Source organism: Ochotona curzoniae, unplaced genomic scaffold (assembly GCF_017591425.1).
Source record: "Ochotona curzoniae isolate NIBS_2020 unplaced genomic scaffold, NIBS_Ocur_1.0 contig_4148, whole genome shotgun sequence".
NCBI classification, from domain to species: Eukaryota; Metazoa; Chordata; class Mammalia; order Lagomorpha; family Ochotonidae; genus Ochotona; species Ochotona curzoniae.
Genome location: NW_024466146.1, coordinates 6111555 through 6244524, shown reverse-complemented (window position 1 = coordinate 6244524; position 132970 = coordinate 6111555). Strand labels below are relative to the sequence as shown.

Here is a 132970-nt window from a genome sequence, read left to right as displayed (position 1 = left end):
GGCACAGACTTCCTAGAAAAGTCCAAACTCATAGACAGTCAAAACCAAACTAAACAAAAGGGACTGTATCAAACTAAGAAGTTCTGTACAGCAAAGGAAACAATCAATAAAGCAAAGAAGCAGCCAACAGAATGGAAGAAAAGCTTTGCACACTACAAAACAGATAAGAGACTAATATTCAGGATTCATAAAGAACTTCAGAAACTCAACAACAGCAAAACATACAACCCTGTGAAGAAATAGATGAAAGGAAATGAGCAGGTATTTTTCTAAAGAACAAATTAAAGTGGCTAATATTCATTTGAAAAAAATGCTCAGCTCCACAGCTATTAAGGGAAATACAAATTAAAAACAGTAACTTTGAGCTCTGGTTTGTTCATCTACGAGATAAACGATACTTCAGAGTCTATTTTCTTTATACATCGGGACAGTCAGTTCTTTGTTTATGTTTACCTTCTAAGCTCCTAGTGATAGTCCCTTCCCACCTGGTTGCTGGTGGAGTTCCGGCTGCTGCTGCCATTCAGATTGCCATTAGCTGAATGCCGCTGGAGCATCAATCACTGCAACACCACACCGTTGTGTCCGCTGCTTTCCTGTGTCTGTCAGTCTCTAGGTACCCCTCTGCTGTTCTGTCCTCTCCTATTTCCTGGGATGTGTCTTCTCTGCTTCATCCTGATTAAATGTTTCTCTGTCTGTTTAAATATGTCCTTACCCTATTCCTCCATCTTGATTCCTCAGGGAGGTCTTTGATTTTTTTTTTTTCATTTCTTCACAACATTTTCATGTTATTTAACTTCATGTTGTAAATTTTCCATTTTTCTCTCTATTATTGGTTTTGTTTTATGGCTTTCATTTAAGAAGATGTGTAGTAACTGTTTAGAAGAGACTATCACATCCAGATGTGAAGATACAATGCAGTATGTCTATCTACTTCTAATCAAAGCTGGACTCCCAATAAAGCTGTTGAATGCATCTTGACAATAGGATGCTGGACTCTCTACCACTGCCCATGCCTACACTGTGAGGATATACTTAAATAGCAGAATGATGGACTTATGACTGATTGTGAAAGATTATACTATTGAAATGAAATGGAGAAAAATAAGTGGGGAAGTGGAAATTTGGGGAGAGCGGAACAGAAGTCCCATAGCCTTTGGCATCACATCATGGAATAATAAAATAAATAAATAAATTTTAAAAAATAATAACTGGGTCCACAACTTTGCATTTCAGTTTACTGCTAAAACCTTGCAAATTCTTACACAGGATTTAAAAAATCAATTAATTTACCCAAGTGACAAGCTCCTGACTGACAATACAAAATCCACACATTTCACATCATGCTATAAACATACATATTGTCTAGAATCATTTAAAAATTATAAGTGGGTCCTGCGCAATGGTCTAGCAGCTAAAGTCATTGCCGTGAACAAGCAGGGATCCCATATGGGCGCCAGTTCTAATTCTGGCAACTCCATTTTCCATCCAGCTCCCTGATTGTGGCCTGGGAAAGCAGTCGAGGATAGCCCAAAGCCTTGGGACCCTGCACCAGTTCAGGAGACCTGGAAGAAGTTCCTGGATCCTGGCTTTGGATCAGCACAGCAGTAAGAATACAAAGAGATCTTCAATGTGCATGTTTAAAAAAAAAGACCTATACAAAAATAAATTTGGCAGACCCGTAATCGTAGCTGGAAATCTCAACACTCTTCTCTCAACAATTGCTAGAATAATTAGAAGAAAACCTGTTAGCACAAAGAACTCACAATGCTATCACCAAGAGGAGAAAAAACAGACATTTACAGAAGAGCTCACGAACACTGTAGAAAATAATTTCTTTGCAGGTACACACAAAACATATATCTAGTAGACCACATCCTGAGCCATGTACCAATTTCAACAATTTTTAAATGCAGCAGTCACAGAATGTATTCACAAATTATGTTATAATCAAATGGGAAATTCATCACAAAAAGAAAACATGGAATCTCCAGCTATTTAAAAAACAAACACACATCTGAAGAATCAATAATTAATAAGCCTCAAAAGAAATTTAAAAAGTTTATGTGAACAAAAAATATTAAATTTTGTCATATAGCTAAACCGTTACTATGAAGAATTCATGCTGCTATACATATCCACTAAGAAAGAAGGAAAATCTCATTCTCTCCCTTTAAGAGTCTAAAAAAAGAGCAAAATAAAATCAAAGCAGATAGAAAGAACACCTTACACGTAAGAGGAGAAATCAATGGAATTAAGAGAAGAACAATACAGAATTCCAATTCAAAAAAGAGTTGATTATTTTAAAATGACAAAAAGAAAAGGCAACCATTTTACAAGTTGACAAAGAAACAAAGGATTCAAACTGATTTACAGAAACGGAAAACAGATGAGAGCTTGAAAAGAGTTGAGAAATAGTAGATAGTAGAAAGCAAGCAGGACCTGTGCATGAAACTGCAACATTAGTCCAGAAACAGCACTATATAACAGGCTGCAATGTGTGCATGCTAGCTATGAAATGCAACAGTCCTGCTATAAAGACTGTTATAGCATTCAAACTGAAGGACACCAGGTAAATGACACACAGGTTGTCTATTTCTTACAACTCATTTGAACATACAATGATGGGAAGAAGTTAGTTTTCTACAGATGAAGCATCCTGTCCTAACTTAGAAACACAATATGTTTTAAAATTACTTAGTCCAGTAAACAAAAATTTGCAGGAGAATCAAGATGGAGCAATGGGTAAGGACACATTTAAATGGACGGAGAAACATTTAATCAGGATGAAGCAGAGAAGACACATCCCAGGAAATAGGAAAGGACAGAACAGCAGAGGGGTACCTAGAGACTGACAGACACAGGAAAGCAGCGGACACAACAGTGTGGTGTTGCAGTGACTGATACTCCAGCGAATTCAGCTAATGGCAATCAACTCCACCAGCAACCAGGTGGGAAGGGACTATCACTAGGAGCTTAGAAGGTAAACACAAACAAAGAACTGACTGTCCCGATGATCTGCTGTTTGATTTGACCAGGAACAGAGACAGAGCAGCAGATCCCAGATGGGCAGTGCGAGAACAAGGTGGATTTCACAGCCCAGTCAGCCCCCTAGAGCCAAATTGGGCACCATTTTGCCTAAGGAGGCAAAGGCAAGGGAAAGGACTGAGCATAAACTGACCAGGGAGTGAATTCATTTCTGACTCGGTGAACTGCATCAACGTGGCATTCTACAGGTTCCACCCAAGCAGGTCTGGGTAGCCCTCAGACCTGACAGCCAGCAGATCAAGAACACTAGTAGGGGCACGTCAGGTGCCATTTTGTACAGTGTGGCAATAGATTTAGAACTTCAGGGGACAACAGTGAACTGCACATGTGCTGAACTCATGAGAATTCACTAAACTCAGTGCATTATTTCCATAGGAAAATAATACCAACTGTGGCATTGTACAGGTCAACCTAGGTCCATGTGGCACCCAGACCTACGTCCAATAAGTTGCAGCAACATCAGCACCACCAACAACCTTACTGTATAGGACACCTGGTGTCTCTCTAATCCTGGGACCTGCTCCAACCGGAAGTGGAAGAAAGGTTGCAGAGACAAATGTGCAGCCTCAGCACTATAGCACAGGAGGTGGAGACTGCTGAGCCAGGAGTTGGGGCTACAGAGACCACGGTGGAAATGTAACATAAGAATCCAGACCTGGAACTCCCTGGAAGAAGTGGCACAATTGGCTGCAAGCAAACAGCTGTGTGCCAATGGCAATAAGTAAAATCGCATTGTAGACCTATGGGGGCACAGCTTAGAAACCTGACCCAAGAAGAAGACTCTGCTAACCAGAAGTACAATGACCAAGAACAAAAGAAGAGACAAAGGCACCGTGAATATTACTGAAAACTCGTCTGCAAATGAGAAAAACTCTATGCCAAACTCAGAGTTAACTGAGGAAGACACCGGGAAAATGGGGGACACAGAATTCAGAAAACTCATTTTAAAGCTTCTGATCAACACTGAGAAGCACATACAAGAGTTCAAAGAATTTAAGGAAGCAATAAAGCAAATCAAGGCTGATACATCAGAAATGAAGAACACAGTAGAGCAAATTAAAAGTGCAGTGGAGAGTCTCCAAAATAGAATGAAGCAAGCAGAAGAAAGAATCTCAGGAAGATATTTCCTGTCACCAGGTGCAAGCAAACAAAAAGCTGGAAGCAGAACTGGATCAGGCCAAAGAAAAAAAAACGTATTCAAGAATTGAAAGACACTATTAAGAGGCCAAATATAAGAGTTATGGGAGTCCCAGAAGGTGCAGAAAGAGAAGCTGAGTTTGCAAATGTGTTTAATGAAATAATCAAGAAAAATTTCCCTAATCTAGAGAAAGAATTGGGAAACAAGATCCAGGAGGGGCACAGAACTCCCAACAGGCTTGATCAAAAGCGATCTTCACCAAGACACATGATCATCAAGCTCTCTTCAATTGAACATAAGGAAAAGATCCTTAAATGTGCACGTGAAAAAAATCAACTGACATATAAAGGAATGCCAATTAAAACTCACAGGAGATCTCTCACAGGAAACTCCACAGGCAAGAAAAGAATGGAGTGACATACTCTGGAATCTAAAAGAAAAAATTGTCAGCCTAGGATAACATATCCAGCAAAGCTTTTTTTTTTTTGTCTTTGAAAATGGAATATGTTCATCAAGGATATTGGTCTTTAGTTCTTTCATGGCTGTATCTTCTTCTGATTTGGAAATTTAGTTAATGATGTTCTCATACAAGCTGTTTCTGAGGAATCCTTCCAATTAATTATTTTCAATAGCCTGCAAATAATTGATGTTAGCTCTTCTTTAAATTATTGGGAGAATTTAAAAGTGAATCCATCCCCGGTGAGGTGCTTTCTTTGTGGTAAAGTCTGTATTACAGATTCAATCTACACTTGGTTACTGATTACACAGAATTAGGCCTACATATCACCGACAGAATCTAACCCTGGACCTGGCTCTCTTGCATGCTGATTAGTATCATGACCTAGCCTACTGTGACCTGTCCCCTGTTGCACCATTCACTGTCTGGTGCTGGGATCTGGCCTTGCCAGACAAGACCTCAGCCATAGATTTCATGTGGACTGGTGCGTGGTGGTCAGCAATGATACATGTTAACAAGCCCAACTCAGGTCTCCCATGTGGACTGGTCCATTGGTCTGAACCATAAGGTCTTCCAGTCTCTTCCCTCTAAACACCAGGTCTCAGTCCCCTCACTTACTTGCAAGTACAGTGGCCTTATTGTTGGGAGTCCCGCAGGAGTCCTGCTCACCTAAAAGATATTCCCACGGTGGTCCTCCCTGCCCCATATCTCCTACTCAATCCACAATCCTTGCGCCCAGAAACACTTTGGTTCTCCATTGCAGCGTTTAGCAGCGCAGCAGATGGTGTGCTGATCCAAAGCTCTTCCCACTCACCAAGCTCCCAAGCTACAGGCACATGTGCTGGCCTGGTGCCTTACCCCTCCATACTCCTAAGAACCAGGCCCACTGTGTTCTCCAGGCCTGGACCACCAGCAAACCAGGACAGCATGCTGACCTGGGGCTATCCCCCACCTTCTCCCTGCCCAGAATCAAGCATATGGGGAAGTCCCCAGATTTGCTCCACCTGTGTAGATGGGAGCTCTCAGATCCCCACATGCCCACTGGTGCTATACCCCATCCTTCCCCTTAGCCAAGCCCACATCCACAGACCCCACAGGCTTCCCACTGCCCCCAGCCCATTCAAGAGAGCTGTATCCAAGCAAAAAAAAAAAAAAAATGGCATGTTAGTATACACTTTCTCCTTTCTTTATACTCTGGTTCCAATATATCACAAAAGAAAAATTTTATATATGTAAACTGAACCCTTAATGAATTTTCAGAGATCAATACTGGGATCCAGTAAATGTAATTCAGTAGCTTCGAAAATTTTCCTGACGTTGATGTGAAACTCTTTCACCAGTACTGATGTAAAAGTCCTTTCTAATGAACCAAAAATTACTGAAGTTCAAGAATCACTTTAGACCTAACACTAAAATTTTTCTTCATTCCTTTTTGTTTTCCCAAGCTTGACTCTAAGAAGTATATAGTGGCTGGTATAGTGAAAACACCAATCACATACCTTAAACAGAAGTACAGAGTGACTGATATATAGAAAACACCAATCACTTACTTAAAACACTATAACCCTAAGCTCAAAAAAACCATAGTTCAAAGTTTACCATGGCTAGGCCATAGTAGAGCAAGTCAAAGTGCTCAGTTTTTAGCTTTGATGAAAATGTAAATAACTGATGATAATCAAGTCCAGAAGAGTGGGTTAATTTTGCCATTCATTCTACTGTCTAAATAACACGCAAAAGATTCAAATATTTCCAGTAAAGTGCTTGCTCATAAATAATACAACACATAAACATAGACATATTTAGACATATTACACTGCCACAAGCTTTAGAATTCATTCAATTAAACCATTTTCTATTAGAAATAAATTTCTATACCATCAACCGTAACGCATCTTAACAGATTCTACTACAAACTGCCTTGAATTTAGATTTTTCTCAACTTCTTTGACAATTTTCTCACCCACAGACTACATAAAGAAAACCCTTTCAGAAAATCACTCAGCATTCACTCCTCAGATAAACACCACTCAATACCAGTAACATTTGTAACTCATCAGAGCCAATGACAACATATCAAATCATTTTCTTTGCTCTTTAATTGATTATTTGTTTCTTTATTTTTGATAGTCTTTACATGGTTAATTAAGGCACAAAGGTTCAAGGGCTACAGGAAAGTGGATAAGACTTGGGATGAATGGGAGGTTAGGTGGGGCTTCTCCCTTTATCTCCCATTTGCCCCAGATCAGAAAAAGCAGAGAATGTAATTGATTATTTAAAAGATTTACTTATCTATTAAATGCTTTAAGATGTGGAGTTACAGACAGAGAGTTCACCAGAAGCTTCATCTGAGTTCCCATGTTGATACAGAGGTTCAACAAGCTCTTACATCATCTTCTGTTTTCCCAGGCACAAAGGTCAGAAGGTGAGCAGCTGGGATTTGAACTGGTCCCCATATGAGATGCTAGCACTGCAGGCTGTGATGTAACCCAATACACCACAACACCATCCCCTTTAATTGACAATTGATGCTGTTGAAACATCTTCAGTTCTAAACAATATTCTCTCCAATAAACACACACCACGTGCACACACACACACACACACACACACTTAAACTTGCTGTATTCTCTGGGCACATTGCTTTATGACTATTACAATCATCACTTCACTAGTTAATCATTGATCAGTGACTTTCCTTTCTTGACTAACAAATCAGAACCTTACTTTAGTCAGGGCCTTCTGGCCGGTGTGCATGAAGGCCGAGTGTGTGGTAGGCAGAATTAGACTGGGCCGCAGCATTTGTTGGCTTGCCTATGAGCTAGAGCTGTGGTTGGCGTATGAGATAGGTGTGTGTAGGCTAATGTGGGTGATGGACTGAGCTGGACCCCGCACTGGTTGGCACACAGAGGAGTCATGTCTGGGGTCACCTCTGGTGAGGTTTCTTGGGGATTCTTCCTCCCTCCCTCCGCCAGCTGGATCACTGGACTCAAAACTCCAACCACAGTGAAAATCACAAGATCTGTGGTTTGCTCATGGAGTGTCTGCGTCAGAGCTGGGTCTCCACAGTTGCTGAGACCTGTGCAGTGGACAGCATGCCCAGATGCTCATGGGGGAATATGACAAGCAGCTCATTGAGACCTGCAGAGGACATCTAGTACCATCGAGGACAGAACAAAATGGACAGTCCTCCTGGACAAGGATTAGCAGCAAGTATCTGGGCAAATGGAAAATCTAAGGAGGACTATGTCAGCCAATGGACCTTGGAAGGATTTCCTCAACCCTGGAGCAATGAAATCAGCAACATCTCAGAATTTTCAAACCACTTAAGCAGAATCCTCACAATGCTCCACTCTGGGGACCCTGGGATGACAGTGGATGGCTGCCCCCTATTTCCAGGTACTGCTGTGCTTGGGTTGCTGGGAGCGGCCCTCTCCCCTTCTCTCTCCACTTTGTCCAGAAACAGGAAGGAAAAGGAGATTGGAATCAGTTGTTGTATCCACTTTCTACCATTCCTTGACCCTCCCCCACCATAGTTGGTGGTCCACACGGACATGCATCACTCTCAACTATGTAAACATTACCAAAAATAAAATGAACTTCCTGTTTTTTAAAAAAAGAAATTATATAGGGGCCAGCACTGTGGCACACAGGGTAAAGTTGCCATGAGCAGTGTTGGTGTCCCACATGGGCACTAGTTCAAGAACACACTTCCAATCCAGCTTTCTGCTAATAGCCTGGGAAAGCAGCAGAGGATGGTCCAAGTACTTGGGTGCCTACATCCACAAAGAAGAGCCAGAATTAGCTCCTGAATCCTGGCTTCAACTTGGCCCATACCTAGCCTTTTCAGTCATTTTGGGATTGAACTAGAAGATGGAAGACTTCTGTGTGTATGTGGGGTATATGTATGTGTGTGTATATGTATGTACATGTATAATTCGATTAAAATTTTTAAATAAAATAAATAAATGAATTTTTTAAATAGTTATGTTGTGAAATTCCCAGTGTGAATTTTCTAATCTTTTACTGACTAAATTAACATTTTAATAACAGTTTAGTCTGGAATTGTCAACATACATTCATATATTGCTTATTATTAGCATACAGACATTTTTATTTTACTTCATTATGAAAGAATCCACATTATACTGTGACATAGAAGCAAAATGTTTAGTCTATGTTCCTCTTCTTATTTTGACACAATAGGTTTGCTTTGGTAATCTTTTAAAAAGCAAAGCAAATGTTGAGCAATATATGTGGAATAGTTGAAACACATTAAATTCACAGATGCACTGTAATTCACAGTGCGTCAAGCATCCACGTGAAGCAAGGCTCTGTTAAAACTACTCCACTCTGCCAATAAGCATCCAAATAGCCACTACTCAGCCTTAAAGAATGGCAACAAAATGGTTGCAACTGGAGACCACTAGGCTTAGTGAAACAAGCCGGTCTCCAAAGCACATAGTATGTTTTTCTAACTTGTGGCAGAATCTGCCACAAAACTCTGATTTGGTATACAGAATACAAAGAAGGCGTAAGAATGGCACTGACGTCTCGAGAGCTGATCATTGCTTATAATCCTTGTCTAAACGCCTGTGCAACAGCTGTCTTTCTACTTTTTGGTTGCTGAACATAATCAGCGTTATGCCGTACCTGTGATTAGAAAGTAAATTGAAAACACATTATTACAAAAACTAAAGAAAAGAAGGAAGGAGGCAGAACTATGGAGAAAAAAATCATCACCTTCTTACAGAACAATGTCTATGAAATACATGAAATTTATCTTCTTTATATTAATTAAAGTTTTAGAAACAGCCACAAGATAAAATATGGTCATGTTCAAATATAACTTCTATAGACACTAAAATTCTAAGTTTAAATGTTACAAAATATTATCTTTCTCATGATGATTAAATGTTTCACATTTTAAGACAATATTAGAATCACAGAAAAATTCTAAATTTTAGAAGATTTCATTGAGTGTCCCTGATGACTAATACTGGATATTGGTATAGTACCAATGTTGTAAGTCATAAAACTATCAAGGACTGATGCATTATCAATTAGAATTCATATTCATTCAGATGTCCTTCTTGTGTAACTAACACCTTTTTATTATCTATTATTTTTTAAGTTTTATTTGTTTTTATTGGAAAGGCAGATTTACAGGGAGAAGAGATATCCCATCCACTGGTTCCCTCTCCTAAGAGCCGCAGTGGCTGGAGATGAGCTGACCGAAAGCCAGCAGCTTCTTCTGGATCTCCCACACAGGTGCAGGATCCCAAGGCTTTGGGCCATCCTCTACAGCCTTCCCAGGCCACAAGCAGGGAGCTGGTTGGGGACTGGAGCAGCCAGGACACAAACTGGCACCCATATGGGATCCTGGCACATGCAAGGTAAGAATTTAGCCACTATGCTATTGCACTGGGCCCACATTTTTCTACTCTAAGATTCCATCAGGACATCACATCTCACTGACATGTCCCTGTCAGCTATTCTTAGTTGTGACTATTTCTCATTTATTCCTTGCTTATAATTATCTTGAAAGTTTGGAAGTTCATTTATCAGTTATTTTATATAATGTTCCCGAGCAGAGATTTATGATTGTACTGGAGTAATATACTGTTGGAAAGAAGACCACACAGGTAGAATGTCATTCATGTAATATCATTTGAAGAGTACATAATGTGAACAAGATCACTTCCCTCAGGCAACTGGCAATCAGAACTTGAAACCACAGAAAATCGAGTTGCAGGACAACTTACAACCCAATGCATAACAGTGGCAGTGGTCAATGTTACACCTATTTCTAACTAGTGTCACCTCTGCCACTGGACAACACAGCTGGCACGTGGCATAGTTGTGCCATTGAGAAAGAACAGCAACCGAGACAAGTCACACAATGATGCACCAGCATCAGGAAAGCCAGTTTCAAGAAAAATCATCAGATAAAATCACCATTCATATCAAGTTCAAAGAACATACATTTTCACACCGTGGAAATATTTGCACTGATTAGCTATAATAATTATGCATATAATAAGAACATTAAAGAAAATTGCTCTGAAAACTTGTAAATTTTATGACTTTTTAAGGCTCAGAAAAAAGATGACTAGCAGAAGTAAACACAGCTTCCCAATTTCTGGTAGAAAGTCTTTCTGATAGAAAGACTATCCACCAGGAAAGACAGGCCAGAAAAGTGAAAGAGAAGAGGTCAGAGAGACATTGTTGTCAGCTGAACGAAGAGCAGAGAAAGTTAGAAGAGATAGGCAGGATCGAGCTACTTGGCCAGAGGGTGGAGGTGGAAATAAAGGACTTCTAAAAAAGAGTGTGTGCTGTCGCTGGGAGACAGATGAGCTTACTCCAGAGTGGACAAGAGGAACAGCCAGTTGTATTTGATGAGTGTGAGAGATCGGTGTAACTTGGAAACCAAACTTTTGCACGGATAAGAGGAAGAAACAATAAGTATCAACTGAAAAATAAGACCCTATGAGGTTCATTTCTCCTTCTAAAAGGACCATCATCACGCCAAGGCTCTTGTAAATATTAACTCAAACTTACATATTAAAATTCTGAGCACGACGTCTTTTGGAAAATATGCGCAGGTGTTTCATTGTATTTGCAGTTCCGGTGATTATTACATTGTCTAGGACATGAAAAACACTTGAGGTACTTTCTAATTTGAATTGTCATGAGTTGTGTTGAGTTGCTGCAGTGCGTGGTTGTGGTTGTTTGGATAGGGTATCATTGATTTTCCCATATTTAATCAAAATGCAAGCCTCCCTTTGCTTTCTACATAAAATTGTACCTACTGTGTAATTAACTACAGAAAATGAATATGCAAACTGCTTCAGAATTAGAAAGCGTAAATAAAGTGGTGCATTTTAATTGACATGAAGAAATCTTAAAATATTTAAGCAAATTATTAAACTTGCAAAAAATTCTTGACACGCATATCTTAATTTTCAGGTACCATGGCCTTCTCAAAAATGAAGGAATGGGTACATGATGAGGGCAAGAACTGTTGCTGTTGTGCCTTGTTCATAGTCTATCCCAACTACCGTTTGGCATTTCTTGCTACGCAGTTACTTTAATGAGGAATGGAAGAATGTTAGACAGACAATCAGTGCCAAAATGCATAAAATTGTGGTGATGATTAAAGAAAGTAATGTATAAAGAGTCCAGTGAGCACTATGTAAGTGTGGCCATGATTACTGCTCTTATCATAAATCCTATATTCTATCACTGTCTAAATACAGTTGGCCAAAGTAAACAGTGAAGAAGCAGAAAGGGAAAAAAAAGTGTTGAACATCAGCAAGTTTTGGCAGACATCCAGGAGACTTTCCCATTCCCACCTGAAGATAAATCATTTGCACTGTGCAAATATGAAAGTGAAAGGCAAACAATATATAACAAAATAAAGAGAAAATTAAACAGCCACCGCAGGAGGAAAAGCAGAAGTCGAGAGCCGAGAGAGAGCTCTCCCTAGAGACTAGCTCCTCGTCCCCTGTAGGGTAGAGGGTCTTAAGAGGCAAGGGCCATGCCCTACTCTCCCTGAGAGTCTACAATACAGGGAAGTTGTAGTTCATTGCAGTTTGCTTGAACTGAAAATGAGAAGATCTAAAGAAGAAGAAATGTAATTATTGGCTTTTCCTTGTATTTCCGGAATAGTCTTTGGTCAGTCACCTGAGTGTGCTGGTCTGAGTGAGAAGTGGTGAACATATTTACGCTACAAACATTTGGTGAGACCTCCCCTTTGGCAGGACACTATCTAGGGCAACTATGGCAGAAAATACATATAAAGCAATTCCGAAGCACAGAGCTAGCCCTCAGATAGGACAGAAAATACAACACGGTTCTTCATAATGTAACTGCCACGAGTAGCAAAAATCACTATATTCATGAACAAAATGTTATTTCTAATACATTGTCAACATTGCAGAAAATGCAATGTGCTGTGTCTTTAAGGTCGGTTCTAAGAGACTTTTCTTTAAAGCTGTAGGAAAAGTTCTACAAATCTATTCAATTTGTGTTCCAGTTTCCACAAGCCTCTAAGCTAATTAATCAACATGAAAATGGTCTTAAGTTTCACTTATACAACTTTCAAAGTGCTGTGTTAGACTATACATTGAAAGTTCATCTTGGTGCTCATTACATGCACGAATGTTCTCCTCAAGTCATTTCCTAGAAGTGTAGGCAGATGGATACGCAAGCACACACATATCATGCCCACAAAACTGATTTATCAGCATTGTCAAACAATTTATGCTCTGAGAGAAAAAATATATATACTTAAAAATTTTTGTCATTGGAGCTAGCCCAAGTATGTTAAGAAAGTGGAAAGTACCATAAGTTATTCGAAATTAACAGCCCATTCACAATTTCATATAAATTACTGCATAAAGGAGAGGCACAAGCAAATCTATTCCAATTAGTAAACAAATTTTTGTCTGTTCTAAAGTGTGCTAATTTTTATCAATGTGTATTTTATTAGCAACATGAATATTTTAGCTATTAAATTATATGAATCACAATATATAATAACATTTATTCTATGAGCTTGCAAATACTTTATCATGGTTTTAAAAAGTATCTTCTGACGAACATACATTGTGAAAAACTGATCAAGAATCACTTTTAAGAAAGCTGAGAATCACTTCTTAACCAATATTCTTTATATGCACAAATAATCACATGGCTAAGAAAAAAACTTGTATGATCAGTCCCAGTCATAATAGTTTCAAAAAATGTAAATACCTTGGAATAAATTTAAGCAAGAGTGTGAGGGGTCTCTACAATAAAAATTATAAGACATTAAAGCTAATGCAATAGAATGTAATAAGACAAACAATAATAGATATATATTGTGACTACTCAGTAATATATTTTGTAGACAACAATAGAATATGAAATCATATTTTCTATATTAACAGTAACTAGTTAGAAAATATAACAGCAATTACAATGATAGTGATGATGACAACAACGTTGACAAACATGATGATGACTAATATTCATGCGAACAAACTGGGATAGGCACTCCTTAAGTGCTTCTTCAAGGTTATGCACATTCAACACACCAACAAATGCACTTTGGCATTTGGCTATCCCCATTTTTCAAATGCACAAACAACCTTTTTGAGATGCTAAGTAACAAAGAACAGGAGATAGAGAGTCCACATTTCACTCTGACATAAAGCTCCCTAATTTTAACCACTTTGTATTGCCACTCCTCCAATCTGATTCTCCTTCTTTGTGTTTTATTATCCAAAGGAATAACTGTTAAGCTTCACCCTTAACCTGCTTGTTGATCATGAAGAGGGATCCCCTGCTGGGCGGCGATGGTAAAGACCTTTCCTTTAAGACCTTCCTGAGGCCAGCGTCACAATACAGCATGTGCCTTACCCTGTCTGGGACACTGGCATTCCACATGGTTGTCAGTTCAAACCCTGGCTGCCCCACTTCTGATCAAGCTCCTTGCTAATGCCCCTGGGAAAGCACTCGAAGATGGCCCAAGTGCTTGGGCCCTTGTACCCATGTGGGAGACCTGGAGGAAACTCCTGGCTACTGGTTTCAGTCTGGCCCATCCCTGGGTGTTGCAGACATTTGGGGCAAGAACCAGCGAAAGGGAAGATCTGTCTTTCCCTCTGTCTCTGTAACTCTGCTTTCAAATAAATCAATCTTTTTAACCAAAAAAAAAAAAATGTTTTAAAGACCTTTTCTTCCGGCTTTTTCATAAATTCCATAATCCAAATTTCAATCATCTACTGGGTAGTTAAACCCAGTTTACCTAAGGATGTAACTCACCAAACCTGCCCTAACTACTCGGACGAGTGCATCTCCCAGATCTGCTGCATTTCAGCTTCCCCAGAGGACACAGTAGTGACTCTCCAGACTGCTGCAACAACCCTTTGATGAAAGGAAGGCAGACACTAATCACATCCTCATTCATAAATGCAATATTATTATAGCTATCAAAACTCTGATGAAATAGCCAACTGCCAGTAGAAAGGTGTTGGAATTTGAATGACAAAGATTAAGAAATAGCACAGAGTCCTGCAGGCAGAAGGAGCAGCCTCACAAAGTTCTCTCTCAGACACAGTGAGAGAAGCACCACACACACACACACACACACACACAAGCTCACATTGGGTACCAGTCAAGTTCAGAAGTAACCACCATCAAACAGTCATAGTACAGAAATTCTCCAATTGATCTTTAACGGAGAAGGAAGGAACTGATACTTTCACTTTCAGACCTTAAGGTCTTTGTTGGCATATTCATAAACTTGAGATTGTCAAGTTCTATGTGCAAAGGCTATCATTACCATGACTGTACGATTGAGGAAACGATGACTGGAAGAGAGGGCACAAGCTTCCCCAGTCGCACGGCCATGTCAAAAATCTAAAGAGCAAGTCAGAGAAAACAAAGAAACAAAATAGAGGGGGAAAAAAAAGACGTGGGGGAATTCCAACAGAATGACAGAACCAGTTGATGTTAAGACTGGAAAATAAATTGAACGCATGGGTGTCAGCTGGGCATGTTCTATTCTTATTCCCCAAGAATTAAGGGAGTTCTGGAGAAATAAATCCTGCTCTCTCTGCATTGCCAACACAGCACCCAGCCCCCTTCCATCCCACTGCTCCTGGACTGCAGAGGCTAAAGCACACCACCAGAAGCACCGCAGTCCCCTGGAAGCCCACCCTGAGGGAGCTGAGACTGCAAGCAGACCCAGCTGTCAACAGGCAAGGAAACCACCCCAGGTGGACTCTACCACAGTAAGCACATCGCAGAGCTAACCAGCAGCTGAGCTCCCGTCTGGTTTTGCTAAGGCTGGTCCCCACCTCCCACACTGGAGAAACTCCTGCAACCCAGAACAGTTCTCATTAATCGACCAGCAGTGGCTTACTGGTAGCACCATCTGTCATCCATCCACACAATCTCCAGTTAACACCAGAGATGAAGACATAGAATGTAAGTGTACTCGATTTACTGATTAACCTCATGTATCCTCTCTTAGCTCTGTGTCCCATCTTAGCTGTGTCCCATTCCTACTTCTCTACCGCCCACACACAGGCATTAGATACACATGCACACACCTTTTGCCTAAGTATGTTTACACAATATGAATGATGAACTTATGTGCATTTATTTTTATGCACATAAACATCACATATCTCATTGTGTGTGTGATTTCTTATCCTGTTTTTACAGTCATATCTATCCTGGCTTACATACATTTAATCAATGGTTTTTTATTGCAGCAAAATATCTCTACATGACCTTCAATTCTCAAACTCCATAGTATTAATGCAAAGATTGCTATAGACCTGTGTGAGAATTCCTTGGGCTAGAAGTCCAGGCATGCTTATTGCGGCAATAGAGGGTCCAGGGTGCATGTATGCGTAGGTGGTGCCCAACTGAGTTCTCCAATGAGGACACCAGCTGGGGGCATGCACTGCTGAAGAAGCAGCCCCAGTGTGTCTCATGGCTACTCCACTGTAAGCTTTATCAGTTCCGCAGCCGACCAATATCCTTCAGCCCCATTTTCTGACATAGGAGTATGAATGATTACAGTAGAACGAAATGAAGAACTGGAGTGCTTAGCAGTTTTTGACAACTAACAAGTAAATAAGCATCATAATCAAGCATAATTTTTCCTGCCCTTTAGGAGATGTCTGAGTTTCCAGTATTCTCCAAATCACCAAACTAGGCGAGTAAAGCTCACCCTCCTCACTGCACAGATGAAGAGGAGGACCAAGAGGACACCAAGAGATGGTGTCTTGCCCGGGGAGGTCAAGTGCTACTTGCTGAGGAAAGCGATTGTGGCAGAATTTCAGGTTCCCAGGCTAAACTTCTGCCCCTACATCAGAGTGTTCACAGCAGAGCTAGGACGCCACTGAAGCGACACTAAGTGACTACCAGAAAACACATCTGCTGTTCAGGATCTGCTCACACCTGCTACTGCACGGAGGGCATGTTCTGGGAATGCATGTCATGAGTTCCTTGCGATTGTTCCCAGTGACTGAGGACAATTCATATCCATTTCTCAGCAAATGCTGTGTCACGGTCACACTCTTCCATGGCCAGTGGGCCTTCAGAATCAGGACCAGCCCATTCTCAAGCCAAGCACTGCCAACATGCTTCACCGATGTGAAATGACCGGGCAATCATCTCATCCAGGAGCTAGCCACGGAGGTGCAGCAGCCTCCCAAGAAAGAACTTTCAAACATTTTCTCAGCTTTGGAGCAAACCTGCCAGATTCTGCAGACTAGGATCTGGCCCTCTTGGCAAAGCCTCAGGATCCTCAGATGGACAATCTTCACCACAGAATTCTCCAAAGGTCTTTCGGGTGCTTTTGCTGGAGTGAGACTGTCCGTGTCCAGCCCTGCCTCCTCATCCTTGTCTCCGTCACAGCATGATCCTTCACCCCCTTAAACCTGCACCTTTATCTCCAGCTCCACCTGTCTCCAGCAGGACCCACTGGCACAGCAAATGAAAACACTGAACATTTCCATGTGTGGTCCTCATTACCACATGATAATGTGGCTTTGGGAGATGCAGTGATGAGCCCCAGCGACACCTGAGGTGCAATGTATGAGATCTGAACTGTGTATTCAGACAAAAACAGCATCTTTACCAACCCCATCAAAAAGCAAGAGATCTTCAAAGCAATCGATCAATTAAATACATGAACAATTTAAATACATGAATTAGCCAAATGCATCATCGTTAAATGGGTACTCTAAAGATTTGAGTCAGGCTCATTGTTCACACATATCCTACATCTCAAAGTTGAGCTAATAAAACCATCAAGTGACCCACTAGAGTAAAAAGTACCCAGAATATTTTTAGGCTTCCATTTATTCCCAAATTAATTTACCAGATTTCAGAATAGAGATTGACCATGACTTAAAATAAAAAGCAGGGCCCGGCGTGGTGGCGCAAGTGGTTAAGGTCCTCGCCTTGCACGCCCAGGATCCCATATGGGTGCCGGTTCTATCCCGGCAGCCCCGCTTCCCTTCCAGCTCCCTGCCTGTGGCCCGGGAAAGCAGTCGAGGACGGCCCAAAGCTTTGGGACCCTGCACCCGCGTGGGAGACCCGGAAGAGGCTCCTGGCTTCGGACAGGCATAGTATTGGCCCGTTGCGCTCACTTGGGGAGTGAATCATCGGACGGAAGACCTTCCTCTCTGTCTCTCCTCTCTGTATATCTGCCTTTCCAATGAAAAAAATAATAAAAATAAATCTTTAAAAAAATAAAAAAATAAAAATAAAATAAAAAGCAAATAATTAGAAGTGGGACAATCTCCGTCCAATCTCACTCTTTGTAAGACAAAATAAAGTCAGAAAGTGTGTCAGCATGTCATTGTAAAGCACCCACGTTGATCTTCAGATTTTATGTAAAGCGCCAAGAAAGTTGACATGTTCTAAATTATCGCAGACTGTCGTTTTTTCACAGTTCTTCATCTATAGACATAAGTAAAATAATTTTAAAACAGTGATGCTCTCCCCGGAGTGACTCTGCCACCTTGGTAGTGACTGCAGTATGTGGGGGGTTAGGGGAGAGCCAATGGCATCTGATGCGTGAAGGACGAGGAACGGAAACATTCCAGTGTACAGGGCAAGGCCCACAGCCAACAATCACAAGGTCTGGCATGTCAACAGCATCCAAGGTGGGAACCCCTGGCTTGAGGCTGCTCTAGGAGAACTACACGGTGCCTGACCGCTTCATTGAAAGGAAAGGAAAATATCCTCCACACAATCCCATTGCAAATTGTTCTCCTTATTACCTCAGAAAAAAAAAATCTAGGACAATGAATAAAGAAAATGATTAGTTTGTGCCTTACACAAGGCGGCAGCGCATTCAGCATCCATCTAGGACACAGGGACATAAGAGGGACCCTAGCAGTCGGAGTTCTAAAGCTGTCATGTAAGTTCAAGTTCTAGGGACTGCTTTCTCATGTAAATACTGTTCTTTCTGTTACCTTGGTGAGTTTGCCCATGTTTAGTTCACCTTGCTTTGAAGTCTCTGATGTTAACAGTGTTGGTCAATGTGCCATCCACGAACTCACGCTTCACAATCTCGACCTCCAGCATCACACACCAGGTAAAGCTCAAAATTTAACAGTGCACCCGTTTCCTGGAAGAAATCCCTTTAACGTAGTAACGCATGCCTAGCCTACAAGAGATAGGCCTTTCTAAATTGAACCTTGGAGAATAATTTAAATCAAACTGGTCTCATGAAATCCAAGAACAAAGTACAGTAATAAGTTTAGATCCTATCCGTGCATAAACTTCATTTTGATTCTTTAGTAGTCGGGACTCTATTTGACGGTCTACCTGCGCCCTCTGCTGCACAATCGAGGAATAGCCTATTCATTTTAAATCCACACGAACTGCTACCAGCATCTCCGGCAGCTTTTCTGAAAAGGGGGCTGCAAACCCGGCATTTTACATGATTCTCAAAGGAAAAAAAAAAGTAAATTGTTCTTCCCAAATTTAAGGCATTCCGTTGGAATGCCATGCCCCCAAAACATCCCTAAATGACATTAACAGAACGAAAACAACACTGCTCATTCTCAACCTTAACGACTGAGCTGCGAGGAGCGCGGTGTGCTCACTCTCCCTCGGAGGACCCTTGCGAGCCGCCCCGGTCAGAGAAAGCCGGCGAGGCACCTGTCGGACAGGGCTCCCCGCTTCACGCTGGAAGTTAAAGACCACAAACAGCGCCGGTAAATCGCCCCCAGGCAAGAACTCCTTGGATTTCATTTTAAAGGAAACACGGGGTCTGTGAGGAAGAAAAGTTCCTTTGCCTTCCAGCCTCGCCCTCCTGACCCAAGACTCCGCGGCCCGTGGGGGTCTGCGGGTCCCAAGGTGGCTCTCGCCCGAGGCTCCTCGGTGCAGACCCTCCGGCCGCCTGCCCGGCCCGGGTGCCGCGGGACGCCCGCTCTTACCTGGGCTCCGACAAGGAGGCAGCCGCGGAGCAGCACCCACACCCAGAGGTGTCGCGATGCCCCCGGCCAGGCCATTCCCGGCCCCCAGTTGAGACGCGGGAACCTCTTGGCGAGCCCGTGGGAAGCTTGCAGAGTCGCCCACTTTGCCGGCGCGGGGGTCAGAACTTGCGGGCGAGAAGCGGGTCGGTGAGCCCGGGCTGCGGAGGCCGAGGCCGCTCGGGGGTGGGAGCGGGCGCCCCGCGTGTGTCCGGCCGAGGCCCGCCGCCCCGTGGCCCCGCGCTGCGCGGCTCTTGCAGCCCCGAGCACCGGCGCCCCGGGCTCGCCTCCTCGCAGCCCAGCGCGCCCGCCGCGGGGAGGGGGCGGCGGGAAGGGGGCGGACTCTGAGCCCGGAATCGGGGCGCACCGGGCGCCTCTGCGGGGGCCCCCACCCGAGGCCTTCGCGCTCCTTTCTCAGCTATCCGGGGTCCCCGGGAGCAGGGTCACCCGGGAGCAGGGGTCCTCGGGTCACTGTTCGGGGACGTCGCTGCCGCCAGGCGCAACCTGCTAGGTTTCAGCGCCGTCTCCAGGGGGCGTCCCCAAGGAAAGCGACCACCTGCTCTAGTTTTGCCGGTCAGGGTACTAACAGGGCTGTGTCCTACGTTTGCTAGCCCATTCCAGTCCCTCTCCATGAACGTTGTCCTGTCCCTGCCTCCTGAGGGTCGAGACAGAGCGCACCTGTTCGTAAGCCAGACGAACCAGGCTTAGACTTGTTCTCTGCAACTTCCTGGCAAATGACACAGTGGTCCGGAACCTTCCTGCCTCCGCTCCGGGCGTTTGACAAACTACCGTGAATGCTGGATGGTTCATAAGCAACAGAAACTTGTTTCTGGCCCAAAAGCAAGGTACCTGGTGGATGTGACGTCTCCTCACTGTACGCTGGCAGGGCGGGCAGGCTGGGGCATCTCTGAGAAGCACACTTGCCACCAGGGCTCCACATTCCGGACCAAAGCAGCTCCTGGAGGGCCCGCCATCCGGTACCAGCACCGGAGGGTTAGGAGTAAGACTTTCCACAGGAATTATGGAAGAATACAAGCGTTCGATCCGTTCCATGCCCACGAAAGTTTGCTGGAAAAAAAGTTCAGTTAACGTGAGGTATTTAGAACAACTCTTCCTCCAGGGAAAATGCCTAACAAATTTTAGCTGTTTTGATTAATACTGTTTTTCAAGGTGACTTTCTTCAAAACAGTAAAGGAGTAAGGTTCAGTTAGACGCCTATCTACATAGAAAAGCACTTCTACATTTAGAATATTTCATCGGGATATAAGCAATGAACTATCTTTTCTTCTTTATTTTCAGTCTAATTTATGACAACTTAATCAGTACAGATTTTTTCTAATGTATGTACGTAAATCTATCCATCTTGATTGAGTATTGCATTGCTGCAGGTGAAGCCGTTGCATGCCCACATTCCACTGGTTCAAGTCCTGGCTCCTCCAGTTCCCTGTCAGCATCATGCACACGCAGGAGCTGGCAGATGATGGCGTGAAAACGGTTCCTGCCTCAGGTGTGAGACCAGAACGGAGTCCTGGGGTCCCGGCTTGTCCCTGGTCCACCCCAACTGTTGTGGGCATCTGGTAAGGGAATCAGCGGATGAAAGATTCCCTCTCTCTCCTCCCCTCTTCCACCCCTTGTGTCTCCCACCTTCCTAGCCTCCCTCCCTCCCTTTCTCTCTCATACTCGCCCTCCTTCTGTCTTCCCTCTGCCATTTTGCCTTTCAAGTGAATAAAGCTTTTTTTTTTTTTGAAAAAAATAAAACGAATATATTAATCTTGTTTTTTTGGCTTTTGTATCATGAAAAGCATGCATACTAAAAACTAGAATGTCTTCTCAATAGATGCTTTCTAGTTTTTAAAGAATCCATCTTTTTAGTAGGAAAGATATTTCAAAAGCAAGCAGAGGATAGGAGCTTGCTAATACCTTTAGAATCCCACCTCCAGTTCTCTATGAGGCGACTCTGCCAGGAGAGGCTCAGAAAGTAAAGCAGAGATCTAACTGGGCATCTCTCGCTGGTACCCCAGGGCAAAGTTCCTTTCATCAAACCCAGATGCCAAAGACCTCTATCAGATGGTTGGCAGCGCTCCCAGTGAGGAGCAGACGGTGAGGTTCGGAGATGTGAGGACCTAGGTCCCCGAGCTCAGTGTGGAGGGCTTTCAGCTGGCACTCAGGAAGCAGCCAGGCAACAGCAGGGCCGAGCCGGCCATTTTAACACGGGTGCTGGTCGGAGAACACCTAAAGGTGAACGGCTAAGCTGCCAGGCAAAGACCTCTGGACTCCAAACTGAAACACACTGACTCCCATGTCAGTGACTTTCTGTATCAACTGGAGCAATTCCCCTCACACTGTTCATAGGAGAATTAAAGGGCTTAGCAACAACGCCAAGCAAGCACACAGCTGCAGAGGACAGGAAGCTTCGTGCTTGCAGAATATTTCCAAATACACTTTCACATTCAATTCATAAGTATGAATGCATAAAGTCTATTATAAAATACTCAGAATTGAAGCATAAGAAAAAAAAAAGCAAAGGCAACAGCTTGCCTACTGAAAAATAAAGATAATAATCAGTAAACTATGGGTCCACCTCAATCAAGAGGAACCATAACTAAAATTGGAAGATTATATCATTAGCGCCATCCCACTTCCTCTCTTTGGAATCTACAGAGACCCTAAGTTGTTTAGTGCCCAGTGGTTTATATTCCTTTCTTCAATAATTAGGTAAGAATTTGCTCCTCAGTACCTTAATGTCCTAGTCATGTTTGGTGTCCCGACATACTGTCCATCTTCCCTCTGATCCCTGTCTACATGCTCTATCTGTAGAGTTTGAAAACATCCATGTAGAAACGTTTCGACACACCCACCCCCTTGAGGAGGACAGGGCAACTATGTCTTTTCCTCGTGATTTTAGACTTCATGACTTCTCAGCCTTTAGGATTCAGTGGAAGACAACACTGGTCTTCGGGCCCAAAGGAGACATCAGAAGATCTCAGGCCTTAAGTTCAACCTGACACCCCAGGTAACAGCCGGTGCCAGCTCATCAGCTGTCGCTGACCAGCAGCAACACTAAAACAACGAGGCACACTCGTGAGGGCCTGGGAAAAGCCGGAACCACAACCGGACGCTACGTGGAGAATGAATCAATGGATGGACGATCTTCTCTGTCTCTCCTCCACTTTGTATATTTGACTTTCCAATAAAAATAAATAAATCTTAAAAAAAAAAAAGAAGATGCAACCATGGGTTAAAAAACTGCCTTCTTGGTAAGAATAGGAATGACCACCATGGCAAATTCAGTCTCTTCTATGGCTTTTGTGGCTTAAAAGAATATTAAGTCACAGACCCAATAATTAATTTTTAATTTCTTGATTTTTTTTAGATTCAGTGAACAGATTGCTTCCTAGTAAGAAATCACAATGTACTATTATTATTCATCGGATAACTATACTTACTTCTAGTAAGTACCTGATGTCTGAAGACTCAAAAGAATGTGTCTACTTCTTACAAGTAAGACTAATGGCAACGTTTTTATACTTTCAATAAATAATTTTTATTCATCTACCATGTGGAGACTGTTTTTCTGTGCTGTTGCCAAAAGGGAAGCTTTTTTTTAGTAGGGTGGCCCTTGTGCAGCTGGTTACCCGGCTACTAGAGACACCCACATGCCCATCAGAGTGCAGGTTTCTCCATTTCTGTTCCAGCTTGATGCCAATCCACTCGGGAGAGCATCAGATGATGGCCCAAAGTCTTGGAGTCGCTGCCACTCAGCTGGGAGACCTGGAGAGAGTTCTGGGTTCCTGGCTTCAGCTTAACTGTTGTTGCAGACACATGCGTAAATCATAGAAGTGTTTTTCTTTTATTTTGCTCTCCATCTGGCTCTCTCTGCTGCTCTTCCAGATAGATAAATCTTTTTTAAAATAGAACCTTCAAGGATGTTGGCACCTTGCTCATTAATGGTTTCTGACAAAATGTGACATGGTAAAGAATCAACTTCACCCTGATTGGTGGGGGTCACACTGACTAAGTCTGGGGGGAGGTGCCACACCAGGATCTACACAATGCAAAAAGTCTGTAAACTGACATGCACTGAATTTCATTATATAGATTAGAAATTAAAAGGTATATTTAATTATCAGTCCTCCAGGGCCTCTGTTATCTTTTAGCATTTATGAGAGTTAATAAATTTCCATGGTTTCTGCAAATAAAGCCAGCAGTAACCCATAATTGAAGGAGTTAATTAAGCATAACAATTGTCTAGAGCTAAAATAATGAGAAGGAAGAATTTTTTTTAAGGTTGATTTTTATTGCAAATTCAATATACAAAGAGGAGAAGGGACAGAGAGGAAGATCTTCCATCCGATGATTCACTCCCCAAGTGACCGCAACAGCCAGTGCTGCGCTGATCCGAAGCCGGGAACCAGGAACCTCCTCCAGGTCTTCCACATGGGTACAGGGTCCCAAAGCATTGGGCTGTCCTCAACTGCCTTCCCAGGCCACAAGCGGGAAGCTGAGTAGGAAGTGGAGCTGCTGGGAGTAGAACTGGTGCCCATATGGGATCTGGGTGCATTCAAGGCAAGGATTTTAGCCGCTAGGCCATGGTGCCGGGCCCGAGAAGGAAGAATTTTAATGAAATGTTGTACAATACCAAAAAGCTGCACCACTGAGTATAGACAACCTGTTTGGAGATTTTTTCCCCAATAGATGGGATGCATGTATAAGTAGGGCATTGTGTGTCTGTGCTTGCCTGTAAGGGATCATGCTGTAAACATGGGCTATTCAACTAGTTTCAAGAAATGGAAAATAAGTTATTTGAAATGAAAGATTTTCCAATATCTTGGATGAACAAACTTCAAGGTCAAAATCCAGATGGTGCAAACAGTGCAGGTTAAGGATGTTGGCTGCTTGCACTGAGTACCAGATCCTGGGTTTGAATTCCCTCTGCTGGTGGAGACACCTTTGCACCCCAGGGAGTAGAGATATAACCAAAAATTAGAAGCAGACATTCAGTGATAGGCAGTAAAATGGTATGTCTCATGTCCTAATAGTTTGTCCATGGTCTTTGGAAATTTTTCTGCCAAAATTCCATTCAATTTCCCACTTTCTTCTTTATGATAATTCTTATCTTAACATTTTTATTACAGAGTAACAACTATGACTCTAAGTCAGGAACTGGCTGTTAGGGGTGATGTGGTTTCATTTGATCAAATGCCTGGTTGTGAATTTGGAAAAACAGGATGGTTTGCCTTGCATTTAGCACCCCAATATTCTAGCCATAGAATTTGAGTGATCTCAAAATCTCCCTGGAGCTTAACTATAAAGTCAAAATAATTTTTCATGGAAAATTTATTTTTATTGGGAAAATCAAACATACAGAGAAAATGAGATACAGAAGAAGATATTCTGTCCGATGATTCACTCCCTAGCGCCACAACGGCCCGAGCTGGGCCAATCCAAAGCCAGGAAATTTTTTAAAACTCAAAGTTCATAAATGTGATGCTGTACATAATATATTTAAAGCATATAAAGAGCTATCTTCGAAAGACATGATATGGGAGGATTATAACAATCCCAATTTCAAAAAGCAAATATCAGTTAGTCAAATTGCTGTTCCTTTGTTTGTATATAGAAATTTAAAAGCAAAATTTTTTTTAAGACAGAAAAATTAAAAGCAAAAGCAAATTTTTTAAAGACAGAAAATATAAACCACAAGTTGACATTTACACTTGAAATTCTAAGGTGGGCGTTGTGATAGACAGGAGACAGCTAAGATGTAATCCTAGGCAGAGAGTGAGCAACATAAAGGCCCCAAGAGATTCCAGCCTGACACACAGAAGGATCCACCCGGAACAACACACTCCACTACTCAGAAACAAGAAGGGAAACTGAACACAAAGCAGGATGTAGCTACAGCTGGCCCCATCCAGCTCCTGGCAAGGTCATGAGTGACTGAACAACTGCTTATAAAGCCTTATGTAAACTTGTTGTTAATCCAAAGAACACACACCCCTTGGCAATTCCCCCAAAGGCAGCCCTGCTCAAGGGGTACTCACGCAGAAGGAGCTTTCCTTCACTTCAGTAAACTTTGCTTCTCTGCTTGCCCTCATTGGCCCAAGCTCCGCATTCTTCATAGTCACAGGACACCAATCCAAATGACCAGAACTCGTGGCTCCTACCAGCAGTGGCACAGTGGAATGAGCCATTCTCCCAATATCATAGTGCCTAAGATCCAGGCCCAGCTTCCCATGTATCTTTCCACTAGTACACATCCTAGCAGACAGCAAAGGATGACTCAAGCACTTGGGTCCCTGCCAAGTAGGAGATGGAGTTCTTGGTTCCTAACTTGGACCTGGTGCAGTCCCACTGGATATTTGAGGAGTGAACTAGTGGATGCTTATTAATAGGTTCTCTCTCTCTCTCTCCCTCTCTGAGTATTATCGACTAACTGCCATGTGCCAGGTGTTCTAAAATCTTCACATGCATCAGGTTATTTAAGCCTTACAACTCAGTAAGGAACAGTCCCTATGTCAGGATGTACATGAAGTACAGTTGTAATTACACAAATCTATGTATCTGTGTCAAAATCACATCAACAGCAATTGCACGGTCAGCCACATGCATCCACATGTCAACCTATCTACGACAACACTCATGTGGTGTGCTGTATGTTTACACATGGCATCTGTGAAAACATGTCCTTGGGGTTTAAAACAATCTCAATCATATGAGCGCAATAATGAGCAGAAGTCTAAATCTAACTTATTTTGGAATAAAGTCATTAGGACATTTTCTTGAACCCATTATATGAGATGAATTAACGATCTGCAAATTCAAATATTTTCTGGAACTTTCTGCTCTTGAAGAGACAAATGAAACCCAAGAATGGGAAACAAAAATCTAACTTTTAAAAATAACTATTCAACAGCCAACGGTGATGGTGAAAGTACAGATTTCTGGGTCTCTCAATCAGGATGGGGTGGGCAGCTTCCTCACAGAGGCCTCAGGTGGGCACAGCTCCTCTGTTTACCAAAGGAATGATCCCAAGTCCTTCCTCAAGTCAGCTCAACTGACACAGGAGTTGATGATTTTTTTTTCCCTGCATCTTCTTATTCTGCATTTAGGTCATCACAGGTATTTTACCACAAAACTAGGAGAGCACAGGACAGAACTGCAATGTTTCCCTAATACCTTTACCAACACCTCTGTGGGTTTTCTCTCAGATAGGCAGTTTTCTGCGACAGAGTCTAGAAAAGGAATTGTTGGTCCAAGTATAAGAATATTTCTGGGACTTCCATTATGCCAGGAAAGGTGCACCCACTTGTAATCCTACACATAGAATGTATGTATCAAGGGCCAATGTAATGGTGTGCCAGGTTAATACCCAGGTGTTGCACTGGCATCACGTATGGAAGCCAGTTCTAGTCCTAGCTACTGCATTCTGTTTCAGCTTCCTGCTGTGGCCTGGAAAGCAGCCAAGAAGGGCTCAAGTCCTTGGGCCTCTACACCCATGTGGGAGATCCAGAAGAAGCTCCTGACATCTGGCTCCTGGCTTCAGACCAGCTCAACTGCAGCTTCTGAAGCCATTTAGGGAGTGAACCAGCCAATGCAAAATGTGTGTGTGTGTGTGTGTGTGTGTGTGTGTGTGTGTGTATCCTTCTCTTTGTAAATCTGGCTTTCAAATAAAAATGTATGTTTTATTTAATTATGGAATAGTCTTCAAAGTACTAATTTGAAAGACACTATTTTCATTTGCATTTCTGTATTAGGGAAGTTAAGTACATAGGGTTTTTTAAAATCCACTTTATTACTTTTTAAATAACAGATTCATGCCCTTTCCTAAAAAGTTAATTTAAAAATAATCATAGCGCACACACAAATTATAGGACACTTTTTCATGGAGGAAAATAGTTTCTTGTACATTTTAAAGAAAAGCACCACACAAAGGTATTAGCACTACCAGGCAGTAAATGTAATTCAGAGAACAAGTACGAATCAGCATCTTTCAACTGGTTTTTAAAGCACAAAGCTTTTACTCCCGAGAAAGGAGTGCTGGAATGGAGATAAAATTTTTCAAACACCTGTGCTATTTTTCTTATTCTTAATTCTAGTCCTAAGCATTGAAAGAGAATCAGCTTGTTTTATCCAAGACAACTTCGAGAAGTTCACAGAAACACTCAACTCTAAGTTCATTTGGTGCCAAAAAGAAGTTTTGAAATCCATGCACTTATGTTTCATACCATTCATTTCCATGAATTCAAAAGCAAAAAGAGCATCCTTCTTTCTCCCACTAATGTGCAGAACTAGTAAAGACAGCCACATGATAGCCGAGAGATCAGAATAGCACTTCCATTACGACAAAGCCAACAGTCTCTACCTGATGGATAGAGAGTGAGACAGTCCACATGGGGAAAACTACTTCTACTGACCAGATCCACTCTACAGACCAGAAAAAGACTTCCACCTGAGGGTCTAATTAAATCAGTTCCATTCACTTGAGCAATTCGGCCAACAGCTACCAAGCAGGTAACACTCTAGAGCCAAAGGGAATAGTGAAGACTCAGCCATGAAGCAAGAGGAATTAAGAGAACCTTTGTTCAAGAAAAAGGGGAGTGTCAGTTTTGGTAGCAAGTTAAGATGCTGAATACAGATCTGATTTCTAATAAATGATTTTCCCTCCAGCATGAAAATAAAGTTCCTGAAATACATGACTCACAGAGTTTTCATAAAGCTCAGGATGGGGCTGGGGTAACATTACTAAGCTGTAAATATCACTCTTCATGTTAAGCACTATCATAATCCACATACAAGCATTTTGTGCATTTCAAGTTTCTGTCTTCCCATTGTGGTTTTCTCCCTTTGCTTTGTAGTTCTCTGGGGCTTCCCATATATTTACTGTAAGCTGTCAATGAGTAAGAACTTTCGAAGGAGCATAGCATTTACTGGGAAGGTATTCTTTGTCAGGGAAACCTACAACGTTCATCGAGTGAGTCAGGCTTCAGGGTTATGTGGCACACAGAAGTCACAAAATTTGCCCATGTTCATACAGCTGGTGTGGATGAGTAGAGATTTTGGTGGCAGAACAAAATTGATTTGGAATGATTCTGTGCCTTTGAATTTTTGCAAATCTTGAGGTCATTAGATTAGGAATGCTTTCTGTAGAAGATCCCTAATCATTTGCAACATGGCAAATACCTTCCCAGTAAGCAGAAAGTACATGTTCTTTTTACGACTGTAGTTTATAGCTACAGAAGACATGTTGAATTCATTGCTAACTACTTCACTTACTCCAAGGAGTCTCCTTCTGTGACCCATGAGACAGGTCACTGTAGAACTCTGTCTCCCTCCCCCGCTGTGGAGCAAATATGTATTTCCTACAAGTCCTGCCAGAAAGCAGCTACCATCTGAATATAAATTTTGGGTGCTCAGCCTACTGTCAAACAGTTATTTGCAAGACTTAGTGGCATTATAAATAAGTCATGTTTTAGAAACTGTCCAAGAAACTGAAGTGCCCAGAACATGGGTAATCCTTACTCTTCATCTTCATTTTTACCATGGCAGTGTCTAATGAAATTTCTTTAATTCTTACATCCACCATGCAAAGCAGTTTGCTATTCCCATTATTAAAACAAGTGAACTGAGGTTCCAAGAGCATAAATGACTCGCCCAAGACGCAGCTGAGGTGTAGTCTCCTTCTTCCCACTGTCTTAACTGTATCAATCTGCTCTTACAAGAATACCACAAACTGTATAACTGAAACAACAAAAAAATACATCTCTCACAGTTCTGGAGATCAAGAGAGTCAAGATCAAGTTGTGGGAAGAGTTGGTAACCAGCAGGTGCCCAGTTTCTTACTGACAGGCAACTATCTTGTGGTGTCCCCACATGTTGGAAAATGATGAGAGCTCCCCAGAGTGCCTCTGATGGGGCACTACCCTTTCTTGAGAACTCCACTTCCACCATCTCATTGGCTGCTAAAGGCTCCACTTTCTAAGATCATCCTGAGAGCTCATTCATGAACTCGGTGCCAACATCTAAAGAAAATCATCAGTCCTGTGTTTCTGAAAGACTTCTTCTATTACATGAGTGCACATAAACAGGGAAAATCAAGAAGGACTAAGTGCTGGAGAGAGCTCATATGCAGGAACATAACCAAGGTATGTGCTCAGTATCACCAGATCAAGAAGTAAAATGTTTTACTAAGCAGAAGCTATAGTTCACAGATGGCTTAAATGAGTGTTTTCTTTTGTCTTACTCTTATTATTTAATTGCTTGTGTGGGTTGGAAGATAAATCCAAAAATAATAGCTAAAACCTGATAGATGCTTTTAAAAATCAACTTACACATTATAAATGAACTGCAGATTGATTCCTGTGGCAACATGAAATTTTAACTTCAAAAAGCACAGGTTTCACAAAAAATACGTACTCTTCAATCAAAGTCTGTCTGATGAAAAGCATTTATTTGCCAGCCTAAATTTTATTGATATGTACAAAACACATTAAAATACAACAGCAGGCATTTTGAGAATTATTCTGAAGTAACATGGACAATAGTTCCTTCTCAAGTTTATCCACCTGGCTTTCTTTGTAAATCTTTTCAAGTGCTGGCTAGCATTAAAAAAGCCTTGGATTCCAATCAATACCATTTAACACCACATTATCTGGACAAAAAAGCCACCATAACTGAAGGAGAAGCACTGAAGCATAAGGGTAACTGTTAATGGTGAGGTTAACTGACATGCTACAACAGTATGCTGAGGCCTTTATCATTCCTAGAATTAGTAGTGCCTAAATACTCTCTTGGAGTCTTGCAGACTAAGGTACAGACCATGCTCAGATTACCTGGAGGCATTTATTATGTTTGCAGAAAAGAAAGAAAAGCCTGAGACCTGCTTGGGCTTTACGAAGCACCAAAAAAATTTCATCTCTGTTGATGAAGGAAAACAAAACAAATAATAAAATAATACAACAACAACAGAAAAAATACCTGTCAATCGAGCAACTCAAAAAGAAGTGCTGGAAACACTGAGTGTGCAGCCATTCCCTGCAAAGCCCGCTTTCTTTGACTGCATGTTCCACTGATGCTACTTTACCGATAGACCCAGTTTCTTTGTAAGCTTCTTCCTTTACTGTCTTTGCTTACACACTCTGGGTGTGCTTCTGCTGGTTCTTCCAGAAACCAAGGTGGCCAAGCAAGAATTGGATTGGATCCATATGCACTATTCAATACCGAACCTTCTCTTCCTGGGCTGCTGGGCTCCAGTCCAGCCACTGTAAGCCAAAAGCTGCTTCTGGTGGAAAGAAATCACTGCTTCAGTCATTAATGATCATAATCATCAGGTCCTATGACAAAACAAACAAACAACAACAACAAAACCAGAGGCTCATCCAAGAGAAACTGTTTGGGGGCACTCCCTGGAGCGCCATGGCTGTTTCAGTAACACAGCTGTACAAAGGAATGTTGTGGAGAGCATCCAAGTGAGTGCTCACAGAGCAGTTCAACCTGTTAACAATGTACTCCAAGTGGGATCACCTTTAGATGTGTTACAGGGGCTCACAGTATCTTCCTTCATTAGCTTATTAACCCTCCCTCCCTGAGCCATACAGCATGACACGTGAAATGTTCAAGCTGAACTTCCTTCTTCTATTTGAAGTTAACATGGGGCATGGGATGGCAGAAATGCATCACTTTACAAAGGAGACTGTATTAAGTTTTGCAGCTTAAAAACAACAAAGATTTTGCAACCAGCATGATTCTCTCGAACTAAACAAACAAGCCCATCTCTCATCGCTAAATTCACTCTAAGTGATTTTCTTTAAGGAAGAAAGTCATGGCAATATCCACAGACTCTCTGAAGCAGTTCACCCATGTCAAGAAAACGGATCTTTGTCAGTCTAAACTTCACATCTTCTGATTATTTTATATCCAATGTCATTACTAAATTACAAGATCTTTGAAGTTAGGAGCAGCATCTTTTATCTTTGCAACACAACAATCTAATTGTTGAAGAGTACGAGTGATACTATCACCTGAATTTGATTGATTTGCAAAATGTCTTTCTAGGAGTCAGCACCAGAAAGGGCAGTAGCTAAGCAAAGTAGGTTAAACCTCTCTGTGGCATCAGCATCCCATATGGATGCCAGCTCATAACCGAGCTGATTCTCTTCTAATCCAGCTCCCTGCTTATAGTCTGGGAAAGCAGTGAAGGATGGCTAGAGTCCTTGGACCCCAGAACACAGCTTAGAGATAGGCAAGAAACTCCTGGATCCTGGCTTCAGACTGCCTCAGGTCCAGCCATTGCAGCCATTTGGGAAGTAAATCAGTGAATAAATGATACAACTTTCTCCTTTTCTCTGTAACTCTTTCAGATAAAAATAAAATAAATCTTGAGAAAAAAACAAAAAGATCTGGCTATACCCATCTTACATACACTAGGATCCCATATGGACACCATTTCATGTTCCAGCTGCACCATTTCCCATCCAGTTCCCTGCTTGTGGCTTGGGAAAGCAGTCAAGGACAATCCACATGGGAGACCCAAAAGAAGCTCCTGGCTCCTGACTTCAGATTGGCTCAGTTCCAGCCATTGTGGTCACTTGGGGAGTGGGCCCGTGGATAGAAGATCTTTCTGTACTTCCTTTTCTTTGTAAATTTGCTTTCCCAATAAAAATAAATAAATACTGAAGGGAGAGAGGGAACGAGGGAGGGAGGGAGAGAGAGAGAGAGAGAGAGAAAGAGAGAGAGAGAAAGAGAGAGAAAGAGAGAGAAAGAGAGAGAAAGAAAGAAAGAAAGAAAGAAAGAAAGAAAGAAAGAAAGAAAGAAAGAAAGAAAGAAAGAAAGAAAGAAGAGAAAGAGAGCAAGAGCAAGGAAGGGAGGGAGGAAAAGAAAGGATAAAGGTAAGTCTGGAACTGGCACAGTGGCTCAACAGGCTAACTCTCCACCTTTAAGCACCAGCATCCCACATGGGTGCTGGTTCGTGTCCCAGCTGCTCCATTCCTGATCCAGGTCCCTGCTTATGCACTAGGAAAGCAGCAGAGGATGGCCCAGGTCTTTGGGCCCTGTGCGCACATGGGAGACACAGAAGAAGCAATTGCCTCCTGGCTTTGGACTGGCTCAGTTCTAGTCACTGTGGCCATTTTGGGAATGAACCAGAAGATGGAAGATCTGTTTCTCCTTCTCTCTCTCTCTTTCTTTCTCTCTATAGATCTTCCTTTCCAATAGAGAAATCTTGGGGAAAAAAAGTTTTTCCAATTCTAAGCAGTAATCAACATGCATTTAGACCATTAGACTTCACAGGTGCTGGCCTCCAAAGAAGCCATGGTGGACTGCAATGAATGAGAAGCTACTGTGAGGTAGCAGTGAGGTGTAAAACACTTTCTCAAAGTTCCAAAATACTCATGAGTGAAGCAGAAGTTAAAGACACAGGAAAAATAAAACTCATTTTTTAGATGGAAGGAAAAAAAAACAGAAGATAGGAGAGGAAATGTCAAGAGTTAAAGAAGAGACAAGGGCCCAGAGCAGTAACCTAGTGACTATAATCCTCGCCTTGCACACGCTGGGATTCCATATGGGAGCCAGAACCTGTCCTGGCTGTTCCACTTACCATCCAGCTACCTGCTTGTGGCCTGGGAAAGCAGTCAAGGGCAGTCCAAAGCCTTGGGACCCTGCAGCACCCACATGGGAGAACCAGAAGCTCTTCTTGGCTCCTAGCTCCAGATCGGCTCAGCTCCAACCATTGCAGCCATTTGGGAGAGTGAATCAGCAGATGGAAAATCTTTCCCTCTTTCTGTATATGTCTTTCCAATAAAAATAAACAAATCTTTAAAAAGAGAGAGAGAATTAACCTTGGAAAGTAAAGAAAATATTTCAGCCTTCAAGATGAAACAGATATACAGAGGAATGGAGACAGTAATGCATCTAGCTCATGTAATAATTACAAATACATAAATGTAAATAGACTAATTTTACTGCAGTAGTAACAAGCAGTTACATATTTTTCTAAAATAATAGTGATTGTCAATCTGAATGAATAATGCAGTGAATATAATTATCAAAATTTAAACTTACAAACCTCAGCTCTAAAATATTCAAGCATGTAAGTTTTAAAATCACCATTTTAGTCTTATTGCTGTATAATATATTCTTAATCAGAAATAGCTCCCATTATATATAATTTGGGTTTTCTCTTGCTAATCAAACCATGTTGAAAAACCAAATGAGAAATATTTTTAGAATCATCCAACTATGCTCATGATTTTCCCGGTGAATTTGCATGCCCTGTAAATGCAGAGAGAAGCAGGGAAAATATAGCACAAAATAAAAAGAAAGGGACTGTGAACCAAACTGATTCGAAGTAAAATAGCTTCGGGTTGATTTAGTCCTGGGAGGTTTATATTTACGAAGTGGACTCTCCTGTCAGTAAATAGTAAGAAAGCATCCCTGAGCCACGACCATGAATAGCACACAACACATCAAAGAAAAGCAGCAGACAGAATTACAGCTCGTGTGGCAAACCAACAGAAAGTGCCAGACAGCAGGCTCTGAGGCTGCATTAGCCCTTAAGGCAGTGAGAGAGTTTTCACCTTCCAACACAACCAAGCAGCTTGGATTCCTCCAGATGCCTCTCCCAGCTTCGTCAGTGCTACTGCTTTTGTGTCCTCTCCCAACAGGCAGAAGAAAGGACCAGTCAACTGGAATTAAAACAATACTTGAGATGTCCACCTACAGGCATTTTAGAGGAGATATATAGGGGGGGGGGGGGGGGGGATGGTGGGGGGGGGGGGGGAAATAAGGGGTATATATAGGGTATAGGATATAAAATAAAATTTATATTGGGGTTTTACAAGATAGATAAAAGAGACTCCTTTTTACAGATATTACTTGTTCCATGTTATCAGTGTAATCTTTATGCCTTTCTGGTGAGTTGCTGGCCTCTTTGTTTTCTACTTCTAATATCAAAGAACTATGAAGAAAAACTCAAATAAGAAATGGAGGAATTGGTATTGTGGCATGTCAGAGACACTGGCATTCCATATGGGATGCTGGTTCAACTCCCAACTAACTACTCCATTTCAGATCTAGCTCGCTGCTAATGCACCTGAGAAAGCAGCAGACGACTGAGGTGCGTGAGCCCCTGCACTGACATGGGAGAGCTGGAGAAGAGTCAGCTCCTAGCTTTGCTCCGTGTAGTCTTGACTATTGTGGACGTCAGGGGAGTAAACCAGTGGGTGGAATATGTCTCTCACTTTCAGTCTCTGTCCAGTTACTTGGTTGTTTCTCATGTAGCTGATGTGCTCTAGCAGGGCATGGTTTTTTTTTTTAAAGATTTATTTTTATTATTTTTTTTTTTTTATTGGAAAGGCGGATATACAGAGAGGAGAGACAGAGAGGAAGATCTTCCGTCCAATGATTCACTCCCCAAGTGAGCGCAACAGCCGATGCTATGCCAATCCGAAGATGCTATGCCAATCCGAAGCCAGGAGCCTCTTCCGGGTCTCCCACGCGGGTGCAGGGTCCCAAAGCCTTGGGCTGTCCTTGACTGCTTTCCCAGGCCACAGGCAGGGAGCTGGAAGGGAAGCGGGGCTGCCGGGATTAGAACCGGCGCCCATATGGGATCCCGGGCGTGCAAGGCAAGGACCTTAACCACTTGCGCCACCGCCCCGGGCCCAGCAGGGCATGATTTTTGTGAAACCAGGAGGTCTTTCATCTTAATGGCAGTTCTTTAGAAGGCCATTCCCAGCAAAGTGACAGTACATGTTTTCCTCCCCAAATGCTGAAATATATATTCAGTATGCTGGCCAAAAAGTATGCCTTTTTCACCTATGTCGCATCTCAAGTACGTCAGTTTTTGAATATACCTACTCACGGTTTTGCTCACTCAAGTCCCTCCATCAAATCCCTTTAAGCACTATGGAAAATGAATAAAGCAGCCAAAAACTATTTTGGAAAAGGTTAGTCTATGTGATATATCTGGCAGTTTGAGTTCAGATACCAAACAGATTTTTCCTAGTTTTTACACGCCACTGGCCCTGACAATTGGGGATAAAATAACGTATATGAAATTCTAATGAATACCAATTTTTTGAAGGCAAATGACCTATTCTTGTTGTAAAGTGGATTTCTTGGTCCAAATCAACCCACAAAAGACTAAAAGGAGGCATAAGGTTAACTATCAGTTTCATTCCCACTACTGTGGCATTATGTCCAGATGCAAAGAGTTTATTATTAACCAGACAAGCAATAATCAAACAGTGAAAATAATACCATAAGGGTAGAAATAAGTATTTCATGAAGTTTTTTTGAAGCACCTCAAAGGGCAGTAATGGGTCTTGGTGGATTCTGTGGCCATATGCTAGATACCTCCAGAAATTTGATGTGAATTATCAGCAGCACAACTAAACTTGCTGAAGGCCTGTCATTTGCAAGGAATGAATCTGCTGGAAAGTGAACAATGGCAATTTCAATAGAAACACGAATAACTTGCAACAGAGTAGTAATTATATACCCACTGGAGACCAAATACTGGCATAGGTCAATAATCCATGGGTCTTTCAAACTTCGCCAATACAATCCTCCTTTGGAGCAACAGGTATGCTTTTCAACAGAGTTATGAATTTCAGCTTGGGTTGATTTCCTGTGAGTATACATGGGTGTGTGTGTGTGTCCACAAAAGGAACATCTAAAGCATTTTGTGTGAGGAAACTATGGCATAGCCAGCTATTATCTTTCTCTGGAAGTTTCACCAATAAAAGCCAAAGAGTAAGGATAAGTGCATTACTCAAGGAAGTCCACAACATCCACACGATTGAGAATTCATTGTCGGGCCTGACACAGTGGCCTAGTGACTAAAATACTCACCTTGAACACGCTGGGATCCCATATCCAAGCTGGTTCTAATCCCAGCAGCTCCACTTCCCATCCGGCTCCCTGCCTGTGGCCTGGGAAAGCAGTCGATGATGGCCCAAAGCCTTGGGACTCCGTACCCGCGTGGGAGATCTGGAGGAAATTCCTGACTCCTGGCTTCAGATCAGCACTGCACCAGCCATTGTGGTCACTTGGGGAGTGAATCATCAGACAGTTCTTCCTCTCCTCCTCTCTATATCTGACTTTACATTAAAAAACAAATAAAAACAAATAAATCTAAAAAAAAAAAGAGAGAGAGAATTCACTGTCATATTCACACAGAATGAAGTAGAAATCTGTTGTCAGAGAAACACAATGGAGTAGCTGAGTTTAGATTAAGACACAAGTACGAGACAATGGGAAGGTTGGTTATTAGAGCCTATTATAGTTAGGCTATCATCTAGTAGAAAGATGTGGGGGTCTTTACGGAATTGAAACAAAGATGGGCAGTATCAAGAACACAGAGATGGAAGGGACAATTCAAGGATACTGCTGTTGTCAATCAGGATGGCAACAAAGACTATAGCACAGAGACATGCCCAATGTTATGCAATCCAAACAAAGCGAGAACTATGCTACAGTCAAAAAGTTATCCTAGAACAGCCACAGAAACCCCATTGCTTTCACAGCAGTTTAAGAATTGTCAAAAGTGGGTAGGGTGAGAGCTAGGGATAAGGACAACAATGGTTGTTGTTCCAAGGCTGTCAATGCCTCAGAAAGCTAAGTAAAATGGTCTGTAGTTGCATCAGAAAGGAGGGAGCACAAAAGTTAGGCAAAGGCAAGAAAACGGGATCTCTCAAGGTGGCCATGGTCAACTGCCTGTGTAATGTCACAAAACCTTCTTCATCTTTGGAACAGAAATGTATAAACCTGATCAAATGCATGTTTGGAAAAATTCCTGGCTTTTTCATTTTGGATTTTTTATTTTTGTTTTTAACGAGTCCTGAGGTACTTTATGGGCTAAGTGGGTAAGACCGAGGATTGGTCCTTGAAGTTTTACAACCTCAGTAAACTAATGCCATCAACAAAGTAACAAAATCTAGAAAAGCACCCTATTTGATTGGGTTGCCAAGTAGGAAGTTATCATTATATTGGACAATGACAGTAGAGACTTGAGCTGGCACAATAGCTTACCTGGCTAATCCTCTGTCTACAACTGCCAGTATCCTATATAGCACTGGTTCTTGTTGTAGCTGCTCCACTTCCCATCCAGCTTCCTGCTTATGGCATGGGAAAGCAGCAGAGGATGACCCAAACCCTTGGGAGCCTGCACCTGCGTGGGAGACTGGAAGTAGCTCCTGGCTCCTAGCTTCGAATCAGCTTAGCTCCAACCATTGTAACCATTTGGAGAGTGAACCAACAGATGGACGACTTCTTGCCTCTTTCTCTCTCTCTCTCTGTAAAACTGCCTTACCAATAAATCTTTCTATATATATAGATACATCTATGTAATAAGATATATCTGTATCTATTTATATAGATACACATTTATCTCTACATATAAAATGATACAGATAAATGTAGATACAGATATAGAGAGGAGAGAGAAAGAGAGAAAGAGAAAGAGAGAAAGAGAAGCTTAGGTAAATGTTTCAGAATTGACTTTGAAAACCTGGGAAAATATCAAAGTGGACTAACAATATCCCTGAAAGCCTGAAGTGCATGTTAACCTGTCTCTCCTTAAATTTGAATGCACATGGGAATTGTGAGTCAATGGCATTGAGCACAAAGTGGAGGACATATCAACCATGGCAAACCAGGCTGTGTCATCAGGGATTAAAGTAAAGATGGTAACTTGATTGAAGTGGTAAGAGATCGCAAAGGCATTCACAGATATTAGATCTTGTGTAAAACAGGGCAACTGATTTCTTCCTGAATTAAAGTTCCCTTCTTTCTTTACCGGTAAAATAGTACTTACTGCAAGGTAAGAAGATGAAGATAACAATACTTCATTCTAAAAGGAAGCCTCAAAGCTCAATTCCTCACCCTGAATCTCCAGAGAGCAGTTACTGAGACACAAACGGCAAAGGATTTTAAGAGATCAACATCAACAGATCAACAAACTGGATAACCTAGAAAAAATGCATAAATTTGACCTGCCACAACTGAATCATGAAGAAACAGAAAACATGAACAAACTAGTCACAAGGTAATTAAATCAGTAATTCAAAACCTCTCAAAAACAACAGAGCTAGGACCAGATGGTCTCACTAAAGAATTTTAGTAATAATCTAAAAAAATTAACACAAATTATTCAAAAACTTTTTCAAAAAACTGAAAAGGAAGAAACATTTGCAAGGTCATTCTTTGAGAGTGGTACTATACTAAAGCCAAAGACACCATGAGAAAACTTCAAAATAGCATACTTGATAAACACTGATGCAAAAATCCTCAATGAGACATTAGCAAACAGAATTAAACAGCATAATAAATGGATTAAACACCAAGATTAAGTAAAATTTACTCCTAGAATTCATGGATGACATCATAGAAAAACCAAAGTAACATTATACATTAGTAGAAGAAAAGGCAAAAACAGCACAATCATCTTTGATGTAGAAAAAGTATTTGGTCAGAGTCAATATCCTTTTATGGTTTCAAAAATACTCAATAGAAACAGAAGGAAATTACTTCAACATTATAAAGACTGTTGATGAAAAGGCCAAAGCTGAAATCATACACAATGTGGAAAAGCTGAGAACTTTTCCTCTAGATCAGAGAGAAGTCAGGAATGCTTGTTACAGCCAGCTCTGTTTAACATGTTATTACAAGTACTAACCAGAGAAATTAGAAAAGAAGTAAGTCCTCCAAATGGAGAAAAAAATAGCAAAAATTCTATTTGTAGATGGCATGATTTTTTCATGCAGACAATTCCAAAGATACCACAAAGAAATTATTAGAACGATTTGGTGCATTCAGTAATCAAATACAAAAATCAACACACACAAAAAATGCAATTCTATACATTAACAACAATTTGAGAAGGAAATTAAAATAATTTCATTTACTGTAATTTCAAAAAAATATATTAAATACTTAGGAATTATCCATGAAGGTGACAAACTTATAAAACAAAAACTATAAAATATTGTTGAAAGAATGGTAAAAAGGTATAAATAACTAGAAAGACATCCCAAGTTCAGAGATCACATGACTTAATATTGTGAAGATGTTGATGCTGATACCGTACCACTTGCAACACTGTCATCCCATACTAGCACTGGCTAGAATCCCGGCTGCTCCACATCCACATCAGCTCCTTGCTAACAATCCTGGGGGAGCAGTAGAAAACAGTCCATGTGCCGGAGGCCTAGTATCTACCTGAGAGATCCAATTGAACTTCCTGGCTCCTGGCTTTAGCCTGGCCCAGTGCCAAACACTGTTGCCCTTTGGAGAATGGGGAATGAACCAGAAGATCAAAGACATCAAAGATATCTCTATCTCTCTAGCAAATGGAACATTTATCTTTCTCTTACTTTTCACATAAAATAAAAACTTTTTTAAAAATTAGTTTTGAAAAAATATCGCTAATACCCAAAGCAATTGATGGCTGTGACACAATCCCTACCAGATTCCCAAAGCATCTACTGTAGAAACTGAAAAAAAAATCACTGTTAAATTCATACGGATCTCAAGAGAACTTTAAAGGTCAAACAATTTTGAAAATAAATAAATAAATAAAATTGGAATACATTACAAAATAACGGTAGTCCAAAACAACAACGTGTTACTGGCATGAAGACAAATCAACAGAACAGAGTGCATAAATAAACCCAACCACATACTGTCAAGCGATCTCCAAATGGAATGGAAAGCCCACTTACTGAAATGTGTCTTTAACAAGGAATTAGGAAAACTAGATTTTCACACACCAAAAAACTATATATTCATATACACACACACACACAGTGAAGTTAGACCCTTTTGTTCTTACCATTTACCAAAATAACTCAAAATGGACTAAAGTCTTAAAATCCAAAACTACAGGACTTTAGAATAAAATAGGAAAAGACATTGGATTTGGCAGTGATTTTTTTATTGTTTAACATTCCTTTTTTTTAAAAAAAAAAAGATGTATTATTTTAAAATGATAGAAAATAAGGAAGGAGAGATGGAATTTTCCATCTACTGATTTAGCTGAGCTGTTTCAAAGCCAAAAGCTAAGAGTTAGGAGCCTGGAGCTTCCTGCAGAGCTCTTATGGCCAAACACTTGGGTCATACTGCACTGCTTTCCTGGACACTATCAGGAAGATAGCTGGATGGGAAAAGGGGCAGCCAGGAGTTGAACTGGTGCCCACAAGGTATGCCAGCACAGAGTTTTACCCACACCATGGCAACAGCCAGGTGGTAATTTCTTAAAACATGACACCAAAAACAGACAAACAGAACTACATCAAACATAAAAATTTTGTGTATCAAAAGTCACAATCAACAGAGTGAATAAACTAGCGACAGAGTGGAAAATATCTGCAAACTAAATATCTGACAAACCTTAGTATTATAATACATACAGAACATCTACAATTCAACCAACAAAAGAACTCATTATAACCTGATTTTAAAAACAGTAAAGAAACTGAACAGACATTTCTCCAGAAACAGCTTACAAATAATCATTAAACTTACCAAAAGATATTCAATATCACCAAATACATGCAAATTGAGACCACAGTGAATGATCTCACACTCATTAGGATTCCTAAGGATAGGCAAAGCAACTGACATGGATTAGATATCATAGATAGATAAGGTGATCTCTCCATAGGATATACAGGTATAAAGGAAGACATTTACTGTGAGAATTGTGTTATACGATCACGAAAGAAACAAGACTCCTGAGTGTTGTTTTCAAATTGCAGAACCACAAAACCCAGTGTCATGAATTTTACCAAGTCTGAGTCCCAAGGCTTGAACTAGGGAAGCCACTCCGGTGTGCATAAGCCTGAAAACTGGGAGCTCGGCAGCCTGAGGACAGGAGATTTTTGGATGTCTCAGCTCAGAGGGGAGGAAGAGAATGCAATCTTCCTGAACCTTTTTGTTCTAGTCTTGCTACCTATGTTGGTGAAACAGATCTTCTTTAACTCAGTTTATAGAGGAAATGCTTCTTGCTTCTAGAAACACCCTCACTGACATACTACAAAATTCTGTTTTGTCAGTTATCTGGGCAACCATTACCCAGTCATATTACATATGATGGGCTAGGAAAACCTCCTTGGGGAATTACACTTAAGTCAAATCATCTACTCATCAAAACATAAATATTGTATTATTCCATTTACATAAGTTACCTTAACTAGCCCAATTCACAGATATAAAAATGACATTGGGAATATGGGAAAGAAGTTGTTTTGCTCCACAAATGGACAGAGTTCTGAAGATCTGTTACGTAATAAAATGAATACCAAAGGTACCTCATAATATTTGTGGGAAAATGCCATTAAAAACTAAGTTTATATCAATGTAAAAATTTTGAAATTATGCTTACAGGTTTTTTAAATAACATATTTTCCATGAATTTTATTAAGTTCCCTCATATTTAACACTACTTGAACAATGATTAGGACTGGCATACCAGTTAAAACACTTGTTTGGAATACTCAGATTTGCTTTCAAGGTGCCCTTCCAGCTCTCCCATCTTGCTTATCTGCACCCTAGGGAAACAGCAAGCGATGGTTCAAATAACTGAGCACATGCCACCAGTGGGAGATCCGGTCTGCTCTGACTTCCGGATACAGCCTGGCTCAACCCTGGCAATCGTGGGCATGTGGAGAACGATCTAGTCAATGGAAAATTTCTCGCTGAAGAATATAAGAAAACTTTTTAAAGGATTAAAATAGAAAACTTAATGTATTTTTGCCACAGTAAAATATATATTTAAAAAACCACATTAGTTTCCTTAAGCATTAGCTCTGAGAGTTTTTAAAAGATAATTTTTGACACAGGAGACCATGGGTGAGTGGGCACTGGAGAACTAGCTCATGGTGCCTCCTTCCTAACATCCATTTCTTCCACTATACAAGAGAAAAGTAAGAGGCAGCAAAGTAAGCCAGGGGTACCGATCACGCTCACCAGTCTGTGACTCTCCTCCTTCCCTTACAAAGCCCGGGCCAGGTATTCTGGAGTCACACTAGAGCTGCCTCACCAACCCAGGTATTCTCTACTTAGCTCAGATGAATGCAGACAGAAGCCAGAATTCATGGCTTCACATTCATAGCTTGGAGTTAGTTCAGGTTCAGGCAGCATAAGATGTCCTCCCTCTGAGCCAGAAGAGAATGTTCTAGTTGAGACTACTTTGATGATCTATTAACTCAGCCATTCCCAAGTGAAAGGGGATGAACTTCACTGAGCACAGAAGAATGGAAATGCCAATACCACCCTGCTTGCTATTGACCAATAGGAACCAGGGTTTCAAATGAAACACTTGAGTTCTCCAATCAGAAAACAAAGAGGAAGAACATAAACAAGTAACACTATATGTAAGAGACCAGACTAACCCTCAAGATCCATCTCTACTGTTCATTTCAAATGTAGCAAGTACAGCCTGTTTATTTTAAGTCATCTTTATTTACAGTACAAGTCTCTAAAATGTCAAGGCAGTTATCTTTTAAATAACATGTCAGTCATATAAAACAGCTGAAAGCAAAGTAGAGAAATATATACAACATAATACATTAAGTACTTCCATTATTGTTAGTTTTGTTTTTCATATTAAATTAAAAGTTATTATGATTTACAATGTCTTTTCTTGGGCTAAAAATTCAACCCATTGATAGACATAATGTACATTCTTTACAAAACTGACATAGCAGTATTACTTAAACAAAGCAAACTGCTCATGATTCTAATTTTAATTTTTCCTAAAATGCACTGCACCTGTGCGACAAAGACAAACAAAAGGCATTGCACTACATAGTTTGAATACTGCATAAGTATGTTAACACTTGAGGATTAATGAACGGTCTGATCATTTCACCATCAGGCTCATTCACAACAGTTTTGACTCTTCAAGCTAAGTAAATTTTGTTATAGGTAGGTTACTTTCCTTGACAGTTTTATACAAGCCCACTGTTTATAGGTGCACTGTCAAAAAGCGGACGGCCATAAAGCCATCATAAAAGCTGATGCCAATATGACCCTACTATTTGTAAGACTCAATAAAAGCCAAAGTTAGAAAACCACTCACTGCTGAATCAAGGGAAAAAAAATTACAGGGTAAGACATTTATTTGATAAGAAATTTTGAATATAAATTTAAAATTTTCAATAGGCTATAAAAGGGTTTCTAACAGTTTCTTCCATATTTTTTCTTAGAGTAGGATAAGAAAAAAGTGAATCTTTTTTTACTAAGCTCTAATGGAATTACAAAGTTTCAACATGTATGAACAAGATTTTCAAACAAAACATTATGTTGACAATTTTTTCATACTGGTTATCAATTATCCTCAGCATTCATGTTGTATTTTAAGAAAAAAAAAGAGTAAGATTTTTTCCTCATTTCTAACTTCTCAGCATTAATGACTTAACACTGAATAGCACAGTACTTGAAATGCCACATAGACACAGTAGTGTCCTAAACACAAGCAGCAAGCTGCCAGGCATACAGTTTCACCCCTCAAAAAAATTAAATTCTATACTTCTCTTTCACTAATATAGCCAGACATCAATTTAAAATGAAAAGTCACTATTACAAAATAGCAACTTTTGCTTCATTGGAATTTTTTGAACCACTCAATTACCTAAGAGGTAGCAGTATTTAAAAACACAGTTTTTCAAGTTATGGACAAAAAAGGCCCCCAAATTAACATGCCATATCATTGTCAGGAGATATTTCCAAAGAGTATTCCAGCTGTGTACATGTTACTGAAACCAAAATGAGGAATCAATGTGATTATAGATAGGTGGAAGTATTCCACACAACGGGGTCACAGAAATGGATATGATAAGTAATCCTAACTAGAAAGAAAATCAAGAGATGAAACAGTGTTGGCATTTCAAATCAGACAAGTCTTCCTGGACACAAAGATGTTAATAATGACCCACATAGCTCTCATTCTGTGTAACTCCTTTACAAGTCTTTCATGTCAAAACAAAAGGCACATACATATGATTAAACAAAAGGCACATACATATGATTAAAACAAGAGCAGTGAGAGGCAAGCTTCTCATGAAATCAGTCCGAAGTCTTGGTCAACCGTTTCCAGTTCCAAACAAATCATGTTTTAATAAGCACCAAATACCATGCTACTGCTTTCATCATTTAAAGTAAACTTTCTAAAAAATTCCTATTTCATGTACTTTTATTAGACTTTGTGTAACTTAATATAGCCACATTTCTTTCTCATATTATGTGAAAATAAATGTGCAATAGCATCTTACACAAAATCTGAAAAGAGTACACCCCTTAACAACTTTAAAAATCTCTAAACTAGCTTTATTATAGAAAAAGGAAATACTGTAAAGCTGATTTCAGTACTTCTGGTAATTTTAAAACAAAATGCTGACAGGAAGTTCTTTACTAAGAATGACTATCCTCAACATTTCCTAATACCAGAACTAGCCTGTATATAGAAAGTTAGAAAACAAAAATGTCCACATTGGAAACCTCAGTATTATAAATGCTACTTAAATTGCTGGTTATTTTAAAAGAGACATTCAACTTCTATTAAAAAAGTAATCACTGTTTCCTTCTTACTCAATTTCTTGGACTGGGACTATTTTCTCATAGGAAAATCCTTCATTAATTATTCTTCCTTTAGGGAGTTGGTGACTACAGGCTCATTTACTAATGATTAATGTTTTCCTGAACTGGGAAGGACAGTGTGGAGAAGAATCTGAATGCGTGTACGTAGATATATGTACAGTTAACACTAATTACACAGATATTTTAAGCAAGCAGTAAAAGTAGCTCCACAAAAAGGCTTACCCTCTGTATCCTCTTGTCACAGAGAAGGTAGAATTTTAAAAACAAACTCGTAAACAAAGCAAACAGAGAAGACACAGAATACGACAGAACTACAGAAGTCCCACTGTAAGTCAATTTTTCAACAAAATAGCAAGTGCCAACTTGCTTAACTGATAATTAACGGAATAAACCAGAATTTTTCTAAAGGTCTCAGAGATTGATAAGCAACACTAAATACAACATTTAAAAATAAAGCACATTTCAGCAGCTCTACAAATGTTTTCTAAGTAAAGAACATGTCAAATGCGATGCCAAGACAGTGTCAGCAAACATGACATCAGAAGTTTATCTAGTCGTCTCTGACCGTGGTCCACTGAATGTTCCTGTGTTCCAGCAACTTTCAGTCTAAGTCCATGGAGGTTTTACCCTTCAGTTGTGGACCATCTGGAAGGCTTTACACACAGTGGGGAATGTGATGGTAAAATATAATGTGTAGCTTATTTTTGATCCTTGTCCCATATCTTCTATAGTTCATTTCAAATTATGTGCTTGATTTCAGCAATTCAGATCCAAGCCAGTCCAGTGGTCTGGAACCATCAAGAAATATTTGTCCATTGCTTCACAAAACCGAGTTCTATACAGCTCTGGAGAGACTACAGTTGGCATTTTACCTATAATTATGAAAGGAGGAGCAAACAGACTTGTTAAACAATTGATTAGGCAATAGACTTCAGCTACCTGTTCTTTTCAGAAACTCCGCAATTAAAGACACATGCACCTGTGCAGTTTCCGTGAACAAGTCAGGTTATCCTCTGGACCACATGCCAGGGGACAAGGCTTCTCCCAATACAAGTTTTAGTTTTAAAAGACTAGCAATTCTTGCCTAGATATGAGAGCAATCTTAAAGTATAAATGAGACTAGCGGTGCTTACAGAATTAGAGAATTCCAAGTGTTAATTAAAGATAACCTCTTCATCAAAAGCTCTGGATTTTTTTTCCCTTCTCTTTTATTTAAAAAGTTCTGGTCCTTTAACACAAAATTAAAGTACTTCCTCATCTACACAACTCTCCTATTATTTGGTCATTTGGAAATGATGATGAAGTAAAAAATAACCACACTTAACTTAACTTACTTTTAAACTTTAACAATGGTATGTTTGAGAAAAGTTTAAATTTTAAACAAACTGAAATGTCTTGTTACCTTGTCCTCCCAAAATTCCTGTTGATTTTACAACCATTTCAAGCTTTTTGTCCCATGTAAATGTTCGAATATAATCTAAGAAAGGATAGGAGGGGAAATCGTTAGAAAGCTATATAGATAAATATAAGTAAATGACAACAGCAATGATCATTGAATCTGTGAAACTTTCACTGAATGCTGACAGCGTCATGTGTTAGGAGTTACCTGTTTAGTTCACTTGATCCTACAACCATGATACAGGGCCTTATTTATAAATAACTTTTTTTTTCAAAGATTTATTTATTTTTATTGCAAAGTCAAATACACAGGGGGGGGGGAAGATCTTCCATCCTATGATTCACTCCCCAAGTGACCACAACGGCCAGCGCTACACCGATCCGAAGCCAGGAGCCCAGAGCATCTTCTGGGTCTCCCGTACGGGTGCAGGGTCTCAAGGCTTTGGGCCATCCTTGACTGCTTTACCAGGCCACAAGCAGGGAGCTAGATGGGAAGAGGAGCTGCCAGCATTAGAACCAGTGTGCATATGGGATCTCAGCACGTTCAAGGCGTGGACTTTAGCCACTATGCCACCACTCTATAAATAACTTTGTGAATTCACAAATTTTGGGTAAAGATAATGAAAATAGAAAGATAATGAAGATAGGAAAAATTAATAGAAGGAACTAAAATGAAAACTAATATTTTTCAAATTTCATATCAAAATATTTCAAAGTATTCAAAGTTATTAATCAGGTCTAACAGGACCTTTAAAGTTGTACTCTAGTTTCAATAGAAAGGTATTATAGGATATACTTGATGACTTACCTATAATTCCAACTACCAATTCATTGGTAGTATCATCTCGCCCAACCAGCAAAGAATAATCTATAATGAGGTGGCTAGAGAGGAAATGGGAGTCGCTATGGATTGAGGTTCTCAGCACAGCTTTGGAATGAGAACGAATATACAGAGGGTTGTCTCGAACCATCTTTAAGAGATTTTCATCCAGCAAAACCACATCACAACTCTCTTTCCCAGTGTCAGTCTTCACATTTCGATTCCTCAGTGAACCCTTCAAATCAAAAACCTAGCCAGCCAAAAGAAAACTCTTTGTTATATATGTGTGAGTTGTAATGAATGCTAATTAACATAATTAAATCCAAAAGGCAGACTCCAGCTGTCACTACCATTAAAAGCATTTATAATCTTAAAGTTACAATTTAATCTTTTTTTTTTTAAATAAGTCATTGAATACATGGTGATATGAATGTATCAGGAAATTAATGTCCGAGTACTCAGTGGCTGAAACAATTCAGAAATACACTGGCCAAGTCAATCAGAACATGTAATTCTGAAATAATCATTTGATCATATAACAGCAATTTTACCAAGAGATGCAAAGTACAACTGTATTGTGAAATAAGACAGACACAGTGGTCAACTTTTAGACACATTATCAAGTAACTATGAAACACATTACTGGACCAAAGAGAAGCAAATTGTCTTAGAAAACGTCAAGTCTCAAAAGAAAAACTGCCGATTATTCCAGGTAATGTAAAAACAACAGCATAATTCTAGGAAAATCTGGGTGGTAGGAATAACAATGTAATCAAGGATGAGTACTTGAGTACAAAGGAGAGTAGAACCTAGAATGAATTCCATAAACCACCGCGCATCAGTTATTCCTGGCTCTAATATGTTATATGATGCTGCATATAAAGTATATCATGAGGCATACTGTTCAGTTAACATTTTCTGAAAGCAGGAAGTTCTAAATGAAGAAAGTAAAAGTAGCATATTGAAAGACTTCTTCACCTTGCCACAGACTGCAAAAAGTTCAATAACCAACACTTTAAACAGCACCGTTCTAGGGACCAGCACAGTGGAGTAGCATGCTAGTGCTCCACCTGCAGCACCAGCATCCCACATGGGCCCAGCTCCTGCTTACTGACTGGAAATCAGCAAAGGATGGCCCAGGGCCTTGGGCTCTGTACCCACATGAGAGACCCAGAAGATTCTGGCTCCTACCTTTGAATCAAATCAGCCCAGCTCTGGCAAACTGTGACTATTTGGGGAGTGAACCAGCAGATGGAAGAACTCTCTCTGCCAAATCCCCCCTCTTTCTCTCTTTCAAGTAAAATGCATAATCTTAAAAAGAATACATAATCTTAAAAATAAAAAATACGTAATAAAAAAAATAAAATAAATTAAAAAAAATTTTTTTAAATACATAATCTTTAAAAAAAATTTTTTTTTAATAATGCCACTGTTCTAAAATCTTACCCCAACTCGAGTTGCAGGAATAGCTGAGTGATTTTCCTGAAGTACTTAGGTTCTCCAGGCTTCAGCTAGCTTATTTTTAAAACTGAGGTCATAGAAGTGTATTTGATAACTGATCCTGTGATTCTAGAATCCTGGATATGTTCAATGATAGCAGCAATCCACAAGAATAATTCCCTAATCTCTAAGGTCCAACAAGTTAAAAATATTTGGCCTAGTAACCACAAAAATATATATATTGATTCATTATACGCAAATGTCATAAATTCAAAAGTTTCCAGGGGCAAAATACTACACAGTCAAATACCCTTACCTGAGCCATCTTTCTCCCATAGAAAAGATTTTCCATGACAAGAAGATCTAACTTCTTCTCCGTGTTGTTCTGAGAATTTTTATAACCAATTCTGTATACTCCAAGAATTTTGGCCAATGCAGTAGGTCTCTAATCAAGAGAAGATAAAAGTAAATTCTTATCAAAAAGGTTTATTTATAATTTAATATTGATATATAGGTTATCTATGATTTACTATTGCTATAACCCACTACAAGAACCTTCAAGGGAACGCTGATCTCTGAATCCCAAAGGTATAGCAAACATACCAATGAAAATATTCTTACTTGCTACAGAGATGCTCCCCATCTCTCACAGATGATCAAATTCAAAAACTTCATTATGACAAAAATTGCACCCAAAAAAGGCAATAAACCCACAACATATTTAAAAACAAAACAAAACAATAACAACAAAACTCTACAATTTCCTCATAGTCTTTAAGGGGTGAACAGTAATTTACTATATAATGACAAAGTGCACCTCTTTAAAAAAAAAAGAGGCTAGACATTTCCAGCTTAAATGAGACATTTCCTCATTTCTCAGTACTGGTTTCAAATGTATCACCAAAACCACATTACTAAATGTGCAGCCAATTTCATCCAGTCTTCATATTTTTAAATTGATATGTGTGTATATATGCTAATTATATGTATGTATGCATGTATGCACATACATACACACATATATATAGCACATATTAAAAACCGCTTGCTCATGCTTACTCAATTCCTCACTGGCAAAGGTAGGAAAAACACAGTTTGAAATCTCAGCATTCTATCCCTCTCAGAAGCATTACAGGAATTCAGTCATGGAATCGTAACATGGAAAAAACTGCCATTAGGATTAACCCTCAGCATGTCAAAAAGCCCTGTAAATTCGCAAGATTTGGGGTTTCTACCTTTTGTTGAACAGCATTTGTAATATAATTGAAGTAGTGTGGGGCAAAGTCGAGGAAAGACTGGACTTCCAGACGAGGCATTTGCTTCAAAATAAATCTGTCATCTAAAGAGCAGAATATTCATGTGTTTATTCAATCAGAATATATATTGTAACCTACAGCATATCACACTAAAGATTCAAAATCATTCACTTATGTTATATTTTTAAGGGATATTTTCTGATGCCACAGTGAACATTCTGATCGGAACGTAAGTCACTAGCAATAGAAGAGCTAGCAGTAACATCTACAACCTGGCCACACCTCACAAATCTTGGAAACTCCTTTGTTAACTATCCAAGAAATCATAGTTATTAATATCCTTCTGTTACATTTTCTCAAGTTAATTTTGCTTTCAGTGGATTCAGAGACCACAATGTAAAATACACTTGGTTGTGCTATCCTATAAACCTTTTTAAGCTAAAAACTTGGTCTGCCTATTTTTCAGCATAATTATTTCCATTTGTAGCTTTTGCTCCCTAATGCTGAGGTATCTTTTGAATTTTTCAGTTCTCTATTACTATGTACATTTGGAGAACTCAGAACTAGGAAATTTAGTAAGTTCAATGCCCTGGTCTCATTATAAAATATACAACATGTATAGTCATAAAAATTTTATGACATCCTCTCAAGCATAAAAAACAAGCACAAAACTTTGTTTCTTAATAGACATTATCATGCTATCTCAGTTCAAATGATTCATAAATTATGAGGCAAAAGAATGGAGCCCACATAATGGGAAAATGTAAGACGCACCTTCAGTCGCATAGAAGGCAGCTCCTGACTTGCCGCCTCGAGCCTGCCAGGGAGACGAGTGGGACAGAGAACGAATGAAGTCTTCCTCACTGCTGCCTAGAATCACTTCACGCATCTTATGGAACTCTCCCGCGTAGTAGAGGCGACAATAAAATTTCGCATTAGCATCAGAAAATTCTATAAGCCCAAAACAAAACAAAAAGCAAGATTTTACCTTTTAGAGAATACCTTCCTTGTTTGGCCTCTGATGTCCTACTAAATGCATTTACCTGAATTTCTCCATGAAAGCATCTATCATGTTAAAACCACACCACTGCTTGCCACAGTTCTATTAAAATAATCTCAGAGCATCAAATGATTACCCTTACATATTTTCAAAAAACATAAACCTCAGTTTTAATTTTGCACTGGTTTCAGAATCATTATACTTGTGTAATAATTCTTATGCTATTCCATACAATACATTCCTGGCATATATATGTTAGGGACAGAGAGAAAGAGAGAACCTTGGCAATGTTCATGTAAAGTTTGATTATAGAATAAAATACATTATTTTATAGTAAATGTTTAAGCAGTAGAAATTAAATAAAGAATAATGTATACATTGAAAAATCAAATTATAATTTTAATTAAATTAACAGGTAAAATTTCCTTATAGATTAATGTATATTTTATGAACTACAGACTAAGTAAACCTCACACTAGGCATACAGTTTCAACCAACAAGACAACTATCTGGTATGAAAGCAAATTCTCAAATAACAAAGTTTTCTCAATTAGTCCCTATCCATAAGACAACATATTCTTTCATACTTACGAAGTTCCACATGAGGATTTGTGAGTTGCTTCTTTTGTATATCAGTTCCATCTACTTCATCTAAAAGGTGGAATATGATTAATAGAAGCAGTTTTAAATAGTTCATTTTTTCCTTAGTAAAAATTAGCATATCAAAAGTAAATTATTACTAAGTATTAAATGTAATTATAATAAAATACATATTCTGAAATTTTAATGTGAATAGGTTAAAAAGGAGAATTCGGGTTGACTAGTTTTTCTTACATTTAAGTTATTTCTATGATAGCAATATATTAACTCAACTCTTCAAGCAAGAATTTCCATGGCTTCTAATATTTTTTAGATTTTTACAGCCAGGTCTTCAACAATACTACTTTCCCAATAAGAAAAAAAAATTTTCCCCCAAAATTTTCCCAGTTTTCCTTATTATATAGTGAGAACCATATCTTACATAGACGCATATGATATAGTACAGTCGATCTAAGAGTTATGCCTGCACATGACTGATTTGTGGCAAATATACCAGATCCATCCAATTTACCATTGATCTATAATATATCTTAACATCTAAAAGAACACATCATTCCCCAAGTTTCACACTTGGAAATAATTTTTTGAAACATTAAAGTCTTCCAAGGATCACATTATAAATACCAATATAAATAGCTGCCTATAAGATACTAAATAAATATCTTATTTACTAAGGAAAAAACAGCTGTTTTTTTTTTTTAATTACCTCGTGGTCCAAACTAGAAGTCACCAAGGGCTAGATAATATTCTACACACTAGTAGCTACTCAATTTGTCTATTCAATGTGAAAGCAACCAGACAAGAGTTAAGTGAATGAGTATTCATGTTTTCCAATAAAGTTTAGTTATAAAAACAGTTCAGTACTATCTGCCAATTATCAGTCTAAATCCATACCCAAACACAACTGGACAGACATCTTTTTGAACATCAAAATGAAGTATATAGAAATATCACACCCTCATAACGCCTAGAAAAGGAAGAAAAAAATCTAAAGGGACGGTGGAATGAAAACACTGGAGTCCACGTCACATACACAGCGAGACAGATGTATAACATGTGCACTGTCACCTCATCTTCAGCAAATCGTGACAGTGACTATGCCACCACACAGGTGACAGCTAAAAGACTTCTGATTCTTCCCCCAGTAAGTGATAGCAATGAAATCCAAAAGCAACTGGACACATCCAACTGCCAGGCTTTTTCTACTCTACCACAGTGAATGTAAATATAAGGAATGCTCCGTTTTCAGCAATAGGAGTTATTTACATAAGACTACAAGAAACACAGTAACTAAAACAAGTAAATTAAAGCCTAGAGTATGCACATTTTGTCTACTTTAACACACCTTGAGGCTCAATGCCTTGATTCTCCGTTCCCTCCTTGCCCGTCTGCCCAACCTGGTAGTAAGCACTATCTGCTCCACGCAAGGTCTCTCTCTTCTGGGAAGAGAGATCTGGGCTTTTCCCCGCTGCCCCTCTGAAGAAGGACAACATTCCAGAAGCCTTTTTGGCTAAAAATAAGAAGTGACAAATTAATTTGAAGTACAGGTCACTGCAAGGGGAAAATAAAAATTTTCAACTCAACTCTTTGTTAGCAGCAACCATCACGAGGCTAACAAGTCTGAGTAATGCAGACACTTTGGTTTCCACAGATTATTATTCCATATGTTGTTATTGTTCAGTGGCTGAAGTGTTTTTTCTTGTTAGAAATACAGAACAGAAATATTCATCTACCTGATACCAAGACATGAGAAATTTCCTAGAAAGTCAATATATTTTTAAATGACAGATTTGATGTATTAAACGACAAAAGCATAAAGGCTGAAATATTGCAATACAGGTAAGCAGAAAACAACTTCACAAGCTAAGAATCAAAGTTAAAGGTAGCATCCTTGTATCTCTTGTGTTACGTGCATTCTAAAGCAGGAAGATATAAGGCCTTAACTTTTTAATATCTTTCAAAACATGAATAGAATAGAATTAGCCAATAATTTACTTAAAATTTGTCTGTTAATTTTTAATTCTAGTTTTAGGTTCCATTAATCAATAATATGTATGATTATAATGCGTAAATTTACCATTTATACATCCATAGTAAACATCATAAAAGTGTTTACTTACCATGGCAGACATTATTACTTCTTAAAATGTAAAATTCTTTATTAATTAGTTGAGAGGGACACATACCCATAAAGACTTTATTACTTCTTTAACCTACTCCTAACTAGTTGTTCCTTGCTAGCAGAATTCCAGTGTTTGCTGGAGTCGCTACATGAAAAGTCCCAGAAAATGGATCATGGTTTGCATAAGCCAACTGGATCACTGCGGTGACCTATTTTCTCAGTTCCTTACAGTTAAATAGCTATGAGACCCAGCTCAGACCCATGTGACTGAAGGGCAGGGTGAGCAGTAGTGCTCCTAACAGAAGAGAATAGGCACAACTTGCATAATGCTTCTTTCCGTATTAAATGTAAACAAACGTGAACAAAATTGATCATGAGGAAAATAAGAAAATCAGAGCAAACTACCATGCTTTTGTCCTAACAATGTCAAGCGGTTGAGCCAAGGTCAGCAACTGGCTACCCACCTCCATGCAATCATTTTAGAAAATGCAATTCTCATGTGAAAGCCATTACAGTCTGCTGAGTTTTCTGTTATTTGCTAAATGTGTTTTTCTCTAACAAGTTCAAGCACCCAAGTTCAAATCCAAGCTCCATTACTGTCTAATTTGAGCATATCGCTTAATCTGAATCTTAACTTATTTTAAAGAAATAATATATTTTATAAAAATCTCTATATAGGTGATATGGAGCTTAAACGATACAGTATAAAACTTCACTTCATATGGCCAAGAAAACAATGTAAGCTGTTGTTAATGTTTCTTAGGTTGTACATTTTATACTGAAGGCTCCAGGAAGGCAGATCATCCTTTTGCATATATCAAAAGCTTTCTAAAAAGTTTCAAGTTCAGTAACTGGAACCTACATTTAAGGTAAGACTCAAAGAAGAAAAGCAAAATATCTATAATGAAAATGCTTAAACCTATGTATTTCAAATATCAGAAATAATAAATGCTGACCAGATGGCATTTCTTAGTTAAGGCGCTTCCTTCTTCACACCATATCTGCAAATAAAATCAGTTATGAATGCTTTTCCCATTTGTTATCTTACTTGGCTGTGGTTCTGCTTCTGCAGTACGGTTGGTTTGTCCTCCACTGATCTCAGGCAATCTAATAGGACTGCTACTCTTTGGTTTGCTGTCTAAAGTACTAAAATGAAAAAGAAATAACAAATTAGTTTTATAATCTTAAGATAGAAAGTAACAAGCATTTTGATTTTTACACTAATCTACTTGCCACCTCACACTACACACAGTATCATAAATCTGATTAAAAATTGACATGAACAAGCTTTGATGATTGCTGATTTGAAATAAAATGCTGTAACTACAACTATGTAAGAAAAAATTTAAGAAAGCACAGACTTTTCTACATGTTGAATTCTTTATCTCATGGAGGATTGAATGTGTGATGATAAACCAAAAGTATGTAACTGAAAAAATTAAAAGAAAAAGAAGGAATGAGGAAAGAGGGGGTAAAAAGTGTCATTATATGGTTATAATTACAAATAGGAAATACATTTTTTAAAATCTGCTCTATGTAAGTTTTACAAAAGAAAAATTATTTTTGTACACCAAAAAAGTGTCAATGCAGACTTACACACTCATGTTCAAAACAGATTCATCCATGAGTCCCCCTACAGGAAATGTAAGAATCTCTCAGGAGGGAAATGGCAGTTGTGCAGGGAGGAAGTATAGACTTGCACAATATTTACTCCCCATCTGCTAGAGCTATATCAGCATCTTTAACTCAAACAATCACAGAAAACACCGATTTCATTTTCCTAACATTGGTCACCATGTTAGTAAAGCTGGAAAACCTATTTTAATAATGACCTAAATTACTGAGTAAATACAAAGCACTGCTTTGGGATATTACTGTTAGTTTTACTATTAGGATCCTCAGTTATTAAAGAAAATTCACAAATTCTTAAAAGTTCCAAAGGCAAGTAATACTAACTTCTCAAGTTACTTCTTTATTTCAAGAGGCACAAAGACATCGAGAGACAGTCAGACAGATGGAGACAGAAACAGATTTTCTCATTGTTCACTGACTCACTCCTCAAAGCCTGTACCTGCTGGGGCTGGGCCATGCCAAAGCCAGAAGCTGAGAATCCTATCCAAGTCTCCAACTTGAGTGGCACAGATCCAACCACTGAAGCAATTACAGGCTGTCTTCCCAAGTGTACATCAACAAGAAAATATAATAGCAAATGCAGCTAGGACTTAAATACAGGTACTTTTGCACAGAATACAGTTTAACCACTAAGTCAAATGCCCACCCCTATTTTTTCAAATGAAAATAATTTTTTCATTGTTTTCAAAAATGTTCAAAGTTTAAATCTGTAACATTTCTGTACACTGACTTGTTACACTGATCAGAAAACTGTACCATGAAGAATTAGTGAATATCTAGGTTGCTATAAAATACTGTTACTTCTGCTATTTACTAAAATATGAGTGTTATCGAGGTGGGTGTCTGGCCCAGCAATTAAAACACCTCCATCACATTTCAAGTTATCTGGGACTGACTCCACTCCTGATCCTAATGCTAGCTTCCTATTAATATAGAAGCTAAGAGGCAGACATAACAGGCTAAGAGATTGGGTTCCTCTACCCACATGGAGTCCTGGACTGAATTTCTGGCTCCTGGCTTCAGTCCCAGCAGTTGGAACTTTGAAGAACAAACCAGAAAAAAAGAGTACTCTTTTTCTTGCAAATAAATAAGTATTATGTGTACATGTATAATATATACATGGGTATATAGATACATGCATACACATTATCTATGCATGTATGTGTATAAGTGTGTGTGTGTGTGTGTGTGTGTGTGTGTGAAAAAGACACAAAAACACCATTATCTGGATCCTAGAAAATTGTGTTAATGATATACTATAATACAACTGACTAAAAGCACACAGTAAATTAAAAATAACTAAGTTAAGATAGTCTACTCGGATATAAGTTACCTGTTTGTTGGAAGCCCTTCTTCAGCATTGTTCCATTGAGTTGCTTTAGACAATTCTTCTAAGGCATTTCGGTATTCTTTACAACTTAGGGCAGAAACAGAGTGAAAAACACTGAACATCAAGCCCTTCTTAAAAAATAAATTAAGATGCTTTAGAATAAGCATTGAATTACATAAGCGCAATCAATATAAAGTACCCATGATTAAACAAATACATTTATATGGGTTAACTAACAAAAGTCAAAGAGTAGAGGCTTCTGAAGGCAGCTCAACGTCTTCACAGAGGCTAACAGGAAACACAACACACTGATTCACCAGCCAGTCCCAGCATCCACAACAGTCACCGAAAAACACACTGCAGGATTTCAAGGTCTGAAGAGCTGATGTCAAAGTATAAAACTGGGGTTCAGGACAACAGAGAATAAAAGAACTTAAAAGTATTCTACTTAAAAGAACTAAACTCTAAGAAAAAAGAATTTGGGGAATTTTCTTATTAACTCCTCAAAAAAGTCTGACTCCTGGGCAAGAAATCTGAGAGCTTTAGGTAAATCAACGGTCATGGAGAAAGAAAATATGTGTTAGGATGAAGAATCATGCCTACTTAACTACAGGTTCTGCACTATTCAATCGACTGTAGATCAAAATAGTGCAAAAGAAAAAATTATCTGCCTTGAACAAGTTTCCTTTTTCTTATCATTATTCCCTAAACAATGCAATTTAACAAATATTTCCATAGTATTTATGATGTATTAGTTGCTATAAATCATCTAGACACAGTTTAAAAAATAAACAGGAATATGTGCATAGGCTATATGCAAATTCTGCATCATTTTACACAAAGGAGTTGAGCATTTATGGAAAAAGCTCCTGGCTCAGTCCCTGGCTCAGTCCCTGGCTCAGTCCCTGGCTCAGTAGTCTAGTGGCTAAAGTCCTTGCCTTGCATGCACTGGGATCCCATATTATTTATATGAACAGCACAGAAATGGACACTGAAAGAGAGAGGTTGCCCCTATGCTGATTCACTTCCCAAATGCCCATAGTAGCTGGGACTGGGCCAAAGTTAGTAGCAAGAACTCAATCCCAGTCCCCCCCCCATCAGTGGCAGGGATGCACTGGTTGGCACCAGGAAGAAGTTGGAACGGGTAGGGGATGGATCTGGGACACAAACCCAGGGATTTCAATGTGGGATTCAGGCATCAAAAGCAGTAGATAGGGCCCAGTGCAATAGCATAGCAGCTAAAGTCCTTGCCTTCAACGCACCAGGATCCCATATGAGCACTGGTTCTAATCCCAGCAGCCCCGCTTCTCATTCAACTTCCTGTTTGTGGCCTGGGAAAGCAATTGAGGACAACCCAAAGCCTTGGGACCCTGCACCCATGTGGGAGACCTGGAAGATCCTCCTGGCTCCTGGCTTCAGATTGGCTCAGCTCTGGCTATTGCAGCCACTTGACTTGGGGAGTGAATCAGTATACAAAAGATCTTCCTCTCTGTCTCTACTCCTCCCTGTGCATCTGATTTTCCAATAAAAATAAATAAACCTTGAAAAAAATCAATTTTTTTTAAATGTACATAAAAATTTTTATACACCTTATAATAGAAAATTGTGTTTTGATTGAACATCTTAGATTCAACTTAAACTAAGTTCTGTTAAGACATTATAACAGATTAAGAAGTTCAATATTAATTTGTAAACAACAGCAAATTAAGGCACTTTTTAAGACACATAATTAAGTAAATCAAAGTAAAAAAATAATCAGGTTAGATACAAAAATAGCATTAAGCAGGAAGATTTAACCTCATATATATGGAAAATAGGAGTTTATGAATCAAACTACAAAAAAGGTGATGCAAGATCAATATGCTCCAACTACTATGTCAACAACTAAATCAAAGAAATAGATACAAAGAATACAAATTATAACACAGAGAATGGTGAAAGAACACAAGGAGTAATAAATAATTGGCCTAACTGAGATTTTTACTAGGAGCTTTTAAATAAACCAGTCAATATCCCATTATTGAGGTTAAGACAAGGTTTTCAGGAACTAAAAGAACAAACTATTGTGGTTCAAATACGTATGTAACACGTTTACAATCATTTTTGCTTTAGCCCACATGAAAAATCCCCCAAACAAGGTGATTAATAGATATACATATAATACGCAAATATAGCCACAAGTGGGAAAATCCCAGAATACCTGAGAGCAAAAGCGATGATGGAGCTGGGTTCCTTCTCACAGACAGCAATGGGTACCCGCTCATGTTCATACATTAGATAGTGCTTATCTGGATCACTGGTGAAATATTTAAAGTACATACGTAAAATTAGTACAAAATCACATTTAAAGTCCTTTATCTAGTTTCAGGTAAGTAACAGAGAATAACTATAAGTTAACTGGATCCTACACAACAAAAAAAGTATTTAAGTAGGCCAAAATGTATACAGATACCATGAACTTAAATAGCCAATGAAACAATATCAAGAGAAAATTTTTAACTTTATCAGGAAATTATCAGAATGAGGTTTTAAACCAGAAGGTCCTGGAAAAATCACTTCAAACATTTCTACACTGCCAAAACTTTAGTCATACTAATCCCAAAAAGAATTTATAATAAATAGAAGTCTAAAATATTTTGCGTTTTACAATAGGCTTGAGAGAAAGTTTTCTAGAAATTGTAGAAGACATACTATTAGCCCAACAATATATAACACAGTCCAACCACTCTGCTATTATCACATGGAAACTCAAAGGTGATGTCACTCAATCCCAATTTGCTCCATGACTTTATCTAATTGTCCTACATATGTTCCATTCATTCCTTTTATTTAGGCGCTACCTACTAATCAAAATGTATCTGTACCAGAGAGATAATGAGAAAAACACTAGTAAATATTTTACAAATGTGAATGGTTAGTAACATGAGGGTTTAAAAAATTGGCATTGTAGAGTTTTACAGTGTGGTGGAGTAAAGAAAAAACCCCATAGTATATACATACACTGTCTCTGACAAATACTATAAGTGAATTGTTTCAGCATGAATAGCTGTATTCTCCCCAAAAATTCTTATGTCAAAATCCTAACTCATAATATGACAGTATTAAAAAGTGACACCTTCACCAGTAATTTAGGTCACAAGGATAGACTCCACAAGACCTTATAAGAGAGCTGAGAGAGTTCTCTAATCCTTTCCCATTATATTATATCAGGATACAAAGAGAAGTTAAAAACAAATGTAAGTCCTCATTAACAATTTTTCTGCCTTTTGTATACACTTATATCACCATAACAAAAGCAGCATTTGACGACTACACAGGTCAACAGTGTGGGGGGAGGGGGAGATCAGTAACTCTAAATTCTTTCCCAATCTGAGTGAGGTTAATACAACAAAGACCAGACAAAAGCATATGGATCACAGTTAACACACCAACACTGCCACACATCCCAGTAAACTACTGAGCCAGTAATATTATTCTCCCACACAACTAGCAATATATTTTTAGGATTATGAAATTAATGCATGCTGTTATAATGGATAAAATTAATGGAAGCGGGCTGCTGGGACACAATCTTGCACCCATATGAAATCCTGGCACACAACAAGGCGAGGACTCAAGCCACCAGGTTACCGCTCCAGGCCCCAGATATTTAAATGTGCAAAAATGGGTCCAGTGTGGTAGCTTTGTGGCTAAAGTCCTGGCCTTGTACTCACCAGGATCCCACATGGGCGCCAGTTCATGTCCTGGATGCTCCGCTTCCCATCCAGCTCCCTGCCTGTGGCCTAGGAGAGCAGTTCAGGACAACCTAAAGCCTAGAGATACTACATCTGTGTGGGAGACTCGGAAGAGACTCCTGGCTCTTGACTTCAAATTGGCTCAGCTCCGGCCGTTGAGGGCACTTGGAGAATGCATCAAACAGAGGGGAGATCTTCCTCTCTGTCTCTCCTCCTCTCTGTTTATCTGACTTTTCAATAACAATAAATTAATCTTCAAAAAAATATGCAAAGATATGAGGGCTTTTTTTATTATTAAGAAAAACAAAAACACTGAATAGCCACTGATTTTTACAATACTTACAAAGGAAATGGAATAGGATTGTAGCTATTTCCTGGAAGCAAATTTGCAAAGATAGCTTTCATGGTTGACTTTTCCTTCACCTGGCTGTCTGTGGAGCCCAGCAAATGTCCATCAAACACATCTAGGATGAAAACCACTCTATTCATACGCCATACGCTGATGCACAGAGAATAAAAAATTTTCTTTTTGAATTGCAGACATAAGTACACCAAACTCAGCAAGTATGATTTAAGATTTCTTATCTAAAAAAATGACATTTTTTTTTCCATCCTTTTACATCTGAAACTGAGATGACCGCAGCCAATGGCTTCATACCAAGAAAAGGAGCAAGGCATCATCTATGATCAAACTGCTTCCTTCTCACTCATGTACTCAGTCAACAATCCACTTGTCTCTCCCAATCAGTTTTGTGTACTATGGCTATAACAGCTGATCAGAGATCGCTTCTCGGACTTTTGGCTATCAAGTGTAGTATATCTGATCAGAACACTATTTTTACAGCTACTATTTTATGCTGTGATTTTCAGCTCACACAGAAATCAAGGAATACAAAAAGCAACGAATGAATTTATTGTTATGAAGCAATGTTTTGGTGTTGGAGAAGTCATTGCAATTTCTCTTATTCTCTTACAAAGTAATTACCCAATGCTTTACGGACCTCAAGAAAGTAAGATAGAAGGTAGATGAATCTGAATAACAGTTCATCATTATATGTTTACATATCAAACAGTTCAACTAAAGGAAATGATAAAATGCTAAACCTGAAAATTGCACTTTCAATAAGTTAAAAAAAAAAAAATTCAAGCAGATAAGGCGGCATGTGCCAAGCAATCAGCAATGTCTTTCAGAGATGCATATGAACCAGCATTGGTTCATGAAATAATGGAAACAGTAATTTTAACTGTACCTTCAGAACTGCTACCTGTGTCTAGATCAGGGGGGCCACCCACAGATGACTCAGAAATAACTTCAGGGGGAGTGGGCAACTGCAGATGGGTAGAACTGGTGGAACTCTGGCTGGACAAGGTTGTTAAGAAGCGGTCCTCTAAAGAAAAATAATTGTTAGTGAGTATTTGGACACAGTAAATCCCTTTCTACTAATTTTAATGTCTTGGCAGTATAAATTTATATTTTCTAAAACATATTTTTAGTTTTTAAAAATTATTTAGATCATATAACTCATTTCATAAAACTATCTACAAAAATCTAGAAGGCCCGTCTGACTTGATCACAATCAAACCTTGTTGGCAGTATATAGACTAGCAAACAAGCTGCATAATACACTTTACTTTGTTACAGAATGTCTATCTAAATATCAGTTTTTCACAGTAATAAAGGAAATTGGGAGATTGTGAGAAAAGCTACATACTCATTTTGTGGAAGAAAAAAAAACATCAAATTATGATAGAAAAATCCCAAAAATTAAGAGTTGATCTCTTATTCTGTAAAGACTGTCTAAAAAGTTTACAGGATGACAGTAAATTATTCAATGAAATCCTGTGAAAGACATCATTACTTGTTTAAGTATTGTAATGGCATTGAAAAAAAAATTGAGCTATGTACTAGTGTTGTGGTATAGCCAGTAAGGCAGCTGCCTGTGAAGCCAGTATCCCATATAGGTTCCAGTTCAAGTTTTGAATGCTGTACTTCCAGTGCAGCTCCATGCAAACAGCCCTCTCCCAAAAAGAAACAACTGGAAGTGGCCCTACCACTCACATGGGAGACAAGAAGGAAGCTCCCAGCTCCTGGCTTTGGTCTAGCCCAGCACCTGCCATTGTGGCTACCAGGTGAGTGAATCACCAAATGGAAGATCTCCCTCCTTCAACCCCTCTTTCTATAACTCTGATATTCAAACATTTTTTTAAATTAAGCGATAGGCCCAGTACAACAGCCTAGTGCTCACCTCGCACATGCCAGGATCCTATATGGGTGCCAGTTCATATCCTGGCTGCTCTACTTCCATTCTACCGCCCTGCTTGTGGCCTGGGAAAGCAATGGAGGACAGTCCAAAGCCTTGGGACACTGCACCTGCACAGGAGACTCAGGGAAAGCTCCTTGCTCCTGGCTTCGGATGGGCTCAGCTCCTGTTATTGCAGCTACTTGGGGAGTGAACCAGCAAATGGAAGATCTTTTTCTTTGTCTCTCCTTGACTGTAAATCAGACATCCCAATAAAAATAAACTTAAAAACATTAAGCTATGTAAGATTTTTGTAATGAAACTTGGGGGTTGACTTTGAAATAAGAAATTCCATTCTGTTTGTTTCTTCCTCTATCAGCAACCCTTTATTTCATATAGAGATACATATCTATTTTCCAATTTATATTGTTTTAATATATTATACTGTATGATAATCTTAGGTTGATACAGTTATACATTCTCTACAAAAAGGTAAAGTCTATGAACAACTGTATTAGGAAGAAAAACACTGAAACTAAGCAGTTAAATACACATCAAGAAATTTCTTTAACTCCAATGGTATATGATCATGAGACTCAAAGACCAACCTTTTTCACCATTTTGAAGTCCTGGAGAAACATTCCGGGGAGATGCATCCATTGCACTAATCTAAAAGAAGCAAATACTTTTATTTTAAAGAAAATGCTAAAGTAACACTTAAAAATTTTTTTTCTGAACTTGGTAAATCTTAAACTCCTTAGTCTGAGGACCCAGTTATACTGCTAGAAATCACTGGGGACACCCTTACTAACTTATAATAATTTCTGTTACCTTTTTAGAAATTAAAATTAAAAGTATTCATTTATTCATTTAAAAATAAACCTATTATAAGTCAACATGAATAACCTACTGATTTAATAAAATACATATTTTCCAAAATTATAAAAATCTTGCAAAAAGATAGCACTGTTTAGCATTCTCACAACTCTCTCTAATGTTCAGCTGCCTTTTGTATCTGTATCTGGCTTCTGTATTGAATATGGACCTTCTGAAGTCCTTGAGTGACATGAGAAAATTATCCTAAACCACAGTTCACTTCTTAGCATTAGAGCACTTAAGTATGATGATTATCAATCCAATCTAATCATCTATGATTATCCATTGAACTTCTTCAACCTGTACTATATACCAAGAACAGCTATAAGACCCAAGCAAAACTCTCTTACAATGTCATGTCACAGTTGATTAAAGTTCTTCATATTAAAGAGATCTCCTCAGTCAATCTGTGCTACTCCTATCATCATTAACCAGTGCCTCGGCAATACTGTTTCCTTCATGGAAACTTTATATTGTTGTTTTAAATGTTTATTAGTTCATGTGTTTACTGTCATTTCAAATGCTCCATGGGGACAGAACTGAATTATATGCCTTATAATCAAAACAGTCCGTAACACACAAGCACACAGACCTATAATTTATCAACAGTCATAATGGAAAACAGTATGGAACTGCCTCAGAGAAATTAAACTAGAACTATCATGTGATCCAGGAATCCCATACTAGGTATATATCCAAAGGAAATTAAATCAAAATCACAAAGTTATCTGTACTTTGGTGTTAGATATAGAACTAGTCCCCAAACAGTCAAGAAATAAAAACAATCTAAATATCCAAGTGCTGAATTTTTAAGAATGTGGTACTCAGCCATAAATTAATGGAAAATACAAATATGGCTAGTCTAACAGGCAGAATTCTAAAATGACCCTAAGATTTCCAATATCTAGTGTATATAAACTTGTCCTAACTTCAATCAATGCTAATTTAGTACTCTTGCAAAGAGATTTTACACATGTAAAATCAGTTACAAATCAGCAGTCCTCAAAATGGAGAAAAAATCCAAGTGGGCTGGAAATTAATCACAGAAGTAAATCAGTTTCTACAGATCAGAAATAAGAAGTTACTTGATTTGAAATCTAAGAACAATTTAACACACTGCTCACAGGTTTTGAAGATGGAGAAACCCACAGCCCAGAATGCCGGCAGTCTCGTAGAACAGCTCCTGGGGAGCATGCTTTGGAGATAGCAGGTAAGATGCTGCTGGAGTCATATCCACATTTCACATTCCAATACCTAAGATCAAGCCCTGGCTCTGATCCAGATTCTAGTTTCCTAGTAATGTATGTCTTCAGGGAGGGGTTGAGGAACACAGCAGGTGATGGGTCAAGTACTTTGGTACTTGGTTCAGCTTGGCCCAGCCACAGGTTTGCAGGAATTTGAAAAGTGAACCAACCAGCAAAAAAGAGATCTTTCTCTCACTCTCTCCCTCTCTCTCCTTTTCTCCCCATACTGCCTCTCTACCTCTCAAGTAGATAAAAAAATTAAACCTAAAAGAATTTTAAGAAAGAAAAAAAATGCCTTTTGGTTGACAGCAAGCAAAACCAGGGTAGGGCTTCAATCCAATAAGAACTACATCCTGCCAATCAACCTTCATGAGTTTAGATCTCACATCTTGGAGAAGACTATTGCTTGGTTTCAGTTGAAAGAGAATCTGAACACAAATCTGGCCCATGCATATTAGATATGAGTCATAAAAATTATGAAACAATGAATTTGTGGTTTTTGAACACTAAGTGTGTGATGCTTTGCTGTTCAAGAAGAGAAAAGAGACTATTGAAAACCTGGGGGAAAAAAAAGCTAAATATATCAAAGTACAGAAGTTGCTCAGTTCAGATACCTTAAGAGTTTCTCACTAAAGCACAGAGATAAAGAAAAAGCATCCAGAACTCCAGAGCTGCACAGTTAAGAGAAATGAGGACACCCATTCTGCAAATTCACATCTACTCCCCGGCTGCACCTGCTTATCACTGTAGCACTCTCCTCAGTGAAGAGGATTTTTTTTTTTTTAAAGCGTTCTTCGAGACTTCTTTTTTTTTTTTTTTTAAGATTTATTTTTATTATTTTTTTCATTGGAAAGGCAGATATACAGAGAGGAGAAACAGAGAGGAAGATCTTCCGTCCGATGATTCACTCCCCAAGTGAGCGCAACGGGCCGATACTATGCCGATCCGAAGCCAGGAGCCTCTTCCAGGTCTCCCACGTGGGTGCAGGTTCCCAAAGCTTTGGGCCATCCTCGACTGCTTTCCCGGGCCACAGGCAGGGAGCTGGAAGGGAAGCGGGGCTGCCGGGATTAGAACTGGCGCCCATATGGGATCCCGGGCGTGCAAGGCGAGGACCTTTAACCACTTGCGCCACCGCGCCGGGCCCGAAGAGGATTTTTTTAACAAGCATTTTTGAAACAAATATTTCAAATGAACTCTGTAAGAGATCAATTGATTTTCACCTAGGATTTCAAGTGCTCCAGGTTATGGCTCCTTTAAAACCCTCACAACTTTCAAGGAAAGCCCTATTTGATATTACTAATAAAGTATGTATTAAGCTACGGCTTCTAAATGTTACAAATGCAATTCTGCTTCTCTCAATGAGGGTTTGAAAACTACACTTCACTACCTTGTTTTCTTCTCCTTGTCTTAGTCTTCCAGGACTTGGAGGAACTGAAGGTCGTTTTCTACCCTTTTCCTGCTGAAAAAGGTCTTGTAACCTAGGACCAAAAGGGAAAAAAAAAAAAAAAAATGGCGTGTTACTAGCACCCTAGTTATTGTTTCTAAATTTTTTTCCAACTTATAAATCCCATAAATTAACTCTTCCCAAGTGGACTCTATGGGCTATAAAACTGCACAGAAGACTAAGTTTTTGACGAATCTAATCAACTAAAAGATCTGGCTGATATCAGTAGGGCTACAAAGAAAGGATAGCAAGTTAATATGAAAAAGATCTGTGAAACATACACATATCAGTAAAGGTATACGGTAAACATTATATATTTAAAATTCCTGATCCCAAAGCCAACAATCACTCATGGTAGACAACTCAAGAGCAAACATATCTGAAACAGAAATGTTTATAACCATAATCAAAACAATACTGACAGTTGCTCTCAACTTCTTAGTCCTCACAAACTAATAATTAGCAATATATTTCAAAGGATGAAAGAAAAGGGAAGGTAACAGAGAACAAAAGCTTCTATAACTTTAGGGCAAAATAAAGTACCTTAAATAATAAAGACTTTCAAAATAAAAGCTGTCTTGCTAGAAAAAGTTTGGCAATAATATTAAAAACAATCAGCCTGCGAAATCCTACCTGTTATTCCAAGCTTGGAGCACTTCACAGAGGCTTTGCTTCTTGGCAATGATGGACTCAAAGATGGACTGTAACTGCTGAGGGGTGTCCACAGAGGAGGACATGAGCCTTGCCTGCATCTTCTCAATCCAGTTCTTGAACTCACCCTCTTCCATCTACAAAGAACACAAACTATTTCTGAAACAGGACTCAGAAACTCAAAATCTTCTGACAAGTTAATAATTAACTTTAGAATTTCTATCAAAAAAATTAATTACCTCTTTCTGTGCAAAGATATCTTCCATTTTTTCCTCTCTTGTTTTACTGAATGTGTCAGTTTTCAAAGATGCAAGTCTTTCGTCAACAGCAAGATATACCTGTGAAACTCTTGATAGAGAAAGCCAAGCACTTCAGTGCATGGAATTAAACTTTCTATCTCACATAAACAAAAATATGTTCCACATAAAACTGTAACTAAAATGTTTTCTCTAAGCAAAAATCAGACATAATTTTTCAGAATTAAAAAGACCTGAAAAGATATCCTGCACAGTAGGGAAACTACAAATAATTTAAGTTGCTTTATATTTCTTTACAGAAAAAAGAGACTGGAAGACAGTGCTTCCACCAACAATAAATATTAAATGTTTGAAATAATAGGTCAATGAACCCTGGATAGCTCATAATGCAAATATGCGTGTATTAAAACATCAAATAACATTTCACCAACTGTCATTTTATATGCCTGTTAAACATTTTTAAATACAAAAGAAAATATCATACGACTTTGATACCTTCTATTTTACATTCTATAAAATGCCTATCTTTTTTTTAACACTAGGAAATAGTCTATGACTTTAAATCCAAGTGAAAAAAAAAAAGAAACCCTCAGGATATCTAGAACACAGGAGTGATTTACCTATAACAGGAAAATCTATGTTGACTGCTGTCATATACAATACACAATTTGAAAATTAAAGTTGACATTTTCAATGACACTTAAATGAACAAATCTGACACACTGAAGTAGCTATGAATTACAGAAAGGGCTAAACAAAAAAGTACGATCAAAGAAACTAAAATTAAAACTTACTTTTGGAAAAAATCCTTTAGATCCTGAAGAAGGGAAACTTTTAATGGGGCCTGACGTTTGATGAATATTTTGGGAAGCGGAACACATACTTCAAGAAGCCGAATAGGAGAGTAGCTGAAAGAAAGAAACACAAGTAGCAGAAAAATGTGATATTTCAATATGTTAAACAGATTTACATCATGATGATAAATTAATTCCTATGACACAACAAAGAAAATTGTGTCTATGAAATGTCATGCCAGCACCATGGAATAGCAGATTAAGCTGCCACCTGCAACACTGGCATACCAGAACACTGGTGCAATTACTTGTTGCTCTGCTTTCAATCCAGCTCCCTGCTAATGTACCTGGGAAGCCAATGGAACAGGCCCAAGGGCTTGGACCCCTAAAATACCATCCCTTGTTTAGGAGAGACTTTATCCTTTCAATGCAATATGGTACAATCATTTATCTTTTATGGGCTATTTATAAAAACAGAAATACCTCTGATGTCTCCGATATGCTCTTTCTCTGTGAAGAAAGAGGCTTGTTTTTACAACTAGCTTAGACATGAAGTGGTCAATATATTCCCAGATCCTGAGAATTCTTGAGTCTGTTTCTTTCTTTTTTAAAAGATTTATTTATTTTTATTGGAAAGGCAGATATGCAGAGAGGAATGACAGAAAGATCTTCCATGCACTGGCTCACACCCCAAATGGCCACAGTGGCCAAAGTTGATCCACTCAGAAGGTAGGAGTTGGCAACTTCCTGGTCTCTCCTATGAATGTAGTGTCCCTAGAATTTGGGCTATCCTCCACTGTTTTCTCAGGTCACAAGCAGGAAACTGGAAAAAAGTGGATCAGCCAGGACACAAAGCAGCACCCATACGGAATGCTGTACAGGGAGGCGTTGGATTAGCCAGCTGAGCCATTGAGCCATCCCTGAGTCTAATTCCTTTGCATCTGAAGGTTTCTGTTTACTAGCTACACCCCATTTTAGCTAAAGATTCAGAATTCAAAAGAATAAAAGTGATAATAATAATAAATAAAAGATTTTTTAAAAAGAAAATTAAAAAAACAAAATTCTAACTAGAAAGATTTCCTGGGGGGGTCTACCATACACATGCCAAACACATTATAAGAATTCAAGATAAATCATAACAAGATAAACAAGAGTTCAAATTCATGTCTTCATAACATTAAGCCATAACAACATTCAGACAGAAACAAAACAAATACTGGGGGTCAGCATCTCACAGGATCACCAATTTAAGACCCAGCTGCATCATTTCGAATTCCCTAATAATGTGCCTGAAAAAGCAGAAAAGGATGGCTTAAGGGTTTGGGTACCTGCACCCATGAGGGAGCCCCAGATGTCTGTCTTTCTCACTTTCACTCACTCTCTAACTCCCTCTAACTTTGCCTCTCAGGTAAATAAACAAATATTTTTAAAATGCTTAAAACATATATCAAATCCTTAGTACTATTAGAATAAAAGTAAAGCAAGAAAGTAGGGAGTGATGGGGTAAGAAGGTGCCAGGGCAGGTGAAATATGAACACTAACTTGCAGGCAGAGCCAGGAAGGAAACACTAGGAAGATACCCGGAGCAGCAGTTTAGAGAGGTAAGTCTAAGCACAAGGTGGGGAATCTACCTACCCCGAGGCCCAGTTAGGGGGATGGTGAAGGGAAAATAGTAGCAATGAGAGCAGACAGGCCCTGGGCAGATAGAACCTGTGAACTTAACAGCCAGTAAATGGTCTCCGACTTTTACTGTAAGGGAAACAGACACCCACGGACTGTCTAGAGCAGCAGAGTGTAACCTGAGGTGATTTTCCTGTAAGAAAAAACCTGGGTTGATGGCTACATTAGCAATAGATCACAGCCCTGAGGCCAAAGGGAAACTCACCGCAGCAACTACAACAATCTAAGTGAAAGAACAGAATCAGTCCCAAAAGGTAGTGAGAGAGGTGGTGAAGAGCATACACATCTTGGCTGTATTTTGAAAACAGGATCTAAAGGCTTTCTCAAATGATTTCATATCACAATGGTAACCATCAATTCTCTGAACTTGGAATTTTTAGTTCTATCAGAAACATGTTACTACCTTTATTCTAGTTGCTATCCTAACCAAAATTCTGACAGGCTTTCAGAAGCGAATATAATGTTAATGTGGTTCATAGTAAAGGATAACCAACCAGAATTCAAACCGTCATGACTCCACCGCTTATATACTCTACAAGTGACCACATCTACTTCTTCGGGTAAGGAATAAATAAAATAACAGGGAATGCTCTTAGCCAAGAAGTTCAAATACTCAAAAATTAGTTCAAATTAGTAATAGTGGGAATGTTGCAAAGTTTCAAGGGGTTATGTGATCTTATGCAGGGTTCTTTTGATTTCTCACCTGAAGGATGCCACCATCTGGTTATAGGAGAAATACTGGTGATAATCATGGTGGATGGAGTGACCACAAGGCTCAGCATTGGCTCTCCGAGTGTACTGGTACCCATAAAACCTAAGTTCAAGGTACTTTGCAAATGACATAGACCAGGATTCATTGGAAAGTGCAACAACTGGGGTTACCTGGAAGTCAGTAAACACAGTCTAGTTATACATGGAGAATATATTAAAAATTAACACAATTAACATACTTCCTATTCTAATGTAAATCTAATAAATTCTGACTGAAGAACACTGGGAAAATAATAAAACTTCAAAGGTAGTTAGGATTAGTGGTGACAGAGTAGAGTAACATCACCTACAATCCCTACACCAACATCAATACACTAGCATATGCTTACATTCTTTCTAAATATGAATAGACATATATAATATAGCAAATAACACAGTAAATATTTGCAAATACAATCATTCTTGTAATTAGTCTCATGTCATTATTTCACTGTATTTTAAATATTTTATTATTTAATGTAAATTTCCGTACATATAGAAATGTTGTGTAACTTTTTGTGTTTTTTTTGAAAAGCAGAGTTCCAAGCAGTTGGTTCACTCCCAAAATGCTTGCACTGCTAGGGACTGCAGTCAGCAGCTAAAGTTGAGTGCCAAGGCCAGGACTGGAGTATTTAATTAGGGTCTTCCACAGGGTGGCAGCAACACAGTTACATAGGATATCCCTGTGGTCTCTCAGATCCTGCTTGCATAAACAGGAAGACACAGTTAAATGAGGAGCTGGGTATCGAACCAGGCACTTCAATATCGGACATGGTTATCTGAACAAGCATTTCAACCACTAAGCCAAACATGTGCAACTTTGTAAAAGACAAAGCATCCTATTACAAATAACTTGTCCCTTCGGATGTCACTTAAGACTTTATACATTTTTCCTTATTTGTATGATACCATGATGAACACCTTCATATTTTCATACTTACAACATGAATAGTTCCTTGGAATAAAATTAATAAGGATAAGAAATAGTGGGTCAGAGGGACAAATATGTATATGGTTGCTCATACTTTATGCTACATTGTCTTTCAAAGCAGGCATATTGGTTTACAATAATCTTTAACAGTAATTGAAAGTGTCAATTTTCCTGCTTTTTTTTTAAGATTTTTTTTAAATCATTTTATGATACATTTCCATAGGCTCTGGGATTTCCTCTCACCTCTCCCCAAATCTCCCCCATTACTGGTTTCCCCTAAATTATTACAATGGTATAATCTTTCATAAACAGTCATATGTCCACCATTCTGCTAATTAAGTGTATCCTGACATTGTAGGCATAGACTATAACAGAGAGTCCAGCATCCTACTGTCAAGATATATTTAACAGTTTCACTGGCAGTCCATCTTTGATTTTGAAGTAGATATGCATAATGTGTTTTATCTTCACATCTGGGAATGACAGTCTGTACGACATAGCTACTATACATCCCCTTAAATGAAAACCATAAAACTAAATTAACAACAGAAAGAAAAACATAAAATTTACAACATGAAGCTAAATAACATAATACTTAATGACTAATGTATTGCTGCAGAAATGAAAATCAAAAGAACTTCTTGAAGAAAATAATGCTAATGGAGCCAGCCCAATATCCTAGCAGCTAAAACCTCACACTGCATCCACTGAGATCCCATATGGGCTCCGATTCTGGTCCCAGCGGCTCCACTTCCCATCCAGTTCCCTGCTTGTGGCCTGGGAAAGCAGTAAAGGACAGTCCAAAGCATTGGGACCCTGCACTCACGTGGGAGACCCAGAAAGCTCCTGGCTCTTGATTGGCTCAGTTCTGGCCATTGTAACTACCTGGGGATTGAACCAATGAACAGAAGTTCTTTTTCTCTGTACCTCCTTCTCTCTGAATATCTGCCTTGCCAATAACAGAATAAAACAAATCTTAAGAAAAAAAAGGAAAAATGCTACTGTATGACCTATGTGTCACTGAAGAAATAAGAGAAATTTTTCTGAAGAAATAAAAATAAAGACAAAAATATTAAAACCCATGAGATGTAGCAAAAGCTGTATCAAGAGGGACATTTTTAACATCACAGGTGCTTACAAAAAAGTAGAAATATTTCAAATGATCTGATAATGCATCTGAAGAATTTATTAAAAAATGAACAGGATGCAAGAAATGACAAAAATCACACCAAAAATAAAATTGAAGATACAAAACTACAAATTGCAACAAGAAAGAGCCATTTTTTAAGATGAGAAAAATAAACTTTTAGTAAGACTAGCAAAGAAAATCAAGAGAGAAAACCAAGTGAAATTAGAGATGAAAAAGAAAGCATCACAAGAAACTAGAAAGGTGATCTCTTCTTGTTAAATAGATCCTTTGGTCATTGTGCAGTGTCCTGCTTCATCTCTTTCAATATTTTTCAAAGTCTATATTATCTGATATAAGAATGGCTACACTATTTCATTTTTCATTTTTATTAACCCAGATTATCTTTTTTCATCCTCTTACTTTCAGTTTCTTCAAATCTTTGTTCTAAGATGTGTCTCTGTAGGCTACAGATGGATGGGCTTTGTTTTTTGATCCAGTCTGCTAATCTATGACCCTTGGCTGATGAGTTTAAGCCATTTATATTCAGGGTTAATACTGATAGGTAGTAATTTGATCCTGTCATTTTAGCAATGGATTCTTCCTTTATTTAGACTTCTTTTGTTGTTTTATTGGACATTCTCATATTTGCTTTTGGTTTTGGAAGGTATTATTCCTTTTCTGTCATCAGACCGCATTTTTTTTTTAAGATTTATTTATTTACTTGAAATTCAGAATTACAGTGCAGAGGAGACACCAAGAAAGGATCTTTCATCACTGGTTCAATCCTCAAGTGTCCACAATGGCCAGAGCTAAGCCGATCCAGATCTCACAAGTGGGTACAGGGTCCCAAGGCTTTGGGCTGTTCTCCACTGCTTTCTCAGGCCACAGGCAGGGAGCTGGATGGGAAGTGAAGCAGCCAGGACATGAACCAGTGCCCATATGGGATCCAGGGACATGCAAGGCAAGGACTTTAGTCACTAGGCTAGTGTGCTGGGCCCAACTGAACATTTCTGTAAGTGTCACTTGTAAGGCAGGACTGCAAGAGGTGTATTCTTTGATCTTTTTACTGTGAAAGAATTTTCTTTCATTTTCAAAGACAAAGGAAAGCTTTGCTAGGTAAGTTATTCTGGGCTGACAATTTCTTCCTCTTAGAATCGGAAAACGTCACTCCATTCTCTTCTGGCCTGTGAGTTTCCTCTGAGAGGTCAGCAGTAAATCTGACTGTGGTTCTTCCATATATTAACTGATTGTTTTACATGTATACTTAAGGATCTTTTCCTTGTGTTCAACCAAAAAGAGTTTGTGTCATGGCAAAGATGACTTTGGTCAACCCTATTTGGAGTTCTGCATCCCTCCTGTATTTTGCTTCCCAATTCTTTCTCCAAATTAGGGAAATTTCCCATTATTATTTCACTGAATGCATTTTTAAACCTCGCTTCTCTTTCTGTGCCTTCTGGAATTCCCATGAGTCTTATGGTCCATATTTTAATAGTTTCCTTTAATTCTTGAGCACTTTGCTTAGCTTGATTCAGTTCCTCTTCAAGCTTTTGGGTTGTTTCATCATCGTTGAAGGAAATGTCTTCCAATTCTAAGATTCTTCCTTCTGCCTTGCTCATTCTATTGAGGCTTTCCTCCAGATTTTTAATTTGTTCCACTGTGTTTTAATTTCTAATATATCAGCTTTCATTCAATTCACTGCTGCTATTTCCTATGTAACATATTCCTTAAATTCCTTGGACTGCTGTATTTGCTTCTTGTTGTTAAGAAGCTTTATAACAAGTTTTTAAAATTCTTTATCCCCCTTTTTCTCAATGTCTTCCTCAGTGAACTCTGAGGCTGACGAAGACTTGCTCCTTTGTGGCGGAGGCATCACTAATATTCAACGCGCACCTGTGTCTTGCCCTTGGTCACTACTATTTTGGTTAGCAGATTCCTTTCCTTAGGGCTGCTTTCTAACCTATGTTGCCCACTGGTCTACAGGTTGATTTTGCTGATTCTGTTTGGTACCTGTTTCTTCATTTGCAGTCTTAATGTCACTCCCTCTGCCAGGTTTCATTCCGGGACTCTTATGCAAGGCTTCCACCACTGTTTCCATAGCTCTAGCTCCTAGCACATCACTTTCCAACCCCTCTAATCCTGTGCTAATAGCTGCACTGTTGTCTGCACAGCATTTCTCCAAGTTCAAGCAGTACCTGGGATTAGGAAGACACCAGCTGTCCTAAATCTCTGGATTGTCAGTGGTGCCTGTCTTGCCTGAAACCTGCTGGCTGTTAGGTCTGAGGGCGAACTGGACCTGTTTTGGGTAAACTCCCAGGATGCCACTTTGGTACTATTTTCCCTGTGAGACCAATAAAATAAGCTGAGCCAGACATAAGTTCTCTCCTGGCTCAGTACCTGTACAATGAGTATGGCTCATTGATGTTGATTCAGCCCTACAGCTTTTTCCTCAGTAACAAAATGGCACCTAATGTGGCACAGGTGAGGATCTGAGCTGTGAAATCCACCTTGTTCCAGCACCCACCTGCTTGGACTCTGCCACTCTACTTCTACTTGTGATTGGAGCAAGCGAATCAGCAGATTGGGCTTTTCTATGCCTGGGTACACATCCTGAACTCCCAGTAAACTCCCCTTCTCACCTGACCACTGGTGGAGTTCTGATCACTGATCGCAGAGTATCTGATTACTGCAATACCACTCCACTAACTCTGCTGCTTCCCCATGTCCACAGATCTCCAGGTGTCCCTCTACCCATCCTCTCCTATTTCCCACCATAGAGCCCTTTCTGCTTTGCCCTGGCTAATGATCTTCTGCTTAAACGTGTCCTTACCCTATTCCTCCAAATCTTATTTTCTCTCAATTTTCTCATTTTCATATTAACCTTAAAAATTATAAGCCTCTGAAATGTGATTTATCAGCTAATAAATTATTAAAGACAGTTTATTATTTTCATTTAGGCTTTTTTTGACTACTAGTAAGTAATATGTATTTGCATGTCTCACTATTTATATTAAATTCCTTTGTCATGACTTCTATTTTTCTATTATCATGGCTTACACAAACTGATTATTAGTATTTAAGTATGCTAATATATAATTTTCTTGAAACTAGAACTTTGTAACCATCAATCTAGATTTCATATACAAAGGTAATTCAAAAAAGTTGTGAGAAATTGAATGAAAAGTGTTATTTTAGATCAAAACTTCTAAAACTTCTTATGATGGGTTATCAGACAAGATTGGGCGCATTCAGGGTGGGAGGGCCATAGACATGATGGGTTATCAAAAAGTTCATATAAAAAGTGTGGCTTAAAAAATACATGAATTCTGCAACAAAATACAGGATACTTCAAAAAAAATTGTGAAAAAAATGTTAAATAAACTTATAATGCTGCAAAAAATTTGTTTCTTTTACTACAGACTCCTCATTACTAGCTATCTAATGGAAACTAAAGACCTATAAGAACAAGTGAAATAAATAAAGACCAATAACTACTAGAATAATTTCATGTTTGTTGCTTCAGGAGGAGCCAACTTTCATTTTGCATTAACAACTGATATTAATACAGACCTCACTATTGCTATCCACAATTTCTAAATGCTTTCCAATATACTTTAAAATAAGTCAAATAACAATGAGCTGAATTGTATACATATTCAAATAATCAACAAAAATTATATCTCAAAAACATGACACTGGCACTAGGCACTTACACCAGAGTTAGAATATTAAAGAAAGGCACACAAAAGATGTATAACATAAACTTCCTTTCTCACGAATGTACTGAAAACCAGTAGAGATCTATTTTAACATGGTCTCACCTGTACCATCTAAAACATAGGTTCAAATTCATTATAAAAACATCCCAATATACTAAAGTTATTATTTTATAAAACTATTTCCATTAGAAGACAGAAGAAATTCCTGATCCTTATTTCATTCCTGACGTCTAGCACAGTTTCTGACACATAAAAAGTACTAATAAATGTCTGTTGAATGAATAAACGAACACAATTGGGAATTGTCAAGATATGATCTCCAGATATTTTACCATATAAAGCACTTGCATTTTATGTAATGACATAAATTCCTAAAATAGAATGTTCAAAAAACAAATACTAAACTTATAGCAATGAAACATAAAATGCAATGAACACGTTAACAAACTATAAAGTAATACAAAGCATCTTCTTACCCTAAAAGAACTACACAAATAAAGACATAAGTGACAAAGAACAGTGATAGGATCTACTTACTTGTTTGCAGATTCTACACCAGGAATATGTGAGAATTGTATGCTGATAACCAGGTACCGGAGAATCCAACTCCTTCAGTATTATCTGCACACATCCTTGGCCATGGACAAAGCGCCGAATGTGATGCACCATGGGAGTATCGCAGAACATACTAGGACACTGATAAGAAGGCCTTTGACAAACAAGAAATTCCTTCTCACAGTAAGTATGAAACAAAGAAGGCACATATAAGAAAGACTGGCTAATTAGAACCACTGTCAAGGACGGGCAGCATCCTCCATAGAGGAGCAGTGACTACTGGCCATCTGTACAGGGACCCACGCTCCTCTGAGCTGCAGCTAAGCAGCCTGTCTTCAAACACAAACACAGTAACAGTTTCTACTTGTTAAGTACCTTTTATTTGTCAAATAATTTTAAAGCATTTGATTTTATCCAATAAAATCCTGACACAGAAGATTGTTAATCCCTATAGACGGGAATTACTTGCTCTTTGCCATGTAAATGGCAAGTGATAGCCCTAAGACAGAAACCCAGGTCTAGCTGAATCCAATGTCTCCCTTACTCTCATTTGAATCGCTGCAAAAAACAGTATTCTAAAAGTCTTGGTTCAAGATGGCAGGGAAATGAGATGGGCAGGTATAAGGAATATACTGGATGAACATCCCACTCTGAACAGATACTAGATTATACTGTGATCTATGGCATGAAACTGAGAATCATGTGATGAAATACTGCTCATGTTTGTTTTGGTTAGCAATTCTGCACATAAAAAATGCATGGGTACAATGCCAAGGTTTGACAAGAAGAGTAAGTTCTGTTCTTCTATCACACAGTATCATAACTGAGGCAGAAATCTAGTGCATATTTCAAAAATGCAATGTAAAAGAGAATTTTGAAGGATTTCACCAAAAAGAAAAAATACTTGTTTCAAGGTGATAAATATGCCACTCACCCTAAGTGATTATTACACAAATTATACAAAAATCAAAAGTACCATGTTGTGCTCCACAACCATACACAATTATGTGTGAAAAATACATATTTTAAATGCATAATGCAACATAAAGCAGAAATCTTCCCTTACCTGAAACAGTATCTTTCCAAGAATATTCCTAACGTAAGATCATTCTTCCCATAAAACTCCATTGTTACAATCCTAAAGGAAAAGACTGCTTTTTAAAGACATAAGAAAGGCAAACAACCAAGACATTTCATAAGACCACACATTCTGATTACCTACCAAATGTACTTACAATGAGACACTTAGGCAGGTACTATCTGATGTGGCTATGGGACAGAATTTGCTTCACCCAATGAAAAACTTTATATTAATCATGCTGTAGACCCTTTTCCACTCATGGGCTTATAAAACTATTTGGTATGTAAGTATGTATAAGGTGTAATGTTAATTAAGCAAGACTGAGTTGAGTTAGAAAGAGCTAATAATTTCCTTCACAGAATCTTAAGCCCTGTCAACATAAATTGGACTCAATGTCTCATGTTCTGTAGAATACACTTTTAATAAACATGGAAAATAGCAGCTCACATTCTTGCAAAAGAGCAAATTCCTAACTTTCTAACTAACTTGTAAACACACATAAATAAGTGTATCTGGTTTTATCCATTGAAACCCACTTCTTGCTCAAGCATGGACTGAAGGAGTCCATATGGCCTGGGCTCCCCAACCTGAAGTCAGCCTGATAAAACTATAAGGCTTCTGGAACAATCTATTGTCTCTCTGCTGGAAATGCGCATTCCTGACATCAAACATGAAAACATCTAGCACATTTGCTCATGGAAATAGTGCCTCAGAAAAAGCCAAATATGTTCTGTACTATTTTTTAAACCAAAAGTAACATAAAAACATATTATAATATTTATATGTGACCATATAATTTGTAGCAATGTAAAATGTGATTTTCCAGCAACCTATTTAGAATTAAGTTTTAGAATAAAACCCATTATTTAAAAAAAAGGTTCACTGCTCTCTTAAAAATGATGCCTAATAGGGCTGGAGCAGTAGCATAAGCCTCAGTCCATGGTGCTGGGATCCTATTTTGCCACCAATTGGGATCCCAGATCATCCAGCTCTCAATTTACACCCTGGAATACCAACAGAGGATGGCTCAAGTCCTCGGGCCCCTAAGCTATTTGAGGGTCCCAGAAGCAGCTCTTGGTTCTTGGTTCTGGACTCCTGGTTTCGAACTGGTTCAGCCCTGGCTGTTGCAGCCATTTAGGGAATGAACCAGCAGATAGAAAATTCTCCGTCTCTCCTTTGCTCTCTGTAAATCTTTCAAATAATAGTCAATAAATCTTTCAAAAAAATGATGCCTGAAAGGAAACACTACCTAAACACATATATTATCATCAAAATATTTAGAAACTAGCCTTTGTATGTTAACTTTTTCACCTTTTTAAGTACAAATTTCTCTTCTACACCTCAATTTTCTGACTCTTTAAATACTCTCACTGACCTACACGCACAAATAAACACAAATTTCATATTTCACACATTTACACAGTTCACATATGACCGGCAGTGTGCCATGTACCTAAAAACATCTATTGGCAATTTTAAGTTGTTGGGAATTATTCTTAAGTGAAACAGTTTAAGCAGACAACAGTCTTACCAAGGACTGACACAGGCACTGGGAGCATTGCTGGACTGGGCAGAGGAACTGCTGAAGAGAACACATAGTCTCTGGTGGTTAGCAGGGTTCAAACAGTCCACCTGCAAGAGAAGGAACACATGTGCAACTACACTTCAGAGCACATTCCAACCTCAGAGCATCCCTCTAAATGGGACAGAGCTCACTGTTGCGGTAACACCTTCCAGCATCATTACAGATCATTACAGATCACTACAAATCCTGGTAAGGATTTAAAACCACATCAAAAGAGCCAGCGCCTGTGGTGCCACACGCATAGGTGCCAGTTCAAGTCACAGCTGCTGTACTTCCAATCAGCTCCCTACCAATGCATCTGGGAAAGTAACAGAAGATAGCTGGAGTGCATGGACCCCTGAACTCTCATGGAAGACCCAGAAGAAGCTTCTAGCTCCTTAGAACCAGCCCCGCTCTGGCCACCATTTGAGAAGTAAAGCAGTGGATGGACAATCTCTAATTCTCTCTCTGTAACTCTTGACTTAAAAAAATAATAACAGAAATTTTTTAAGGTTAGGGTCTAAATACTCTACAATCCAAAAAGGCTATGCTGAACTTAAAAATGCAGATGTTTAAATAATGTGTCCTTCTTTATAAAACTGAATATATTTAGTTAACATTTTCTTACAAGAGTCTGAGTTGGGCCTGGCGGCATGGCCTAGCGGCTAAAGTCCTCGCCTTGAACGCCCTGGGATCCCACATGGGTGCCGGTTCTAATCCCGGCAGCTCCACTTCCCATCCAGCTCCCTGCTTGTGGCCTGGGAAAGCAGTGGAGGACGGCCCAAAGCTTTGTGACCCTGCACCCGTGTGGGATGCCCGGAAGAAGTTCCTGGATCCTGGCTTCAGATTGGCATAGCATCAGCTGTTGTGGTCACTTGGGGAGTGAATCATCGGACGGAAGATCTTCCTCTCTGTCTCTCCTCTTCTCTGTATATCTGACTTTCCAATAAATAAATAAATCTTTAAAAAAAAAAAAAAAGAAAGAGTCTGAGTTGATGGCTGGATACAATATCAAAATGAGATGTCTCAAGATCAATTCTCACATACTTATTTACCTGTATCTCATACAATTGCAATTGTAATCAATTGCAAAGGTAACATCTGCTCCATTAAAATTTGGATCATAGGTATATGGTAAGGTTTATGCAACAGATAATGCCTCCCCTTTGGAGACCACTCTACCTCTCCCAAGCTATGTAGTTTCAATAAATAGTTTTAAAACATTCGATTCTTTTTTGCTAGTCCCTTCGTTTTCTCTTCTGTCTCTTTCTCATGTACACATCCATATTCACATACAATATAAGTTTGTATTTCTGAGATTGGGTTTGCTTTTATAAAAATAAGATGATGCCACATATATTAAAGTAGAAGTTGTTTTTAACACTTAATATGTCAAGGGCTCTATCTAGGTTATTACATAATCCGTTTTTGCAGCAAAATGAGAAACAATAGTTCAATACATCCTTGTGCATATTCATACACTCCTGGAAAATACAAGCATCCTTAAACACACACGCTTAATAATTTGCACAGATTAAGATTAATGACACAGATATATACATGGTGATGAACACATTTCCCTACCACTTAAGTTTCTATATATTTATATAACATTTAAGAAAGAGATCTTCCCAACTCTCATTAACTATGCATATCTCTTCTATTACTTTGGCTTTTGTTAATCTCACAAATTAAAAATTCTGTAAATACCACTATTACTGAGCATTTCTCTACCAGTGAAATTGACCTTTTTATTAAACTAGATTTCCCTGCTTTGAAGTGAATTTGTTCATAAGATTAACTTCTGTAACTAGATTTGTTATAAGATGTATTATATCACCACTGTGTTTAGAATGTGTCTTCAATTTGTCATTAAAAGAACAAAGACCAGAGCCAGCATTGCAACACCTGGTGGATAAGGCTTTAGCTGCACCTCTGTCATTCCATATGGGCAATGCATCGAGTCTCAGCTGCTGTGCTTCCAATCTAGCTTCCTACTGTTGGCCTGGAAAAATCAAGAGAAGATGGTCCAAGAGTCTGAGCCCTTGACACCCACATGGGAATCCAGATGGAGGTCCCGGTTCCTGGATTCATGCAGATTCATCCTTGACCATGGTACCATCTGAGGAATGGTGCAGCAAATGGACAATATCTTCCCTCTATGCAATATTGGCTTTTCAAATAAAGAAATCTTGGGGGGGAGGGGGGAGTCAATTGTCATCATTGGAATTAGCAATAAACATTATTTAACAGCACGAAATTTTCCTTTACATAAAAAAATATTTTTTTACTAAGCACATTGCTTTTCTACACAGGCTTTCATCTCTAATTCTCTGTGTCACTAAAACCAAAGGATGGAGGACACATCAGAGTACACCCACACCACAGAGTAGCTCCATGCTTTCCTTAACTTAGGGCTCATGTTAAAACGGCAAAATCCAACTGACTGTTTCAGACCTACTTCAAATTGAAGCAACACTCGATCTAGGAGACTCAAGACAAAGAAAAACCACAGAAGAAGTGTTTAAATCTGCATGCAATTTGGCATGCCTTTTTATCCTACCACAGCACAGTTTTTCAACCTGCTCTAAATTTACATGAGCATGCAGAAGCAGTCAGCCTCACCTTTGCTGACCATACTGCGTCAGTTATGGACAATCCTCTCTCTTCATCACTTTCCACTTTGCTTCCTGATTTGCCACTGGAAATAACGGATGTATCCTTGGAATGAGCAAAAGGGTCTGAGTTTCTTTGCTGAATTCTTCCTCCTCGGGCTCGGTAATCAGCCAGCATCCTACCCAAGCTCTGACTATCACCCAGATGCTCAGCTATTCTAGTGCTCACTAGTTCATGGGAAGGTAAGACTTGAATAGACTTGGCCTGGATGCTTCCATTCATGCCCTGAAGTCCAGAGAGGTCCCTAAGCAGCTGTTTCTTTCTCCTGCTCTCCATTTCTTTGAACTCTTTATTAAGGAGAGGTGACCAGTAAATCTGCTCTGCAAAATAATCACGGGTAGAGCACCTCATCCCCTTTTCAGTTAAAAGGAAGGGTTCACGGAAAGTGATTACTGGGGAAATACATAGGATCACATCTTTTAATTCCTGCTTAAAGGCCAAAGAGTAAGTCTTTCGTTTATCTTCAGAGGAGGCGACTTTCTCGGTGATATATAATCCAGTGTCATCCTGCAGAGGGTCTCTAAAGGTTCTCATTTGGCTTCTGGGAGCCTGTGGCTCATCTGTTTGCTGTAAAGTCTCTGGCTGCTCACTGTCCGCTCTACGCTCAGGGTCATCCACATGAAGCGGCAACAGCGATTCTGGTACAGATTGGAAGAGAGCACAGGGGATGCCTGCTGGGCAAGCTGTTGTGCCACATTCTTGAGGCTTCAAAGAGGCAACAGCCTCGGGGATGCCTTTGTTTTCCTGCTCACTCTTCTCAGACACAATCCTTGATTCCAGCAAATTGCTCTCATCAGAAGTCAGAGACTCCGGCAGGAAGTCAGGATCCTGAGGGAGAGAACTTCCGCTGTGTTGCTGTTGTACAGTCTCCTCATCACCCTGCCCCTCAATCAGAGAATGAAATGAAGTGTTTTGTGTTAACGTTGGAGGCATAGCAAATTCATCCATGAGGAAAGAGATCTCCAGCTGAGAATGATAAGCTACACAAATCATAAATATCAGGATCTCCTTAACTCGAGCCAGTTCATAATCAGAGCCTCCTCTAAGCTTGATTGTACAGCCCAGGTGTTGTGGACAGCCTTCAAAAAACATCAGTGTTTTAGTTTGTTCTACAAGGAAACAAATAAAAAGGTTCAATTGTCAATCCATCAGTCTAGTCAGAAATATTTAACCATTCCATTATCTACATAAGAAAAGGCCTTGCATGAGTAAGATCAATCGCCCATTCTCATTTAACTACTCCTTACACATATTTTGTACTAAGTAAACACTGTAGTATAGAAGTTAACTCATTTCTTCAGTGAATTTATTTCCAAGATTACTCACCATTAGGCAACTGAAATATCTGCATATAAAATTTGTGACAAGTGCCCAGGTGTGGTTTTGTAAGCAGCTGATCCATTGACATTACTAAATCACCTTGTGTCATACGACTGATTCTTTCTAAAACTTGCTACAACAGAGTGAAACACATTACAAAATTAGACAAGATAAAAAATATTTTACAAATTTCATCCAGAACACTTAATGAGAAATTTTTTAAAAACTCAATGAAGTCCTTAATTTTAATAATTATAGAACAATTTTTGTACACTATATTAGACCACAGCTAATTGCTAAAATCAATGTGCCTACTTTAACAAACCATAATCATATCAACATTACCGAGAGGCATTTAAGCAATAAATATTAGCACAAGATTTTGTAGGGAAAACAAAACTTTGCTCAAATTGGTCCTTAATCTACAGCAGGCAAATTTTTTGAGAACATTTTATTTGTATTACAATTCCTTAACAAAAATTAAGGACCAAAAACATCTCCTGACTAATATCCATTTTTACTTCAATCATGCAGAAACCTACAATAAGGTTTATAAAACAATTGCAGATTCTTTTGAGGTAAGATTCTTCAATCTTAAACAATGAAACAGTTACCATACCTTCTCTCCTACTTTGAATATATATGGTGCAACAACAACAAAAAATTTCAATCTATCTGCCACATATCATTCATATACATCAGCTATGGATTTAAAATAGAAAAACCACTCACTGATTTTACATTGATAACCAAAGTAATGCCATGTTCCAGTAACATGTCCTGGGCAATCCGAGACACTGTCTTCTCAACCAGAACCAACGTGGGTCGAACATCAACTATTCGCTGAACATAATTCTTCAGGAATTCCCTTTCCTAAGCAAAATAAATCAGAAAAAAAAATTAGAAATATTATCCCTGATACATTTCAAGTTCTGGACATATCAGGATAGCTTCACTATCAATATTAAACTCAGCCTTAGTTTTCCTCATTCACAAATAAATCTAAAAACAAATTAATTCCCACACAAATAAAAATCCATCCATTATTTTCAACTGCTGATTATGCAGAAAAGAGTTGCAGGGAAATTCCATACTACTACTAAAAATTAGTCAAAGTAAAACTTTGAAGGATTTTCAATTCTTAATAACCTAAAATAGAAAGGCCAAGAATCTAACTGGCTAACTATCAGATGTTAAAAACACAAGCAAAATCAAAACAACCTCATGACTCCCAAAGCCAAAACTATTTCTATATGTTTTTCTTTGTGGATTCTCTTTTACATTGTAAAATCAACCAGAGTATCTCTTTTGCCAGTTACCTAAATAATAATAATTTTGTAACATACTTTTCAACTACGTACTAATCCCAATCTCCCAAGAGACCATACTCTACAACAGTTAAAATACAGTGTTTGATATAATTTCACCAAAAGGCTACACTGCTTTACAAAACTTCTGGGCTCTAGATGATAACTAGGAGTGAGCATATCTGTTACTCCGTCCTGATGTTTCAAACAAGTGTCTGTTCACTGCCACCAGGAACAGATAGCCTACATATTCCCAGCATTGAATCTGCCTGGTTTAGGAGTATCTTTCATCTCACCTTTCTGTTTTAGTGATTAAAAACTATGCTTTTCTATTAATAAAATAAATTATTTTTTCCTGAAGTGTATTAATGTATTTATGTAGTAAGTTGTAATGTGACAGCATTTATTTGCTTGGCTCTAATGAAGTATAAATTAATTCTTTTTTCTTCAAGTTTCTGATTCTGGTACAAGGATGACAAACTTCCTCTTAGTTATAATTTTAATCAACTATCAAGACCACAAGTGGAGGCTGGTATTGCAGCACGGTAAGCTACACCACTGCCTGTAATGCCCACACTGTGTATGAGAACTAGTTCAATTTGCCACTGCTCCACTTCAAATTCAGCTCCCTGCTAATGCACTGGGGAAAGCAGCAGAAAATGGTTAGACCCCACTTGCAGATGGAGCTCTAGGGTTCTAGTACCCGTCAGGCCAGCCCAGTTGTTATGGTAACTTGGGAAGTGATTTAATGGATGAGAGAGATCTCTCCTCTCTCTCCTTCTACAACCTTCTCCCTAAGTCTGCTTTTCAAAACAAATCCTGAAAGAAGGAAGCAAGGAAGGAACAAAGGAAGAAACCTGAATGTGAAGCACCACATTAAAAAGGAAGTCTGGTCCAAGGTCAACACAGAAGGAACATCAAGCAGAGAAGTGGCCAACAGATCTGGTAAATCCAGCCATAGGAAGACAGGGTGAAGTCACAGGCTAACCGTCTCCTTACCTGGCCTTTCTCATTCTTACTTTTCTGACTATCTACTACATTTCAACATCTTGTTTGAGTAGCTATTTCACACTAAGACAATAGAAAAGAAAAATCAGAAACTCAAATCACTGACATTTCTATAAATTACTAAAAGGTTTAACAGAATAAAACTATGTCTGAAAGCACTGATGAACACGTTGCTTTATGTCTTTTAAGTACATACCTGCCCACAGCATACCTCACTAACAAAAATACTGTAAACCTGATCACAAAACAGGAGCAGTAATAATGCTGATTAAGTATAACATTCTATATCTGTGGATTTCAATTATTCTAGTTCAACAATTCCAAAACATGCTATTTTATACATTTTAACATCTCTTCAACCACGATGCATTTTAAAATTAGTGCAGTTGCAATGTAATTCTATAAGACTCTTCTGCCTGTACCCTCTGAGACATCAACAAAACTGCAATACCAAAGTACCATAGATTCTATAAAAAATTATAATTATACTTCTCCTGTATTCCTTGGAAGTTCTCTACTGAAAACTCATAGTAAATCAGAGCTAGAAAGATTGGTATAAACCTAGTCAAGTCTCTCATTTTCCTCTCATTTTCAGCTGACAATGCAGCTGTATTACAAAAGCCCCTGTTAACAGCTTTCTTTAAGTAACAGCGGATTTCACAAAGCACTGTTTCATTGCAACTCCTGCTTGCTTGTTGGTATCTACAAACTCAGTCCAAAGTAATTGCTTTTATCATTCTTGGAAAAGTGAATTTTCACAAACTGATCTTCCTAAATGCTTTAGGAAGCTAGTATAAATGCTTCCACTATAATAAAGAATATATAACCCTGGGGCCCGGCACAGTGGCGCAAGTGGTTAAGTCCTCGCCTTGCACGCCCAGGATCCCATATGGGCACCGGTTCTAATCCCGGCAGCCCCGCTTCCCTTCCAGCTCCCTGCCTGTGGCCCGGGAAAGCAGTTGAGGACAGCCCAAGGCTTTGGGACCCTGCACCCGTGTGGGAGACCCGGAAGAGGCTCCTGGCTTCGGATCGGCATAGCATTGGCTGTTGCGCTCACTTGGGGAGTGAATCATTGGACGGAAGATCTTCCTCTCTGTCTCTCCTCTCTGTATATCCGCCTTTCCAATAAAAAAATAATAAAATGTATATCCGCCTTTCCAATGAAAAAATAATAAAAATAAATCTTTAAAAAAAAAAAAATAAATAAGTCTTTAAAAAAAAAAAGAAGAATATATAACCCTAAAAATCCAACACTTGGAGTGATCAAAAACCAAAATTAACAGCATCTGTGAGACAAAAAGTTGGTGCAGTAAGAAAAATAATACATGGTTTCTTTTTTTCATTTTTTAAATTACATTTTTGACAATCTTTACATAGTTAATGAGGGTAAAAAGGTTCAAGGGCTACAGGAAAGTGAGTAAGCCTACTATTTCCATATTGTTTCCTTCATGTATCTGAGGTAAAGGGGGATTTTAAGGGGGAAGCCCCACCCAGTCTCCCACCCCCCTCCCCAGGTCCCTGATGTGGGGCATGCTCCAAGGGTCTTGCTCAAGTGAATACATGGTTTCTTAAGAAAGGATTTGGGAAGGACAGATTCACAGTTCAGTCTGTTGCCTGAAGGCAAATCAAAATGGCACAAAAGGCTGCGGCATTTGTAACTGCCTATTATACTGGTAATCACACATGTGCACTGGTTCAGGTCCCAGCTGCTCCACTTCCAATCTAGCTTCTAGCTCATTTACCTGGGAAACCACTGGAAGATGGCCCGGGTGCTTGGGCCTGTGCCACTTACATAGGAGACCTAGATGGGGTTTCTGGCTCCTGGCTTTGGTCTGGCCCAATCAAGCCACTGTGGACTTTGGGGAATGAACCACTACAGATGATTGGTCAACCTCTCCCTGTATCTCCCCTTCTCTTTGTAACTGCCTTTTAAATAACTAAAAAAATATTTAAAACAAAAAGCTGTATGAAAGCAGCTGCAATAGTACAACAGAAACCAGAGCTCACAGGAGAAGAGCTTCCAGCAGTCCCCCTGGCTTGCCGCTCTGAAGAGACAGGCCTGCAAGCAGAAGTTCATATCCAATTTCTTAGAAAAGTCTGAAAGTGCTCCTGCTGTGGGAGCAGCTGAGGCTCCTCTCCTTTCCAGCTGAGTGTTAGAATCCTACAGCAGTTCTTCTGGGCCCTCTTTAGAAAACCAAGAAATAACCTACAATATTTCCACCTGCTATTAATCCCCTACTTGCCAGCTACATAAAAGTTAACAGGTGTTCCAAACACACACTTAAGTGAAACATGACAAAAATGGAGATTCCACTAGAAATCTAATAAGTCACAGATTCTCCTATTATATCAATGGTACAAGCGGGAAAGAGATATCAGTATTTGCACGTTTCACTATATTCCCAACAATAACCTGTTACTCTTCCCACTTGGAAGTTTTAAAAATAATGAGTGATAGACGTTTGGGTACACTAATTCTAAAGGGTAAAATATAAAATGATGTGACAATAAAGTTTTAAAATACAACAAAAGCAGCATTCTTCTAGCAAATTCAATGAGCTAGAATGAGCGAAATAAAGAGTAAGCAGTAGAGTACACAAACTTCTGTCAGTAGGTTCAGTTCTCACCTGAAGCACAATAGGATCAATGCAAGTAAACTTGGTTTCTTCTCTGTAAAGGTACTCAATGGAACACTTCAACAGAAGAATTTTGGGGTTTTTAATACAAGAATTCATCTACAAAAAAATAACACTTTATTAAAGTTTTATTCTTTATAGATCTCCTTTAATCTTTTTTTTCTTAAGATTTATTTTTTTTATTTTTATTACAAAGTCTGATATACAGAGAGGAAGATCTTCCATCCAGTGATTCACTCCCCAAGTGACCACAACAGCCAGTGCTGAGCCAATCCGAAACCGGGAACCAGGAATCTCCTCCGGGTCTCCCACATGGGTGCAGGGTCCCAAGGCTTTTGGCCATCCTCAACTGCTTTCCCAGGCCACAGGCAGGGAGCTGGATGGGAAGTGGAGCTGCCAGGATTGGAACCGGCACCCATATGGGATCCAGGCGCAATCAGGTGAAGACTTTAGCCACTAGGCCACTGTGCCAGGCCCAGATCTCCTTTAATCAACATTAATATTGTTTAAATTCAGCCCAGAGGGGTGGCCTAGCAACTAAAAGTCCTCGCCTTGAAAACACAGGTATGCCATATGGGTGCTGGTTTTAATCCTGGCAGCTCCACTTCCCATCCAGCTCCCTGCTTGTGGCCTGGGAAAGCAGTCAAGGACGGCCCAAAGCCTTGGGACCCTCCACCTGCAGGGGAGACCAGGAAGAGGATCTGGGCTCCTGGCTTTGGGTCGCTCAGCTCCAGCCATTGTGGTCACTTGGGGAGTGAATCACTGGATGGAAGATCTTCCTCTCTGTCTCTCCTCCTCTCTGTATATCTGACTTTGCAATAAAAACAAATAAATACTTAAATATACATATATACATATATAAATTCTACTAAAAGTGTCTCAAATATTAATATACTCTCATTTAGGTTTTATAGTATTCTCATAATTTGTTTAAAACACTAATTTAAATGACTTGTTATAAAATTAACATTGAATCCAAGTACACTTTTATTTATCTATGGTTAACACGGATTGTTCTGGAGGCTTAATGCATTACAAAAAACAAAATGCAGTTGGATTTTGTATCCATAGGTTTCACATTCATGGCTTCAAGAAAACAGAAATTTCTTAAATTTCACAGAAAACATTCACCCATTTCTAGGCAACTGCACAGATTGCCTTGTACCTAGGCAAGTGTTACACTGCTGGTAGAAAAACAGCCAGTAGCTGGAGGCATTCTGGACCTAGTTCATGCCAAATTTATATTAACAATACTAGTATGGCAGCATAGTTGCTTATTCTTTTTTTTTTTTAAGGTGTAGGGAAGGCAGGGAGTGCCAGGCCAAGACATGTCATGCCAGACCACAGACAGGGAGCTGGGGGTTGGAAGAGCTACAGATTGCCCAAGGACTGGGAACATATTGGAGAACCAATAGCTGACGGCATGTTTGACAGGGCAGGAATAACTTCTGGGATCTTCCACAAACCAGATCACTGCAATTGCAGGCAGAAGAGGGAGCTGAGATGGAGTGGTTTAGAGGAGGGTAACAAGAGCGCTTGCCTGGGTCAGGCCAAGGCACCTACCCAGGTTGCAGTATCCACCAGCAGGTGGTGGGCCACATCAGGTTAGGTCGCAGCACCGACCAGAATGCAAGAGAATCAGATCTGGGGGCAGATTCTGAGAAGAGTTGTGGGGTTGCCTCTGTGTGACTGCAGCATCTACTGGTTTATGCAGAAAGGTGGTGGCAGTGATTTACTGGGCCAAGCTGGACAACAGAACTCACCTGACAGGAACCCATCTAACACTCACAGAAGCTAGGGCTGGGGAAAGGGTGCATGGAGCCAGGCTGAAGCACCCACTAGCACATGTAAAGACCCCATGCCCATGCCAAGCTGGAGTGCTGTGCCTCCTGGCACACTTGAGAGTCACAGCTGGGAGCAGGTCTAGGAATATTTGGGGAACTCCCCAAACAGGCTGCAGCTTCCACTGCCAGCACAACAGCTGGGGCTGGAGGTGGGCCAGACCAGGCAAGGCTACAGCACTCTTCAGTGTTTGTGTGGGTCAGGTCTGGGGCCAGACCAAGCGGACCAGGCCACGACACCTCCTGGCATACAGAGCTGAGACAGGGTATAAGCCACATCTGATTGAGTTAGGCTGTAATACCCTGTGAAAACAGGACTGCAACCCAGTCACTCACACTAGAAATCTATCAAAGCTCTGTAATAACAGTATCACCAGAGCTGGGCCTGGTATAAAGCTCCCTCAGTGATTCTGAAGCACACACAGTTTGAAAATGTTGTCATAGATCAATGGTTTCTCTGAATTTAAGAATCAACAGACAGTACTGGAAACATCTGTAAGAGCTTACTTTTAATTCAGTGCTATTACTTCCTACCACACCCCAATCACCATTCACCGAAATCTACTGAGAATTCTGAGGGGCTGAGCTTAGATGCAGGAGATCCTAACGTGCACTATAACGTGAGAATCAGAAGCCTTCAGCATAAAGTTCAAGACCCTTAGCATGCTGCCTTTGACTGCCTCTTCTAGTCTCACCTGCGATTTCCCATCTCAGAAGCCCAAGAGTTTCCTTTACACCAAGCTGTCTCACCCCACTGCTCTATGTCAGTGCTAGGAATAGGCCTCAAGGCGAAGGGGAGAAATACAAAGTGAGTAGGGTACTAGAATAACATTGATAGTTCTGTAGCTCATCTAGAAGGAAGAATTGTTTCAGAAAGGTAAGCCTCTGGAAGGACTCACTCCAATCTCGTACAAACCCTAGTCTCCCTGAGATGTAACAGTGTCAGGAGACAAATGATACCAGTGTCCTATCATTCTTCTGGTCTAGATCCTGGCCAACAAAGCCTGACTAACCAAGCCTTCCTCAGTTGTTGCATTACCCAAATTCCAATCCATTTATAATCAGCTCTCAGAGATCTTCCCTAAACTTCCACAATGTCCAACTCTGTAGCAGTCACTGATGCGTTTCCCTCAATGTTCATACTCTTTTTAACTATTAAAATGAGTCACATTACCTTTTTATGTGCAATGTTCTTGGTACAAACAAAACCATTGACAACCACAGAATCAAACTTCTTTCCACCTGGGATCTAATGGAACAATTAATAATAAATTCAATGATAATTTCTTTTCATATTTTAAATGTTAAATCATCAAATAAAATCAGAAAATTCTAGGATATAGTTCTTTCTTTCAATCAATAACTAATGGTATACTGGCATGACCATCTCTTTTCCCCACCCTACTCTCAAATGTATTATGCAATACTCTAAAATATTGACAGAATAAATAAACGCACACAGGGCAATTAAAAACACAATTATTAAAGATTATCATAAGGAGCAACACATCGACTCCAAAGCAACTGCCCACTTCTTTTCTCAGAACAGTAATAGTCATCTATGGAAACAGGCTTTCCCATAGTTGAGTGTCAAAAAGAGGAAACAAGAAAAACTATATTTGCTTGATTTGCCAACTCATGCACCAGTGGATACACCCCATTCCATTCACCCCTTACTTCCTGTAACAGGCTTCCATGATCCATAAATACACTGCCTACAAAAACAGCTAAATTGCCCACTTCTCACCTGGCACCCCTTCTACGCTAAAGAGTTTAGAAAACCATGAAGAGGCTAACTACAATCAGACCTGATAGCATTTTCTAGTAAGCTTAAGTACAGCTTACTTTTTTGATGTGGACAAACTGACGGATATCCATGTCATCATCCTGGTTCTTGACATCAGGCCGGACTGTCTGAACAACCTGGCGGACCAATGACACAATGATGTCCCTCCAAGATGCTGACAATGAGTCACTGTGTAGTAACTGCTGGAGCAGTGCCATCATGTGGTTATGATTAGCTGAACTGTAGGAACAATGAAAGAAGGAAGTTTGCATCATCAACACTGCCAAAGAAAATAACATAACAGTCCACAAATAAACATTTCAATTACAGTTCTCAGAAAAGATCTTCTAGGTCAGAATTATTATTTTAAAATAAGATTCTCTTAGAATCCTAATGATTCTGCAGAGCAAAACTAAATATTTTTGATAGCCTCTTTAGTTTGCTGAAAAGAAATTAACATATTAGTTAAAACGCAAAAGGATAAGCACACCTCGGAACTCTATTTTGCAAGAAATGTCATAAATCAGAACAGACTTACTTTTATTAGTACTCCTAGACTAGATAAATCCTAACCAAGTCACTGAATTTATAAAAACAGAAAATTAAAAGACAAAGCTCACTGTCTTACAGTAACCTCTCCATGGCTTGCTTCTCCCCATTCTCCTCCCTCAGGAGCTCCAGGTTGTTGTGATGCCAGCCCAACGGGGTGAAAGGCAGCTCTTTGGACTTTTCCTCTACCCGACGATTAAATAAAGATTCTAAGGAGAAAATAAAGAGTTATCATTCAATGGCAAGTTTTACATCATCTATTCATATATTTAGAAATCACTAATTTTTCTTTTTAAACTTTTTCCAGTTTCACAATATAAACTATAGGTATAAAAATGCAAGAACACATAATATGTAAGTACAGAAATACAAAGTATGTAATACATTTTTGTATAAATATATATATATACATACACATATATACCTAAGGATTAAGAATAGCAGTAATCAGAAATGTGAAAAGTACACATAAGTAATTAAGGCTTTCAAGTATATAATACAAACAGTTTCTCCTAAAAACTGAATAAAGTATGATTTTTGTACTTTTCCTTACAATGTTTGGAACATAAAAAAGAAGCGTTACTTTTCACAGAAAATCACAAACTGAACACTACATTCATGGAATTCTGCATGCTGGCGGAACATGTTATAGAGTAGGTGCTAAGCTTCTAAAAGAGAAACTCAGATAACCCAAAACAGCAACTGATGGTACTGAAAGTCTATTTTTTTTTTAAGTAAAAAATAAATTTATTTCATTGTAGCAATTTTTCAAATCCCCTACATAGTTTTTCCAAAATGCATATTTGCATGAATTTTCATATGCCTGGATTTAAACTTTTTCTGCAATTCCAAAATAGTTTCTTTAACTCCATTTGCAGTATATTTTCTTTTTTTTTTTTTTTTTTTTTTAGTTTTATTGTTAATAACATTGTATTATGTGATACAGTTTTATAGGCACTGGGATTTCCCCTGCCCCTCCTACAAACCTCCCCCCATGGTGGTTTCCTCCACCTTGCTGCATAACCACAGTTCAAGTTCAGTTGAGATTCCTTCATTGCAAGCACATACCCGGCATTGAAAAAAAAAAAAAAAAACCCTTACTAAGTGTTACTAAGTGTCCCACTTTCCTCCTCCTTAACCAGAAAAAAAATCTGTGGTCAACCATTATATTGACTTGATTAACTTCTCTCACTTTGATGTGTTTGATTGTGAGAATTCATTTGCTACTTATTTCTGCAGAGCAATAACTATGAGCTTCTATACTCACACACTTTACCTTCTGTCCTCTTAGAGTAGTTAGGTTTCTCAGCTGTGACAGTATTTACATTTTGTGTTACACTTCACTATGGGAACTTTAGGATTTTTAGCACCACTCCTGACTTTTATCTACTAAATGGTGGTAGAAACTCATTCTAGTAGTAATCATGAAACAAATCCCCAGGCATTGTCAACTTTCCCTAGTGGGAAGGGCAGACGATCTCTTGCTGAGAACTATGATCATATTGATTAGATGATCCCTCAACTAAAACCTTCCTACTGTTTCCTTAACCATTTTTCTTAGTTAAGAACATGGTTCCAATAATTTCATTATCCATTTTGTCTCCTGTTTGATCCACTATTCAGTTTCATTTTTGTAGGTGTAAACCTATGAATTTATTTCTTACATTTGAAAAAAGAAAATGGGAGAATTCTCAAATGTTGTTCTTCACTGATTTCTGCAATTCATTCCTTTTATTCTGTTATGAAAAGAAACTTAAAACTAGTATGTAGTTGTATTATAAAACAATATGTAAAAGGGCAGGAGTTTATTAAAATTGGCCCATAGAAATTTTGGAAAGAATAACACTTATTGTAACAATTCTCTTTGGGATATAATTGGGTCATCATTAATTAAAAACAGATTACCCACTTTAAGAAAATGTCTTTTATTTTTATAGATCATCTAAGTATGAAATATTTCCAATGTCACTTCCTTTTCATGCTATCTAAAATGCAAAACATTTTTAATCAGAAAATCTATTATTTGTGATAATTACTGTGGATAAAGGAAATAAAACTTATTTCTTTTCTTAAAAAAAAAAAGAAAAAGAAAGTTTATTTAGACAATCCTTAATGATGTTTCTTTCCTAATAAGGGCACAGAAGCTGTTCAACAAAATTTAATAAGTTAGAACCAAAGATAAACTATAAAGGAATAGTAAAATCATAATTTATACTAAATGATATAAAATCTTTTAAAGGGGTCAAAATATGTTAAGACAATAAGTGTTGGGAAAAATAAGCTAACTAAATAACTATGAATAATTATTTCTGAATGAATGGAAAAAAGAAATGCTGACAAAATTTCACTAGCCCCTCCTTTCTTAAAGCAAACCAAACAAGAAAAATTCCAACAAATAATAGAGTAAAAAAATGTGTCCTTGACTTGTGAGGTTCAAGAACAGGGCATTTCAATTATATAAACAACCAATCTATAAACTTTTGATTAAGCAAGATAACTGGATATAAATTTAGAAGTATTGTCAATCAGCAACAAGTGGACTCTCTGAATCAGTTTGTCGGACCCCCTCCTGCTCATTCTCTTCCTAACACCAGAAAGGAAAGCAGGATCCTCAACTGGATGAGATCTGCATACAAGGGTTTTTTTTGGACAATCCTAAATGATTTGTATATCACTATTGCTTAACACATAATATTAATGCAAAAATAGTATTACATATTAAGTAACGCTTAACACTCAATACTTAACATTCGTACTATACATAAAGATGAGCAATTTCTGCCCCTGAAAGAATCAGAACTCCATTTCAAAGCTTCGAAACAACTACTTTTCAAATCAAAAACCTCCTTCTCCCAGGCTGAGCCTGACTTCATCGTAATTCTCAGCATTCCTGAAGTCACTACACATATTAAGACTGTTCTTTACATGATAGTAAAATAATAAAAAAAAAAAACAGCACATTCTCTGTTCCATCAACATAGAAAACCATACATATACCTTGATAAACAAAAGACACTGTTCTATGCACAGTTGTTGACAGACAAAATTACCTTTGATGAAGGCATCACTTATTGAGAGCTGTTGTCCACCAGTGTCAGCAATCAAATACTCTGAATACCAGGAAGAGAACAGAAAAGGAAAGACACATGACTAACACGACAGCATAATTATACAGAAAGCACACCCACACACCAAGTGTTGTTCATACTAAACCCATCATTGCCCAGGAAATTAAAGGAAATTTTAGGGGAAAAAACCTCTTTATATTTGCTCTGCTTACTTCATACAAAACAGACTGGAACTACTAGTTCAATGGAACTATGGAACAGTCCACCTTATTGAAATGTTTAAAAACTTTGTGGTATTTCATTTTCTCTCACTAAAACTGAAGTAGCTAAAGAAAACTGGTATCTTTAGAAATTTGTACAAGTCTAAGATCACATCATTTTTCTCATGTACAACTGTACTACTTAATAATGACTTCAGCTATATAGAAGGTAGCTCACAGAAGTCACCTGATAAAACAATGTAAGAGCTTTGTTAAATTCAGAGAAATAAGCTATAAAACAATGATACTGCAAGCAGCAAAGATATATGATTTTTACTAATTTTAAAAGGCTAGATTTTCAAATTATATAAAACTTTTGCCACAAAGCAACTGCTGAAAACACTCTGAAAGCCTTTAAAATATTAAACATTCTTCTTACAAATGAAACTTTCTACTTCCCCATGGACTTTTTTCTAGGTTTGTAACTAAGCACAGCTCAAATGGTTTTCATTCTACTAGGCAAATTAAACCGCAATGTGTACTAACTTCCTTAAGTTAAAGAGCTTCCACAAAATGTCTTCCAAGTTAGTTTACAAACGAATAGAATTTAAAAGTCTGAATGGGGAGAGACGTCAGTGTATATGCCTGAGTCTCACATCTGAGAGATTAGGTTTGCTGACTGGGTCCAGCTTCCTTGCAATGCAGGATAGAGCAGCATCAAGTGAAGGCTCAAGGAGCTGAGTCCTGCCACTCTTGTGTGGGACCTGGATTGAGTTACTGTCTCGTGGCTTCATCCCACTGAAGATATCTGAGAAGGAACCGAAGGGGAGGAATTCTCTCCTTCTCACATAGTCAGTGTGTCTATAGGCCAGTATGCTCATCCTTCCAATCAAGAAGCAGAAAAAAAATTTATCTAGAAAATTCAAGTGCACCATGCCAAATACAATAAAATTTAAGAATGTGGACAATTAAGATGTTACACATTCTCTTCTTCGCTCACAGAAATGAACAATGCTAAATCCTGTTAGTCCATCTGATGCACTACTCTTAGGAAGCTCTTCTCACATTAAAGCTTTATATAAAATTTCCTAAGTAATAGATTTTCCCCAATGTTTAACATGGAAAAACATCAAACATACAAAAATTGCCATATGCCATTCATGTAAATGCAAGAGCAGCTGATTATTTCTGTCCTATTTTCTCTAACCTATCTACATCCTTTCTTCCCCTGACACGTCATCACTAATACTTAAGCATGCAACACTTAACTCTAAGGGCATTCTCCATGGTTACAAAATTGTTTACATTCCTAAGGAAACAGACAATGTCTTAGTTTCACTAAATTAGTCCACATTAAAATTTATCTATCTCCATAATGTCATTACCAGACATTTTTTCCTCAAACTTCAAATTCAATGATGTTTATAAACAGCATTTGGTTGCTGTGTCTTTCTATTCTCTTCATCTAAACAGATCACCCTCCTTTCTTCCTTTTCATGATAAGGAATTTTCAAAGAATCCAGATAAAACGGCCTGTGGAACTTCTCATATTCTGGATGTGAACAGATGTTTCTTCATGATGTATTTAAGTCACTCTTCTAGCCCAGATTTTTTCTATACATGACAAGTCAAACCTACAGAACTTCTTTTTTAAGTTCTAACTTTCCAAGGATAGTTCAGAATCCTAATTGCCAACAAGCAACAAATATATCTTAATTGTACAAATCTAAAGCCAGTTAAAAATTAAGCCAGAAAATCATACCACCTCTATTTTACAACCTTCAAACATAAGAGGTTTTCCTATGTAAGATAAAGTGCCCAATAGTTTTAAGAGCATATTATTTCAAACATTTCTTCAAACTCAAATTTTTTCAGCTTAAGAAACATATAATTCATAAGAAAGAACTGAGTATTAACTTTGATTTAACAGAAAGATTAAAGAAATTCCCACTTGTATTTAAAAGGAATGAAAGCCAGAGACAGAAATATTTCATTACCGCTTCCCATAACCCCTAGGTCACTCTGGCAATCTTCACTTTTTGGTAAAAAGTATTCACCTGACCTTCTGCGATAGTACTCACCTCAAGCACCATAAACATTATCTAGGATCAGTAGAATATTGCATTTCAATTTTCACAATAAAAATTTTTAAAGAATTATTTCACTACTAAAAATCAGAGAGAATTATGAAAGTCATTTACATTTAATAACAAATTTTCAAAGTCTTTCACGACTCTCAAAGTTGCAAACATCCTAAGAGGTCAATCTAGCAATCACACCTCCCTTCTCACACTGCAACCTCTATGACATTCTTACTGAATAAGCTAAATTCCTCACCCTAATCATATTTTTTTTAAATCACAGATTTGGTTGTTTTTTTTTTTCCCCCTTTCAGATTTAGAATTAAAAGAAAACTTTGAGGTTACTAAGTCTACCTAACATCACCCAATGTAGGTACCTCTCCTCAACAATGCCATGAGGCAGGGGCCAGCCTTATTGCCCAGCAAGTTAAGCATCGGCCTGCACCCTATATGGGCATGGTTCGAGTTCCATGTACCCCACTTCAGATCCAGCTCCCTGCTAATGTCAGAGCAGTGACCCCAGTGACCGTGATCTTACATGGTCACTCTCTCAGTATTCTACCTTTCAAATAAACATTAAAAAAATAATAATGCAGCAAGGCAGACATTCAGATATAACCTAAATGCACAAAGACAAAGTTGATTATTCCTATGTTGATTATTCCTAACCTTAGTTCTTTTTTCATTCTTACACAAAATCAATACAAATTTTTTAGCTACACTTCAGACAACTAAATGTAACATCAAGTTTTCTTTTTTCTGGGCCTGGCACAGTGGCCTGGCGGCTGAAGTCCTCATCTTGAATGGACCAGGATGCCGTATGAGTGCCGGTTCTAGTCTCGGCAGCTCTGCTTCCCATCCAGCTCCCGGCTTGTGGCCTGGGAAAGCAGTCGAGGATGGCCCAAAACCCTGGGACCCTGCATCAACGTGGGACACATGGAGGAGGTTCCAGGCTTCTGGCTTCGGATTAGCTCATCTCCATCTGTTATGGTCACTTGGGGGAGTGAACCACTGGATGGACGATCTTCCTCTCTGTCTCTCCTCCTCTTCATATAACTGACTGCAGTAAAAATAAATCATTACAAAAAGTTTTCTTTTTTCTGTTTCAAATAGTCTTAACTCTCTTATGACTTAACATAGCATGGTTTTCACATGACTCAGGCATTAGCAACTGGGCTCATTTAAAAAATCAGAATGGAACACAAAACTTTACATTAGATTCAATACAACATTATATTGTAAAATGGAACTTTCACTAATGAAATCTATCATGGCTTTAGAAAAGAGGGAAGCAGCAGTTTGCCAAATCATATTCATAGATAATACTAAAACTTGCATCTTTATCACATCAGAAATCAGCATTGTTTTCCTTGGACTATCAATAGTACATTAAATAATAGCAAATTAAATAAATTTGAAATATCACCAAATGAAATAGTTTTAAGCCTAATTACATGATATTTGTGGCAAATTCCATCCTGTGGATTCACCGCTCAAGACACAAGTTTTAAATTCTGCCAATATTTTAATGACATATTTATTTTATCATATGCAGTATACTTATTCTCAATTAAAATCTATAGGCCCTATACGTAGAACAATGGGACATAATGCATGGGCAATAAAAATATTTAAATTCCAATCCTGCTATCCAACATGCTAGTCATTCTTTCCAGATTTCAATCATTTGTAGATCTGAAAATCATGTATAAATTTTAACCCAAAAAAGTGCTGAACAATATTGAATATAGATAAATCCAATAGCATAATGTAAAATGATTGACTTTAAACACACTCAGTACTTTTGCAAAACCTTTAAAACCAGATACAAGTTCACATTCACCAATTATACTACATCTTCTATATATTTTTCATACAAAAAAAATCATACTAAAGACAACAATGGTGACCAAACTCCAGGGAGTAATACAGTGAATTTCAAAATGACTGAGAGAAAATGTCAAAAATTCCTGTCACAAAAATATTATTACTATGTATCTGAGGTGATAGAGAGGCACAGCAAGATGAAACTCAAGACGGCCTTGCTGTCCTCTATCCACAGAGACATCCATTCAAATAGCTACTCACACACCAAGTCACCTTCACAAGAGATGAAGTCAGGCCAGGCCTGCTGTTTGGACTTAGCTCACCACTCAGCACCTGTTGCTCTCTGCAGCAGCCACAGGCCATGAAGGCGCAAGCTATCTTTTTCTAGACACTGCCCCACTTGATTCCAAGCAATTCTTCTAATTCAAGTTTTAAGGCAAATTTGGCATGAAGATCCAAGATCAATACAGCAACAATATGCCAACACTGACTTACAGGCAACTTTGACTTGGAGAACTATATAGTACTTAAACATCAGTAACGTACATAGGCTCAAATAACACAAGCAGACTGATTACATTTCTAATAAAGCCATATTATGAAGACTGAGGTGATTCACAATTTTCTAAAGATAACAAACTCTAGCTTCATGACCTCAGGTCCAAATTCCTTTAACAACTGGGAAACAGGGTTTGCCTACACCTGCCAATAGGTTTATTTTTTTTTTTTAAGATTTATTTTATTTTTATTGGAAAGGCGGATATACAGAGAGGAGAGACAGAGAGGAAGATCTTCCGTCCAATGATTCACTCCCCAAGTGAGCGCAACAGCCAATGCTATGCCGATCTGAAGCCAGGAGCCTCTTCCAGGTCTCCCACGCGGGTGCAGGGTCCCAAAGCTTTGGGCTGTCCTCGACTGCTTTCCCGGGCCACAGGCAGGGAGCTGGATGGGAAACGGGGCTGCCGGGATTAGAACCAACGCCCATATGGGATCCCAGGCGTGCAAGGCGAGGATATTAACCACTGCGCCATAGCGCCGGGCCCCCAATAGGTTTATTTAAAAGGATCAGATACTGTCAGCTTTCATTACCTTAGACATAACTTTCCTCTCAATCGTATGTGTGTTCTTTTCTGATAAGACTAATTCCTGATAAAGAAAACCTCCTTTCAGACATCAAAGTTATACTGACTTACCTAAACAATTGGCTTACTTTTTCTATTGCAATTAGAATCTTTTCTCAGGTATCTTTGGCATTTTACACAACCATCCATGCAATCTAAACTTCCATTATCTTCTCATTTTCCTTAAAAAGTGTTGACTTTGCTCAGTGAAAGTTGAAACAGCTACTATTCACAACCTTTGTAGACAATCTCTTAAAGGTTTAAAATGAGGAAAAGTTCCTGAGGAATTGATTTTTTTTTTCAACTGTAGGTGTTTCCTTAGAGGTACAATTTGAATTCACACTATACATCATTACTTATTATTTTTAAAACTTATTTACCTTTACACCACATTGGGGCTATAATTTAACTGAATTTTAAATATATGGAATAAAGTAAACTGTACCATTCATTTTTTAAAAGGCATTTTCACCTCTTCTATTTTAAACTGTGTTAGACTTAAGTAATGTTTTACCCAATATTTCCTTTTACACCAATGTGTTCAAATATAGCCATTTTATTGTTGAGTCAGCAGACTAACACATCAAATTACATAGCTATAAAGAAAGATTGAATCCATTTTTTTTTAATTAAAGAAGAAAAGCTCTTGTTACAAATGTAACATATACATAAAAAAATTTTCTAAATTATAGTGAAAAGCTATCTTGGAAAATGTAAATGATTTCCCCCCAACTAGTGCAAGCACTTAAACAGGTTTAGTGAAACACCACATGACTACAGTACAGCAGAGGCAAACAGGCTTTTAAATGTTAAGTGAAGAAAGAAGAAAACAAAACAAAACAAAACAAAACAAAAAAACAGAGCAGAACATCCATGTTATAAATACAAAGAACTGCCACCTTGGAAGTTGCACATTACGGGAAGAGCAGTCAGATGTAGTTCCTTTTAAAGGCTACAAGCTGTAAACTGGGCATAGTGGTACTGAGGGAGAAAATAAGAAATAAAAAGAGTCAATCAAAAAGGGTGTAAGGAGGAGGTATGGGGAAACAAGAAAGGGTGGAACAAACCCACACCAAATGCCCTCAGCCACATGGGACAGAGGAAAGCAGAGATCCTATGGCCCCACTCTCCAGCCTGCCTGGATTCCAGTTGGCGACTACCTCCTACCTTTTTGGTCAGCAGGGTGAGGGGGCACATGTGGGTACTTGGAGGGCTTCTTGATATGGAAGTTCACGTTGTCCAGCTCCACGTTCAGGCTGATGGAAGCGGCTGAGTCACTGTCCACTGTGGACTGGAAACTGCTGACTGAGGTGCGCTTGCTAGGACTGGCAGAATCTTTTAGTGTTGGGGAGGGGAAAGAAATACAGGGAGGGAGGGGAGTAAAAATGGGTTTTATCAGGGTACTGGAGCAAAGGACAAAAAATGTTTTTTAAATATACAACCCCAATGTGCAATACCAAAATGGATACAGTATTTTCACATACTTCTGGGAAGACTTGATAAAATTTGAAGAAGTTAAATGTAAAATTGATTTTTTAAATGAAGAAATCAATTGGAGGTTCTGCAGAGAGAAAGTCTGATATCACAGTGAAAAGGTGAGAAGGTTGCATGCTGCGATATTATTAGCTCAAGTTATTTTTAAGCTGCTGCAAACTACAGACTACAGAAAAGTTGGCTTCTCAAGAAAATACTGTATCTAAGACAAGGATTGCTATTAGATGTTTATATTTAGTTGAACTCAAATCATAAAGCAGAATGGTTTCATCTTAAAAAGCCAAGACATTCACTTTACCATACATACACAGAAAATAAGCCACAGAAACTAAAAATGTTAGAAAGTTAAACTCACTAGCCAAATTATCGTCACCTTCTTCAGCTATCTGTTCTGTGTCGCTGTCATCAAACTTGATGTCTTTAAACCAGGATGGCTCAGAGTGTCCTTCGACAGAGTTTACTGAGTCACTATCAGGAGAAGGCGTCTCAGAAAAGTCTGTACTCTGAAAAGACCAAGACAGGATCCAAAGAAGTGACCTTAATGGTTAACAGTGTTCTGAGGCTGACACACTGCGAACCAATCACAGCCCAATATTGCTATAAATCTAACAACTCAATAGATGTATACAAAAAAAACCATTTAGAGAATAAAACATCATAATGAAAATTACACTGCTAGATTTATTGAAAGGTTAAGTAACATATTATGAACCAAACAATTCTTTGACACAGATTTCACAGTGTTTCACTTATCTTTTTGCTCTGAGAACAAAGACCACTTAGAACTGCAGAACAGCTCTAAGACACACCCCTAAAAAAAAAACTGTTAGGTTTGAATAAATCACACATACACTAGTCTGGGGTTAGACATCTTTTCTAATCATTGAGTTTCATCTTCAATTCACAAACTAAAAGTGAAGTATACCTTTTTTTTCCTGCTAAAAAATTTTTTTAAATTTTCCCCTTTCTCAGAAACAAACAGAAATTATTCATTTGTGCCATTGTATACAATTTAATGGTGCTAAGGAGTAAGAATCTATTTCAGTACATTTAATCTTTCAATTTTATTGTGTATGCTACCTTGAATTGAATACCATCAATATTAAACAACAAGCAAGTATAACACTACAAATCTGATTTTAAGAAAAGCCACATCCACTAAATGGTGTGGTTGATTCTAATGGCAACTTTTTCATTATCACTAAGCCAAAAAATGTTTTAAAATTTCTTTCTTAAACATCACGAAAAACATATTTTTAAAAAAAGTATCTTCAAGTAAATCAACTACTTTTTGCTCCCATAGATGAAGAAAGACTTTAAAACTAGCTTACTACTAAAACTTACCTGCAGCGGTCTGTACAAAGCATATTCATCCCTGAAGAGCTGATCGTGATGACTGACACAATCCAGCCAACGTCCATCAACCATTGCTTGTCCAATGGCTATAGCTTGTGCCCTGAATCAAGACCAGCAAAATTTAAAAGTTTGAAAAGCCAGGCAGGCTAATTCTGCAGATACAAGACACAACCTTAATTTTTTTTCATTTCTAATCAGATTGGGAGTTTCAAATGGTCCTTAGATAGTTATGGATAAAACAAGAGACATAAAGCAAACTGAAAGATTTGACTAAGTATTATATTAAAGGAGAAAGAAACCATTATCAAACCTAAGTTTAAATACAGTATCTATTGAGTACTCACACCCCTGTATTTAACAGTCAAAAAAAATGTTGAACATATCATGGCTTCTACCCACGGCTTACAATCTTAAATAACAGTAAATATTAGTTACAAACATAAACGTGTGCATGTGTGTAACAGATAATAATACTATACTGTACATTTACAAATTTTAAAACATTTTATCCAATACTGCTTTATTTCACTTCCCCAGCTTATCTGTAGAAACGAATATTTCCCTCCTGTTGAAACTGAGGGGCCAGCAAATGGCTTCATATCCTAAGCTTCCACTTGTAGCACTGGCATCCCACAAGGGTGCCAGCTCTAGTCAAACAATTCCACTCTGCTTTTTTCTCTTAAAGATTTATTCTTTTATTAGAAAAGCATATTTACAGAGAGAAGAGACAGAGAGAAAAATCTTCTTTCCATCCACTTCTTCACTCCGCAAGTGGCAACAACAGCCAGAGCTAAACCAGTCCAAAACCAAGAGCTTCTTCTGGGTCTCCCATGTAGGGACTGGGTCCCAAGGCCTTGGAACATCTTCTACTGCTTTCCCAGGCCACAAGCAGGGAGCTGGAAGGGAAATAGAGCAGCCAGGACATTGGCATACATATGGGATCCCAGTCACGTAAGGTGAGAACTTTAGCCACTAGGCTATCACGTTGACCGGAGCAGTTCCACTTTCAATTCAGCTCCCTGCTTAACACAAAAGGTAAAATACTCCACGTGTTACTCTCTTACAATGATTTGTGAGGCCGACTAGAACTCTCCAAGTGTAGTTAATGAAGGCTGTAATGTCAACAGGAAAGAACTCTAACAGAAGAATTCTTTGGCCTTGAGCTCGAACTACATTCTTTAATCCCGTTTTACTAGAAAATTCTGTCTTAGAGGTAAATGCACATTTCTACTTTTCAGAAAGTAATCCCATTTGGCAACCTGCATCCACTCTCTATTTAAAACCTAGATAAGAGAGTTGAGTAATTACAACCCCTAACCATCAAATCCATGAAACAATGCACTAGCCAAGAAATGTTACCCTTACATCTTCAAATATATGCTCTCATTAGGAAGCAAAGAAGAAAGGAAGGAAGAAATCAGCAAAATCTCTTCATTAAAACCACAATACCTTGTAGCAATGTGTCCATTTCTGATTAACCAGTTGACTAATTCCTTTCCTACAATGCAGTTGGGATGTGTTCTCAGCCAATAACGGTGATCCTGAAACTCCATTCCACTACTATGATGACAGATTTTTTTCCAAAGATCCTTCAGCTGGACACTGTCCTGTAATCAACACCAGAGAGTAATCACTCCTGAGATGGATGTTGTTTACCTATTAATACACTTCCCATAACTCACTCTCAGATTCAGAAAAGGAGATTTAAGTTGGGTTTTATATTAGCGAACTTAGATGATTTAATAATTAAATATACACAGGGGAACTCTTAACTTCATCTAATTGAGCCCTAAATATAATTATTCCTCTTTAAAATCAACTATTTCAAAAAACTTTCTTATCAACCAATGGCACATTTGCCCAAGTGCAAAATGCACTCTTCAGAGACAGAGCAAGGTAAAGGGAGACAACTACTCATTATGCGGACCTAAGGTAACTCTTCCTAGCAGCCTTCAGTCCACCTGAGTCTCTCAATTCTCATCTGTTCCCAGCTGCTACGTCAGCTTTTCATAGAAGGTGGCCTTCCATAAATTACTCCCAGCTCAAGAAAACCTCCAACATTGCTCAGTGACTACAGATTCAAACTTAAATCTGTAAGGACTACAATTCACTTTCTTCTTCCCCCAGGAAGAACCAAATCACTTCACTCTCTCTCCTGCCTACAGACTACAAGTTAAACTCTCTCCTAATAACTCACTACTTCACTCCATGAAAAATGCCAACCTTATTCAACCTACACCTCTCACTGCCTCACACCTCAGTGTAATATGCACTTTCCTCACACCCAAATCAATTCCCTCCTTCAAACTCCAGTTCACCCCATTCGCTGAAGGTCTTTCCTATTTTTTTAAATTTTTATTTAACATATAATCTTATTACTAATTTGATACTTTTTCAAGATTTATTTACTTTTACTGCAAAGTCAGATATATACAGAGAGGAAGAGAGAAGAGAAAGAGAGGAAGATCTTCCGTCCGATGATTCACTCCCCAAGTGACTGCATCGGCCGGTGCTGAGCCGATCCAAAGCCAGGAACCCAGATCCTCTTTCTGGTCTCCCATGCGGGTGGAGGGTCCCAAGGTTTTGGGCCATCCTCAATTGCTTTCCCAGGCCACAAGCAGGGAGCTGGATAGGAAATGGAGCAGCCGGCACATGAACCAGCACCCTTATCGGATCCTGGCGCATTCAAGGTGAGGACTTTAGCTGCTAGACCACGGTGCTGGGCCCTAATTTGGTATTTTTTTATTAAAGTATTATTTTACTTCAAGAACTTTCTCACTGATCTAATACATTTCAAATTGTAATCCTGAAAACAAAAACCCTATCTTCCATTTCTGATTCACTCCTATGCATGAACATATTTTAAACATAAATTCAAAAAACTGATAATTCTCACACAAACACAGTAAAATGTCTGAAACATTTCCCTTGCATTTGAGAAACATTTCAGCAACCTGAAACCAAACTAAAAAGTTAAGCATTTTCATTATGTAGGCAATTGAATTATGATCACGCCTGATGAAAAGGATAAAAAAAGTATAAATATACATAGGGCAGACTAGTTGACTAATTTCTCTGGTGATTCTTTTTTTTTTTTTAAGATGTTTATTTTTATTGCAAAGGCGGATATACAGAGGAGGAGGGACAGACAGGAAGATCTTCCGTCCAATGGTTCACTCCCTAAGTGGCCACACCGGCTGGCGCTGAGCCAATCTAAAACTAGGAGCCAGGAGCTCTTCTGGGTTTCCCATGTGGGTGCAGGATCCCAAGCTTTTGGGCCATCCTCAACTGCTTTCCCAGGCCACAAGCAGAGAACTGGATAGGAAGTATGGCTGCCGGGATTAGAACCTGAGCCCATATGGGATCCTGGGCATGCAAGGCGAGAACTGTTTAACCACTATGCTATCGCCCCGGGTCCTCTCCAGTGATTCTAATACTTAAGCTATTTTCCTACTTACTAGATATGCTATTTCATTTTTATATACATGAATATATACTTTTTAAATTTTATTTTACTTTAACTGAAAAGGCAGATTTATAGAGAGATGGAAAAACAGAAAGATCTTCCACCCATTGGTTCACCCCTCAAGTGATCACAACAGCCTGAGCTGAGCTTTTTCCTGGTATCCTGTGCAGATGCAGCATCCCAAAGCTGTGGGCCATCCTCTATTGCTTTGCCCAGGCCACAAGCAGGGGTAATATACATAAAATATTAGTTAGATAAATCTTTACACTCAGAATTAGCAAAGGGCCAAAGACACTGAACCAGTACCAGAAGAATTTTGCGTTCATCCTCAGTAGTCTCTGTCCTCACATATGGCCGGGTAGCCTGGGGACTGACGGACGTCTCATATGAAGGAACCATAGGAGAACCAGATCGATCCAGTGACAGGTTAGTAATGCTGGCAGACCTGGAAATTTTAAAAAGTGAAATCACAGTTATAAGTTCTTCACCGGTAAATAGAACTATAGAGAAAAATCAATGCCAAATACATGCTTGTCAATGTGAATGATATGCCTACAAACAGAATGGATATGCACGATGTGACGGTTGCAAGACTAGACAAACTTTCTAGCCTGTAAAGGCACTTTAAAAACTTCAAATACAACCAAGTAATAACACATACGTCTCACAAGTTTTTGGAGCCTCTTCATAACCTTTGTATGAGTCTAAAATTATTCAGAAACATGTTTTTTTAAAAAACAGTTCTAGAAAAGTTACAGGAAAACAATGCCTAGCTCATAGATGCTATTGTAAAGGGAGTAAGCACAAACCTACTATTTAGATGCAAATCAGTGATGATATATAAACTGACAAATATAAATAATGACAACTAAATGCAGAAATAATCTTTTAGACCTAGGCAAACTATGACCCACAAGCCTAATTCACTTTGCCCTTTTTTGTATAGTTCATGAACTAAAGTTATGTTTTTAGAGTTGATTGTCTGATAAGGAACACACAAATTTTGAATTCCAACTAAGCAAAACGTTACATTCACAAAAGAATTTCCTTTCTTCTCATTAGATTCATTTTTAAAATATCTTCAGAGTGCAGTACCGGCACCCTAAAGGTATGTTGGTTCAAACCCTGTGTCCTCTGCTCCCTGCCAGTGGCCTGGGAAAGCAGCAGAAGATGGCCTAAGAGCTTGGGTCCCTGCACCCACTGTGAGACCTAGCAGAAACGCCTGAATTCAACCTAGCACAGCCTCAACTACTGCAGCCATTTAAAGAGAGAACCAGAAGATGGAAGATCTCTTCCTATTCCCTTCTCTGTAGTTTTGCAGCTCAAATAAATAAATCTTTTCTAAAACAAAATTATCCTCAATTATTATATATTTCATTCATTAAAATTATTGAAAATAATTTTATTTTGAAAACAGTTACTTCTCTCATTAGTACTTACGAGTACTTACACTTATATCACATAAGTGGCCAATTAGAGGAATATCAACATATTAATCTTTTCTTTTATCAAGCTTTATTTATTTATTTGAAAGGTGGAATTACAGAGAGAGATCATACATCTGCTGGTTTAATTTCCCAAGTGGCCACATCAGCACCTATATGAGATGCCAGCACAATAGCTGGTAGCCTTACCCACTTGCCAGAGAGCTAGCCCAACTGATCAAATATTTATAAAAAATATTTACCTAGAACTTTAACTAAGCTTCTACCTAGAAAGAAACTGAACCTATTTTTAGCTTTTATATAAAGAATAAACAGCAAAACCATCTATGGGTTAGACAACACAGAACTAAATAATTTGTATCAGATAACTAATTTAACAAATACAAGGGCTATCATTCAAAACAGTCTCCCCTAAAAAACGTGTGCTTCCTCCAGATAAAGCTATTTTTTTAAATAATTTAAGGTCCAAACCACAGGTTTAGCAAAAAGGTTTAAACAATTTTTTTAATGTCCATTTGTTTCATTCACTTGAAAGGCAGAGAGAGAGAGAGATATTCCATGTCTATTTCATTTCCCAAATACCTAAGACAGGGCTGGGACAGGTCGAAGAGCCCAAAGCTAAAAACTCAGCAAGTTTCCGTTTTTTAAAAAATGATTAAAAGTGGGCCCGGCGGCATGGCCTAGCGGCTAAAGTCCTTGCCTTGAATGCGCCGGGATCCCATATGGGTGCCGGTTCTAATCCCGGCAGCTCCACTTCCCATCCAGCTCCCTGCTTGTAGCCTGGGAAAGCAGTTGAGGAAGGCCCAAAGCCTTGGGACCCTGCACCCATGTGGGAGACCCAGAAGAGGTTCCTGGTTCCCGGCTTCGGATCGGCACAGCATCAGCCATTGCGCTGACTTGGGGAGTGAATCATCGGATGGAAGATTTTCCTCTCTGTCTCTCCTCCTCTCTGTATATCTAACTTTCCAATAAATAAATAAATAAATCTTTTTTTAAAATGATTAAAAGTAAACAGAAAATATATAACACTTCGAATAAACAACAGTATTGGCAATTAAATGTAAGACTATGCTATTTCAAACACACAGAATTGCTTGGCTACTATTATTCCTTGTCAGTTATGTTCCCTCTCACGAATCCGTCATACATATTTGCTTGGCACATCCTCCCATAAAACGTCCACATGGCTCACTCCCTCACATCCTTTAGGTCTTCCTACTGAACTTCACACACAGAAGTCAATGTAGGTTCCAAAGTCTGAAGCCAGCAGAGAACACCAGAAAGAGCTATGGAGAATGAAAGAGACCAGGAAAAAGGAAATGACAGCCTAACTCAGAGCTAGAATAGTGTCCGACAATAGATCCCACCATTTAAAATAGTTGTTTGTTCTTCTCCTTGCCACAAAAACAAATGAAAATCAGACACAAAATTCAAGTTTTTTTATTTTGCAGTTTACCTATTCCGAGCAGGAGATTTCCCAGCATCTTCCTGGACAGATACAAGTCTTGTTGAAAGAGCAGTATTTGAGGAATCTGGATGAATCAAACTATCAAGAAAACAGGGAAATACTAAGATCAACTGCGAGAATAAAAGGCAAATCTGATTCAGATAATGTACTTTAATATTTTAAAGCAGATTAAATTTTTTTATTAAAGGATGATATTATGACTCCTATTCCTTATGTTGGAAACTTTAATTTAGAAGCACTAAGTGCTAAAAGAATGTTATGGAAAAGGATTTTTAATGAATGTGAAACATCAAAAAATTAACAAAATTGGCTTAACTTACAGAACTCTTTTTCTTTCATAATCTATGTACAAAATAGAAATGATTATGGAAGAATTGTGAGTTTCACATGCATCATTCTCAGTCCCCACAGTAATAACAGAATCAGCCAAACACAGATACAAGTGCTCATTCTCCCTCTCACTAAATGGGTAATCTTGGGTTCTTAATATCTCTGAACCTCAGTTTCCACATATGTCAAAAGGGGGAAAAAAGCATCTATTGCAGAGGGATGACCATGAGAGAATGATTAAATGATTAGCACAGAAACTAAAATGTAACTATCATTGTACCTTGACACCAAGAAGCTTTCATACCCAGTTTGTTTTATTAAATCACAACTGCCAGTTATACAACAGGATCAGGCACAAATCAAAGTCATTACTAACTAAAGTAAGCAAGAAGGAAAGAATTCCTACCTTCTGCAGAGTTTTAATATACTCTATTTTTTGAATGTATAAGATATGAGGTAGAAAGAATATGTCACAAAAATCAAGATAATCAAGTAACTTAAGCAAATGAAAACTACCACTGACTAAAGTTTGTCATTCCTCATACTCAACCCCATTTCTCTGTCCTCAATGAAACCACTACCAGAAGCTTTTATTACTGTTTTCATTTTTAAGTTATATTATGCTGGTATCTCTACTAGACAATTTATTAGTTTTGTGCATTTTTGTATTCGTATACATTATCTTGATTTTATATATTTTTAACTTCAAATAAATGGAATCTTAATTAGTTAAGACCTCCAAGACTTTCCTTCCTGCTACACATAAGTCCAAAAGAGTCTCAGATATTGCTTTTAACTGTAACTCATTTTTTATTTGTTTAAACTCATTATACTCATTCCTCATTCTCCTAAGGGATAACTGAAAAGAAAAAAATCTATCAGAAAGACTTAGGTAAAACTCAAAACTGTCATACTCATATTCAATACTCTGCTTAGGAAAACACTGCAGAAAAAAAAAAGGATATTCACAAGCCTACAATTCTCAATTTCAAGTAACTGCAAACATTAACAGCTTCCTACATGCAGTCAACACACATACAAAGACAAGAAATGTGCCCATAGAAACAAAACTACCTAAACTCATTTGGAAATACTTTCGGTTCAAATCTTAGATGGTCCTTCTTTCATTAGGAGTCACTAATCTGTTACTTCAGTCGCCTACTCAATAAATATTATCAAAATCATACACACACTATGTACCATCCTTGGTGCCAAGAGCAGAACAGCAAATAAAGAAGAGTATAAAGACTTTTCTCATTTAGTTCTTATATAAATATATGCACACATATATACTTTTTAAAGATTTATTTCATTTCTATTTGAGTTAGGGAAGAGGAAGAAAGATCCTTCATCCACTGGTTCACTTCCAAATGACCACAATGACCAGAGCAGAACCAATCCCAAGGCAAGAGTCAGGAGCTTCTCCCAGGTCTCACGTGGGTCCAGGGTTCAAGGATTTGAGCCATCTCCCCATGCCTTCCAAGGCCAAAAGCAGAGAGCTGAATCGGAAGTGGAGCAGCCAGGATATGATCCGGTGCACACAAGAGATGCAGGCGCAAGAGTAGCCTCCTGTGCCACAGCCTCTATGGAGCCTATGCTCTAATTAGCCAATGTCATCACTATCCATGAATGTCTACAATTCTTCTGAAGGCAAGCCAAGAAAAAAGCAGGTAATAGAGAACTAGTAGAAACAATTCAAAGAAATAAACATTAGCCAGAAGCAGTCCAATTCACAAGAATATCAGTATGGCTCAAATTAAGGGAAAGTATATCTTTGGGGCTGGCACCTCCCTGCTTACGGCCTGCAAAGAAGTGAGGAATGGCTCATGTCCTTGTGCCCTTGCATCCTTGTGAGAGATCCAGAAAAAGCTGTCGGCATCAAAATGACTTAGCTCTGGTTGTTGTGGCCATTTGGAGAGTGAACCAGTGGACAAAAAGTCTCTCTTGCTTCGTAAATCTGCCTTTCAAATAAAAATAAATAAATCTTAAAAAAAAAAAAAAAAGAAAACTATATATCTAAGGGACAATACCTCTGCCAGGCTAAATCATCCTCTAAAAATATGTTACGGCTGGCTTTTCTGCTCCCAACAGGTGTTCGAGGTTCACCGGGATCGAGTACAGACACAGAGCAAGTGGAATCAGAAAGAGCATTCAAGTCTTCCCCAATGGAATTACTATCTGTGGAATGAGCATAACTTAAGGCTATTTTTCTACAGTATGTACAAGCTCGGAGGTCTCCTAGGAGAAAACAAAAATAATACATTTAATAAAGATAGCAGTAATGTATTAATTAAGACTATTTTATAGGCTTGGGTTAATACTCTAATGACAGGAAATCACTTTCAAGTAAAGACAACTAAAAAATACATTTTTAAAAAGTAAAATAACTTTGTTGGTTATGTTACTTATCTTAAGAACCATCAACTATACATTTATATGTCCACTATACCTTTATACATCCACTTTACTTCAAATACTTTTAATAAATTAGGAAACATGCCCCAGTAATGTTGGGAAACTACACTTAAGGAAACAGTTTTTTCAAAGTTACAGAAACAAAACAGGGATTCTATCAGCAACAGAGGATCTTACGGGAAGAAAAATTCAACTGAATAAATAAACCAATAGAAATAAAACATCACATTCTTCCTCAGCAGTAGAGGAGAAAAAGACTGTTATGAAGCCTAAAAACAGGCCTCCACAGGGGGGCACAATTTTCAAAACAAAAAAGTAGGCAACAGGCTTACATATGATACAAATATATGATGTAAAAACTACGTAAGAATGTTTGACAATCTTATCATAGTTAATTAGGGTAAAAAGGTTCAAGGGCTACAGGAAAGTGGGTAAGACTACTATTTCCACATTGTTTCCTTCATGTATCTGACGTAAAGGGGAATATTAAGGGAAAAGCCGCACCCAGTCTCCCACCCACCCCAGGTCCCTGATGTGGGACATGCTCCAAGGAGAAATTAATGCAGTGAAAATTAAGATAAAAGCTATATATTCACAAGAGGACAAAGCTAATTAGTATTTCTAAAAAAATTTTAGGATACAGCTGTGTCCAAACACACATTTTAATTTGCAGCCTATTTTTCACATTGCTTTTGTGTGATTCTGTAATATTTTAGTATATTTTAAAAGCAGGCAAAATAATTGAGTTTTACTAACATGTTATTTAATAATTCTACCTTAAGCTTTTTAATCAGTAACGGGAATCTAAAGTGATACAAAAAGTTGAGTTCACTATATTATAGATACCATAATTATTAACAAGTACAATTTTTTTTTCATCTTAAGGCTATTCTTTCATAGTTGTCTGTTCTAGTCATAAAATCATGGTCTCATTCAAACAGCTAGAGGCACTAACAGCTTTCCAGATGAAAAACAGATTGTCTCAACACTGCAAGATGGAAATCCTGAAAGAGTTTCCAGTCTGCTAACCTGCCCTGAGAATTTCAAACTACCAGTCCCTGCCACTTGAGCTACCAAAATCTCTCTCTCTACAGTTAAAAGTCATCAAAAGGTTTATGGTAAAATGCATATGTAAAAGCTATGCATGGGGCCTGGTGCCATCGCCTAGCAGCAGGATCCCTTATGGGTGCTGATTCTAATCCCAGCAGCTCCACTTCCCATCCAGCTCTCTGCTTGTGGCCTGGGAAAGCAGTCGAGGACGGCCCAAAGCCTTGGGACCCTCCACCCGTGTGGGAGACCCGGAAGAGCTCCTGGCTCCTGGCTTTGGATCGGCGCAGCATCGGCCGTTGCATTGACTTGGGGAGTGAATCATAGGACGGAAGATCTTCCTCTCTGTCTCTCTTCTCTCTCTCTCTCTCTCTCTCTCTCTCTCTCTCTCTCTCTCAATAAAAATACATCTAAAAAAAAGCTACACATGGGCTTCAGAAGTTCTTATACCAAAATAATAAATTAATAAAAAAATAAAATGGGGATAAATGGACCAGAATGGCAAAGGCCAAGCAGTGGCTCTTAACAGTCAAAAACAGGTGGCTATAATTTCTGTAACAGAAAACAGACAGCAGCAATCAGAAGAGATTAGCTTAAAGAAATGATCATGGTGTCCCCTGGAAATAAAACAGAAGGGCAGAAATTAAATTCTTTCTTGGTGTGTGTAAGTGCCGAAAGAATTCTAGGCAAAGTAGACAGTTGCTACAGATTGACTGAATTTCAAGTTCCTACCTGCAGTTGCCCTGGCAGGGCCAGAACAAATGATTATACGGGCCTTATACAGTCTGTGCACCAGACATGTCCCATCCCTGTTTGAAAACAGACAAAAATTCCACAGCACCCAAAATATTATTGTGGCCCAACAATCAAAAATCAAGGGATTATGGAAGCCAGATAATGGTGTTCTAGCTAAGGGTCCATCTTAAAAGGAGGTCAATGCTTCCCCAAGCTCATTATAAGGTTTTTCCAAGATCTGAAACAGATCCCTACATTGGTTCCCTGAACTGTGGAATGATGACTATTGTGGTACTTATGACATCCAGAACGCTAAGACAACAATTTTTTGTTGTTCTAAGACATTCAATTTGTGGCAGCCCTAGGAAACTAAAACACCAGTAGTCTTAACAAGACACGTTTCACCTTAATGGTAGCAGGAGCTCTGAAAGGGTATTAGGCAAGGGTCCGTTGTGGTGTGGCAGGCAGAGCTACTGCCTGCAAGGCCAAAATCCCATATGGGTGTGATTCAAGCCCCAGCTACACCACTTCTGATCCAGCTCTCTGCCAACTGGGAAAAGAAATGGAAGATAGTCCATGTGCTTGGGACCCTGTCAACCATGAGGGCGACCCAGATGAAGCTCCAGCTTTGGCACTACACGGGTCAAGCCACTGTGGGCATCTGGGCAGGTAAATCAGTGAATGGAAGACCACTCTGTCTCTGTAACTCTGACTTTTGAATAAACAAATAAATTTTTTTTAAAAGGGTACTGGAGATAAAAGGAAATTAAGCAAACTAGCCTGGTATGATCAAGTAGCTTTTTACAAAGAATGCTGACAGAGTATAAAAAATTAATTAGAGGTAAAGAAAATAAAAGATCAAAGCCTTTTGAAAGCAGTAGTCATGGTCTAAGTCAAAGGAAATAAGATTCTAAACTCTGCATCAATTCAGGTGAGGACAGAAGTGAGACCAAGAAGAGGGACAGTTAAGTGTTCTCTTTATCTACTTTGTATGTGCAAATCACACAATACTCTAGATTTTTCTATTTCAATAAACTAATATTTTATATTGCTAAAGCTTCTCTATGTTGCTTATGAGTATTAGCTACAACTTGTCAAAGCACAGTGTATAAGTCAAGGAAAAACTGTACTTTGTAAATTGAAAATCCTCATAGTAATACAAATTAGAAATCCATTATAGGGCCTGGTGGCCATGGCCTAGCAGCTAAAGTCCTCGCCCCGAACACGCTAGAATCCCATATGGGTGCCAGTTCTGGTCCCAGCAGCTCCACTTCCCATCCAGCTCCCTGCTTGTAGCCTGGGAAGGCAGTCAAGGACAGCCCAAGGCTTTGGGACCCTGCACCCATGTGGGAGACCCAGGGCAGGTTCCTGGCTCCTGGCTTCGGATCGGCGCAGCACTGGCCATTGCAGTCACTTGGGGAGTGGATCATCAGACAGAGGATCTTCCTCTCTGTCTCTCCTCCTCTCTGAGTATCTGACTTTGTAATGAAAATAAATTAATCTAAAAAGAAATCCACTCTAACCACCTTAAATCTAATAAATCTTAACACCACAACAGCTTTTTGCTAGCAGCTCTGATATATTCAGTTTTATTTCAGTAACTTTTTGACACTCATGATCTACTTTATTTGACTGAAAGCTGTCAAAAGGAAAGTCAAGTCTCTTGCACCTTTGTGTCTTACACCAGAATAAAACTGAACTGTGGTTACGCAACAAGGTAGAAGAACCCACCATGGGGGGAGGGTTATGGGAGGGGTGGGAGGAATCCCAGTACCTATGGAACTGTGTCGCATAATACAATGTTAGGAATTAAAAAAAAAAAAAAAAGACTGTCCTGTGTTGTAACTCTTAGATTATAACCTTTAAAAACTGTAGAACTGCCAGTGAAATATATTCACCTGTATAGCCCATAAATTTTCCAGGAATTTCCTGATTACAGCAACGACTGCAAAAAATCTGCCCACAGAGCCGGCAATGGTGTCTGCGCCGAAAAGTTGTAAATTTCTCACTGCAGTCGTAGCACTCTTTACACTGGCTATCTGGCATCCAATACTGCTTCAGGTCACTATCCTGCAACAATAAAATGGACAAAGGCTTCTTGAAAATCCTGAAAATTAGCAGCATGTAAGAGCAAAATGCACACCTAATAAAAATCCTAGGTTTCTTTTGCAGAAGTTAACAAGCTAATTTCAAAATTCATTTGGGAATACATAAAGCCAAAATGATCAAGGAAATCTTGAAGAACAACGCTGAAGGACTAACATTACCTGCCAAAAAGATTAAAGTCAGAACAATTATAGATAGGATATTGGTCCAAGGATAGAAAAAAAAAATAGAAAAGAGAGCCCTGGTGCTTTGCAACAGCACCTAGTAGGACAAGCTTGCCAGAGGTCTGGGGGTGGAACTGGGAGCTCACATCCAGGCAGGTGGTCTAGCCTGGGGATTTCCTTATGTGCTTGGTCACAGGTGGAGTGGGAGGAGGGGAGAGGAGAGCCCTAGGTTAACATACTGGCTTAGTGTGCTGGCGGACCGGGCTTCAAGAACTTTGAATGGGCCTGGAACTTGGGTCTAAGGAAGAGTAAAGTCCCAGGCCAGTACAGGTGCCAGGAGCTTAGGACCCTAGTGAAGAGGCAGAGCTCCAGGCCAGCACATCACCCCACGTCACCCCACCAGAAGACTGGGCTTTGGAGGCTGGGCTGGGGAACCCATGTGCTCCAGAGTGCAGGCCCTGTGGATTGCCCAGGGAAGGGGTAAGAAGATCTGAGGGAAGGAGGACAGCTGAAGGATCATGCTGCAGGTGAGGAAAGACTTCTGAGGGACTTGCATCCCCATGGCCACTAGACTTGCAAGTAAGTGAAGGGGCTGAGACCAAGCAGTTTGGGGGCGGGGGAAAGCTGGAGGACCTTTGTGGGTCAGAGCTATGTACCAGCCCATGTAGGAGACCTGAGCTGAACTGAGCTAGTTAGCATGGATTACCACTGGTGAACACTAAAGGTAAGGCTGGGAGCAGTGAGATCAACAGCATTTCAGAACTACCAAAACCACTTGAGCAGAACCCTCAGAGCATGTTCCACATCAGGGACCATGGGATGACATCAGGTAGCTCTATCACACTTAGCACTACACAAACTTCGGACATGATTTATGATACTTTTGGGTAGTCATGTTCAAAACAACAGTGCTAGGTCCAGCTGCACATCCATGAAGACAAAAGGAAGTTTAACTACTTTTTATTCACACAATAAAGATGTTGAACTGATCAACACTGCTAAAAACACGAAAAGCACTAACTATAAACAGGGTGATTGACAAAACAATCTGGATTAAAGTTAAGAAAATATTGTAGAATATAGTTTATACCTGGAGGAAACATTAAACTTTCTTTCAAGCATGATACCATTGTGAGTGTGGCATGACCTCCCCAAGGACTTCATAAGCAGTCTTGTAATTTGAGCACATGTGCTGCCGAAGCAAGCACAGTCAGTGCTCTTCCAAAGCCCACACACCGTACCTGGCTTTTCCCCTCCATGATTTCCTTGAGACGTTTTAACACTGTGCTGAGGCTTCGAAGCTGAACAGCTGTGCGAGGATCATGGCCTCCGAAGGCAGGCTCTGCTTTCCTCCTTGTGTCTAAGTCAGAAGAAAGAAAGAGAGAAACTTACTAAAAGCTTCTATATACCACAAGGTATGCAATGCAATGCACTTCTTATTGTTAGCATTTGTTATGTGCTCTCAGTCAGTGTAATGGACTAGAGTTGAAACTAGTCTTTTTAAGAGGCTGCCAAAAGCATTTATTATCACAAAAAATACCACTTCACAAGCAGGTAAGGGTTACTTAAGAACTGAGTTTATTAACAGTTGTGCAGGCCTAGGATATATCACTTAAATGGCTCAGAATTAATGATTAATTAATGATTTCTCGTACCCATGGCTCCAGCACATAAAACTTGCCAGAAAAGTAGCAGAGAAGAAAGTGATCCCAGAGGGTTAATTTATATTGGTCTCTAAAATCAAATAAGCATTAGGATCAGGCAATTTAACTCTGTCTGCAAACCCTACAACCAGTCTCACAGAACAGATAACCTAAAACACACAGCCCAAGCCCCAACCCCCAAAGCTTCTGAGACTTCAGAACATGCAAGATGAAAACTTTTGGTACAACTGACCAATGTCCACAGAGATTAACACTGCCACAGAATTGCTAAAATGACAATCCTAACCCTCCCTATCACTGCCTCAGCTCTGCAGCCCCAAAGTGTAAGGGATCACTTACTATGGAAACAATAAGGAAATTACATTCTCATGATAAGATAAAGCCCAAATTCCAGCTCTGTAGCCATTATGGATTATATCTTCCAAAGTTACCATCAATTGCTTCCTTATTTTATAGCAGAGTTGCAACTGAAGTTTCTATCTATCTCTGGCATCAGTGATTATAAAACTTAAAGGTGAAGGACAGGTGGTATGACGAGCAATGAAGTGGGCACGTACTGAAGCAGTTAAGGCACTGCTGTGATACCTACATTCCCCTATCGAAGTGCCTGCTCGGAGTAAATACACCCTGAAATGTAGCAGATGATGACTCTAAGGCTTGGGTCTCTGCCATCACAAGGGAAACCCAGGCTGAGTTCCAGGCTCCTGGCACTGGCCTTGTCCAAACTTGGCTATTTGGGGCATTTGGGGAGTGAATCAGCAACTATTTCTCTCTTTATCTCTATCTGGATACTTTTCAAGTAAGCTGAAAATGAAGAGGGCCCGGCAAAATAAATGAAATAAATAAATTTACAGAGAGAAGCAAAGACAGAGAAAGATTTTCTATCTGCTGGTCAACTCACCAAGTGGCCACATGGCCAGAACTAAGCTGATCTGAAGACAGGAGACAGGAGTGAGCCTCTTCCTGGTCTCCCACATGAGTGCAAGATCTCAAGGTTTTAGGCCATCCTTGACTGCTTTCTCAGGCCACAAGTAGGGAGCCGGAGGAGAAATGGAGCAGCTGGCACATGAACCAGCACCCATTTGGGATCCTGGCACATGCAAGGCAAGGACTTTAGCCACTAGACTACTGATTCAGGGCGAAAAAGACAAAGACAAAGACAAAGACAAAGACAAAGACAAAGACGAAGGGAAGGGAAGGGAAGGGAAGGGAAGGGAAGGGAAGGGAAGGGAAGGGAAGGGAAGGGAAGGGAAGGGAAGGGAAGGGAAGAGGGAAGAATGGCCTAACACAGTGATGTAGCAAGAATCCTCCTTCTGCTGTACCATCATCCCGTATGGATGCCAATTCATGTCCTGGCTGCTCCATTTTTGATCTATCTCCCTGCTTATGGTCTGGAGAAATAGTGGAGAATGGCTCAAGTCCTTGAGCCACTTGCACCCAGGTGGGAGACCCAGAAGAAGCTCCTGGCTTCAGGCCGGCTCAGCTCCTGCTGTTGTAGCTATTTGGGGAGTCAACCCACAGGTGGAAGTTCATCCTCTCTTTAAATCTGCCTTTCAAATAAAAATATTTTTAAAAAATAAAAATAAAGTATTTTAAAAATTTTTTAAAAAGAATAAGCATCCTATTAGCTTAAACCAATACAGCTGTGCTCACTTCTCCATGGTTTCATTTCTCTGTTTCAGTTACCTATGCTCTTGTGGTTGCTCTGGTTCAGTTATCTGTGGTCAACTGCAACGCCAAAATAGCAGTGTTTCTGGATTCTTTTAAGATCAAATTTATACAATTTATTTTACAGCATATTGTAACAATTATTGTATTCCGTTATTATTGCTTTTCATCTCTTACTCTGGCTAATTTACAAAACTAAAAAACAAAGTGCTTATGGGATCCAATGCCATTTGTATCTGAGGCATCCACTATGGGTCTCACAATGAATGAATTTCTCTGAGAAAAGGAGTACTACAGGAAAATGGGTAACATCCTACACAGAATCACCCTTAGACAGATTTGTTTTAGATGTTCTTTGTTTTGGCTGTGTGGCAGGAAAAAGGATTACAAAGAAATGAAAGGCTGGTAACTAAACCTAAATTTATAAATTTTTTGTAAGACTATTAAATTACTAAAATAATTAAACTGCATCTATGCTTACAAAATGTTGAAAGGCTTACCTTTCTATAGTTACATCTGAATTTCATCATATAACTTCAGTTGTGATGGTGTAAGCAAGTAGGTATATATCACAATGACCAAATTTTTCTTATCATAACATAAAGCGACTCTTCGAGTTAAAAAGTAAAACAGATAAAACTTGTTAAACTCGTACTAACACAGGCAATACTGAATTTGGGGAGTCACTTACATTCAGCCACTTAGAAATATAAAAGAGTATTAATAACAGCACCCTTTAGCAATGGATGAAAAAGACCCTTCCTGGAACAAGCAGAGTCACAGATCTTGGAGTAACATGAAAGAGATCCCGAGAAAATTTGATCTAGAAGTTTGCCTCTAGAGAAATGAACTGTTTCTTTTGCAAATTGGAAACTAGATAATTAATTAACCTCCCTCATGTCAGAGAAGTAGTAAACTACAGAATTACAATTCTTTAACAGGGATAGGAACTTAATGACCAAACAGTCCCAGCTGTCCTCAGACTCAAAGAGTCAGGTCAATTTGAGATAACAAGGAATAGAGGGAACTGCAGCAAACCAGGGATTACAGGGTACCTAGAGATATTTAAATTCAAGTTTAGCATGATGCCAAAAGCAAAGTTTGAAAGCTGCCATCTAGTAATCCCTAAAAATACAGATTTTAAACCAACTCCAATTTTTTTTAAAGATTTATTAGAAAGGCAGAGTTAGAGAAAGGGAGGGAGAGACAGGGAGATCTTCCAAGTGGCTTAAATGTCCAGGCTGAGCCAGGCCAAGTCAGGAGTCTAGAACTCCAGCCAGGCCTGGCAGGATCGGAGTCAGCGTTCTGGATGGAACACCAGTGTTGCACACAGTGGCACTGCCACAAGGCCAGCCTCTTAGCTACTCAATATTAAAAAACAAAGAAGATGAACTCTCTTCAAATTAGAGCACAGCACAGAGCAGTTTCAACAGCAAAGAAAAGATCACTGAAGTTAAAAGTTAAAGAGAAAATGATTTGGATTTAACTAAGGAGAATTCCTATCTCACTCTGCCCCTCCCCATCTCTTTTCTTTCAAATGCTGAGACTCTCTGCCCTAGGGAGTTCTGCTTTGCTACACGCTTTAGATTTAAAAAAAAAAAAAAAAAAAAAAAAAACAGCTGCTGCTTGGTCTTGCCTTCTTGTTAGATCAGGTCCTAGCTGGCATAAATGTCTTCTGCCAACCACTATTGTCTGAACTTACTTCTCACCCAAGGAACTCAAAAGGCAGACTGGACAGAAAAGACACAATCTGTTTATACCCAATGCTTCATCCTTTCCCCTATCTCAAGCCACCTCCTGCTGTCGTCTGTCGCCTTGAATTAAGTGAACCACTCAACTGAGTTTAACAATCTAACAGAAATAAAATATAATCCACCTCATTCTCTAGTTTCCTGATTCAGACACTGATCCCCAGGAAATACTCATGAGATGAGCATGAAAATGAAGGTGACTGCGTAGCAGACCAGGATGGAGAATAAACAAGCACAAGGAGCTCAGCTCACCCAGCCACAATGACAGTCTGTACCCCAAAAGCAAGTGGCAGCCCGCCAATGGAGGTGACAGAGTGCTGCAGCCCAAGGCATGCACATCAGCCCCAAGAAGAGGCAGAGTTCATTCACACAGTTGAAACTAACCTGTGTTCTCCTGGGGATGCTGCAAACTGTTGTCTGCTGAAACCCAAGCAGGTAATTAATCAACAAACAGTCAAGAAATCTGTGTCTTACCTAAATTAAACTTTAATGACATGCTTAGAAGTATTTTCTAGACATCAACAACTTTTTGCACTATCTGGGTAACAATTCATTCTGAGGAGTACCTGATAACTGTGAATAGCAAAAAAGCTTTCAGTAAATCACCTGGAAAATACAATGTGGAGGAAGAAAGGCTCAGCAGAGGGGCCAAGTGAGAACACCGGTTACCTAGCACTGAAGCACGCCGCTGGAGTTCCTCATTGAGCTGCTTCTTGTAGGGTGCAGGTGACCTCACAGACTGCGTTCTTGAAGGGAGCTGTGGGCTAGCCCAACTACCACTTGGCAATTGCTGCTCCCCCTGGCCCCCTTCTGCTCTCTCTGCAGTGAAAGGAAGCTCAAGGTTATTTGAAAAAACAAGACTCAGAGCTCAGTCAAGAGCAATGAACAGATGAAATTCTTAGGCAAAAATGTACATATATTGTATACATAAATGTAAGTATATATAATAGTATTTATAATTTAGTATGAAAGAAATTCAGAGGTAAAAACACAGATCAATAAATGAAAATATGCTTTATTCTACAAATAGAAAAAAATTATGGATCATTAATAGTACTCTCATTCTATGTTTCATTTTCATTAAATTTGCCATTTTATTAAATATAAAATACAGAATATAGCACATTAACTATAGAATAAAAGCTTCACAAAAGTGAGGATTTTTTCTTTTTCATCTACTTAAAGGATAGATTGGTTGCACTATTAAAACAGTGCCCAAGGCATAATAGTAACTCAATACACATTTGTTGAAGAGAAGTATTACTTTATAATAACTAACGGTAATGTGGCACCCTGAATGCAATCATATAATTAAAAAAGAATGTGAGGCAAAAACTTAAGAACTATAGATAAAACATGTGTTAGTTAATAATGGTAAATCAGTAAGAAGTCAGTAATTTAAAAATAAGGCATGCTAACACATTAACAGGGGAAACTAGGTATGGGGGTATATAGGAATTCTCTGTACTACCTTCCCAATTTTTCTAGAAATTTAAAACCATTCTAACAAATACAATTTTTAAAAAACAAATAAAAGATTATTTACTTTAAAATGTACTAAGTAGGGTCTGGTGCTGTTGAAGTCTCACCTTGAACGCACTGGGATCCTATATGGTGTCAGCTCTAATCCCGGCAGCCCCACTTCTCACCTAGCTCCCTGCTAGTGGCCTGGGAAAGCAGGAGAGGATGGCCTAAAGTCTTGGGACCCTGCAACCAGCGTGGGAGACCCAGAGGGCTCCTGGCTTTGGATCAGCGCAGCACCGGCCACTGCAGCCACTCTGGGGAGTCAATCAATAGACAAAAGATCTTTCTCTGTCTCTCCTCCTCTCTGTATACCTGACTTTCCAATAAAAATAAATAAATCTTTTTTAAAAATGCACTAAGCAGTTTTTATTGCAATTTAAACATGGCCACTATCAGAAGTCAGTTACATTTGGTAAAATTTCTGAGTTAAACTACTAACATCCATCCCCAAATTCCTTACAACAGGGATTAGTTTCTCGCATTTGAAAATATAAATCAAAGGCAAAAATATTGTTCAAAAACTTCTCTTCTACAGAAAAAACACATTACCTAAAAACAATTCATTAAAAAACAACTTCTCAGGATCAGTATTGTGGCACAAAGTCGCTGCCCACAAGGCTGCCATCTCATAAATCACGCTGCTCCACTTCCAGCGCAGGTTCCAACTAGTGTGCCCAGGAAAGCAGCAGAGGATGGCCCTAGGATTGGACTTTGTCACCTCGTGGGAGACTTGACTGGAGTTGAGGCTTTGGCCTGGCTAGTCCTGGCTGCTGCAGCCATTTGGGGAGTGAACCAGCAAAACCTCTCTCTCTAACCCTGCTTTTCAAGCAAACAAGTAAATACTTACAAAAAAAAATTACCTTTATTAAATCGAAACAGATTCACAAAAGAACTATATGCTGATTTAAAAGGAGGCTCATCCTGATCAGGGGTCAGAGGTTTAAAGTGTGTGAGATGAGAAGGACTTGTAGGAGATCGAGGCAAATCACTAGTGGAGTCCAGTGTCGGGCAGGTTTTCTCATCTGTGGCCATTTCATGAGTCTAGAAAACAAAGGAAACCACAAAAATGAGCTCCTCAGCAAGCCAGATGATTTCAAACACCAAGTATCTGAAAAATCTTATTTGGTGAAAATTCAGACACATGAAAGCTAAATAATAAATAGTTCAGTGTAGAAGGACATTGTGACCCTAGAAGGTCAATGAGCACAGGATTACAACTGACAGGATACAGGCCTGAGAGCTAAAGTCCTTGCCTTGAAGGCGCCAGGATCCCATACGGACGCCGGTTCTAATCCCAGCAGCCCAGCTTCCCATCCAGCTTCCTGCTTGTGGCCTGGGAAAGCAGTTGAGGACGGCCCAAAGCCTTGGGACCCCGTACCCGTGTGGGAGATTAAGAACAGGATCTGGGCTCCTGGCTCCGAATTGGCGCAGCAATGGCCGTTGCAGTCACTTGGGGAGCGAACCATCCGAAGGAAGATATTTCTCTCTGCCTCTCCTCCTCTCTCACTCTCTCTCACTCTCTCTATATATATATGTATATCTGACTTTGCAATAAAAATAAACAAATCTTTAAATAAAAAGAAAACCAATTGATAGGATAATGTTTGTATGAGAACAGCCGAATACATACTTTTTGTATAACTGATTGGATATCATTTGTATGAGGACAGCTTAGTGGATAGCATGTGAACAGGATATACAAAAGTTCCAAACAAGACAGTATAGAGGGTCCGGCACAGTGGCGCAAGTGGTTAAGGTCCTCGCCTTGCACGCCAGGATCCCATATGGGCGCCGGAACCCGGCAGCCCCGCTTCCCATCCAGCTCCATGCTTGTGGCCCGGGAAAGCAGTCGAGAACAGCCCAAAGCTTTGGGACCCTGCACCCGCGTGGGAGACCAGGAAGTGGCTCTTGGCTTTGGACCGGCATAGCATCGGCCGTTGCACTCACTTGGGGAGTGAATCATCGGATGGAAGATGATTCTCTCCTCTCTGTATATCCGCCTTTCCAATAAAAATAAAATAAATCTTTACAAAAAAAAAGACAATATAGAAACAGTTGATGGGTTCCACTGATAAGCTCAATATCTCCTCCCTTATCCTATATGACCTTCTGTCTCTAAAATCTGATGCCACTAATCAACTTCAGCTATTGACCATCAGTCAGAGTCCACCCACGCGTGTTTTATAGGTTCCGTGCACCAAGTCCGTCGCTGCAGGACAGCAACAGTTCCGTACACTCCAAAGCCTGACAAACACAACTGTCTAGACCATGACGAAGAGGTCTCAATCACCGAAAATTATCATAAAGACTACCTCATTTTAAACTTCATATTCAAATCATAGAAATATTGAATTTAAAAACGTGGGGTAAGGCATTAATGTGAGAAGGGAGGAAAAGAGTATTTCATATCAGTTAGAGTTAAGACTTCCCATGGGAAAAAGAGAATATGCAGGCCAGCAGTGTGGCACAGCAAGTGAAGCTGCCACCTAGGCCCCTGGCATCCCACATCAGCGGGCAGTTGAGCGCTGGCTGTTTCGCTCCTGATTACCTCCTTGCTCTGACAAAGCAGAAGATGGCCTGCATGCTTGGGCCCACCACCCATGTGAGAGACCCTGATGGAGTTTCTGGCTCCTGGCTTCAGCCTGACTTAGCCAGGACCATCACAACCACTTGCAGAATGAATCAGCAAAGGAAGACCTCTCTCTCATCCTAACTGCCCTCCTCCCTCTTTTTCTCTCCTTCTCTTTATAATTCTGCCTTTCAAATAAACAAATAGCTTTTATAAACAAAATGCACAATACCATTTTAAAGTTATGCATATAAATTCCAGTCTTATTTTACTTATTTCAAAATTTTCCTTTTAAAAAATAAAAAAGTAATTCTGTCCTAAAGGACCGAACTCACAATGCAATCAGAGTAATACAGCACCTATTTCAGCACTTCAGCCTGGCCCAGCCCTGGCCATTGCTATCACCTGGGGAGTGAACCAGCAGATGGAAGACTGGATCTTTCTCTCTCTTTCCAACTTTACCTTTCAAATAAATAATAAAAATGAATTTAAAAAATACAGTTGCAGGGGCTGGCACAATGGCTCAACTGACTAATCCTGACCTTCAAGTGCCAGAATCCCATATGAGCACCAGTTCATGTCCTGGCAGCTCCACTTTCCTGCTTATAGCCTGGGAAAACAGTGGAGGATGGCTCAAAGCCTTGTGACCCTGCACCCGTGTGGGAAAGCCAGAAGAAACTGCAGGCTCCCGGCTTCAGATAGGCTCAGATCCAGCCACTGTGGCCATCTGGGAGTGAACCAGCAGATGGGAAGATCTTGTTTTACAGTTTTCTGCCATTTTGATGTATACTTCAAAGAACCATGCAAAAATAGCTAAAAAAATGTTATCATTTCTATTCTAATGCACACCTGCATCATGAGGACATTGTAATGTTATAAAATCCTTATCATCTTTAAATCATATCTGCCACCTCACTTTTAATTTTATAATAACCCTGGAAGGCACACAGCCAAGATGCAGTAACCCTAAACCTCCTTCCCTGGGGAGTCACAGAGATGCCACCGGCAGAGCGAAGCTGTCTCAGGCCAAAATGATTTTTGCAGCTCTCAACAGATTTCTAGTTCTAACCTACCTTAATTCTTTAACTACTCAGGACTTTACCTAATACTTTAGTAAATCATTTAAAGCAGAAATGAAATCACTGACGTGAACAGATTTGGGCAGCACATGTCTGTTGGAAGGGAGGGAAAAGAAAAAGAGGAAGAGGAAGGAAGCAGTAGAGGAAGTAGCAGGGGAAAGAAGGTCTCTAAAATCAAATTCTATTTCAGAGTTGCCAGACAGCCCTGCTAAAGGAAACAAACAGAAGTGACTCCCCAGCAAGCCCAAAGATGGTCAAGGATAAGCTCAGAAAGGTTTAAAAAACAAAGAGACCTGGAAAGAAAGGACAGCGTGACAGCAGTGGCACCCATCGGACCTCAGCAAACCGCCTCTGATGGCTCAGGTAACCTGAGAGCAGAATTAGCAACCTGCCTAAAGCACCCTGGAGTTACCTGAAAAGGCACCAGTCCACAAGCGCTGTCCCAGGCTTTGGACATACACACAGATAAAACTGCCATGCCAATACCCTCCCTGGGTGGAAACGGATATATGTAATACAACCACATAAGAGAGTTCATCTTAGTAACTGTTACCCCCGTCCTGGAAAATCTGTCTTCTCCCCCTTGTTCGCTGGCAGTTTAATAGCTGGTTGGTATAAGCAACAGCTATCTGACACATTACTAGAGTAATAACCTAGTTTTCCAAAGCCCTGTAACATTTCCCCCACATTTCATGTGGCTTTATGCCAAGGCTTCTAATCTACAGGGTCCTGCTACCTAACCCCATGCTGATAGCCAATCAGAAGGTCAATCAGCTATCAAAAGATGAATAAATTAGCCGATATCAAAAATTTAACAGATAGAAAACCCAGGCACCATTCAGACACTTCTAAGTACACTTAAAAACATTCCAAGAGTTATCTAATAACGCAGGATGGCTAAATATGAGAAATATCAGCTTCCATCGTCAAAGCTACATTCGTTCAATGTTTCACCAAGACACCAAAGTGAAACCAAGGCGTTCGTCTCTGCTTTTCTCAGAAAGAAAGGCGGGAGAGGGGGAGAGAACATAGGAAATTAGCATGCCCTCTCAGAGGACACTTCACCTGTGCAATCCCTGTCATCAACCCAAGGCAAACGAGGCGGCGCCGTTTTTGAAAGAACACCGACCTGAGCGCTTTCGAGTGCCAGAAAACGAGATTCAAATACGGTTCTTCGCAACCCATAAGGCGTAAGAGGGAACGTCTTCCCCCGTGAAAAGCCATACTAACTGCTCTAGGCTGTACCGCACAGGTGATTTACATAGACGCAGACCCATCCGAGGCGCGGCAGTAACTTCCCACGGAATACCAGCATTCCTCCTGTTCCCGAATCTCGACACCACAGGCCCCAAACTCCCACAAGTACCCCTGCGGTCCAACCTCACCCTTTCCTTGGGAACATCCCAGGCAGAGACACAACGCTAACTGATCAAACAAGTTTCTTCCCGCAAAGAAACTCTGAAATACAAACAGGCATGGAATCGCCTGAGGTAGCAACGGACACCGGCTTTTAAGGAAACAGAAGCACATCTGAAACCCTCGGACCGGTCACGAACTTTCTTTTCCTCTCACACACGCCACAGCCGATCCATTCAGGACAAGCCAGCTTCGCAGCGTGTCCCGGCGTGAGGGACACCAAGGAAAGCTCTCCCTGACAGCCCGCTCCCTGGACGACGGACAGCCGAGGACCCGGCCGGTCCAGCGCACAGCTCCCCGGCCTCCCGGCGCCCAGCCGCCGCCGCAGCCCGGCCTCCGGACCCCCGCGGCGGAGCGTTCGCCTCCGCTTTGCCCGCTCGCGGCCCGCACCGGCCTTCGTCCCCGCCGTTACCTGCGCCTCCCGCCACCCCAGCCGCCGCCTCACCAGGCTCCGGCGCCGACAGCCCGGCCCACCGCCGAGTCGGCCCACCGCCCAGGGTCGGCTCACTCCAGCCGCTGGCGGTTGCGGCAGGAAGCAAAGCTGCTTACACGGTTGCTGCGGCGGCTCGCTTCCCCCCAAGGCTCCGCCCCCTGGCCCTCCTCCTCTCCAATCCACAGCCTTCCTCAGGGGCCGGCTCCGCCCCCTCCTCCCCGCCTGCGCGACGTTCGAGGCGGAGGCTCAGACAGAAGGAATCCAGCCCAGAGAGAGTCGTCCGTGGCCGTCTCAGCCTTCCCGGAAAGCTGGAAGGAGCCAGGCCGACCGCGCGTGAGCGTCACGCGTGCGGGGTCACCGGTTGGGTGCAGGCTGGACCGTGGTTACCGTATATGTTGGATACTGCGGGCACTCGTAACATGTTGCTGAGAACGAAGAGTTCAGACTGGTTTGACTGCGCCAAACAAACGGCCAGTGTCTTTAGGAGGTCTAGTGTGCAAAGTGGGGTTTATATAGTACCCATTTCATACCCACGGAAAGAAATTGGTTCCTGACTCAGAATAAATAGTGGCGCCGCAGTTCCCTGTCACACTGTGCTGCGTACCCCGTCTGGCTCAGCTTTGCCAGCCTCGTGTTGTTTTGTCCTCTTGAGACACTGCTCAGTTAACTGCAGAAAACACGGACCTGAGGACAGCAGCCGCGGGTTTGGCAGGTGAGGGCTAAAAGCAGAGAAATCTAGAGGGAGCTGCAGATCCTCGTCCTCAGAGTTTCGGCAGGGTCCCACGCAGTTTTCCTTGAGCTGCTGCAGAGCTCCACCCGAGGCTGCCCGTGGCTACACAGGTGGTCACCGAGTTCAACTGAGCGGATCTGCAGTCCACTTCCTCTCCCATTCCTCCTTACTGCTGTCCAGCAACCAAGGCTCTCATGCGCTGACCAAAGCAGCCGGGGATGACTTGTAGAACCCAACACACAAGCACACACACAATTTACCTGCATCTCTCCCCTAGCCCGCCTCCATTCCTCGTGTCTAGAACAAAGGGACCTTCGGGTGCAATCCTACTGGACTGGGATATGTTACCAGATGTGGAATTTCTGGATGACACAGTAGTTGTGGTTTTTAGCTTTTTTCAGGAATCTGCACATGACTTTCTATTATAGTTGTAGTTATTCGCATCCCCGCCAGCTGTGTGCAAAGGTTCCTTTTCCTGGGGTTTGGCAGCATGGTAGTGGACTAGACCTATGCCTGCAGCCACAGCATCCCATAAGGACACAGGTTTGTGTCCTGGCTGCTCAACTTCTGACCCAGCTCCCTGCTGACAGCCTGGGAAGGCAGTAGAGGATGAACCAAATGCTTGGAACCCTGCAGCCCTGTGGGAGGACACAACTCCAGCCAATGATGCCATGCGACATGGGAACCAAAGGAAGAAGTTCCCTCCCTCTCCTTCTCTCTGTAAATCTGTGTTCCCCCTTAAAAAAAGCTTTGTTTTTTGAAAAGCTCTCCTTTTCTGCACAGCCTCTTCAACCTTTGTCGCATGTTTTTGATACTCCCCTTCTTGACAGATGCTGATGTAGCAGTTCTCCAGCTTTTAATGTACATTTCCCTGACGAGTAGTGACTGTTGAACAGTTCTCATGTACCTGTTGTTCATTTGTATGTCTCCTTTTGAAAAATGCCTGTTTGGGCCTGGCGTGATAGCCTAGTGGTTAAATCCTCACCCTGTATTTGCCAGGATCCCATATGGACACTGGTTTGTATCCTAGCTGCTCCACTTCCCGTCTAGCTCCCTGCTTGTGGCCTGGGAAAGCAGTTGAGGACGGTCTAAAGCCCTGGGTCCCTGCACCCGCATGGAGACCTGGCTCCTGGCTTATGGATCGGCTCAGCTCTGGCTGTTGCAACCACTTAGGGAGTGAACCAGCAGATGGAAAATCCTTGTCTCTTCTTTGTATGTCTGTCTAATTAAAATTTTTTTTTAATTTATAAATCTAAAAAAGAAAAAATGTCTATTTGTCCATTTTATAATCCCTTGTTTTCTTGTGTTTGAATTCTTTAGACACTTGGAATGTTAGTTCCTTCTCAGATGCACAGTTTGAAAATATCTTCTCCCATTCCATAGGTTTTCTGTTCACTCTGTTGTCTCTCTATGCAGAAGCTTTTTATTTCAGTGTAATTCTACTTCTCTATTTTTTTTTTTTTGAAGATTTATTTGTTTAAAAGACAGACTTACAGAGAGGAAGAGAGAGAGACTCTGCCATCCACTGGTTCACTGCCCAAATGGCCGCACTGGCCAGGGCTGGACCAGCCTGACCTCAGGAGCCTGCAGTTCCATCCGGATCCTCCCCTGGGTTCAGGGGCCCAAGAACTTGACCGTATTCTATGGTTTTCCCAGGCACATTAGCAGGCAGCTGGATCAAAAGAGAAGCCAGGCTTGAAGCAACTCCCCGATGGGTTACCAGGATCACAGGCAATGATTCAACCTACTGAGCGCCAACACCAGCCCCTTCTGGTTTTCTTTTGTTGCCTGTGCTTAGAAGATAAAATTCAAAACACCATTGCACATACCAGGGCCAGGAAGCTTTCTCACTCTATTTTCTTCTAGTAGTTTCACAACCATTTATGGTCCTTTCCTTAATGTGTGTTGTTGATCTCTTTGTCAAAAAAAAAAAAAATAACTGACCATAAATATGTGGCTTTATTTCTGAACTGTGTATTCTGTTCCATTCTAAATGTTTTTACATATGTGAGTACCATACCATTTTGATTATGATACCTTTGAAATATGTGCTGCAATCAAATAGTGTGATGTCTCCAACTTTGATTCTTCTTACTCAAGATTTATAAGATTTATTTTACTGTTCATATTCCCTTTGTTTCCATAGAAATATCATGATTTTTTTCCAGTCCTGTGAAAAGTATTATCAGAATTTCAGGAGGGGTGCACTGAATCTAGTTATCACTTGGGGCAATATGAACGTTTTAACAGTATGAATTCATCTCATCTATGAGTATGGAATGTTTTCCCATTTATTGTCTCATCTTCTGTTTCTTTTATCATTGTTTTACAACTCTCAGTACACAAGGCTTTTATCTCCCTGGTTAAATTTATCCTTGGATTTAAAATTTTTATAGCTTTTTTACAAATAATATTGTTACTTGAATTTTTTAGGGTTCACTATTGATGTATAGACATGCTACTGATTTTTTGTATGTTGATTTCACATTTTACAATGTTACTGAATTTGTTTATCAGTTCTAACTTTTTTGATGGAGTCCTTAGGGTTTTCTATATATATTTATGATTATATGTACATCTGTATATCATGACCATATAATTTGTATCATTATTATATGGTATGTGCTATTATATTAACTATATAATATATAAATGTGATCATGTCATTTGCACTGAGGGACAAGTTAAATGTCTTGCTTTTCAGTGTGGATCCTTTTATTCCTTTCTCTTGGTGAATTGCTCTCGGTAGAACTGCCCTAACCCTAAACCTATCCCTTTTGTAAGTGGCAAAAAGCAACATAATTGTCTTGTTCCTAAAGGTAAAGGAAGAGCTTTCATGGTTGAATATGGGTTTGTCATATATGGCCCTCACTAATTTGAGGTATATTTCTCCTATGCATACTTTGTTGAGAGAACATCTCCTAATTTTCCTGACCACCTTACCTTGAACTTTTCCTGTCCCAAGCCTAGAATTAAAATGTCCTAAGGAGCATCAGTTCCTAATAATGAAAAATGCAAATTTTTTTTTTTTAAGATCATGAAACTCAGCCCTGACTAGCATGTAATGAAATTAGTACTCTCCTACACTTTATGTGAAAATAATTGGCAGTCCCTGCTAGGTAAAGATTTGGTGGATCCAATAAACATCTTAAAATATATGTGATGGCTCAGTGGCCCTTCCATGTGCTGGGATTCCATATGGGTGCTAATCCAGCTCCCTGTTTGT

At 39.3% G+C, this 132970-nt stretch overlaps 1 protein-coding gene across 9 annotated transcripts; it reads right to left on the bottom strand.

Moving 5' to 3' along the window:
* Nucleotides 1-41338: 41338 nt before the first annotated feature.
* PIKFYVE (phosphoinositide kinase, FYVE-type zinc finger containing) lies at nucleotides 41339-129077 on the bottom strand. Of its 9 annotated transcripts, XM_040984569.1 has the most exons (43): nucleotides 128994-129077; nucleotides 124378-124558; nucleotides 122663-122812; nucleotides 122378-122413; nucleotides 118152-118270; nucleotides 116539-116710; nucleotides 112474-112681; nucleotides 110102-110191; nucleotides 107507-107645; nucleotides 105184-105341; nucleotides 103723-103834; nucleotides 102734-102881; nucleotides 102052-102219; nucleotides 95638-95697; nucleotides 92667-92796; nucleotides 92098-92278; nucleotides 91427-91501; nucleotides 88403-88510; nucleotides 84193-84333; nucleotides 83467-83593; nucleotides 82090-83249; nucleotides 79432-79532; nucleotides 77886-77957; nucleotides 76802-76973; nucleotides 70442-70620; nucleotides 68059-68172; nucleotides 67247-67355; nucleotides 66990-67144; nucleotides 66300-66390; nucleotides 63401-63461; nucleotides 61803-61940; nucleotides 60896-61016; nucleotides 59019-59114; nucleotides 56822-56905; nucleotides 54905-55002; nucleotides 53080-53244; nucleotides 51726-51785; nucleotides 50909-51085; nucleotides 50114-50217; nucleotides 49195-49323; nucleotides 47427-47688; nucleotides 46623-46697; nucleotides 41339-46092 (listed from the first exon to the last, which is right to left on the bottom strand). In XM_040984569.1, the coding sequence occupies exons 2-43, from the start codon at nucleotides 124547-124549 to the stop codon at nucleotides 45977-45979; spliced, it is 6333 nt and encodes a 2110-aa protein (XP_040840503.1). In that variant the 5' UTR covers nucleotides 124550-124558; nucleotides 128994-129077; the 3' UTR covers nucleotides 41339-45976. The 9 variants fall into 9 exon arrangements, with proteins under 9 accessions (XP_040840503.1, XP_040840505.1, XP_040840506.1 ...); XM_040984571.1 differs by lacking the exon at nucleotides 128994-129077 and having other exon boundaries at nucleotides 61818-61940; nucleotides 124378-124761; XM_040984572.1 differs by lacking the exon at nucleotides 128994-129077 and having other exon boundaries at nucleotides 102752-102881; nucleotides 124378-124761.
* Nucleotides 129078-132970: the final 3893 nt, after the last annotated feature.

Bases quoted from the DNA above. Each gene is read 5' to 3' on its own strand.
- PIKFYVE (XM_040984569.1), bottom strand. From the start codon at position 124,549: ATGGCCACAGATGAGAAAACCTGCCCGACACTGGACTCCACTAGTGAT. The intron at 105,342-107,506 runs GTACTGGTTCAG...TGTTGATTACAG, and splicing joins ATGAACGCAAAATTCTTCTG to GACAGTGTCCAGCTGAAGGA. The intron at 49,324-50,113 runs GTAGAAACCCCA...TCTCTTGATTAG, and splicing joins CAAATGCTGTTCAACAAAAG to AGACCTACTGCATTGGCCAA.